General features: G+C 30.8%; 16 protein-coding genes across 31 annotated transcripts; 9 read left to right on the top strand and 7 right to left on the bottom strand.

Moving 5' to 3' along the window:
• Positions 1-6067: 6067 nt before the first annotated feature.
• Positions 6068-7994, bottom strand: LOC103490773 (protein TORNADO 2-like). Its single transcript, XM_008450450.3, has 2 exons — positions 7350-7994; positions 6068-6652 (listed from the first exon to the last, which is right to left on the bottom strand). Exons 1-2 carry the CDS (start codon positions 7845-7847, stop codon positions 6341-6343), a joined length of 810 nt encoding a protein of 269 aa, XP_008448672.2. The 5' UTR covers positions 7848-7994; the 3' UTR covers positions 6068-6340.
• A 1971-nt stretch (positions 7995-9965) lies between these two features.
• On the top strand, positions 9966-12793 carry LOC103490770 (28 kDa ribonucleoprotein, chloroplastic). Its single transcript, XM_008450447.3, has 4 exons — positions 9966-10385; positions 10778-10876; positions 11481-11771; positions 12425-12793. The coding sequence occupies exons 1-4, from the start codon at positions 10023-10025 to the stop codon at positions 12527-12529; spliced, it is 858 nt and encodes a 285-aa protein (XP_008448669.1). The 5' UTR covers positions 9966-10022; the 3' UTR covers positions 12530-12793.
• LOC103490771 (uncharacterized protein At4g17910) lies at positions 12174-18372 on the bottom strand. Of its 2 annotated transcripts, XM_008450448.3 has the most exons (16): positions 18218-18370; positions 18075-18138; positions 17945-17990; positions 17665-17798; positions 17349-17422; positions 17111-17189; positions 16917-17006; positions 16439-16512; positions 15140-15227; positions 14591-14717; positions 14311-14418; positions 14075-14204; positions 13933-13984; positions 13807-13851; positions 13100-13198; positions 12174-13013 (listed from the first exon to the last, which is right to left on the bottom strand). In XM_008450448.3, exons 1-16 carry the CDS (start codon positions 18268-18270, stop codon positions 12861-12863), a joined length of 1416 nt encoding a protein of 471 aa, XP_008448670.2. In that variant the 5' UTR covers positions 18271-18370; the 3' UTR covers positions 12174-12860. The 2 variants fall into 2 exon arrangements, with proteins under 2 accessions (XP_008448670.2, XP_016900646.2); XM_017045157.2 differs by lacking the exons at positions 12174-13013; positions 13100-13198 and adding an exon at positions 13205-13549 and having other exon boundaries at positions 18218-18372.
• Positions 18373-19035: 663 nt separating this feature from the next.
• On the top strand, positions 19036-22301 carry LOC103490769 (nucleolar protein 12). Its single transcript, XM_008450446.3, has 6 exons — positions 19036-19946; positions 20037-20095; positions 20669-20738; positions 20824-20949; positions 21051-21179; positions 21589-22301. The coding sequence occupies exons 1-6, from the start codon at positions 19161-19163 to the stop codon at positions 22114-22116; spliced, it is 1698 nt and encodes a 565-aa protein (XP_008448668.2). The 5' UTR covers positions 19036-19160; the 3' UTR covers positions 22117-22301.
• A 2575-nt stretch (positions 22302-24876) lies between these two features.
• Positions 24877-26865, top strand: LOC103490768 (inositol-tetrakisphosphate 1-kinase 1-like). Its single transcript, XM_008450445.3, has one exon. It carries the CDS (start codon positions 25209-25211, stop codon positions 26298-26300), a length of 1092 nt encoding a protein of 363 aa, XP_008448667.2. The 5' UTR covers positions 24877-25208; the 3' UTR covers positions 26301-26865.
• Positions 26866-28667: 1802 nt separating this feature from the next.
• Positions 28668-34341, bottom strand: LOC103490767 (UDP-N-acetylglucosamine transferase subunit ALG14). 4 transcript variants are annotated; one of them, XM_008450440.3, is made up of 6 exons: positions 33870-34341; positions 32215-32382; positions 32005-32144; positions 29387-29533; positions 29225-29284; positions 28668-29129 (listed from the first exon to the last, which is right to left on the bottom strand). In XM_008450440.3, exons 2-6 carry the CDS (start codon positions 32357-32359, stop codon positions 28953-28955), a joined length of 669 nt encoding a protein of 222 aa, XP_008448662.1. In that variant the 5' UTR covers positions 32360-32382; positions 33870-34341; the 3' UTR covers positions 28668-28952. The 4 variants fall into 4 exon arrangements, with proteins under 4 accessions (XP_008448662.1, XP_008448663.1, XP_008448665.1 ...); XM_008450441.3 differs by having other exon boundaries at positions 33889-34341; XM_008450443.3 differs by having other exon boundaries at positions 33985-34341.
• An 886-nt stretch (positions 34342-35227) lies between these two features.
• LOC103490765 (alpha,alpha-trehalose-phosphate synthase [UDP-forming] 5) lies at positions 35228-40030 on the bottom strand. 3 transcript variants are annotated; one of them, XM_008450439.3, is made up of 5 exons: positions 39719-40030; positions 39514-39613; positions 37214-39291; positions 36694-36967; positions 35228-35838 (listed from the first exon to the last, which is right to left on the bottom strand). In XM_008450439.3, the coding sequence occupies exons 3-5, from the start codon at positions 39205-39207 to the stop codon at positions 35512-35514; spliced, it is 2595 nt and encodes an 864-aa protein (XP_008448661.1). In that variant the 5' UTR covers positions 39208-39291; positions 39514-39613; positions 39719-40030; the 3' UTR covers positions 35228-35511. The 3 variants fall into 3 exon arrangements, with proteins under 3 accessions (XP_008448661.1, XP_050942381.1, XP_050942382.1); XM_051086424.1 differs by having other exon boundaries at positions 39514-39608; positions 39719-39996; XM_051086425.1 differs by lacking the exon at positions 39514-39613 and having other exon boundaries at positions 39719-39996.
• Positions 40031-48330: 8300 nt separating this feature from the next.
• On the top strand, positions 48331-54707 carry LOC103490762 (heat shock factor protein HSF8-like). Its single transcript, XM_008450438.3, has 3 exons — positions 48331-49065; positions 52845-54162; positions 54336-54707. The coding sequence occupies exons 1-2, from the start codon at positions 48784-48786 to the stop codon at positions 54117-54119; spliced, it is 1557 nt and encodes a 518-aa protein (XP_008448660.2). The 5' UTR covers positions 48331-48783; the 3' UTR covers positions 54120-54162; positions 54336-54707.
• Positions 54708-55993: 1286 nt separating this feature from the next.
• LOC103490761 (syntaxin-22) lies at positions 55994-60629 on the bottom strand. The gene is made up of 7 exons (XM_008450437.3): positions 60094-60629; positions 58497-58590; positions 58235-58374; positions 57876-57950; positions 57104-57261; positions 56924-57024; positions 55994-56331 (listed from the first exon to the last, which is right to left on the bottom strand). Exons 1-7 carry the CDS (start codon positions 60282-60284, stop codon positions 56266-56268), a joined length of 825 nt encoding a protein of 274 aa, XP_008448659.1. The 5' UTR covers positions 60285-60629; the 3' UTR covers positions 55994-56265.
• A 3528-nt stretch (positions 60630-64157) lies between these two features.
• On the top strand, positions 64158-66821 carry LOC103490760 (binding partner of ACD11 1). 2 transcript variants are annotated; one of them, XM_008450435.3, is made up of 5 exons: positions 64158-64343; positions 64796-64899; positions 64987-65062; positions 65795-65878; positions 65984-66821. In XM_008450435.3, exons 1-5 carry the CDS (start codon positions 64338-64340, stop codon positions 66566-66568), a joined length of 855 nt encoding a protein of 284 aa, XP_008448657.1. In that variant the 5' UTR covers positions 64158-64337; the 3' UTR covers positions 66569-66821. The 2 variants fall into 2 exon arrangements, with proteins under 2 accessions (XP_008448657.1, XP_008448658.1); XM_008450436.2 differs by lacking the exon at positions 64158-64343 and having other exon boundaries at positions 64790-64899.
• Positions 66822-67803: 982 nt separating this feature from the next.
• Positions 67804-69891, top strand: LOC103490759 (uncharacterized). The gene is made up of 2 exons (XM_008450434.3): positions 67804-68016; positions 69146-69891. The coding sequence occupies exons 1-2, from the start codon at positions 67886-67888 to the stop codon at positions 69594-69596; spliced, it is 582 nt and encodes a 193-aa protein (XP_008448656.1). The 5' UTR covers positions 67804-67885; the 3' UTR covers positions 69597-69891.
• A 914-nt stretch (positions 69892-70805) lies between these two features.
• LOC103490758 (dolichol-phosphate mannose synthase subunit 2) lies at positions 70806-74916 on the top strand. Of its 2 annotated transcripts, none has more exons than XM_008450433.3 (3): positions 70806-70925; positions 73637-73743; positions 74541-74916. In XM_008450433.3, exons 2-3 carry the CDS (start codon positions 73654-73656, stop codon positions 74691-74693), a joined length of 243 nt encoding a protein of 80 aa, XP_008448655.2. In that variant the 5' UTR covers positions 70806-70925; positions 73637-73653; the 3' UTR covers positions 74694-74916. The 2 variants fall into 2 exon arrangements, with proteins under 2 accessions (XP_008448655.2, XP_050942380.1); XM_051086423.1 differs by lacking the exon at positions 70806-70925 and adding an exon at positions 73388-73421.
• A 1068-nt stretch (positions 74917-75984) lies between these two features.
• On the bottom strand, positions 75985-82919 carry LOC103490756 (plastoglobulin-1, chloroplastic). 3 transcript variants are annotated; one of them, XM_051086422.1, is made up of 6 exons: positions 82253-82919; positions 81814-82009; positions 80659-80977; positions 78432-78551; positions 77608-78358; positions 75985-76239 (listed from the first exon to the last, which is right to left on the bottom strand). In XM_051086422.1, exons 1-3 carry the CDS (start codon positions 82846-82848, stop codon positions 80666-80668), a joined length of 1104 nt encoding a protein of 367 aa, XP_050942379.1. In that variant the 5' UTR covers positions 82849-82919; the 3' UTR covers positions 75985-76239; positions 77608-78358; positions 78432-78551; positions 80659-80665. The 3 variants fall into 3 exon arrangements, with proteins under 3 accessions (XP_050942379.1, XP_008448651.1, XP_008448652.1); XM_008450429.3 differs by lacking the exons at positions 75985-76239; positions 77608-78358; positions 78432-78551 and adding an exon at positions 79957-80387; XM_008450430.3 differs by lacking the exons at positions 75985-76239; positions 77608-78358; positions 78432-78551 and adding an exon at positions 79957-80384.
• LOC103490757 (probable calcium-binding protein CML18) lies at positions 77619-78110 on the bottom strand. Its single transcript, XM_008450432.3, has one exon. It carries the CDS (start codon positions 78108-78110, stop codon positions 77619-77621), a length of 492 nt encoding a protein of 163 aa, XP_008448654.1.
• A 22376-nt stretch (positions 82920-105295) lies between the features above and the next one.
• On the top strand, positions 105296-113924 carry LOC103490755 (lysine-specific demethylase JMJ13). 3 transcript variants are annotated; one of them, XM_008450425.3, is made up of 11 exons: positions 105296-105780; positions 106867-107254; positions 108762-108918; positions 108991-109210; positions 109627-109680; positions 109770-109849; positions 110018-110295; positions 110402-110797; positions 111089-111495; positions 111624-111863; positions 112778-113924. In XM_008450425.3, the coding sequence occupies exons 1-11, from the start codon at positions 105778-105780 to the stop codon at positions 113162-113164; spliced, it is 2610 nt and encodes an 869-aa protein (XP_008448647.1). In that variant the 5' UTR covers positions 105296-105777; the 3' UTR covers positions 113165-113924. The 3 variants fall into 3 exon arrangements, with proteins under 3 accessions (XP_008448647.1, XP_008448648.1, XP_008448649.1); XM_008450426.3 differs by having other exon boundaries at positions 105297-105780; positions 112781-113924; XM_008450427.3 differs by lacking the exon at positions 105296-105780 and adding an exon at positions 106416-106623.
• Positions 113925-127091: 13167 nt separating this feature from the next.
• On the top strand, positions 127092-131828 carry LOC103503229 (probable transcription factor KAN2). 4 transcript variants are annotated; one of them, XM_051086420.1, is made up of 6 exons: positions 127092-128076; positions 129031-129107; positions 130152-130203; positions 130298-130511; positions 130984-131047; positions 131655-131828. In XM_051086420.1, exons 1-6 carry the CDS (start codon positions 127470-127472, stop codon positions 131769-131771), a joined length of 1131 nt encoding a protein of 376 aa, XP_050942377.1. In that variant the 5' UTR covers positions 127092-127469; the 3' UTR covers positions 131772-131828. The 4 variants fall into 4 exon arrangements, with proteins under 4 accessions (XP_050942377.1, XP_050942376.1, XP_050942375.1 ...); XM_051086419.1 differs by having other exon boundaries at positions 127111-128076; positions 130981-131047; XM_051086418.1 differs by having other exon boundaries at positions 127111-128076; positions 130280-130511.
• Positions 131829-141471: the final 9643 nt, after the last annotated feature.

The raw sequence follows: 141471 nt of genomic DNA, 5'->3' as shown, positions 1-141471 counted from the left end.
CGAAGATAAAAATTTGATCATCCATTGCGCGATGTTAGAACAAAAAAACTGCTCATACGATCAATAAAATCTATTACTATCTACTTAATTCCAGTAGAATAAAATGTGTATGTGTGAGTAAGACGTGTTTTTTTCTTCTTAGTAGAATAAGTAAATATGAAGATTTGAACCTCTGACTTCAAGAATAAACACGATTATATCGGCATTAAGCTACTTAGAAGTATTAAAAATTAAATAGTTTTCTTTATATATATATATATATATATATATATATTATATAAAGACGATAAAGTTGAGGGAACTTGAACCTCTTGAAACTATACTAAATCTAAATCTGTTGGTGACTGTTCTCATTTATTGATTTGCTTTAACTAATACTCTATCTAGCTTTATAAATAATTTCTTTTATATTTTTTTATCTATCTTGATTAAATTGGTGTGTGCATGCATATGGGACATTCGCTATGTTTCTTGCCACATTCATTCATTCATATTCAATATTTGCACTCTTAGAAGCATTTTTCTTTTAATTATTAGAAACAAAAACTGTTCATATATGACAGTTTAAAGTCTATTATATAATTGGTTTTAGTTGGATGCCCATAATTCATCCACTTGGCATACCACAAATGTCCTAATTAATTTCCATATATATATATATTTAAGTCTACACTTAATTAATTTCCATATGAATATTAGTTGATGTTACAATTTCTAACATAAAAGGCTATGTTTATTTTAAAAAAGAAATAATAACAACAATAATAAATATTATGGGTTCACATTTATTATCACCAACGTCGTGCTAATTTTAATTGAATTTAAATATTTTATCGTTTATAAGAAAAATGATCATTTATGTTGAGATGGACATAACTCGTTTTATCATATTATTAACTTCAAAATTAGTTTAGTAATATTTCACGACATAGTTTCTAAAATATATAATATTTATAAATTTTATAAAGGATGATAAAAAAAATTCCTAACAAAAAAAGAAGTAGTATTAATTATTCGACCTGTCTAATTATATATATATATAATCTAAACATTCAACCATTTTTAGGAAGTAAATACAAATTCATTTATAATATAAGGTATCTCTACATTCACACAAATTTTAAATTATAATTAATATCTAAATCTATCTCGATTAAAATAAATTTAGATCTTAATATTTTGAAATTTATTTAATTTTTAATAATTACATTTTTTATTGTATGATTTTACATTGTTTACTTATCAATTAATCTTGAATTAGTTTTTACGTTTTGTTTACTATGAATTCCTTTTCTAATAAAATTTGTTATCAATAAGTATTTTTAATATAATTTATGAAAACATATTTGTTCGTCTATTGTATTTGTTTACATAAAAATTATTATTGAAATAGATGAATTAAAATTCAAATTAAAACTAAAATACTTACGTTTGATCGAAAAATAACATAATTTAAAAATCAGAAAAGTCAAACTTCAATAGTTTTTAAAATCATTATGTTTTCGTGTATCCTACTATGTGGGCAAATAATATAGTTGTTGATATCAAAATTCAAACACGGAAGATATATCTAACTTTCACATGATACAAACAATGAATTTGTTTAAAGTAGAGAAGAATACACTCTACAATAGAGAAAACGTATTTATGGAGTTATACAATGATGTATTTATAGAAGTAGGTTGACCTAGGTTTTTCTTAACAATTAGGAGCGTGGTGCAGGTGCATGTCTTCTTTTTCGTTTGGTTAAGGTTGACCTCAACGTTCTTTAAACTCATTTTGGTCCTAAGGGTGGTGTTTTTAGTTGTGGTATGCGTTGTTGGACATGTCCCACCTATTTTACTAAGGTGAACTCAGCTTCAACACCAAGCACATTAACTTGAGGTTTTGGCACAAATTAACGTTGTTTCATTTTGGGTCTAGGGTGCTAGTTTTTACTCAAGCTTTGTTATTTTCTCAATCTTATTACTTCTATCCTTATTCTATATCGATTAAACCCTAAAAATTATCTTTTAGCTATATCTAATTAACTTTAGAGCTTTCCTAAAATAATCAAAGCATGGTTCTTTTAGGATGAGTGGCATGAAAAAGCACTTTCCCTGTAAGATGCTAAATGCAAAAAAAGATGTTAGGCAGGTTGCATTTGGAAGAAGAATAAGACCTAAAATTACATATAAGTATATATATATATATATATATATATATATATAATCTAATGTCATTTTCCCACACATAACATAACTCCACATATACTTCTACACTTCATTCACCTTTGTACCCAACTAGTTAACTTACCCAAATTCATCCATAATTTGATGTAGACTTAATTGTCTTTATATATTGCATGTCATTTTCATAAAATTTTGTCATTTTATTCATTAAATAATAAATAAGTAAAAATAATTTAAAACACCAATTAAAAACAAAATGGATGTGTCATGCTCTTTTATCTTTGTTTTAATTCTATATGATTATATATACCTTAATTAAATATTAGTTTAGATAGATGATTATGCAAACTACTCTCATCAAATGTATACATTATTTTCAATATTTCTCATCTATCTTTTAGCAACTACTAAATATACCCTAAAGTTTAGTTAAGAATATTGAAATAATAGATGGAACATGTGAAAAATAAAAACATTCTTCTCTGATGGGTTTTAAACTTTTTTTTTTTTTAATCATATATATGATCATATAAGTGGTTGAATGGATGCTTTCAAAAGATAGATTAGTTGCTTAATTTTTGTAACTAAATAGAATAAAGCTAAGTTGTTTATGCATATTCTTTTTTGGTGGTAGCTTAGTAGGAATACACAAAAAGAGAAGAAAAGAAAAAACCTTTTTGAGTAGGGAAAAGAGAGAGAGAGAGAGAGAGAGAGAGAGAGAGAGAGAGAGTTCCACTACCATTCTTTTATTTAAATTTTTATTTTTAAGGTCTCCCAAAAAAAATAAACTTTATATTATATTCTTACTAAGGCCCTTTTTTATTTTTGTTATATATGTCTTTTTTTATTTTTTATGCTAAATTTAATAATCAAATCACTAAATTGGGGTTTGTCACTCTAAAATGGAAAGTGGATCCTATCTTGGGGATGGAAGGGAAAAAGAAAAGAGAGAGAGAGAAAAAAAAAAAAAAAGAGTAGCTTTTCCAATTATGTTTCTAAAATTTAATTGAAAGATGAATCAATAAAATTGCATGTCTTTTATTTATTTCTTTATTTTCTTTTTCTACCATATATGTCAAAGTTACCAAAATTATTTTTTTCCCCTTTTATATCAATATATGTTAGTAATTTATTTTGATTAAATGCAAGTATATAAATATATACATTTTTTTTTCTAACAAGAGGTTGGATCAACGAACACAAACGTACGTGCATGTGAAGAAGAGGTTGTAGGTTTAGATTTCTTTAATTTTTGCTAAAAAAAAAATAGATTTTTTTATTTTTTTTATTTTAGTTTATGCAATTTTTGTTTTTATATTTTCAAACTTAATTAGTTTCATTTTTTTAAGAATAAAAGGGATTTTTTTAACCCTTATTTCAATGGAATTTTAATATAAATTTTACACATTAGGAAAATTATTTTGAACAAAGTTATGAGTATACTTAAAAAAATTAGTGAATGGATTGTCATGCTCTATTTTTTTTTTCTTAAGAAAAATATAATGTTAACATTAAAATGAAAATAAAAGAAACCAAATATTCACAAATAGATACATCTTGGAAGTAGACAAATATAATAGTGCTTTTTTAAAAACATAAGAATCTAATATTAATTTTTATGATACTAAGAAGAGTTTTCTATATATAAGTGTTTTAAGAAAATCATATCAATTAAGTAAATTATACAACATTGTGAATGAATCATAAATTACTATTCTAAAGATATAATTTAATTTTGATAATAATAATAATAATAAAATTTAGAAAATAATCAAAATAAATTAAAACTAAAAATGTAAGGACGAAAGAAACGTATTTAAACAATTGCTTTCTATCGTCTTTAACAATTAAATATTGGAGTCATCACGAACAAAAACGACCTCAATTTAATCATCCCAATGTTATAGAACTTAGTAGCTTAATCGTACTTTTTCGGTGATTAATATTATTAGCATATTAGGTTAAAACATTGCCTTAATTTGCTAAAGATTGAGAGAAAATTCCATTCCAAAATTTCTCTTTCTTTATATGTATTCATGAAAAAAGAAATACATATTTTTTTTCTCTCTTTTGTGTCATTGCCATAATCTGAAAAGCTACACACAGAAAATAGACCTAATTTATTTGATTTTGAGAAAAGAAATGTGAAGATATGAAACCAATTTTAGTATATATATATATATATATATATATATATATATATATTCATAAAAGGGTATTATTGACTTTTACTATACATATCTTCCTTTTAAAACAGATGAATTAAATTAAAATTTTCATTTTTTGACAAATAATAGTACAATTTATTGAATTCTTTTTTAAATGTCTCTTTGCATTTCTTTTGTAAAATTTGTTAAATCTTTCTAAAATGTAATATTTCCCTTCTTCTAAATTTATTAATGGTGTGGAATGAATTTAGGGAATTGTTTTATAAAAAAAGAAAAGTAATTTTCAATAACCCACAGAAAATTTGTTGCTTTTTATGTAATGTACGATATAAAAAATTTGGAAAGATTTTAAATTTGGATACTTCAATTTTTAAATTCAACTATTTTAAATGTTTTTTTGTCATTAAATTTAGGTAATAATATAAATGTAATTTTAAAAACAAATTAAAAAAAAAAAACACATACCAAAATATAACAAAATCAACAAGCTATGAAACTGTCAATTTTTTAATATTTTAGGTTTGTCATTCCTTTCTATCGTCTTTCTTTTCATCTTCTTCTGCAATTTTTTTTTAAAATTTTTTCTTATCATTCCCATTGTCTTTGTCCTGTCGTTTTTCATTTATATTTTTTGGACATAACGATTTTTTTTAATCAATCATAAATATTGTATGTTTCAAAGTGTTATTTGGTTCAAATCGGGTAGCAAATATAAAATTTTGAAGAAAAATATATTTTCAAATCTAAATGTTGTATACAAAGGATTTTGAAAATAAATCGTATCTTTTTTAAAAAATATTTTGTTATATTTTTTAAAAAACTCCAAAATAAATGTAAATTATTTTAAGAACAAAATAAGATTTATATATATAGTGGATGGAGAATCGTATCTTTGACCTTGAAAGATGACAATATTAATTGAACTATGCTCGTGTCAACCTATAATGATTTTTACTATTACATGAAAAAAAAAAAAAGAATAAAACCTAATTAAAAAGTTTATGATAAAATGTTGGATTTTTACATATTTTTCCGATTGACAACTGGTCGGACATCCAGGAAAAGGAGACACATTCGATGGGCCATATGGGCTTTGGCCCATTCCGACAATCTACTTTTTATGGGGCCCAACAATGATGGATTTGGATAAACATTCCTTTTCTTTTTCTCTCATTACTTTCAATATTTCCAATGAGTTTAATTTTTAAGAAAAAGAAAATCATTTTAGCACAAACCTATTTAAAAAAGGATCTCATGAATTAGATAAATTGACTTCTCTTTTGCAATGTGTCCCCTCGAAGATAAAAATTTATTTTCGTTTGCCCCTTTTATGCAACACGTCGGAAAATTAATTTAGTTTGTTCAACAAAAAGATAAAAAGTAATTATTAATAATATTTTTTAAATGTCAAGACTATCCTTCAGACTCATTAGAAATTAATCGGTGAATCGGTGTAACTCTCATATCAAACTCTAAAGCAAAGTAAGAAACTTTAATTAAAAAATTTGGTGGTTGGATTGTTCAAAAGGTTAAAACTTCAATATCTCTCTCCATTTTGTTCTCTAACTTAAAATAAAATTAAAAAAAATAATAACGTGACTTAATATTATGGATAAACGTAATTCGAAACTGGGCCCAATTCATGATGTTTATCTAAGCCCAAGTCATACATGATTATGGACTGAATTTGAACCCAATTCAAAATTCTTAGTTATCCCTAAGCCCAAATTGGAATTTAACAACCTCTTTTGTAATCAAGAAATAATACATCTCCACAGTTACATACACATTTTCATCGATACTTCCACAAATCAAACGATTCAATATCAAGAAGTCAATATTAACAAAAACCCATCCTCATTTCTAAAAGATCAAAGGATCCAACGCATTAACGTTTCTACTGTAAACCTCAAGAAAAAAAAAATCAACAAAGGTAGTAAATAAAATAAATTAAAGGTTAAGGGTTTGTGTGTGTGTGTGTGTGTTGATGTTTTGTGAGTGTTAGACATAACCTTGCTTGTGCCTTCGGAAAAGTTGCTCAGAATTGGCATTTTTCAAAGCAATAAAAGCCATCAAATACACAAAAATTAGACCCAAGAATGAAACCAATAGAATTATGTCTGCATTTCTCCATTCTTCCCTTAGGTTTGCTAGGAGCCCTGCTTTACATGAATCACATCCATAACATAGCTCCGTTTGTTCGTTGCTCCATTTCGAGCAGTCCATACTCGCTCCATTGCTAATCGGACTGATCCAGTACGTCGGGTTTACGAACGTGAAACCGCAATCTGTTGGTGGCTTGCAACACCCAGACTGTTGAAAATATATAGAGCATATTTGGAATGACTTTAAAGTTCTCTATGAAGTACATAAAAAAAAGAAAAAAAAAAACTAATTTTTTAACCTCTTGAATAGTCGGAAATCTAAGCATATGTTTAAAAGTGACGTTGCAATAAATCACTTTGAGACATGCTTTTAGTGACGCAAAATAAATTTGGTATTTGATTTTACAATTTGCATAACTTCAAAATTTAACTTTAAAATATTAAAATTAATCATTCCAAACATACTTAAAACTATTGGTTATGTCGAGAACTGTAATAAACTTTAATATAAAAGGTCAGAGAAGAGGTTGCTTTCGTTTTCTGTTTTTCGATTGATTAGATCAATGTTTCTCCCGACTTTTCTAATCATAATTTTCAAATTTACTAAAGAAACATTTAAGTTCTTAATCAAAATCTATAAATAAAATCTTTTTCTTTTTAGATTTTTATACAACAAATTTTATAATCAGTTTTCAAATTTTGAGTTTATATTGAAAAATATGAGTAGAAAGTAGACAATATAAACATAAAAATTAGTGTTTATAAAACTTAATTTTCTTTTAGAAAAAAGAAATACTTATATGAAATGGGGTCTAAGATTTAAGAAAATTTCTCTAATTTTCCCTCCTAAATTAAAGTTTTGGAATGATAAATATATATATTATATATAAAGTGAAGAATTTTACCTGAAAAGGGGTGATGTGGGCATTGAAGAAATCTTGAGCAAATCTATAGTTTTGGTTCAACTCAGCACATGTAGTTGAAGAACTAAGGCAATTTCTAATTCTTTCCCATTTATGAGAGCTTCTAACCCTTCTTTGGAGCCAAAGGGAGAACTCATCAAGGTGATATTCCAAGTAAGCTCGACTCGGTTCTGCGTGTCCCGATCCTCTCATCGTGACCGAAAACACAAAGATAACCAAGCTACCAAGTAGAATTATGAGAACAAGCATGGCGACAAGGTAGAACATTAAAAGCCACGAGACTCTCCAGAACGCTCCAATGAAACCTGCCAAAGCCACAAGAAAGATGATGATGCCAAGAATAATGACTGGCCATTGTAAAACTTGCACGCAGGCATTGTCAGGTTCGGTTGCGAGCCAGATCCCTGCACCGATGACGGGGATCGAAAGAAGCAAGGCAATGAAGTTGATGGCTGCAATGACATTGTTGCTCAATGCCATCTTTAAGAGGTTGTGTTAATTTGTTGGTGTGGTGGGAGAATTAATTAGGTCTTCAATTTGTGAAGGGAAGTTTTGTAGGGGTCTTATTTTGGGTGGTTTTGAAGGAAGTGCTTTTAGGGTTTTCATGTGGAAATGAAAGCCAAAGAAAGCAAGTAATCACAATTTCCTAAAGCACTAACTTTATTTATTTATTTTTTAAAGAAAGAAAGAAAGAAAGAAAAAGAAAAAGGAGAAACTTGTCCATATGGAAGGGGGAAAGAATATTGAATATGGGGAAAAAGTTGTGATATATTGGAACCATTGTTAAGAGAATAAACACAACATGTGTAAAAAGGCTTTAACAAATTAAAAGGATTAATCAAACTTTGATGCTTCCACATGAACTTCTTTTCTTTCTTTCTTTCTTATGTACTAAAGTTTTGCTTCTTCTAAGCTTCTTCCTTTTTCTTGCTTTTAATTATCTTTGTTAGAACAATGTTTCTATTTCTTAATTTGTTTTAGTTTTGCTTGAGAGATGAAATGTATTTACTCATCATTAAGTTCACAAAAAAAGTAATTATATTTAGTAGTCAATCATACCATTTTGTTGATGATAACAAAAATAGTTCATAGATACTTGAAGGGTCGTGGTTATCAAACAAGAAATAATGATTGAGCTTAATGAGTTGTAATCAAGAAATTAGAAATAAAATTCAAAAATGATTTTTTCAGTACAAACTAGGAGGGAGAAATTTGAACCCAAAACCTCTTAGATCTCATATACATACAAGTGTCAATAGACCTAAGTTCTTGTTGACAAAATATAAAGATGATTATTTTAGATCAAAGGTAGAAAAAAGTATATGACAATTTTGACCCCATCTTCTAATAAATTTGTTTTTATTTGAATTAAGAAACTTATAGAATGTATATGTTCACTCACAATAAAACTTTTAGAGTTGATTCTAAAAGATGTGTATATATGCAATGTAGAAAGTTTTGAGATCTAGATCAATAATTTAACTCGGTTTCATATATGAGGTATATAAATTAAACTTAGCTTCTTAACTTCAAGTTACATCAACGTAACATAAGTACTCAACTTAAAACCCTATTTCGTGGATACCCACAATGTTAGATTTCCTCTCAAGATGATTATATAGACAAGCATATGACAATGAAGTAAAATGAAGTTCAAGTGCAATCTTATTTTCTATTAAATTGAACCCACGTTCCATTTGAGTCAAAGTCTTCTTTAAAACGTCTCTTTAGAACATTGTCATTCAAAATCACCACCTATAGCATCATTTAAGTGAATTGCCTTTCATCTTAAAGAAAAAAAGAAAGAAAAAACAAAAGTGATTTGTCCGTAGATTAAAAAAAATAATACGAAAAAAATGGTTAAAAGGTCTTTTTGATAATTGTTTTACTTTTTTATTGTTGAAAATTTAGCTTATAAATAGTGGAGTTCTTTATGTGTTTCTCTATTTTCATTTTTAAAAATTTAAGCCTTCTTTCTTTTTGGAAAAATGGCATACTTTATTCCATTTTGTAGATATAACACATTTTAATGCATATAATGTGTATCAAAAGTATACCATTGGTATATTAAACATATATAAGTCGTATTAAATATATATCAATAATATATCGATGATTTCAAGTGTATCAAGGAATATTTTTTCGATATTTCATGGATTTGACTTTTCTTTTTTCATTTCTGTAAAGGTGATAAGTTTGGACTATGAACCTAATTTTTAGATCTCAATTCTTTTACGGAAAAAATAGATTTTAAGAACTTGAGTTTATTTTTAAATTTTTTTTGTAAGTTTTTATTTATATTTGAAAAAGAAAAGAAAAACCTTATATATATTAAATTGGTAGAAATTGTTGGATAGTAGATAAATTTTTTTAAAGAAAACTAAAATTATTGACGCATGATATCTTATTTTATATAATTTTAGAATCAAAAAGAACATATATAAAAAGAATATTACTTTTAAATATAATAAAATGAACTAAAATATCCACGAGACTATACGTTTAGTTATATTCTTAAATATTTTTAAAAATTTTGTTATTTAAAATAAATTTTTTTGGGTTAAAATATCCTTTAGATTATGGATTAAAAGAAAAAATGGAATACATAAAATATCCATCCTCTTATCCACATTATTCGACTTCGAAATCGAAACTATGGCGACGCTCGAATCCGCACTTCCAATAATCTCTCCATATGTTTCTTCTTCTTCCTCCTCAAAATTATGCTTCAATAAACTTCCCTCCGCCATTAAGCTTCGAATTTCCTTCTCCTCCCCTCTCCTTTCCCTCAATCCCCCAACCCCCATTTCCCCTATCTCTTTCAATTCATCGCGAAATCCCGGCGGCGGAGGCCGACTATGTTCTGCAGTGCAAGAGGTCAGTTTGGAGGAAGCTTCAGAGGAAACTCAGGATGTGAATCAGAAGAAAAAATTATATATCTTCAATCTACCTTGGTCTTTATCTGTTGTTGACATTAAGGAGCTCTTTGGACAATGCGGCACTGTCTCTGATGTTGAGGTTCTTCTTTTTCTCTTCTTTCTTGTTCTGTCCTAGTGATTGGTTTGAGCAAATTCTAGAACTTAAACTAATAATTATATCAATATAAACGGTAAAGTAATCATCTTGAGAATTTAAACTACTAATTTTTCATTAATGAATAAATTACCTTTGAAAATCATGCATGTTTTTTCAAATGCCTAACTATTAAAGTAGGTAACTGCATAGACGACTTTCTAGGAAAATTTTGTCTAAGAGTCTAAGTTGATAGATTTTTTTAAAGTTTAGGGGTTGAATTGATACACTTATAAGTTATAAGTTTTATACTTTGGAATGTGTATAAAACTTCGGGAGTATGAATTGAATGATGATCTAATGAATTTGTGATGGACTGTGTGTTTGTACTTATATAGATTATAAAGCAGAAAAATGGAAGAAGCAGGGGATTTGCCTTTGTGACTATGGCTTCACCAGATGAAGCTCAAGCTGCTATTCAGAAATTTGACTCTCAAGTAGGTTTTCTTCTACCTATTTGTGCTTACTTCTTTTTGCTTATTTGTTCAAATGAATTTTTATTCTTTTCTATACTGGTATTCTACCAATTACATTCCTGGTGTTCTGAAATTGTACATTTCCAATTTCAATATCACTTTTCGTATATATAAAACTACTTTGAGAGTCCTCAAGAGTTATTTTCTTTTTGGATATTTGTAGGTTTTCGAAGTCACTAGAGTTTGAAGTCGTTCCTTTTACTTTTTTTTTATCACATGTTTCAACACTACTAAACCAATCTATCGTTATCCAGAAGCCCTTTTTGATCCTATAGTTTATTGATGAGATTTCTATAGGGATGGCTCAAATTTGGTTTTACTAACGTCCGATAACCCGAATTCTAAAAACAATGGAAATTAACATTTTGCTCACGTCACAATGCACTAGCCAACATTGAAATGTCCATTCACGATCACAGGTCTCGCCCATTGCGAACTGATGCGACCATGAACAAGTTCACATTCGAGAATCACCAGACACGCATTTCAGTCATTTTATTGATTCTAAACAGACAGGTGTAGGTTCTTTTCATGGTAAACATATAATGTTAATATATTTGTGCAGGAAATATCAGGAAGAGTTATAAAGGTAGAGTTTGCAAAGAGATTTAAGAGACCTCCTCCACCAAAGCCTCCAGGTCCTCCTCCTGGAGAGACAGTGAATAAACTTTATGTATCAAATCTTGCATGGAAAGTGAGATCAAGCAATCTTAGAGACTTCTTTTCTGAAAGCTTTAACCCAATTGCAGCGAGGGTTGTCTTCGATAGCCCCTCTGGAAGATCTGCTGGTTATGGTTTTGTTTCTTTTGCTACTCGAGAGGAAGCTCAAACTGCACTTTCTTCTTTGGAGGGCAAGGTAATTTACTTCTTCAATAAGAAAATTTTGTCTATAAACACACATTTCACCAGGTGAAATTCTTGTTTTGTTAGATATGTTTTATCCGTAGTTTTCTTTTTCTTCTAAAATTGTTTTTGCTTTCAAGACCTTTTACTTGAAGGAACATGCAAACCAGGGTTAGAATTGACGATAAATAAGGTTAATTTGAAAAACAAACGATTACTAAATAGTGCCTTGAAAATCTTGATTTGTCTAGTTACTTATTGTCGTTCATTTTTTATACATTCTAGTTCTATCCCGATCAAACCATTGATGAAGTTTTGTGTAACTGAAAATCTATTTGAAAAAGTTTTTCCAAGCCAATCATGAAGGGGTTTTTGGCCCACTTGGAGTTAGAACATTTGTATTTGGGATAAAGAGTTAAGATTGAATTCCTCAATGTAAATAGTAGAAAGGAAGGGGAAAGAAGAGTTACAAGTGTTAGTTACACAGATTATTCATGTTTAAATCAACACAAAAAAAAAAAAAAATGAAAACTTGAACTAATACTTCAAAACCTGAAAAGTAACTCAAGTACTATGACACATTTTCTTTCGCCCCTAATGCAAGTGGAACGTTCAATTTCTTTCCTTCCTAACAGATTTGAAATGCTTTACATTTTCCCTCTACAGGAATTGATGGGAAGACCCCTTCGCCTGAAATTCAGTGAAAGAAGTGTCAATGAATCAGAAACCCCAAAAGAAGACATTGTTGAAAGCCAACCTGAAGAATCATAGACCCACTCAGTTTCAACATCAGAATCATCCCTTGGTAGAAAACTCTGAAACCAAGATTTTGCTTGAGAATTCCAACTGCCCCTTATGAGATTTGCTGGTGGTGTGATCTCTACATCTTACAGCTATTTTTGTAGTGTATTTTTAGTATCATAACATTATCTGTCATCCCAAGTTTTCTGAATCGAAGTCCTTATGGACTCTCTTGTTTTGTCTCAAAAAAATTCTTCTGTTCCATAAAGTAGTTTACAAAATTGTCCGATGATACTTTGTTGTCTCAAACTTACAATAGAAGAAACATGTCATACTATCACAATCTAACTAACAATCTAACCTACCAAAACTTCAACCTAATGCCATTGAAATTGGCCAATCCCATTGCAATGGATAAAATAAATGCATAAACAAGTAAAATAAATAAAGCCGAGATGGATGATGTGGACAGGGTATCAACCGATAAGTTAACTAGTCCAGTGAGCAAGTTTGCCTGAAAGGAGAAAAGGAGAATTAAGAATTAAAAGGAAATGAGATGCATTTGCAAGACTGTGGAGAAAATACTAGAAGAGATGTTACCAAAAGAAATGCTGCCAATAAATTGCTGTTTAATGCTTCTTCTAGAACTGAAGTATCATTCCCAGCGACATAACCAGAAAGCATTAATATTGCCAAAACCTGTAAAATAATATTGCTATAAGTATCCTTTTCGTATGTGTAAAAAGACTGAGTTCCCATTTCGCAATCGCAAACAAAAATTTTGAGGGTAATCACCGACTACCCCCTAATGCACTGGATTCTCGATAGTTTACGTTCCCTTGGTTTTTACACACAAGTTTCTATCTAGCATAAAAGCTAAAAGGTAATATAGAAGAAGAGGAAAGGTAGCTTGAGGGCATATATGTCATTTATCCTAACAAAAATGGGCTAGCAAAGAAAAACAATGAACATGCAACAATAAATTTGTCTCTTTTAGCTAGTTGAGGTAGCGCCAAGGTCAAATGAATTCAATCTCCTTTCCTACCGTACCTAATAAAAATGGATTTGAGGTTAGGCAAAATCTATGACCAAACAAAGTTCTAAATTCAAAACGATTTTTTTAAAGCTCCTACAACTAACATTGATGGTAAGAAATAACCAACTAAATTCTAACTACTAATTAACATATCGTCCCACATCAATACCAGAATTACCTATAGCAGTGTCCATTTGGGGATGACGTGCCCAAATTTTTCTCAGAATACAAAATTTTTCTATTGGTAAGAAAAATAAAAATAAGTTCAAACCTGTAAATTTTGTGCCAGTACCAGAGTGACATATGCCAGGTTGCACTGCAAAAAGAGATTAGATTAACGCTTTATAAATGCCACCATGAATGAAAACAGATGACTTAATAGAGAAAAATCTTTTACCATTCTACGAGAAACTCTCTCAACATAGGAATCCAGAAACAAGGTTGTCATCCTGATACAGGCATTAAGATAAGTTTTTTCCTCAAAAAGAAAAATCTGCAGAATCCAGCAAAAGAAAACAGCTCAAGGTATTGAGTAATACCAAAAGAAAACAGCAAGAATCCAAACTATAATTCTTGCTCTTCTCTTGCTCCTTGGTGTAGCAGTTGAATTTTTTCCGAAGAATAGAGAGTTTCCCAACTGCACACCAATAAGATAAATACTCCAATACCCTGCAAATGGAATGGATCAATGGCCGAATATAGTGTGACAGCAAAGGATTAAAAGTTTGTCCTATTCCAGGAAGAAAAGATGCACTCAAATTTACTTGATGCTCACCAAATATGCTAAAAAGTCCTTCCTTGTTTTGGCTGATCATATCCGATCCCCTCTGATTTGAAAGAAGATAAGTATTTAGCCCACCATATATCAACCAATACTGGTACCCTGGAGAACAAATTGCCTCGTAAACTTTAGCACAGATTGTGAAACTATATGTGCCAATAAGATAAAGAGCCTGTTTAGATTCACTTTTAAGTGTTCCAAAATATTTCAATTGCACTCAAAAGTACCATTTTAAACACAATCCAAACAAGTCCGTAAATTAATTGAATCATACCTACTAGAATTATTGAACCAAAAATTCCAGAATATTGTGGAGGAATATTAATGACAGTGGTAAGAACTGATACAGCAGAAAGTGTGAAAAAGAAATTCCAGTGCACTCCATATTCTCCTACATGAACCTACAAGAAGACCATCAAAAGATATGTTTCGAATAAAATAATAATAATAATAAACTACGTGCATCATATGTCAACACAAAGTTTGTTTGCGGAGCAATAAATTTCATAGCTAAGACATTTTGTGACCCCTTCAAAACTAAAATATTTCAATCGCATGGTGAAAGTGAAAGAAAAGGCCATAGTGAGAGTGAAATAAATTAGCCAAATAGGATGTCCAGTAGCACAATATTAGCCTATATCATGTGCTCCAATGATGTTGAATCAAGCATACCGTGGTCTTCTAGTTACTATTCTGAAAATCTTTCCATCGTTTCAAAATATAGAAGCATAATTAATAAAATGAAATTGTTCAATACATCTCAAAAACTCCAGATACATTTGACATCTATACATCAATGTCATCAAGAAACCAACGAACTTACCTGATAATCTACACCAGAAGTAGTTATCAGACGAATAAATCCTAGAATGAGAAGAGGAAAAACAGATTTTAATGCACCTTTCCGTGGTCTGAAAAAAGAAAGAAAAACAACGAATTGTGAAATGGTTTTGCAGTTGAATTCCGCATATTGCTAATCAAGTTACTGCAACAATTTAATATGAAATAAAGAAGCAAAATAAGAACCGTGTTATAAAGAACATCTAAGTCAGTCACACATGGAAGCTTAGATAATGTATATAGTGGACGTTGAATAATATTAGGAAGCTTCTCCATATAGCCGTTCTTCCAAGTTCTAATTCACTTTGTCTTGCATCCAAAATTAATCTAAACTGAATACCTTCAATGCAGCGATTCAGTCAAAAAGTAATCAAGGATTCTTTCTTTTCTTTGTACATGCATGTCTTAGCATTATAAAAGGATTCAAGTTTGTGTTAAGCCACCAATACTTTTCACATATAACCGTAGAAATAAGGGGAAGTGGGCACGTGAGATGGAGGAAAATGCGGGATTAGGGGAACTGAATGGTGGTCCCAGCAGTTAGTTAGGATTGGGGGAGTTTTAATAGGGAAGATTCAGAGAGAAAGGGGTGCAGACTTTTGTGGAGTAAAATCAGGACTATCTCACTCCTTGATTGATAGGAGTAGTATCAGGTTCCATCGTTTTGGTTTATTGTTTTCTGTAATTACGTTTCTGTTTTGATTTTGTTTTTATTGCTTGTTGGAAGTCTTGTTTTTATTGCTTGTTGGAAGTCTTGTGTTCTGGTTAGGGCAGGATCGCTATCCTAGTAGTGTTCTTTGATTTTTGTTTTCATTTCCTACTGTAATTAAGTTTGAATATCAATAAACAAGAGTCACCCTACTGGTGTTCTAACAGTTTGACGTTTAATATTTGAGAAATTTATATTTTTCCAATCAGTGTTTCTAGGTAGGGAACCGTTTTTACTACCAGTACATTAAGCATTCTTTTGCCTGTTAAAATCCGTAGACCAACAGCCAGTATTTAATTATATCCACGTCAACTTTTTGGTGATCGCCTCATACTAAATATTTCAAAGTTCTGCTAATATAATTTTTAGTTTTCTTTTTAGTTAGTATAATCACTCTAAGGTAAGAGGTTCATCAATAAGAATACAGGGTTAAGTTTCAAGCATATAACTCCATAGAGAACTCATAAAGCTCTTTCAAAAGTGATCTCCCCATGAATAAAACTAGATACCCATCAGGAAATGAAGATGTACGTACATGTATATATATAAGCTGGTAAGCAATTAATTACTCACGTGGATAAGGCATTACGTGCCTGCCGAGAAACTAATGAATTTGCCAGCACAAATGAACCAACACCAAGATCCATCTGTAATATTCATGTTCATAAACAGCATCAATTAAATGAGTATATCTGTATACTATGAGTACTACCACTACTTAATAGAATAGGTATTCTTTACTGAAAAGGGTTAAAGAGATACATTAAACAATAAGTGGAAGAGTGATAGTAACAAGAACAAGAGCGAAAGTAAGATTAAATGGGTGGGGGCATGAAAGAATAAAGTGGCAATTAGATCGAGTAACCATACTCTTCGATGCACTAGCAATTAGTTAGTAGAAGTAAAATTTCTCCACAAAGATAAGAAAATCCATACAACTTGAAAGATAAACAATGATAGGATTATACAGAAAAAGTCTAGAAATATGAATTTTTAAGATAATAAAAATAAAATAAAGGTTGTACGTTGTATATATCATAAAAGTTCTTACCAGACTTGTACCGTAAGTCTCTGTCTTAGCATATCTTCTAGGAAATATTCTGAAATCAACAGCTAATATACACAAGCATGTTGTGATCATCTGCAGTGACATTGTTAACCAAAGGAATACATTATATGATATGAGGATAAAAACAGCATTTGAACAAAAGATGTGACAGATAAACAATGGTTTAAGACGCATACCACAACAACCCTAAAAGATGAAATATTTGCCCTTAGACTTTGGTTTCCTGCTTCCCATGTTGGAGAATGATTGAGCATTCTGTGTTGGGAGTAGAATGGCTTTTTGTCAGTGCGTGATGCAGAAGAGACTTGTTTGCCCAGCCGCAGCTCATGCAACATTTTATATACTATGAATTTACAATTAGAATTATTCCCCAGGAAAAAGCACAATATTTAATAAGAACAGAAAATGTCTTACCCTTTGGCTGCAATCAATAATAATAACAGCAAGATCAATAAAATCGCACATAAACATGACCAATCTGCTAGAACCTGTCACATGAATAATTAAGGAAATGAAACCACCCGTTAATTAGTCCAGAAAACCAAATGAGCAAATTAAGTAAAATAAATAAAATTTATCAAGATGGGACATCAATCATAACCAAACGAGACATTCATTGTAAAAGTGAAAAGGATAACAACTGGAAACCATAAAAGTGAAATAAAACATCTCTCTCATACAAACATATCCCTATTATACTAGATTTAATCTCCCATTATAAGTTACTTACCGTGAAAAACAAGAGAGTGGGAATCACAATAATAAGAAAATCTACAGCAATTGCAGCTAAGTATCGCTTCAAACTCTTTGAGCGAATAACTAGACCATCACTTTTCTTCAATGAAGCATTTGCAGCAGTATGATCTGCAAACAACGAGATTTAAGATTAACCACCTGATCAAGAATGGAAACAAAAGTCCCATACATTCATTTTATTATATTTCGAGAGGCTCTACCAACCTATTTGAGAAAAAAAAAAAAAAAAAAAAACCATTAACTGAGAAACATACCAACCACATTGGTGGAGCTGAATGAGTGCCGAAGAAGTACAAGAACCTGCAAACTCAGAGAGAAGAACTCAAAAGTGAGAGAAGAACATCAAAATTAAATAAGAACGAAAGAAAAATGGAAGGGGATTACGGGTATAATTGCTGAAAGCGCTGCGATTTCGATCATAGAAGATCCGGTCAAGTTGCTAACAAATCTGAAGATGAAAACAAAAAATAAGAAAGATTGAAATACAAAATTGAAGGAATAAGAAGGATGAAAGAAAATGGAATTACTCTTCTTTGAGAAGTTTATTGGGATTGAGAGAATTTCTCACAGAAACATCCATAGCTCAACACACCAAAACAATCAAAACAAAAAGTGTTGTATTTGCCAATAGTTTGTTTATATAAATACATATAATAATTTAGACTAATTTTATTATGCAACACTTTTATTTAATCTTTTCGACCTTAAATTTTGTAATGAAGTGTTAAGATTTAATGAATTTATTTTTATAAATAAATTGATGAACTAATTTCAAAGTTTAAACTTTTTATAAAATACAAAATTTGTGTTATAAATCATAAAATTTGATATCAAATTTTGATTGAATTAAATCACCGCAAATTTGAAAAACAAAAAACCAACGAAAAACCGAAAAAAATCAACAAACTATTTACAAATTTGTTTTTTTTTTTTAACTTATAAAATGGTAACGATTTTTTGTTTTTTTCAGTAAAATATAAATAGTTTATATTTTTATTATTTTTAAAAACTCAAAATTAAATTATTTTATAATAAAACTAAATTCCTATTTTTATTAAATAAAATTAACAATATCATGACAGTTTATAAACGAATAGTTTTTTTCACCATTTATTATAAAATTAACGATATCAAAAAAATTAAAATATAACAAAAAATTAGTTTCTAACAGTTAATGATATTGATAAATACTAACTAAAGTCTATTATTATAGATTCGAAAATTTTGAAATAAAAAAAATAATTTATTACTATTTTTTTATCCTAATTGTAATAATTTGTAGACATTTTTACGAAAAAACAAAATTGAAAATTAGACGTAACCTTAAAATTAAATTTGATAAATTAAGGGAAGAAAGGCGGTGCGAATCCGAGACGGAATAGCCCTAGCCTGCTCTCTAAATTTCATCTTCTTCTTCTTCTTCTTCGTCAATCCATTCAATCCAATCCCACCGATTCCTCAAGAACACTGATGGGGAAGAACAAAATCACTGACCTCAAAAACCCCCCTGACGAAATCCCCACTGTTGCTACTCCCTTCAGCGTTTTCGATACACTCTTCGGCAGCGCCGGTGTTGAAAACCCCACCGTTTCTATCTTCTCCAGTGACAACCCTTTTCGTAGGAAAGATTCAGATTCTATTTCTCCTCCACTTGCTGAAAACAGTAGGACGAAGGGCAAGGAGAAAAGGGTTGGTATTGATTTGGATTCTACTGAAGGTGTTAAAACTTCGTCGGAGATTAAAAAATCTAAGAAGAAGGAGAAGGAGAAGTCTCGGGACCGCGAATTGGATAATGTAGATGATGATGGAGAAAGGGGTTTCGAATCGCAAGGGGGATTGAAGGATAATAGGAAGAAAGGAACGGCTTTGGGCTCTGAAACTTCAGAAAAGAGTCGTGGTTTTGACAGGAGTAAACTCGGTGAGAATGTGAAATTGATGAAAGAGAGGAAGAAGAGGAAGAGAGATGAACTTGAGAGGGAGTATGAAGCCAAAAAGTATGGCGTATCAGATGTAGCTGAAGATGAAGTGGAAGGTTCAGGGGGGAATGTTGTTGGGAAGAAGAGGAAAGCATTGGATGATCCTTCAGAGATGTTGGTTACAAAGGAAGGATTTGATGATGAAAGTAAGCTTTTGAGAACTGTTTTTGTTGGGAACTTGCCATTGAAAGTGAAGAAAAAAGCTTTAGCCAAGGAGTTTAGCCAATTTGGAGAGATAGATTCTGTTAGGATTCGGTCTGTACCAATTGACATTGCAAATGTAAGCATTTTTTTTTTTTTCTTTATTTATTCATTATATTGAATGTTCCAATCTCCAACGTTAAGAATTTTCTACTCTTTCTATGATCAGAGCAAAAAACCAAGGAAGGGGGCAATCATTTCTAAGAAACTCAATGAAGCTGCGGACAGGTAATGCTTCTATATCGTAATGTTGTTTAGAACTTCGACCGTTTGTGATGTAACCGAATACAACCAATGTTGAATACATGCTCTTCACTTAATATCAAAATTAGGGTGTGTGTTATTTTTGTGGGATATATGAGGGTAAAGGAAAAACAGAGTGTTTAATGATGTGAAGAAGAACCTTGATGATTTTTGGTCCTTGGTCAGGTTGCGCGTGCCCCTTTGGGCTTCAGTCTCGAGAAGTTTTTGTAATTATCCTCTAGGTACCATATTACTCAGTTGGAAACCCTTTCTCCAAGAGGTTTTGAGAGCTGGTTTTTGTCGCTCTTGTATTCTTTCATTTTTTTTCTCAATGAGAGCAGTTGTTTCTATATATGTATATATCAATATTAGAGAGTGAATGATAGAGATCTTGGTTTTAGGATGATCAGGTCAGGGTTAGTTCATTGTAGTCTTTTGATACCTTAAGGGACCTTCATTTTAGGAAATGTTTACAGGAGATAATACCTGAATATGGTTGCTTTATTATCGATAAAAAATTTTATACCATTCTTACTGATGACAATGAACTCTATGCAGTTCTCATGCATACGTTGTTTTTAAAACGGAGGAATCAGCACAGGCTTCTTTGTCCCATAACATGGCTGTGGTATGATTTACTCTTTTCTTGTTACATTTTTTTAAGTTAAAACTTGCATTTTTTGATGATTGTTGCCTTTGTATTTTGAATTTAGTTTGCAGGAAATCATATACGAGTCGATAGAGCATGCCCACCGCATAAAAAGTTGAAAGTAGGAAATGGGCCAATCTATGATCCCAAGAGAACTGTTTTTGTGGGTAACCTTCCATTTGATGTAAAGGTAACCTTTTATCTCTCACTCAGGTTTTCTTCCCTTTTTCCTTATGCAAAGTTATATCCTGTAAAGTTGGTTTATGGTTTTATACATCCATGCATTTTCAGGATGAAGAATTGTATCAATTATTTTGTGGAATCGACACTATGGGATCCAGTGTTGAGGCTGTTCGGGTCATTAGAGATCCCAAGGTGAATGTAGGGAAGGGCTTTGCGTACGTCTTCTTTAAAACAAGGGTATGATCAGATTTTTTAACATTAATATTCATTCATTTATATAAATATTCTTCAGCATCAAGCGATCATGTCACTAGTTTCATAGTTTTGAACAGAGATCTTTAGCACATTGGTGACCATGTCACTAGTAGATGAGATTGGCGAGTCTGCTGTTTAGATTGAAAAAGTTGATGATCTTTTAATTGATTAATCCTTCTCTCTAAAATCGTATTAATTGCTTTAGGTTTCGGCCGTTGCACTAATAGCCATGGGTTCTTAATAGAAAAGTATTAACTTCTTTTTATTTACCTATCTACCCTTCTTGTTTATGTTATTTTTAAAAGATGCATGCTTTACCATTGGTTTACATCTTTTATCTTGCAATATCATACTGAGAATCATGAGTTGCTTGTATTTCCTGGATGTGCAGGAAGCAGCAAACTCCGTAGTTAATAATCAAAAACTAGAGTTGCGTGGTCGGACACTGAGGCTCTTTCATGCCAAAACAAATCCAACATCGACTCCATTTAAGAAACGGAATAGGCCACCTACAGAAGCTGATCACACCCCAGCAAAGAAAAATGCTGTGGATTCAGGTTTAGGGACACCAGACAGCAGCAAGAGGGTAACGCCAAAAGCGACCAATGCATCCTATCAAGGCTTGCGTGCAAGCAAAAGCGGTTCCCAGAAGAAGATCCATACTAAAGGCAGTAGTACGAAATGGCCGAAATCACATTCAAACAGTAAAGAGAAGCCAATAGATCACAAGAAGAGAAAAGGACCAGAGAAGACAAGTGAAAGAAAGGGTAAGAGACCAGCAGTTGCCAACAGAAAGGCTGTGGCGAATGCAACGAAAAATGGCATTGCAACACCGAAACAGGCCGGATTGAAGCGCAAGTCTGATAGCCGAAGTCCAGGGAGCTCTCACAGGAATAAGAGAGTCAAAAAGTTTAGATAGGAAACACCGGAGGAAACATAGATCATGTTGTGGAATGAGCTGAATTCTTTAGATCTTCTCTGTATTATCTTATGTGGCTTATTAACCTAATTTTGGATCAAGGAAAAGTTAACACAAATCTTCTATTTGCTTGCTTTTTTTTTTCTTTTCAAAAGGAAAAATGAAGCTTATGAACTTTATCTTCATCTTGATTTGCTCACCCTCTACCCATATTTACAAAAACCAAGTTTGAAAGGAAAAAAATCTGAATTTGTCCCCTAAAAGAGTGAAAACTGTGCAAGGTCAATAGAAAATTATGAAACGGAAAACTATAAATGATGAAATGATTATCTATGCTGTCTAAAAGAACAAAAACTCTGACCCATTTCTTGTGTCCTCATTTTTATTTTTGAAGCTTACGTTTATTTATTGCTATTTTTTTCTAAAGAAAACATTTGAAATTTTAGTAAAATTCTATTACCAAACAAAATTTGAATTTATAAATAGATTTTGTAATATAGCCTCAAAGAAGGAATCGAGTCCCCTTAAATGGATCATAGATCGGATGATTTGAACTCTTGAACAACATATTTTATATTTTTAAATGTAACTTTTATATCATCAAAATTAGTTTTGAAAGATTGAAAACTTATTTCGTAGTGACTTTGAAAATGACAGAGATGATTTTAACTATTTTAGAATCATTTCTAACATACCTTTGTTACCAAATCATAACCTCTTCATTGGATTAGTAAAATAAATTGGATTTTCATTACCTCATTATTATGTGAAGAACATTGTCGAGGAGATTAGATACATGGTGTAACTCATAAATTCATTGAAGCTAATATAAAACTGTATCTTTAGAAGATGTTGGGATGAACTAAATTTGTTATCTGATATTTCGAGTGACCAAATACAAGAGTCTAAAGGGGGCTCACCTTAAGTGGAGGTTTGAAGGTAACGCCCCCAAAATCTAAAACGTATTTATTTATGCGTTATTTATGAGTTCGAACGTAGGGTTTAGAAGAATGTACTTATATAAACTCTTTAATCTCATAGACATATATGAAAATATGTATTATTTGATATTTTTGTCTTATAATAAACTCATTCCTCATTTTATCTATGAACATAGTTAACACACAGTTGGTAAACCCGATCTTTATTGTTTAGAATTTTTTATGTTCCTTTAATTGTTAATTTCATAACAACATAAACAGTAAGCTTATTTATTTCAAATACATACCAAACGCAGAGAATAACATCAAGAACAATTACATAACATATCTCATTGTACACAGATTCAATTTGTTATAAGGTCATAATTATGCAAAATAGTTAAATGTGAAACTTTATAATAAAGATAGAAAAAGATAAATTGAATATTAATATAATCTAAAATATTGTTTAAGCTATTTCCTTTTTGACAACTAATTCCTATCTTCTTCTTACCAATATTAGATTACTTTTTCCCTTTTTTTTTTCCCTTTAGTTAATAATAACACCAAACTTATTTGTCAACATTATAAAACCTACATATCAAACATCAAATTTTGGTTTCATTTAATTCAAAATTGAATTATAATAACTACATTAGAATTTTATTTACATTTAAATTTATTGGTTGGACAAAAAGTACACCAAACATTACAACATTCCCCCTTTTGTACCAAAAATTCAAAGATTGCATTTTGACCCATTGCCAATTGTCACTTTCACTTTTCCTAAATTAAAATTTTCCATTTTTTTTTTTCCAAATTTTTTTAAATTTAAATTATTTCAGTCTTAGTTGACTGTTGTCATTGTTCTTATGCAACTTTTGTGCTGCCTCAAAATCTGCCACGTGTCCTAAGATTAAAAAATTTCAGTCACTACTCTATCTCGACTTTCGAAACAATAATTGATACGACTTTTGAAAAACTGTAATTGATTATGTTTAACTCGAATTAATATGCTAGGATTGGTTTCAGAAGGTGACTAAAAAATAATATTTATGGTAAAATTTTAAATTTAGTCTATCATATCATAGTTTGAGATTTGTGTTTATTTGATTTTAAATTTAGACTTTGTTGGATAATCGTTTAGTTTATTATTTTTTTATGATAATTTTAAGATTAATTGAATCAAATATTAAAAAAAAAAAAAAGTAGGTTTTACCGATCTTTTGTTGAATTATTTTACTTGAAAAAAATGTAAGTTATTTTAAAAAATTAAGAGAAAATTAAAACTTTAAGATTTTTATTCTAAGTATAGAATTAAAATTTATATCTATCGATACGATTAGTTTTCAAATTTTAAATTTATCGATAATACATAAAATTGAAAATTTATGGTTTAATAAAATGAAACTTTAGGAACCAAATAAACGAACTTCTGGACTTTTATTTAACGGATACAAAATTATTCCAAATTCCCAATTATCTATTTATTCATAAAATGTTAAATTTGATGCATATTATTGTTCGGATATTACTTAGCTACAAATTAAACCCAATTCTACCAACAAAAAAAGAGTTAGTCTTGTTTGTCGAAATGGCTTGGGTGAAGAAGTTCAACGGAGGAGAGTTGTTAAAAAACGATATCGATTGTCACGAGGATTTGTAAAGTTAGAAAGGATATCAATTCAGTATACAACTTTAGAGCAATTCTGGTTAGTGAAAATATGTGGTTAAAAGGAGTCCAATATGATTTTTGGGAATCTCATTACTCTCTTTCTATAATTTGTAATTTAAGCATAGTATTAAAGATGATTAAAGTATACTTAAAGTCGGTTATTTTAACATTGCCTTTTCATCATCTGCTTCCTCTAAGCCCTAGTTGAAGCTATATATACTCTCCACTGCTCCATTTCAATCACTACTACGCTTCACAAATTTCCATTAAACATTTGTTCTTCATTTCCTCCTTAATTCCTTCAACACCCAAACCCTAGATTTCCAAGAAATTTCATACCTTTTCTGGGTTTTGATTCACGTTCTCTTCTATTGAATGTGAATCTTCATACCCCACTTCTTATTTTCTTTGTTTTGATGAGCGTCGTGTTCTTTGTTTCTACTTCTTAGTGTTTTTTATTTTTTTATTTTTTATTTTTTTGTTTGTTGGGTTTATCTATGGAAGAACGTAGATTTTGTATAGGTTATGCTTTGGCTCCCAAGAAACGTCATAGCTTCATTCAAGATTCGTTAGTGGCTCTTGCGGCGTCTCGAGGGATCGATCTTGTTCGAATTGACACTGACCGGCCACTTCTTGATCAAGGCCCATTTGATTGTATTCTTCACAAGTTTTACGGCGAGGATTGGAGGAAGCAACTGATGGAATTCAGAGTTAAGAACCCTAATGCGTTCATTTTGGATTCACCCGATTCGATTGAGAGACTTCACAATCGGATTTCGATGCTTCAGGTTGTTTCCGAGTTGAAGATTGATAATCCTGATGAATCTTTCGGGATTCCTAAGCAGATTGTGATTTATGATAAGGAGACTTTGTTTGATCGCCAGGCTTGGGAGGGTTTGAAATTCCCTGTTATTGCTAAGCCATTAGTGGCTGATGGTAGTGCCAAATCTCACAAAATGGCTCTTGTATTCAACCATGATTGTTTGAATAAGCTTAAGCCTCCGATTGTCTTGCAGGAGTTTGTGAATCATGGGGGTGTTATCTTTAAGGTTTACGTTGTTGGGCAGTATGTGAGATGTGTGAAAAGGAAGTCTCTTCCTGACGAACCCGAAGCGAAACTGGGGAATGTAGATGGATTGTTGTCGTTTTCGCAGGTCTCAAATATGACCCCTCGTGAGAAAATTGACGATAAGCACTACATGATGCAGCTTGATGATACAGAGATGCCACCGTTGAGTTTTGTCACCGATATCGCAAGAGGGTTGCGACGCTCCATGAACTTGAATCTTTTCAACTTTGATGTGATTCGGGACTCCAAAATTGGGACTCGGTACCTTATAATTGACATTAACTACTTCCCTGGGTATGCCAAAATGCCGGGTTATGAGAAGGTTTTGACAGATTTCTTCTGTGATTTAGCACAGAAGAAAGAGGCATTGAACAATCCTGACAAGAAGAAGGATGTTGAAGACAAGATTGTTTTAGATTTGCAGAGTAGTGATCAAGAAACAAGAAAGATTGGTAATGATGAGATTGGTGGTGGGCAATCAGTTGAAAGGGAAAAGAAAGAAGCCCCTGTACGAGATTGACCCTTGTTATGAAGGTTCTTCATTCTCAAGCCTGTTTGTGTTCTTGAATTTGCTCAAAATATTTGGGACGCTCTGCACTGAACTGAGTGAGTTCTACACCATTTCTTTTAGAGATAGCCATCATTTGTAGGTACAGAAATGAAAGAAAGGGGAAATTTTCCTTTCTTTCTATTAGTTTTTAACCTCATGACCAAATTACATTGTGTCCAGTGTTATCATGTATATTCCATCCTTATGTTACCACTGGAAATAGTTCTCAAATACCCTAGTACTGATGAGATATATGGAGGTCAAATTGTATCTTGAGGCTTAATCTTTTCCTCTTTTAGGATGTTTCTAGCTCTCATGGATTTTGAATCTTTTAGTGAATTCAATCGATTACTGATTTTTTTTCCCAGAAAAGTTTTATTATATCAACTTCTTTGTGTCCGGTGTGCTGTTGTAATAGAAATGCATTGATCTTTAGAACAATGGGACACCATTTCCAAACTCATTGTAGAACCTGTTTTGTGATGATAACCTTGTGTTCTGGATCCAGATTGATAAATTTCGATTTCGTTCATGATATACTGAGCATTTTGCTTCTGAGTCTGATTTTTTGGGAAGTTGTCTTTTTTCACTTGTTTCTGATTCCTTGCTCTAAAGAAATTTCATGTGTTGTATGAGTTTGCTGATTAGGAAGCGAGCTGAGATAGACCGAATGAATCTATAACAGTATAAGTTCTTTGATTTTCATTGGTTATCATTCTGTGAGGGGGAAGGTTTAATTGCTTGGATGTGTTCTTCAAACAACCAACTGATGTGAGATTTGCCATTGTATTGTTTTCTTCAATGGAGGATTCTTGGCAATCTCATGTATAATGAAAGGTTTTGTATTCTTTACCCAGATGCATTATCGGCACATTCTGAATCGTCGTCGAGCTTTTGAGTAATCGATATTTGTTAACGATTGTAGGAAGGGAAGTGTTGGGTTGGGTCTATTGATGATTATCATATACTTTGCATATTGTTTCCAATCAGATGAAAAAGATTTGTGAGAATAAGAATAAATGCATAAAACCGATATTTGCTTTATTCTTGTGGTTTTAAAACTGTTGATGTAGAAATTGTTCGAACATTGTTTAGAAAATGTGAAAGTGCTAAAATTCTTTAGACTCGTTGGGAAGTCTTGGGATAAATTCCCATTAGAAAAGGCCGTTGGGGGATCCCTTGATTTAGGATTTCGTATTTTTGGTTTAAATCATTAAGAAAAAATTCATGCTTTAAATCTTAATTTTTTAATTGTGTAATATAGAGCCACATAGTTTTTAAAATTGGTACATTTTAGGAAATTTCAGAAATTTTTTGAAGTGGAGTTAGTTTTGTAGGTTAAAATACCATTTTAGTTCCTATAATTCAATTTTAGCCCCTGTATATTTGATTGTTCAATATCACTTCTTTTAATTTCAGTTCCCAGTAAATTTTTACTTGATTAGATAATTATAGTAAATTTTATAGAAAAATATAATATGTTTTCAAATTTATAGTAAAACAAAAAGGGTTTTTATGAATAATGATAAACCATAAGATCGAACATGAATTAAAGGAATTAAAAGTATGTGGATTAAAATTGAACAATATATATGAACTAAAACGATACTTTAATTTTCTTTTATTTATTTATAGATCCGGTGAAATTTGGCAACAAGTCAATTTGTTTTTTTTTTTTTTTTGAATTCTTCAATGAACGAAAATTTCCTTAGAAAAGAAGATAATATTGATCAATTTGATATCGACATAAAGAATATTGATAAAAATGTATAAAGAAAACTACATAATCATTCCATCCGTAATGGTCTTGACAATGGTCTTTACAAGTAATTTGAATGTCAACAATCTTACAAATAGTGACAAACAACCCAGTAACGTCGATGTAATTAAAGGTCTATATGGATTAACCTTCTGTGTTTAAAATTATCAAAACATATCCCGAACTATTAATGTTGTATGAAATCTACCCAACAAAGTCATAAAATATATACTAATATAGAAAGACAAATACAACTTTGTTACCAAGTAAGTTGTTCATATGAATAAAGAAAATCAGTCCAAACATAGTCCAACGGATAATCACCAATTACTTTCTCCTAGGGCATTGAAAACCAACGTGATAGAATTACCATCGGTCAGGGGTACGCCTTTCCGTCAGTTGTTGGATTTTCTAACGAAGAATCGACCATCCAATAGTCGAATGTATAAGCAAATCTAATGATCAGTTTTCAATGTCGACCAACTAATAAACGACAAAATCATACAAAGGCATCTGTTAAAAAGTATGAATTGAGCTCCCTCTAGCCCAAGTCACAAGATTAGACTTAAACCAAAAAATTGAAAAATTGAAACTAACCATTAGTTATTGAGAATATAGCTCCATGGAAAACCACGTTTCGTCGAGTTGCAACAAACAAGAAAACTTTACATATGCAACACTCCACAAAAGTGAGATTTACCACTTTGCATGTGGAAAAATCTATCTCAAACACAAAAACATATCCTTGTCAAAACTATTTGTTATGGCGTCAGAATCTTGACAACTTTTTTCCTCTATGTTACATTTTAAAGCTCCATAAGAAAAATTCAGACAAGATTTATGCTTATCTGTGTGGCTGTCAACTACATGAGACAACCAACGTAGTGAGCGCGGGGATATATTCTTTGTAGCTGCGGCCATTGCACAAAGAATTGATCAGCCATGTATAACTTGTATAAAATTAATCCACTTAGTGATAATCTCTTCACTCTTGCAATGCTTTCCACATAAAAAATTGAAGACCATCTAATTCCTAGAACCTGCATTCAGATTCCATTCAGTGTCATCCTCTACAAATCATATGATCATGGAAATGAAAAAAGCAAAAGAAATGCATTTTAATGCACTATTGAACCTTGAATATGAATGCAATTAAGCATAATGGGATACAAGTACCAGGACCATTGCATAGAATCTGCAACAAAACAAAACTGGTCAAAGAAAAGACACACCACAATAGGTTCTCTAAAAGCAAAAGAGGTCATATAATTTGGAGATTTATAGAAAAAATAAATACCACTTGAGGTCTAATTTTAATCATTAGCCAGAGTGCGTGCAATGTGGCAATTACAGTTGTCCAAACAGAAGTGAAATAGGATTGTCCTACTTCTCTACTTCTGTAGATCTGCATGAACTGTGCAATCTTGTCCACCTCAGCCTCAGTCTGCAATAAGCGCCAATTCAAAAATAATAATAATAGCAGAACTTGTAAATTATATGAAAGAGAGAAAATGAAACAAAACATCCCGACATAAGTCAACTGTAATTGACATCACTTTTCTTAAGGTTTGGAGGTTTAAATATCAGATCAACTGATTTATCTATCGTAGTTTCAGGTATGGTTTCCTGGAAGCTGAGATTAAGGGGAGATGGTAACTTATTATATAAAGAAAACAAACTAGTTCAAGCTTGGATGATAACCCTACTACGGAATGACAAAGTTCCAAGAGAATCCTATTGCTTATTTTCTAAAAGTGTTTCATAGTTGATGCTGTTTTCCCAGACCAAGTGTACGTACAATGCTGTCAGACTGTGAGTAGCCTAAGTTGAAGTTGAACTCAAGCAACAGAAGTCCAACTGAGTCCATTCAAATTTGTGGACCAAATCTGCAAGAAAATTTACTTTGAAATCCATTGTGCTATTACTGGTTATTTTGTATTCAACGTGTGCTTCTGACATGAGTGTTTTTCCCAAGTTGAAAAGATTTTGCCTCTGGGTCTAGTAGAAAATCCTTGTGTAAGCCACTGAAAGTCGTAAAAACTCCAAAATCACCTGAAGCTGACCTCGTAGCCAGTATCATAAATCTTCTTAAATAAGCTGACTGATCCTTCGACTTAAGCTTTTGAGGAACTGCTAGACTAGAAACTTATTCCCTTGCTGATAAATTCACACTCGTCCTATTCTACTTATTCTTTATTTCATAGCCACGTACTCCTCTGGCCAAGGAGTGGTCCTAAATTGAACACAACTACCAAATATGCTTATTTATTTGCTTCGTGTTCTTTGCTTTTAAGAGAAAAACATGTAGTTTGTGTGATTCATAGAACATCATCAATTCCTAGGTAGAGTAAACTCTCCGGTTATTGAACATTTTTTTTCACCAGAATTCAAGTATAGTTCTCAAGGATCGATCTAACTCTTCCATCTGTTGATTCTTTAGTGATTGATAATATGATCTAGATTGAAGTTGAGGCTAAGGTCCTACTATCCAGAATTCAAGTTATGGTTCTCAAGGATCAGTCAGTGTCTTCCATCTGTCCATTTTAGTGACGGATAATATGATCAACACTGAAGTTAAGGTCCTACCTTCTTGGAACAAAGGCAACACTTTTTGTTGAATTAATGAAAAGAGAAAGGTACAAACTTCTAAAGGAGTGAGAAAGAAAAGAAAAAAATGATTACAATGCATTAAAAAAACATAAAATGATTCCAAAGGAAATATGAGAGTACTCCAATTCAAATTATTATCTTGTTGGTGAGAATCCGTCCAAACGATGAACACCAAAGTGATGCTTTGACATGAGCTTACTCAGAACAATCTGGCCACGAACAATATTTGTTGGAAAGGGCCATCAGAGACTCAGAATGGCACAATTTATTTTTCACTTATGCTTTCAATTTCTTATTACACTTATTTCGATGTTTTGTTGAATGCAACTGTGGTTTTAAGACTAGTGAATGGTCTTAATGTTTCTTTTTCTCCTTGAAGTTTAAAATGTGAGTTTCCTGTATTTTGATCGTTTTCCCATCCCAAGTAAAGGATTATTTCACAAAAAATTAGTTCATTTCTACATAAAGTTTGAATACTATCAAGTCTTTGAAGTCTTTTAAGCATGCATGTAGTAACAAAACTTTGTTTTAACAAGATACAGAACTTTTAGTCGTTTTAGAAACAAGGTTGAGAATTCCCATTATCAACACCTAATGTATGTGCATTTATCAGTGGTGGACTAAACTTTCAATCTTCATCTCAAGGAGATAATACTTTTATCCTCTGGTTAAAAACTAGATGATATGTTTCTCCTTAAACAGGTAAATTCCCTCTGGCTTCGTTCTATGTAAGTATGTTTCTAGAACAGTATCAAGCCTGTTCACACTCAAGACAGAATGAAATAAACAATGCGCAAAGCAAGAGCCAAACTTTTCTCTGTACGAAAACAGAGGTAGAACAGAGAATGAAGGAGGGGACAACTTTGCCCTCTTATTTTCTCTTCATATTGTTTCTTTATTATTTTTTAATTATACATATGTTAAGAAAATATTTATGAATTTTTTTTAAAAGAAAATTAAGCGTTTAGAATTTTCCCTCTAAATTGCACCCAAGGGTATCTAAGACTAAAATTATTCCTTATAAAAAAATTGACTCCACCCATAGGTCACGGTCACAAGCTTTACGTTTCTATCACATTGCTAAGATTTCGAGAATCATTTCCATTTTAAGGAACCGAGCTTCAGCCTCAATCAAGTTTCCACAACCCAAAGCAACGCACAGACCAATATCCCTACGATCCTACGATTCCTACCCAATACAGCTTCTAGTTGATCATATGATTAGCAACTGAAACACCCTAGCCATACCATCCCCTCTCCTTTCCTCACTCAGACAAGAGAAGTTGGAAGACCTTGAAATCATACCTTATCGGCCAATTGGTTTTCGTATGTACGAGCTTTTTGAAGACTCATGTTATCTGTAGCAGCAGCAATGTAGAATCTTGGAGAAAACAAGTCCTTCTGCAGCACAGACAACACATTGAGCATCTCCGCCGTGTGACCCCCTACATATCCACCAATCAGGACAATTACAAAATTAAATCAACAAGTCAATAAAATGGATGGCTATCTGACCTGAGCCTAAAACAATGAGGGTACTGACAGGTCCCAGGCTTTTGTTTCGAAGAGGTCTACCACTCCAATATATAACGTAAAGAATACGGCTTAAAATCAAGCTAATACTGAGAATTACTGTAGCGATAGTAACGCTAGAATCCATCAAAAGAAGCAAACGCACAAATCCTGCCATAGAGAGAGAGAGAGTAGATGATCAATGAAGTATAATAGAGATTAAAGAGGTTGTGCTCCCTTGGTTTTCTCCTATGCTATAATCTCGAATAATCAATATTAGATTAAGAGTCTTCACGTAACCCCTCCAAACTTCAAAACAAATACGGTAAACATCAATGACTGCTAGCACCTACTACTTGAAACACAAATAAAAAAACTTATAGAAGAGAGGGGTCATGCAAAATCATTAATTCTACAAAGCATTTAAATTATTCAATGTGTAAGGACAACTCAAACCTCCAAACCAAGTTTAATAACTTCCAAATCAAACATAAGACATAAATTTATTTATTTTTATTTTTATTTGAAAAACATAAGGCATAATAGATGAAGAATGAAACTATTTGTCCGCAAACTAAACTAAACTATAATAAATAAGTCACCTAGTTTAAAAGTATTTTTCGTCACACCCCATCTTCCTCATTATGAAAACGATAGAGGTCCTCGTCACCTCCAAAATCTATTGGAAGGGAGTTAGTACAAACGTTCTCAGTCAGTAGCTCCCGTATGAGGAGCCAACAAACAGTGTACAAGATACATCACAACAATACTCCTCATATGCGATTTACTCGTACACAACATCCATGGAAAACAAGACATACAACATACACAAACTCATATATCTACACACATCATGGTCACTCATCCTATAACTTATTTTCTCTTAAAACACTACTGAGTTCATAAACTCTTACTAGCTCTTCAAGTCGCATCGACCTCTAACTATTTGTATCCCAGACCTCAACACTTCCCTACAGAATTCAATGTTCAACCCTTGACCATTTTGACCTAAAAGCTCAAATTGTGCATTTCCCCTAGACCATGTTTACCCAGGGCGCATAACTTAGAAACCTATTGGTCCTTCCCCAAGTTCCTCACTACTTGATTAGTTGCTTCAATAGAATCATCACATCGACCCTTGGTCATTTTTACCTAAAGCCTCAATACTGCTTTAGCATAGCATGGTTACATGTCACCCCTCAACCATTTTTACTCAATACCTATTGATATTTACCTCTCTTTCCTTTCTCGTTAGCTCTAGGTCACCCAACTCATTTCACCGATCAGGCTCACAATCTAAATCATGTTTTCTAGACATGTAGTTATCCTAATAACCACATGGACAAGCTCTTGACGCAAAGACAATGCCTAACATCACAACATGCTTAAAAAAACATCACTCAATATGCTTTAATCACATCAGAACACCTAAGCAATTTATAATTTAATCACATCATTCAATTAATCATTTTTATCAAGCAAGTCACAGGGGCCATACAAATATACAACAACCAATTAGCAGACTCAACAAGTGAGAACTCCTTATTCTAATAGCTTCAAAATTAATCTGAAAGTTCCTGGAGAAAAAGATGTTTTCCAAATTTAGGCTCTAAATTAGAATACTTCAATCGAGCAAAGCATAAATAAGAGAGGATTACCAATATGGTATCCAAACACCTTAAACGATTTCAAGACTGATCAATCGACAAGTTCCCAAATATTAGAACCCAATTCACAGCACTTAAAACAAATCCAAAAGTGTCTTGAACGAACCGTTGCACTGATTCTCACCGAAAATGTTCGGGTATTCAGATCTGAGTACACAGTCTCAGGTCTCTCAAATTGTGAATTCACCAAACTAAAGCCGAATGACTCGTTTGCGAATGGTTGTCAACTAACACAAGGTGGTGTTCGCGCTGACGACAATCTGCCCGTTCGAGGATGCAGGTTGTGGGGTCGAGAGAATTGCACGCTGCTGCTTGGCTAGATCCGCCGGAGAATTCGACGTCGATCGTAAATGCACGCCGTAATCCCGTGGATGTCGCGCCCTTGGTTCGTTGGTGGTCGCGCGCGCTGCTGGTCGCTGGAGGTGAGCGTTTCCTTTTTTAATTATGATCTCATAAATGTTATTTCTTTTTCAAAAAATATTATATGGTATCACTTTAAATTTTAAATTAATAATTACATCGTTTTAAATCATTCGTTCTGTTTTATTTAGATATATATTTATAAAAAATGAGGGTTTAAATTGATATATTTATAAAAGTTCAAATTTAAATTCTAATTTGAAAACTCTTTTTTATCCTTCTGCTTAAATTTAAAACTCTACCGTTGGGATTTAAATTTACGAACATAAATTACATTTTGTATGTCTATCTAAAATGAATTTAAAATCAATACAAGAAGGTGAGTCGATATTTTTATTGTATCGTATAAAATTCACACCAACAAGCCTAGGTATTCACACCACTGCCCTGGAAAAATGGAAAAGAAATTAATTTCATTAATGGTAGATTATTTTGATTTTGTATCAACTAAACTATACTTATGTTGTTGACAACTATCGAATAAAGTTGATAATTAATGGTCTTAACAACAAAATAAATATGACATTTTAAAGTGGTTAGTTCTCAATTGTAAATGGAGTGTTGATTTTTATATCATTCCAAATTCTAGTAGGTTACTTTTAGAAGAACAATTTGGAATGGGGAATTCATGTAACCCAAGACACCTTGATCCATAAAATTTACATATGTTTCAAAGTAGTCATTAAGTTTCACAATTAAGTTTACTCACTTCATGTGATTATTTAAAATTATAGTAATAATTAAGATAAGTATTACCGAGGATTAACTAAAATTAACGAAAGTGTTAATGGAGGGACTAAAATTGAGCATTCCTTATAGTAAATGACTCAATTGTCCAATTCGGAAACCAAGATACGAAACAAATGTCAAACCTTAGAGATCAAAAGTTGTCATTTACCATATTTCATTCGGTTCATAAACAGAAAGGGTGAGTAGAAACTGATAAAATGCATTACACAATTCCACCCAATAGCAGTCAAAACTACATACATTAATGCAAGAACAGCAGAAATGTTTAGTTTTTCTCCTAACTCAAATGGCCATGGACAGAAGAATGGTGCACCAATAATAAAAACATCAAAATATTTGATCCTTTCATAGGCCCCTCAAACACCAATAACAGAGACTTTTGAACACAGCTAACTTCATATACACAACAATAACAAAGACCTTTTCAGGTTTTGAGGAGAGAATTGGGGAAGATTATTCCTACTTATTTACTCTCTGCGATTACCACTCTACGAGCCGTTGTCTGTGGAGCAGCTCTAGTGGCGTGTTCAGACGCGTGGGTAAGACCCTGTAACATTCTCAAGATTTCGTGTGTGTCTTCCAAGTAATACCTGGCCTTGCTCGGTTTCTGGCCAACGGTGCAACCGAACACTTCGGCACCTGGAGAAAGGCTGGCTTTTGCATTCATTATCACCTCGAACATGTCCTCGTCTGACCTGTCGTCTCCAATGCATAGAACAAAATCGGGAAGCATTCCCTTCTCCTTCATTGTTTGCAAGAGATATTCTGCTACAATGCCCTTGTTTACACCCTGCCATTGCATTACAAAAACCAGAAAAGAACCATCAAGCCTAAGAAACAAATTTATCATTCCATAGAATTCTAAACAAATTTTTTCCAAACAACTTTCGTTGAGAAAATTGAAAGAAAACACATGCATGCAAAAAACCAAGCCCACAAAAAAGGGGCTCCCCAATTATGAGAAACAACACCTAAAGAATAATTACAAAAAGTCTTTGAAATCAAATCCCATGAGAAAACATGAAAGCAAAGGGGGGCCCATAAATCTCTAGAATCCCTCCCCACATCCCTAAACACCCTGCTGTTCCATTCACCTCACAAAATCCACAAGCCCAACTACCCCTCAGCAAGCCAAAGAAAATGACCTTTCTCCCCAAATGGCAGATTGGCGAGGAACTCCTACACTATAACGAAGGCAGATTGACGAGGAATTCCTCGAACATAACCGTGACGTCTCTAGGACAAACATAGATCACACCCAATGTCATGGAAAAAAGAATCCTAAACACAACTTGCAGAATCAAACAATCCCTTCCCCTGGCTCATCAATTTTGTATATTCTTCCCGTTTCACAATTGAATGCAAATGGTTGAAATCTCAAAATAAGATCAGTCTCGTAGAAGATTTTATCTCCTACATTCTTTGGCCTACAACTCAAATTCTAAATATCAGCAAGTTTTTTATTGGATGATACATTTCCCAGTTACCTGGCTTAACATGTTTGCTATCTCCTTTAACTTTCATCATTTTGTGCTTTGATAAACAATAAAATTCAGGTCTTGCCATGGAACCCAATACGCAAAAATTGTTAACCTCTCCTTCAGTTGTGATATGAAATTGAATTTTTAAGGGTAAAAAGACTAACCTGAGGTTTGACTTCTACAATGTGTTGGCCACTCTTGACAGAAACTGGTTCATTGGCTAGAACACTTTCAAGGTGATCTAAAAGTTCCTTGGCCTGGCACGATCCGAAATCAGGATCCGCATAAAGGTAGTTCCAAACAAGCGCACTCTCTTTAGTTTCAATTGTAGAGCCATCAGTTGTCTCAGTATACAATTGCATAACGGGTTCTGCAATCTGTTTCCAGTCAAAATCGGTCACAGCCACACACGTCTCCCAATCTGCAGTTTGATTTGGCCTGAAACGTATGTCATCAAAGTCACAAAACCTGATAAGATTGGATCAACCTGAAACTTTTACAAGTAACTCAATGAAAATTTACATTACAGCAGTTCTGAGAGATACCAAAGAAGTCTCTCACTTTACACTCCTCCCGTTTTGTGCAATATTATAAGGGCATATAAACATAGTAAAATCAAAGCACCATTGAGAATCTATAGCACAACAAATTGGAAGAATAAGGATTAAGCAACAGCAATATTACCTAAGATAAAAACCATGTTCTGCAGCTAGTCCAAGCTTTTCGCATGGTGAAAACCATTCAGTCAAAGTTTTTCGGTCCTTCCCACTAACAAGGAACACAACATTTTTAGGATCTTTGCACAAGTTGTTCAAGATTCCAAGGGCTTCTGAAGTTGGATTCATGCTAATTGATCCAGGAAGCGTCATGATACCATCATAATCTAACAAAATTGCTCGGTAGCCTGTTCTCTTATACACTGAAACAATATGATCAACTGAAAGCTTCCTAAAATCTGGGTCCAGGGCAATAACCCGAAATCCTAAACCAAAACCTATGCCCCAGCACCTCCTCATTGAATGGTCTCTACACGCCCTGCCCAGATCCTGCAGAAAGCTGCGAGCCCAATATGCAACATCATGTGTGCTAACATACCTATAATGCTTTTCATGTCGCAATTGCTTTTCTGCCTCGGGGATTACCAGCGCAGAATCCATTGCTTCGGTGACTGCTTCAATATTCCATGGGTTAACCCGAATAGCTCCACTGAGGGAAGGGGAACACCCAATAAACTCAGACAAGACTAACATGCTCTTCTTTGCAGCTGATGGATTTAGCCCAAGAACATCGTCAAGCTTCTCATTGCCTTGTCGACATATAATATATTCGTAAGGTATAAGATTCATCCCATCTCTCACTGCAGTAACAAGGCAGCACTCAGCAATTGCATAGTAAGCGATTCGCTCGTAAAACTGCAAGGGAGTATTTATCAAGACGACAGGCTCATATCCTGGCCTTCTGAATGTTGTATTGATTCTATCCACTGTCGCGGTAGTTTCAGCCACAACCTCCTGTACATCTTTGCCTCTGCCTCTTGCAGGGTTTGCAATCTGTACTAACACAGCTTTACCCCATCTCTCAGGATGTTGTCGGAGCAATTGTTCAAATGCCAAAAGTTTCAAGCTGATCCCCTTAAAAATGTCCATATCATCAACCCCAAGCAAAACAGTTTGACCCTTGAACCGATCTTGCAGTTCTGCGACTTTAGATACAGTCTCAGGGAGATTCAAAACATTTTGGAGCTGGCCTATATGAATACCGACAGGAAGAATCTTAATGCTCACAGTACGACCATAGTATTCAAGCCCGATGTAACCTCGCTTAGATTGGTAAGACAGACCAAGCATTCTGCTGCAGCAAGATAAAAAATGCCTAGCATAATCAAACGTGTGGAAGCCAATAAGATCAGAGTTCAATAGTGCCCGAAGAAGTTCATCTCTAACGGGAAGTGTTCGATAAATCTCAGACGAAGGAAATGGACTGTGTAGGAAGAATCCAAGTTTCACCCTGTTAAACCTCTTCCTCAAAAATGTTGGCAAAACCATCAAATGGTAATCATGAACCCAAACAAAGTCATCATCAGGACTAATCACTTCCATAACTTTATCTGCAAATATCTTATTCACCGAAAGATACGCTTGCCAAAGGGACCGATCAAATCGGCCACCAAGATCCGGGGACAGAGGAAGCATATAGTGAAACAGTGGCCATAAATGTTGCTTGCAGAATCCATGATAAAATTTACTAAAAAGCTCCGGAGGAAGGAACGTCGGGACGCACTTGAATCGGTCCAAAAGAGTTTGTGCGACATCATCTTGCTCCCTTGGATCAACCTCCTCTCTAAGACAACCAATATAAATCACTTCCACATCTTCTCCGAGCCCATCTTTAAGCTGTAAAAGAAGTGAATCCTCATCCATACTAAACTCCCAGTCTCCATTCTCGTTCCGATTCGCCCGAATAGGGAGCTGATTTCCAACAATGATCATCCGGTCTTGTGCCACCGACGAAGGGGCATCCGAGCCAGTGCTGTTACAGCTATCATCATCAAGCTCAGACAAGACACCAGCCACAGTGGCCACTCTAGGAAGCCTCTTCCTCTCTCGGCCAAGGCCAAAAGTTGGGGAACAACCACCAGAAGCAAGCTCTAACAAGTTAGAATAAGACCTCGAAACCATAATAAGATCTCCCAAAACACACCTCTCAAATAAACAGCAACAGCGACAAAAATTACAGAGACAAAAGATCAAGCTGCTTCAAACCTACACAACAAGCAGAACCAAAATAAGCCAACAGATTCAATGAACTCTACACATCTATCTTCCATCTTTATAGACAACAAAGATCTAGTCTAACAAAATAAAATTATAAAAAACATCCAAAACAAAATTCCCGACATGATAAATGAGTTCGAACTAATTTTGGAAACACCCCATCAGCTAAACCTGACCAAAGAAAAGCTAGCAATAATTGATTATTATTACCTCCAACCCAAAATCCGAAAATGGGTAGTTATAATTATGCAGTGAAATTGATCCAAGAGGCGAAACAAGTTCAAATGGGGCAAAAAATCACCTGACTGAGCTGAAACGGAACAGAAGAAAGAGAGATGAAAAAAACCCAGATGGTTGAATTTAGAGAGGGAGAAAGGGAAAGAAACTTTATAGTGGAGAAGAAGAGAAAACCCACCATTGAAAAGAGGGAGATTCCTTTGCTCTTCAACTCGTTTGATTTAGACGACAATGGGTTATGAAAAACTTTTTTGGGGGTTGCTTTTTTACCACTTTCAGAGCTCAACAATGGAAGATCTTCACTGTGAATTTCTTTTTTCTTTTCTTTTCTTGCTTTTCCTTTTTCTTTTCTTGTTTGTGTTGTTGCAGTGAAGAAGAATGAAGGATGATGGGTCTTGGTGCAAAGAATTTGATTCCACATGTGGAGAGTGAGGTGATAGATTCTTATTTCTTACACGCGAGTGAGAGAGAGAGTGAGTAAAAATAATAATACACTTGGAAACCACAATTTCAGCTTCGGTCTTCCTCTATATTTTATTGCTTTTTCAACGCTTTCATTTCCATTCTTCCTTTTTAATCTTTCAAAAGTTTTCAGATTAGTTCCATTGCAAATTTTGTTTCTAAGATTATATCAACTTTAACCTTTAATTTTAAAAAGTGTTTTTATAAAATTTCAACGTCTTCTTAATTGTTAGTAATTATTTACGTCGAATCTCACTTGCTTTGTTGCCATCTCGGTTCTTTCATGTGTTTGACCGTTTATCCGCTTTTTTCTATATGGTTTCGTTGTTCGAGGTAATATGCATGAAAGATCTTTGTATCGGTACGTTGTTGAAATTGCATTTTATATGTCGTAAGTAAGATTATAGCTCTCATTTGGAGGCTTATGTATTCTTCAACTTGGAAGATCGATAAATTGAATTATTTGTAATGTCATTCCTTTAATACTTGTCTCTGGCTGCATGTAATGTCGATGGTGTTAAAGAGATTGAGGTTCTCGTGATTGTAGTGTCAACTTTGAGCTTAACTACACTGACAAAAATTGTAATTTTTTTAGTTCAACAATATGTAGGTAAAAGGTTTGAATTCCTAACCTTTTAATCGATAGTTCATATTTTATGTCGGTTGAGTTATGTTTTTGTTGACTTTGTTTAAATAACATAAATGTAACATTGTTTCTCATCGGTGTCCACATACCTAGTATTTTTTATACTTTAGAAGGTGAACAATTTAATTAATTCAAACAATCATTACTACTGGTTACTAAATATAAACACGTTATTTAAATTCATTAAATTTTAACTATGTGATTAATATTTTATATTATCAATTAATTTTTTTCAATATAAGACTCTTCTACAAAAATGTGCTTAAAATGGTATTGACATACCATCATTTTAAATACATGAATTTATTTGATATGAGAGTGAAAATTTAATATCATTTGACATAAAACTGCAATTAACATAGATGAACTACCTTTCTCATTATCAATTTATTTTAAAACGAAACCTCGTAATTGTCGTACTAAAAGGAATTGTGCTTAAAATGTTGCTAACATCTTTTCTATTTTTTAAAATTCACGAGTCTGTTTGACTATTGAAAAATCATAATTATTTAATATAAGATTGAAATTTAATATCTCACGACATATAAAATGCAATTTTAAGTATCCAATGAATTCATTGTTATTTTTTAAAAAATGTTCAAAAGATTGGGGACATATTTGATATTTTTCAACTTAAAGAGACTTATTCAACACAAACACGAAGATTAAATTTGTATTTAAGCAACCATAACTCAATAGTACATACACAAAAAATATTATAGTTAATATATTAAATAGATCTTTTACGCTGTTTAAACATAACTGTAACTATTTAAAGAGAGAAACAAAATAATATTTTCATCATTAAATATCGATGTTTTTTATTTGTGGTCTGAATCGAACTCGTATATGAATGATACATCTCCGCTCAAAGCAAAAGACACAATTCTTTCGTTCAAATAGATCAATATTATTATATGATAATTTTTCATATTTATGAAGTGTTTGGCAACTTGAATAATTTACAATAATTTAGTCGAGTGATTTAAAAAACCAATAATTTACTATCTCCTTATAGGTATCAACTCTCTTCTTTTTACTTTCTTCTAATTGTTACCCTCTTGGTTTTATAAAGAGAGATTTGCAAAGGGTGATGAAGATTAGTCAAATTCAATACTAACCTTAATTAGGGTTTCTTAAATCAACAAATTTAGCACTTAAGATCTCCACCTAACTCAACATTCATTGGTTTTCTTTCAGCGCGTGTTCTACACGCTCTAATGGAATTAATATACCAAGCAATTAGCAAACAAAATTAAATTCTTATGTTTATCATCAATGCTTATGATTGCCCTATTTGAGAATACATACATATATATATATACACATATTATATATATATATATATATATATAAGATGTTTATTTTCCTTATTTTAATTAGTTTAAAAAGGACTTTTTCTTTTTATTTTCTTTTCTTTTAGTACTTGAAAATGGCAATTACTTACATGACATCATCCATTTTCTTAAACAATAATTTTAGTGGGTTCTTGAAGTCATCATTATTTCAATGATGTCTTATGCCATCTTAATCTATAATTTATTATATAAACTTCCCTCTCAATCTTTGTATTAAATAATTAGAGCTTTATTTAAATTATTTGTTTTCTTTCATATTTACGGTTTCTTTTTTTTTTTTTCTTTCGATGCTTTTATTCTTATAAAGTTAGTTATTCGATAATAATACACAAAATCTTTTGATTTTGTGGATTTGTCTAAATTATCGAATCCCAGAGAGAAAAATTGAGGTTTTCAAAACAATTTTTTTTTTTTGATCGAAAATAAACAATAGTCCATTCAAGCATTAATTGTTACAATAAAAAGGACAGTAAATATTCCATATGTTGACCTTTTCTTTCTTGAAAGATAGTAGCCAATGTGATTTGACTTTCTTTAGGCAATAATCAATCAAACTTGTTAAAAGGGAAAAAAAAAATCTAAAAAGAAGATTTTAAATATTCCTCTAATTGCTTTTGCGGTGAGTTACACCCTCCAAATAGTCGCGTGAGATTAGAAAACCGTCAATTGATTAATCATTTGAGTTTCGTACGTATTTAAAGCCACGTGGCTAATGATGGGGGCGTAATCCGGTACGACTCGGGTCCACGCAATCAACGGTCAGCAAACATTTTAAAATGCCACGTTTCACCTTTACGATGCCATCTGTCTACCAAAGCATGCAATTTGTTTTCTTTTTTTCACTTATGCAAAATTACCATTTCGCCCCTAGGTTTAGGGTTTAACTATAGTTTTATACAAAAAGAAAAAAAAAAAAAAGATGATTAATTAATTAAAAGTACATAAAGCAAAAAAAAAAAAATAATAATAATTATACATTAGTTTGATTTGTGTATTTTAAAGTTATTTATCTTGATTCCTATATTTTTATTTTAGGAAAAAATAAAATTAATTCATATTTTATAGAGAAAATCGTAAAATAAATAAACTATTTATATTTTATGGTAAAATAAGCATAATAAATTTATGTGTTTTAATGATTTTTTTTGCCATAAAATTGTAAATAATTTGTATTACTTATTATTCTGGAAAAATATTCCATTTTTTAAATATAACTTAAAAAATATGATCATTTTATTCTCTATTTTGACCTTCTTTCGTTATTATTTTTGAAATGCAGAAGAACTAAAATGAATATTTGAAAAATATAAAGATAAAGAAATAAGTTAAAATAGTCAAAATAAGTATACTTTAAACGAATGAAAATTTAAACTATTGACTTCGACATTAAATATTGTGAATTTCAACTCTACGTATTGTCGAAAAGAAAAGATTCTAAACTAAAATACATGTATCAACGTTTCGAAACACACAAATCAAAATCAACTTCATTTTTTTACGCAAAAAGATTACTTAAAATTGAAATACGAAAATATTATTTAAACAAGAGAAATTGTCAAAAACGACAAATTTGACAAAATATAGCAAAATTTAAAATTTTATCAAATATAACAAAATTTGATAGAAACTCACTAATATACTTAAAATACTTAATTAATAAATAGAAATATTAATATCTATAATTAATAGAATCTAAAATTTTGCAATATGTTATAAATATTTAGTTTATTTTATTATATTTTAAAATAGTTTTTAAATACGTATAAATATAAGAAATATTATCGAGATATAATATTAATAAATTAAATTATTTATAAAATATAACAAAATATTAGATTCCATCGATGAGAGAGATCGGTAGATATCGATATATTTGTATCGTGGTTAAATTGATGCATAATTTTTGCTATATTTTGAAGAAAAATGTTGTAGTTTTGTAATTTATAATATTTCGTTTTGTTTTATTTTGTCATCCAAAAAATGAAAATATTTGAATCGAATACTTCCAATAAACTGGAACTCGAAGTTCAATGTGGATGGGCACGTGGGAGACCACCCAAAGGCTGTGAACTATTATTATTCTATGTTATTGAAGTCTATCAACATTATAGAAATTCGTGTTACATTAAATTATTAATGTTGCTTCAAATTTATGATTCAAAACGGTTTCCCCAAAAACCACAAACATAAAATATTTCTATACTACTTTTTAGGTTGTATTCTTTATTTCACCTTTATATTTTTTGTTAACCATACTCCTATTTTAGAATATTATATTTTAGTACAAATTAGGATACATTAACATTATTTGAATTAAGCTGTTCTTAATGCTAAACATTTATTTATATATATATATATATATATATATATATATATATATATATATATATATATATATATAGTTTTGTTCGTTATTTATGGAGATTCCAACCAAGAAATTTCTTTTAATTTATTGATTTTATAGTAGGTGTTACATGTATAATGTGTAAGTACAAAGATGAATTATGTATTGAAGTGTTCTTAGTGTTTGAATACTCCACGATTCCACGATTCTTGTGAATTGCAAGGGTTAAACCAATCTCTAAATTTGAATCTTTTAAACGAAGGTCTACGTCTTTTGTTTATAGAGTTTTTTAGATTATGTCTGTTTTAATTTAAGTTAAAGATATAAGTAAATTATGTGTTAGTAAACTATAAAAACTATTTAATAGGTAAAATCTAAAAAGACTTTTTTTTTAATATCCCTCGCTACAAATTTTACGGTCATATTATTTCAATTTAAAAATTGAGCAACACGAAAATTAAAAATTAAATTATTTAAACTATTTTAAATTCTTAAAATTCATTGTAAATTATAAGACCGTTGATAATTTATAAATATTTTAGTTCATTATCCTATTTTAAAAAATGCAAAGAGATTCATTTTACCATAGTTTTACAAATTTCAAATTAAATTTAGGGTGGAAACTAATATTAAATTTATTTTATATATAGGAATTAATGCTTGTACTTTTTTTTTTCTTTTTAATTAGTTAAGCTTTTAGTAATTTGAGTTAATATTTAAATAAAATCAATTATAAAATAGGTTTAATATTTTTATTTTATATACATGGAATTTGATCTATAGTCAAATGTCACTCAAACTTCCATTCATTTATAGTTGGCATTTTTCAACTATATATTAAGAATAAGACAATGTATGGCTAATAGCTTATTGGAGAAAGAATAAGGTTGAAAATTGAACCTTCTTGAGACCAAACCCTCCACACCCACAAATTTAGTGAGATTAGGTCAACCAATTTTCTTAAGCATATGTTTGATTGAATGACATCAAATCGAAAACTTTCTTTTATGCACTTTTCATATACATCTATGAATTCCTTCGTAGCCAACTAAATTAATTTTCGAAAACAGCAGTCGGATGCTACAACATAATTTTTTTCACTTCTCTAATACATGATAATTCTTTATATGCATGTGAAGAAGACATAAACGTAAATGTTTCTCACATGCGTCTAAAAATAGGCTAAGAGATCAAAATAAAAAGGCTACACTATTATGGTAGCATGAACTATTGGACAACACATTTATTGCTCTATATAGGTCCATGTGATGTAAATGGAGAATAACCAGAAGAATACGAAACTATATAATTTTACCAATAGTAACATAGTTTATATGTGTCTTGGTGTAGATATATATATATATATCTGTTGAGGTTAAGCGAAATATTAAAAATGTGTTTCGTTCTACGTATCAAAAAAGTTCAAAAAAGTGATGGACTTTAAGCACATAATATTCTCTCGTTTGGAATACTTTAAGCTCGAGGGTGCTAACTCTAGTTTTTTTTTTTTTTTTTTGTACTATCTCGTTTAAGAATGAGATTAATGGGTGTGAGTATCGTATAAAAGCTTTGAGGTAATACTTTTATAATTGAGACCCGAAAAAAAGTTATTTAGTGTGATTGTTGTAACAATTTTTTTTCCAGTGGGTTGTGGTTAAATTCTCTTGTATTTTTCTACGGTTGCAGTGAGAGATTTTTTCCAGTACTGTCGTCAACCAAGTTTCAGAGATTATAAGTTTCAATATCACGATCATTTATTTATTTATTTATCTTTAAATTCCCCTACCATATATTCACCTAATTAAGAAGTTGTCTCTCGTGGTGACATTGTTTTCCTTTTTGTCACTTCATATTGTGCTAAGCGTGTGATTTTAATAATTGTGGTGTTCCCACTAATTAAATTAATACAAAGTGATGGAAACATCATATCAACATTCAAAATGAAAATAAGTAATTATATAGAGAGTGCTTTAGTGCATATTTGGAAGTGCTTTTACCAAAATAGTAAAATCACTTTTATCTCAAATAATTATGTTTTGGCAATAAAATAAAATTAATTTTTAAAGATTAAAAAGATTACTTTAAATTGATTTTTAAAATATATGTCGATTAGAATCCAGAAGATGTTGACTTTTAAGTTTTTCGATAAAAACATCGGAAAACCCTAAATTATTAAAAATAGTTATCTTATTTGACATCATAGTCATCGAAATATAAAAGTCACCTCACCATTCCGTCACAAAATTAAAGAAATCTTAACGACATTGACCAAAACATACTCTTTTTTTTAAAGTTCAGAGACTAAAACAGACACCTTTTAAAAGTACACAAACCAAAATAGAACAAGATACAAAGTTTAAAAACAAATGTAAAATTTAAATCTTTAAGACAATGAAAAACGATAACGTTTATGGTATTTCAACTCATTAATAATTCAATCGATAAATTAATAAATCATTATTCTTGATTTTTTAAAATTCTCACTAATGATAGAAACATCTTGTAATTAAAGTATGACATAGAAAGTAATTTTTTCTTTCTTACCCTCAATAATTGATTGATAAAATTTATGTAACCAAAGTTTGAAATCTTGAAGAGCAAGAAAATATATATATATATATATATATATATATATATATATATATATATATATAAAGATAATATGTTGGGCCCATGAATATGATGAATTTAAATTGACACATCAAATTAAAATAAAAACCCAACTCTTAATAAAGACAAAAGTGGCAACATCTTAAGTTCTAACATCAAATTGCAAGTTTCTATGAATGATGTAGGAATCTTGGTCCAACCTATCAATCAAATTAATTAAAAAAAAAAAGAAAAAACCCAACTACCAAACCATTTAAATAATAGAAGTATGTTAGAATTTTAATTTTCCTAAATAATTATTCGTTTAATTCGTTATCGTCATTTATATTCTCTAAGACATTTTAAAATTATAACATGTCTTTCTTTATTCATTGATATGTGAGGAAATTTTAACTTGTTAATTTAATACATGTTCTATGTTAGTTGAATATGTTTAATTTAGTAGGTCATAACGAGACTTTAAATTTAAATTAGAAGTATCTTTTCTTTTTAAGATTTTAAAATATTAAAATTTGTTCGTAATTAAGGTTAAGAAAAGTAAAGTTTTTTTACCAGTGTTGAGAATTTAGTAATGTAAATAACCTTCTAATTATTTAATTCGTAAATGTCAAATTTAAAATGAAATTATCGATTTTTATTCTTAATTTGACAAAGTGCTTAAATTATTTAAATTATTGAATTGAATTTTTCTACGAAATATAAACATTATATTTCTGACCATTTCTTCTGAATTGCTATTTTTAAAATATGAATATTCTTCATTTTCAAAAATAAAAATACGAATATTTGTCATAAGTCCAAAATACATACATAATCATAATTGGGCTCAAATCGACAAAAAGTGATCCGCGTTCGGCCCAATGTTTAGTGTCATCAGGGTCTAATTACAAAACTTAGGCCCATAGTGGTCGTGGGCCAAAGGGCCAGTAATGGGTGAAATGCACCGTACACACAATGACTCGAAGATTGTTATTTGGCACTTGTGCACCAAAGTACTCGTTTATTTTGGTTTTTATGTAAAACAATTCCAATTGTTTGGTAGGGTGACTTTCTCCAACGGAGTGTTTAGTGGCAAATAGACGAACGTGTTTGTAACACGATGTAATCCAAAGTTCATATTGCACACGCTCAATTTGTTACATAAAATTTATTTTATTCTGAATTATTTTCTACTGTTTTCATGCTTCATGATTTCATTTTTGTTTCCTCTTCGATTACTCATGTTTTTTAATACTTTCTAAGTTTGAGTAATTCAGGGAAAGAAAAAAACATTATTTACCTTTTTTTTAATTTAATAGTATATGAATGTTTTCTAAAAAAATAATTCTTTAAATAATAACATATGTGTATATAATTTTGAGTAATCTTATTTATCTAATTTTCTACGAGGGAAAAAAGCATCACCTCAAAAAACTAAGAATGGGAGGCCAAAACACCGACACGACGTCGTCGGAGGTCAACATTTTGCAAGACGACGTCGTCGGAGGTCAAAATTCTAAGACGGCGTCGTTTAGTAGTTTCGATTTCCATTTAGGGCAAGTCGGTCAGCTTCTCCTTCGTTTCGGTGTTTAGTCCGTACGACTACTCTCATTTCCAGTCTCTCTGTAAAATCCTTCTTCCTCTCTCATCCGCCATTTCTTCTTCATTCTTCACCTCCAAAACCCTCCGATTCTTCTCATTTCATCTTCAATTCGAACCCTCTTTACCTCCTGAACATGGGATTTCTCCGTTTTTCACATTTCGAAACCCTAATTTTCTGATTCTCTATTTTCTGTTTCAATTGTTTGTTATTTCTTATTGTTCTTGTGTTTTTTGACCGTGAGATGGACGGGACTGCTAATGGTGGTGATTCTGGATTGGCTTCCGGGAGTGGAAACTCTCATCCGACGGTTCCGGCTCCTATTACTAATTCTAACGCGCCTCCACCGTTTCTGAGTAAGACATATGATATGGTGGATGACCCGGCTACCGATGCGGTTGTGTCCTGGAGCCCTACCAATAATAGTTTTGTGGTTTGGAATCCGCCTGAGTTCGCTAGGGATCTTTTGCCTAAATACTTCAAGCATAATAACTTCTCCAGTTTCGTCAGGCAGCTCAACACCTATGTATGATGTTCTGCTTTTTTTTATTCCATATTTTGAGGTTTTATGTTGAATTAAGAACTATTTGATTTAGTTTGATCTTTGCAAATTATTAGTGTTTGATGGATTTCTAATGAGATTAAGATTGAAGTTAATTATGGTTAATGGCCATCGGGTTGATGTTTCGTGAAAACAGTGGATGCTAGGAATCGATTGAATTCGTGGGATGGAATTGGTAGTCTGGCGTTTTATGTTTCAGGCTGCATTTTTTTAAGGTTCGTTTGTTTTGTCGTCTTGAATGTGTGGTCATCTTTGGAAAATAATTTGATGTTTAGGATGGGTGTTTTCTCTAGGGTTTTTGAGATGTTTTAGACTCTATGTACATCCAGAGCTGTATAGTAGAGCATGGGCTTTTTGCAGAATTTGTGGGTTTGAGAATTCCGAGTACTGATGAATTCGCATAAGATAGTTGCACGTGTCTATGTAGGGGTCACTCCTCTTAGGAAGTCAATCATTTTTTTGGTAGCTTTATTTATAATAGGCTTCATTGATTTGTTACTGTTGTGCGAATGACCATTCCCCCCTAGTCTTAGAACATGGGAAATACGGTTGTCTTTGGTCATTTCTTTTCTAGAAATGGAAACAATGAAAACAAGAAATGCATCAAAGATCAGGGAAAATATCGCAAATAGCCCAAACTTAGTCATTCATGGAAAAAAAGCCCAAGCAGAAGAACTCTAATTACTATGCACGGGTGGAAGTTTGCTTCTACCCGTTGGGATAGTTTCTTGTTCAATTTGTATCTTCTAATGTCCCGTTGTAACTGTTATCTCTGCTCAAATTACTTGCTAAGGTAGTTAGATGCCGGAACAGAATAGGAGAACGCTTCCTTTGGTATGACGAGGTAACTGATGGTAGTGGCAGCAATTGTGTTAGTTGGTATGAATTTTTAAAAAACAGGGGCCTTATAGTAAAACTCAGCTTTTATTACTTAAGATGATAGTGGCTAAATGGAGTTGATTTAAGGGGTTGAGTAAGTGAAGGATAATTAACCTTAAAGAGTGTTTGAGGTTCTTGGATAGATGTCGAGTGGTGGTTCAATCAAAATGTAGAAAATGCCAGTGAAGACAATCGTTCTCTTATTACTTCTTTCCTCAGGTGGCCATCTCAAGAGGTTTCCTTAATAAAGATTTTGAGGTTCTAGGAAAGGGAGGGTGGATATGTTATTAAGAAGACATCCCTTCAACTTATATGTGGAAGAACGAACTGTCCTCTCGAATGTTCTGTCTCTTATTGATTATCTTGGAAGCATCCCCCTGGCATCCTATGAGCAATCAGTTTTTATGAAGATGTATTTCATTTTCTCTTTTGTTTTCCTTTTGCTTCAAGTGTTCGGCTAGGAGTCTCCTCGGTTATCCAGAAATTTATTATTAATTCAACTTGATCTTTTAAACAAATTATTTGAAGGGTTGGAGAGCTCTGTTTTAGATTCTGTGCAGTAAAAATTCACAAGAAAATGTAAATCACTCAAGGAATATGCCTTAAATAAGGGTATGGGAGATTTGGATAGTTAAAAGTTCTGTAAGAGTTTTGTAGCTACTATATTCTTTAAGGTCAACCTAAGATACAAAGGATGCTGGGGAGTGACAAAGGATGTTGGGGAGTCTATTCTTACTTTTCCTCACATTGGTAAGAGTTCTATTAATTACTATGTTTTTTCAACTGTAATTTTATTACTACATGTCTTCTTTTGCTCAGGCTAATTTGGTGGCCTTTTTAAAACCTCTCCTAATATCAAATTAGGGCCATAATTGGAAATAACCTAAAAAAAATTCAACAGCACTGTTTGAATGAAATTTTGTGTTTTTTTCTAGTGGAGTACATTTTGTGTTTTAGGTTAAATTTTTATATATATCTTAGATAAAAGAGTGTACCCCAACGTGTCTATGTTCTAGTTTTTTCTTTCGAAAAAAATTGGCGTACTGTCGTGCCTATACCCATGTCTTGTATATGTGTCCATTTTTCTTAGGGTTATTTGTTCTTGATTGGATTGGAAACTGTAAATATTTACCAAGGAAAATGTACATGGTGATGACAAGGAATCTGATAATGAGCCATGAGAACACTTTTGACTCACAATATAGGCGAGTCTACAGAGCTCACAACATTCTTTTTAGCTTCTCCTCAAGTTGCCGTACTAGGTTTCCGATTGGCTGAAGAGAGGTTTATAGGTGTCTAGGAAAGACTGTTCCAAGCTTGAATTCCCAACCTGTGTATCTTTCAGAAAGAGAATTCTTGGATCATCCTGTTTCAAGGTTAATGATGTTTAATTTGGAGATGTGCCTTTAGTAGCTGGACTACAGCTAACCATCATGGGTTGGTCTAGTGATAAAAAGAGAGACATAGTCTCATTAACGAAGTAAAGAGGTCGTGGGTTCAATCCATGGTTGCCACCTACCTAGGAATTAATTTCCTACGAGTTTCCTTGACACCCATATGTTCTAGGGTAAGGCGGGTTGTCCCGTGAGATTAGTCGAGGTGCGCATAAGCTGGCCTGGATACTCACAGATATGAAAAAAAAGGTAGCTGGACTGCAGTTATCGTTTCTTCATCCTTGCAGCAGTAAAAGTTTCATTCCAAAAGTTTATTTAGCATACATTCTTCTTTTGATGTCGTTTATCCTCTGCCCACCCTACCCCAAGAAAAAAAGTGGAAGTTGCACCTTGCTGCAATTCCAACGTGTCATAGGTGATGGTCCTTTTCGATGGTTCACAATTGACATTGCTTTTCCTGGAGCCCTTCGTCTCTGTTTCTAATTTAGGATATTACTCTCTTTTCTCTCTCTCTCTCCTCTTAAAGAAGTGGGGATGCTAGGATGATTAAATTTTGGAGTCTATGGAGAGAATGATGCACCCTTCCTGCCCTCATTCAAGGACTGTTATAAAATCATTTGGTAGGCCTTGGATAAAGTAGAGCAAGTGAGGATTGCCTTGCTTTAAAAAGATGACGGCCAAGTGTAGAAGTTGACTCTCTAGTTCCTGTAGTGTAAATCTATGTTCAGTTATCACCAAATGGGCTTTTCCTAGCATAATAGGGAATTTCATTTGAGGATGGAAAGTTTCTTAAATACTAGGTTCATATGGTGAAATGTTTAAGTTTTCTTTTTTAAAAATAAATAAATAAAGGGAAACAGAATTTCATTGATAGCTACATTGGTCATGGTGCTACACTGCAACTACCAACAGAAATGGGAAGATAACTCAAAGAAGAGGAAAGAAAAAACCCACCAAATTCCAGCTCCTGACTAGGAATTTTGCAAGATTTTCCCTTCTCTTCAACCAAGTCACCTAGAAGAGAGCATGAACCACGTTTTCCTTCTATAATTTCATAGTTTGTTCTCTCAAACTTTATACCTCCTACAAGCAAACTTGGAGTACCTCTTGGATCATTCCCCCGTGAAGATGGAATGACCCAAAATACGTTAAAGTTCCACTGCAGATGGCAAAGTTCCATTAAATTTGGTTTTCTATTTCTAAGTTTGCTTACATAATCAAGAGGAAACATTTTGCTGTGCTTGGCTTTCCAAATGAACTCATCAAGGATAGTAAGAAATGTAGCATCTCCCTCAATGAAATTGTAGAGCGGCTTCACAGAGAAAGTATTGAATAAAAGCACTGATAGGCAGTTCCTTTCTGTGTAAATATGGTTATCTCTTTTCCTTTAATTCATTCATTTTGTTTACCCACACCTTTCTAGTTGTTTGATTCCTCCACTGTACTTGGTTATTTATATTGTTTAACCAGGGATTCAGGAAAGTTGATCCAGACCGTTGGGAATTTGCTAATGAAGGCTTCTTAAGAGGTCAGAAACACCTGCTTAAGAGTATTACCCGGCGAAAACCTGTCCATGGGCAAAGTCAGCAACAACCACAGCAGTCTCATGGACAAAGTTCCTCAGTTGGAGCTTGTGTGGAAGTTGGTAAGTTTGGTTTGGAGGAAGAGGTTGAGAGGCTTAAAAGGGACAAAAATGTACTCATGCAGGAACTTGTGAGACTGAGGCAGCAGCAACAGACCACTGACAACCAGCTGCAAACTATGGTACAGCGTCTACAAGGGATGGAGCAGCGACAACAGCAGATGATGTCATTCCTTGCGAAGGCTGTGCAAAGTCCTGGCTTTTTGGCTCAGTTTGTGCAGCAGCAAAATGAAAGTACTAGACGCATAAGTGAGGCTAATAAAAAGCGAAGGCTAAAGCAGGATGGAATTGGGGAGTCTGAACATTCTCCTGTTCCTGATGGGCAGATTGTGAAGTATCAACCTCTCATGAATGAGGCAGCAAAAACAATGCTGAGGCAGATAATGAAAGTAGATACTTCACATTTGGATTCATTGAACAACAACACCGACAGTTTTCTAATTGGCGATGGTTTGCAATCCCCGTGCAAAGCTATGGACAATGGGAACTCTTCCAGTTCTGTATCAGGCGTGACTCTTCAAGAGGTACCTCCGACCTCATCTTTTAATTCAGCTGCTTCTGGTGCTCCTCATGGCCCCTCAACAGCCAAATCAGAAATTCAATCGTCCCCCCAAGCTACAAATTCTGACAAGGTTTCAGCCGCTTCCTTTGCTCTTAATGCCGTGCGGGGTCCAGGGGCACGAGAAGCTTCTTCCTTATCAGTTTCTGAGACAGATGTAATCATGCCCGAGCTTTCCCATTTATCTGAAATGGTGTCTGAGAACATTCTTGATGTTCCTGAAGTGGATTATAGGGTGCCTGAGGCAGGAGATGGTGCATTTATAAGTCCGAATTTTTTGGATGCTAATGGAACTATTCCTATAGATATTGATAACATGTCCCCGGATGCTGATATCGATGCCTTGCTAGATAATTCCAACTTCTGGGATGATTTGCTTGTGGAAAGTCCATGTCAGGATGAGGAGGTTGACTTCATGGTTGGAGGAGGATTACCAAAGACAAACGATATGCAACCGGCAGAAAATGCATGGGACAAATCTAAACACGTGGATAAACTTACAGAACAGATGGGCCTTCTCACCTCAGAAATTAAAAGGGTTTGAACTTGATCGTCAAATGTAAATTAGTTTCAAATGACTGATTAAGGTAAATTGGAAATGAAGAATTCACTTCTTACTTCTATATTCGTAATAATGAGATCGTGTTCCTCAAATACTTCCTTTTTAACTGCTTATTTCCACGCATAGTCAGATGTCCATTATTACGATATGCGACCTTTTCTTACCTCAGATCCATATATTATCGGCTTCTTTCTACAGGTTGCCCTTCAATGGTCGTGGAGGAAAGACTCTTGATGGATTAACACCCTCTTTCATATCTTTTGTCCACTTACCGAGCTATGCGGCTAGAATATTGTGGTAAGGTCTGTAAATATTATAAGCAATGATGTTGACGGTTATCATATTCGTCTTCGAATGAATTTAAGCTCTCTCGGCCTCTTGGATTGAAAGAGATGGAACTGAAAGTTATTGATATTACAGGGTTTTGTTGCTTTGGAGGCAATAATATTAATTTTGGTTGGTGCCAATTGTATTTCAAATGTTTAAGAGCTTTCTGAACAGGATGCTGATCCCCAGTCAATTGTTAGTATCGTACTAATAGTTGATCGATAGCAAATGTTATTTTTATTACATTTTGCCTTTGCATGTGTTCATTCACTTTGGATGCCATGGAATATTATTTAAGAGAGCATTCTTGCGTTGACTGGAAAATTTTTTATGAAGGCCTCTGTTGTTTGTTTGGCGATAGTCAGCATGTCTTTTACTACGGCCAGCCGAAACTAAGATCTTACATTCAAGAATTCCGTTCCGGAACATAAAAGATTGCTTGGATTTTTTTTATTTTTGGTCTATTTGCTACGATTTTATTTGATATGGTAGGGATGTTGAGACCTTCACATATTGGCAAAATGATCTAAAGAAAGCCGCATATTTTCGTTGTTGAACAAGTCTATTAATGATAGAAGTTAGACCATATTGCTCATACAGAGCTCTGCTATATTATACTTTTCAATCCTTAAACTCACCTTTTAGTTTGATTACTTTTGACAAAAATAGATGAACTTGTAACTATAAATCTAAAAATAAAAATTTGTAAAATGAATCTGAAGATCAATTGCATTTCTTGCAATAGATAGGAATTTTAGGATAAAGATATTCTTTTAAAAGAATTACAATAAGGATCTAATAAACTTTGAGAATCTACTATTCGCTATATTCTAAAATTTTCGCATTAAGAAAAATTTGCAAATACCTTCGAGTAATTGGTAACTTTAACTGAGGTTGAAACAATATTTTCATTTTAATGGTTCCAGTCTCAAATTTATATAGTGGATGAGCAAAAGCTACGAATGGCAATAGAAAAATTATAATAAATAAATACAAAATATTTTTCTTGAATTAATTGTGAAAAAAACGCATGGACCATTACAAAGTAAAATCAGTAGGCACAAACATTTTATCCTTTTATTATGTTGCGTCAACCTGAGTTGGCTTTGAACCAACTCCTATTTATATTTCACGTCATGAATTTCAAATGCGTAGCAAACTAATTTTATGGCCATTTGGATTTTCATTTATAAAAAGGAAACTAAAAACACACACACGGAAAAAAGGGTCCTCTATTTTCCCAATAACACAAATAAGATGCAATTTTACCAAGATTAGTTCACACTACTTTCAGTACAGAAACCCTGAAAAGACGGAACAGCCCACGATGTGAGAGAGAGAGAGAGAGAGCTCGGTGTCCCTCCCTCGCATTACTTGGCCAAGATGGAAGCAAAGTTAAAATGCTTTGTGTGCCAACAGTAGTAGAGAGGAGAAGAAAAATAATTTATCAATATAATTGAATAATTAAAAATAGGGAAAAAAAATAAAAATAAAAATAAAAAGAAGAAACAAGCAGGTTGTACACACCCTTTCACACAAACAGAGGTTATAACATTTTCAAACGGAAGAGAAATGGTCGACCTGATAGAAGCGATGTGTATACTTTGAAGGCGGGTTCTCGACATAGTATACATAGAGCCCCTTCACAACCGCATCCCTTTTCCAAGAATGCAAGGATCTCAAGACACAATTGTAAAACTTAATCAAAAGAAACTAACAGGAGAGAGAGAGAGAGAGAGATTTGACGTTTGCTACAACAGCAGCAAGTTTCTTGAGTCAAGTCAATGCATACTTCTTTCTTTTAAGCAACGACTATTATGATCACAATGAGGAGGATAATACCAAATATCACCAAAAGTAAGCAAGCCTGTCAATCAAATAAAACCACAATATTTTAGACAAGAGAATTCCCCCATCTTCCTTGTTCTTCTCATCTTGCGATAAAGTGAAACTACCTCAATCACGATTGAAAACTCCCCCTTGATATGAAGAAGTTGACTATCATTTCATTGGAAAGGTTATGCTTATTATAGGGGTTACTCTTGATTAAAGGAAATTTCTTTAACGTGATTGAGGTGGTTTCGAGTATTTATGTGTTGCACGGTGATCTTAAAACTACTTGCGAATGAAATGAGAAAAGAAGAAATTCAATATTCAATTCATGAGCATGCCATGGGTGTGTAAGGTATGCAAGTTTTGCTTCGATTAATTAAACATAGCTTCAACCGACTTCTAAGAGCTCTAAATGTAATGGGAAATGGTAATGGGTGTTACTCTCTTCTACCCTCCTATGAGCTTTTGCTTAGACCCTGACCTCCTATCCTAATGCGAACATCAGAACCAAATGAAGACTTTGTACCATCCGCTAATAGCCCAGGACTTGCAATGCAGAAGTGCTATAAAAAATAATTATTATAATAAATTCCTGAAGATTATAAGGAGAAACAGTAAGGACTCACCAGAGATGAATTCGATCTTTGTGTCTTTGAAGCTTTTACAAGTTGAGTTGTTCCCTGTGACGTTGCAGCATGTGCCCCCTCTATGTTGGATCCAATATCATCTACAACCATGGTGATATATACATGAATAACTTGAGCTTACATAAAGTATCTGCAACTTTACAAACTAAAGTAACTTACCAATCATTGCTCCCTGTTCATGAACTAGAACTGCAAGATCTTTAAAAATTTCATTCACTTCTCCAATTTGCTGCTGGATTTCATGAATGCCTTGCTCTCTTTCCTCAATTATTGCCTCATTGAAGGCTATTTCATTGTCCAACAGCAAGACCTCTTGCCTGCACAGACCATATATCAGAATTAGAAGAAACTCGTGTACCTGGAAAATTGTAATCCAGTTGCTAAGTAGGAAAGAGGGAGCAAATTTTAGATATATTTTATCTGGCATGGCAGAAAACATTACGCATGACAGCACATTGCCACATCCTAAGGAACCTAAACAGGCCTTAGGATTCACTATTTGTATTTGACAAGCAAGAAAAGGAAGCTAATAAGAAAAGAGAGTGATGCCACGATGATTTCACTCCCTTTTAATACTTGCTAAGAAGAAAAAGAAGCTAACGAGAAAAAAGGGTAGCACTACGATAACTGAGACTTCATTTTATCATTTGCTACTGGTGATTTATGCAGTACTTTGTTTATTGCAACAGAATAACATGGAGAAAACCCCTAAAGGAAAAGGGAAAATTAGCTCCTATAAGCAGTTCTTGGCACTATGTGCTTATATGAAATCATGTTTTTGCATGCTGTGTCCAACTCCAACATCATTTTATCAGTACATAGTTGGAGTATTTGAAACCTATACAATGCATAAACATTATATTTGCCGAAGTTCTTAATCTACCCCAACAACCAATCAGGTAGCAACAAAATGCAGAGCAAAAACTGTTACCTCCTGGATTCCACAAGAAGGGCACGCTGTTCAAGATTCTTTTCTGAGCTTGCATCTGCCTCCCCAGCTGTGTAGCTGTACATAAGTTCCAACCAAAACCACAATGCACTTCAATGTTAATAATTATAATAATGTATTCAAACCAAGGGAAATCAATATTCACAAGTAAATCCGTAATCAACAAATACTTTGTGCAAATAATTTATAAGGAGCAACCCGAAGCGTTTCTTTGGGTGAATAGCTTACCTCTGTTTTCACATCCCTCCCCTTTTGATGAAATGAAATTACTCTCTTTGTTCTCTTTTAAAGAGAAAAAGAAATAACAAAAAAGTACATGTTTATCAATAAACCAGACGTACCTAGAAGGTAGATTAGTTTGGGGAACAAAAGGTGAATATGCTGTTTCCCTCTCGGCTGCAAGTCGTTGAGCCTTCTGAAACTCTTTCAACACTGCTTGAAAATCTTTCGCAAGTTTAGCATCTGCAATTTTCTTGCTGGCCTGCAGAATTATTACATTTGAGAAAGTAGAAGAGGGATAATTGTCAAGTTACTGATAGATATGTAATGCATTTCATGCCCTAATCGGGATTCTGGATAGAGGAGTGTTAAGAGGAGTCTTACATTCACTTCAGCATGATGATCTATATCGCTGGCTTGTTTAAGTTTAGCAGAAGTGTCTTTAACCAACTGTCCAATATGTAACCTTGTCTTGTGCCTGCAAGGGGGGGACAAACAAAAGGATTGAATTTTTTTATACAGGAAACAAAATCAACACAGAAATTGAAGACAAATAAAATTGTGGTGCCTAAAATAATTGAAAGGCAAGTCTAATTACTCAATAATGAGTCAGTCGTATAAAATCATATTTAAAAAAAAAAAAAGTCATTTCCAACAGTCATATGAAGTTAGAAGTTTATAATTATAAATCATTGCATGGACACAACCACTATCATAACAATTTTATAAGGGCACACAAAAATAAAGAATGAAATTTCTATGAGATCCTAGGTATTGTAATTCCTTTAACTGCATTAAAAAGCAAATATTGACGGGGAAGATGATTTTGTGTATGCTAGTGAACATATCACAATATCATATTTGAGGAAATAATGCTACAAATCGTATATAATAATACAACCATACTTGTATATCATGTTAAAAGAGATAGATTGTTAGTTGTGCCGGCATGACACTTGTAAAAGTAACAATTAGTTCTTTTTGCAAGTCCCTACAGCAACCGAGAGTGACAAAACCTCTAAAGACCTTTCGAAGCCAAGTGGTATTTCCCCAAGAGTACACAAGAAGAAATCAAACAACTTCTTCCCTGGTTAAATTCTTAAGAAGAAAGCTAAGGTCCGAGGAGACTACTTCAAGGATAATTTGGCATAAAGAAACGGAACAAAATTCAAAGATATGTCCAATTGACCTTGGGGGCTAGAGTTTGAGAAGGAAATTTAAGAATTTGAGTCAATGCAGCTTTGGCAGTAATTAGGGTGGTTGAGATCGAGAGAAATAACGTGCCTTTTGTATGATGAAATACATAACATTGCACGAAGGTAACATTGATGATGTAGCTTTGAGACAGTTGTTCCGGATCTAATACCTACATCATTATTGTCATCTCTTAATCCAAGAGGCTTCGAACCACTAGAAGAAACCTTCGTCAACATATGTACACACGCGTACATGAACACATTATACGAGGTCATAGCCTAGCCTCATATGGTTTCTATTACCAACCGAGTGGACTGAATATCTCAGATGGTTTCTGTTTACCTTCCAATACTGCTCCCAACAAAACTGCAGAGAGACAGACACTAAGAGCTCTAGAAACTGGAACTGCATTGAAACGTAGGAATAGGATAAGCTCTCCCTAAGGACACGATGGTGCCAGTCCAAACCATGGATATCTCCCATGCAGATCTTCTCCACGAACAGAATTTTTTCCTAGAGAATCCCTTCAGCAGAGGAAAAACAAACGCCACGGATAACATACAAGACAAAACTATAAAGAAACGTAAAATTTGTACGGATACAATCAACAGGAAGCAAACCACATCATCGAACCCTCCTCAAAGTAATAGAAGTTCAAAAATATAACAAACAAACAAAAAATTGACAAAATTCAACAATCCTTTGGAAACGCGCATGGATGTCATCGACAAATCATACAATTCAGAAACCCTAACAACAGAAAACCAAAAAGAAAGAAACTCACAGCTTCTCGCGTAGCTCAGGCGTATCCTTTGGTGTACCTAAGGTATTAACAAGCCTTTGAAACGTAGCAACGGCAGTATTAATCTGAAATATACCGGAAGCAACAGCTTGCGTAGGATCTTGTTTGCCATTGATGAGGTCTCTCCTCGAAGAAGCAAAGGGGCGACCAGCCTCGATATCTTGAAAGCTCATGTCGCCGATATCCTAACCTTTTTCTCCGAACAAATCGATTGAAAACAAAGCAAAATTCAAGAGAAATAAGAAAGAAAAAAAAAGAAATAACAGAAGAGTCTTCCCTGGAAAAGAGGATCGGGGAAGAAATGATGAAGGGGATCGTGTAGCGGAGGATCAGAAGAATCCTCAAATGGGGAAAAGTGGCGAATTAGGGCAATTCGAAGATTGGCCTTTGAGGGAATTCGCAATGAAAGAGGTAAAGGAATTCAACTTTTTAGAGAGAGGAAGAGGCCGACGATGGCGATGATGATGATGATGATGGAGGAGAGAGAAGTTGAATAATGATTTTCTTTTTCTTTTTTCGAAGAGGTGGGAATGGGTTTTGTTATGATCTGTCGCGCCAAGATTATGATGACCTGTACTTATTGACACGTGTGTGGCTCAGATTTGTCGGAAACCCACAAGAGATAGCACATTTTTTATTTTTATTTTTTATTATTATAATCTTATACCATATAAACGTATATAAACGTGAATGATATATATATATATATTAGGTTCTTATTGCTTAGTTATGATCGTCCCTAATCTTTTGAAAAGCGAACTTGTCACTTCGATAATTTACGTAACTTTTCGTACGATAGAGGTTTGAATCTTTTGATTCTTAACTATTGTATTGAAAAAGATAAAAATAACGTCGTATCTAAGATGTTAGAAATTTGAATTTCTTGTTTCATATATTATTTGAGTACAAGTAAATTATCGATGGTAGGAACATTAGAGGTAGAGTATGAAATATGAAAATTTTGGATGTGTAATTATTACTTTGAACTTAATTGGTACACTTCTTCCTTCTTCTTCGATTTGAAGTTTTTTTTTAAAATTAATTTGATAAATAAAATAATACAATAGTTATAGAAAATAATTTGATAATTAAAAAAATACAATAGATTGTTCGATTCTTCTTATTCCTCTTTAGTGGAACTTCTTCTTTAATTGTTTTCTTCTTCAATTAATTCGCCCTTCTTCTTCTTTTTTAATTCTTCTTCGACTCAAGCTGCATTTTTTTAGAAATGAAGAGAGTAAACGAGAGCAACGAGATCTTTTACCATTAAAAAGAGAATAGATATTGAGGAGGAGTGTATAAAGTGCAACAAGCGAGAAGATCCGCGACCATAGAAAGACGAATTGAGAAGGAGCAAGAAGCAATAGAGAAAATCCTTAACGTATTCATTCCTTTGTCAAATAAGTAATTTCATAAGCTAAAAGACAAAATTTCATTGATTTTTAAAATGTTGAGCCAAATTTTATTTTAGACCCAAAATGTACGTACAAAAAAAAAATTACGAACATTCACATTCTAGTAATAAATACCGTTGATATTGGTAGAAGTTATTATTTAAGGTTGGATGTGGAGTACATAGGAAAAGGAATGATACATTGGCGTCTTGACAAACAACTATATGATTTGGGCGAGTATTTTGAGTTTATCTCTATCGTGTTCGTCTTACTAGTTTTAGACTTACGTGTATTGATGTCAAGATATCGTCAAGAGCTATTTCCAACGACTTTTTTTTTATCTCTTAATAGTCAACACATCATGGTTAAATTTGATTGTTTACTGTTGCTTAATTACTCATAAAAATAATGTTAATTAGCAATTTACTTAAAAATGGTAATATTTTTATTAAAGTCAGTTACTTAAATCAATAAATATAGTAAGAACATTAATTTTATCAAACTTTCAATTCAAGCGGTTTGGTGCATTCAATAATAACATAGGTTATGACATTTTATTTTAGGGAACAATTTTATTAAATATCAGCTAAATCTTTTTTTTTCCCCCTAATTTCAATCCTATCTTGTGTATTTCGAATTGGTTTATTGTCGACGAGAACCATATAACTCAATAATTAAACTATAAAAACACCAACAATCATCTCATATGTCAGCAATTCGATTTGACCATGTTATTATCGAGTTGAAAACGCTTTTACCTTTGCAATTTCAAAAGATGATCTATTTTAATCGTTGTATTTTTAAATATTATCTATTCATGTTCTTGCATTTTTCAAATGTAATCGACTTTGCAATATTTGATTGACATGGTATTACATTTAATAAAATCGTGAAATAAGTTTTTCTTTTTATTGTTTATAGATATTACATATAGCAAAAAAATTAATCACTTGAAAAACTATATAGAAACGAAATCTAATGATCGAACAAAACTACATTTAAATAATAATTATAATAGAAAAGAGAATCCGCAAAGTTAAGTTAAATATAGGAGAATCGTCGAAATGGTAGAATTAATCAAATATTTATAAAAATATAACAAAATTTTACATTATGGTAATAATAGTTATTGATAAACACTACAAGCTGACATATATATATATATATATACCGATAGAAATCTATCAATATCTATATGTGTTTATCGGTGATATAATCTAAAATTTTTGTTATATTTTGCTAAATTTTAAAATAAAGAAAAAATCAGCAACAAATTTAAAACTTGAAAATAAGTTTGAATGATCCAAAATCTCCTAAAGAAAAAATAGAATTAAAATTGAATGAGTCGGTTCATAATTTGTATTATTCAAATGAACCTAAGAGACTACAACTAAGAAACCGACCAAATTTTTTGGTATGATATATAATATAAACTTAGCTATAATTAAAAAAATTGAATACATTTAGAGTCAAACATGTTGAACTTAAAAAAAGAAGAAGAAAAACTATTTAAAACTGAGAATAATTTGGTTGCATTTTAAAAATTTTAAGTTAATTCATAAGATTCGAAAAGTGTTTAGGTTTTTTAAAACGGTTTCGTTAATCATTTCGTTTTTTACTTTTTATTTTGTAAAACGAGTCTATTTTTATATGCAAGTATAGTTACGATAAAACGAAGATAATTTATGCATTGAATGCAAACTATTGTAACTCAGCTATAATAATTCACTATTTGTCTCAAATACTTTTGATGCGATGGAAAAAACGAAGAAGGGAAATAAGAGGGATATTGAAGAAGATAAGAGAGAAAGAAAATGTACGATAGGACGAGCGTTAGCGTTAGACTATAAATTGAAGTAGATGGAGAAAATAAATAAAACTATTTACAAAACATAACACAAAAAAAAGAAAAGAAGTTAAATTGACAAATATATTTTACAAATAGTTTTATTTTTCTTAATAAGGTTCGGTTTGATATATTTAAATTCTTAAAAAGCTTACATTTTTTAATTTAAATATAGAAAACGGAAAAGCACATGTCCACAATGAAAAAGATCCAACATTCCTCGTCAACCACACCATCAACGTTGTACTCGATTTAAATTTGGTTACAATCGTTTAGATTTGATTACAGTATAAAGATTTGGGTAAACCATTTTTTCATGAGATTATTTTACTAAGATTTGTTTAACGAAAGTTTATTTTTTGAATATTTATTGTACACAATCAAAACATTTTTTTCAAGATTCTTTTGTTTAGATTTGTCTAAGATTTTTTCATTTAGATTTGTCGTTTTTAGAAGTCTTTAATATTTAGTTGACGATTTTAAATAACTAAATAAAAAATTTAAAAAAAATATATATATATAATACACAAATCTTTTATATTTATGAAAATTTACTTTTCAAAATTGTAATCATCTATAAAATATAAAATTAGATAAAATTCAGGTAGACAGAACCGTTAAGTTGCCGCGTGGCCCGTCACAGTTTCCGTCCAGAAGGCCGCCCCGTTATGGAAATTCCCACCGTCCCGTTAGCCCCGTTTCGAATCAACGCCGGATCTTTTACGCGGTTAATAGCGCGTGTAGTTCACGTCTATAGTACGAAATATCTCGATACTATAAATAATCCATCAAAACGGAGCCTTGTTTGTTCGTGCCATAGCGATTTTTCTCTCATCAGAGGCGACGAAGACTTGTCCGCACTGAGGGGGAAATCCTATATTCAGTATCAAATTTTCCGTTCTTAATTTGTTTAGGTTTCAATTTTCCGGCGATCGTCGGTCGATTTCTTCTCCGTTCCGGCGATTTTATCTTCCTCATTTCCAGCGATGTCGGTTAGTACTTCCTCAATTTCCCCCTCTTTTCATCGTGTTTGAAGAAGTTTGGGATTGTGGGTGTGGCAAATTGTTGGGGAAAATTTTCATTGGGTTAGATTTGGACCGGTATTCTGTAGTTTTTCATTGGGGTTATGGTGCAATGTGCTTGAAGAGATTAGATCTCTTGTGGTTTACTTCACCGTTTGACTTTCCTATTTAAGGGTTTTGTGTAATGTCGAGATTTTTCCCAATCAGTGTATCAAGAATCGAGATTGATGTTTAAGCAAATGGGTTAATTTCTATGGTTCGATTGATGAAATGTACTTTTGAGTTTGTGCGGCATTCATTCTAAATTAGGACCAGGAGCATCATTATCACGATTACAATTGCTGCTTGTTGATTTCCGCTGTTTCTTGGCTGCAGCCATGAAACATTTCTTGATCGAAGTGCTTGTTTTGTTCTGTATGCAGATTAAGACTGTCAAAGTCAGCAATGTCTCCCTTGGAGCGTCTGAACGAGATATCAAGGAGTTCTTTTCCTTTTCTGGTGACATTGAATATCTTGAAATGCAGAGGTATGTGTACTGATTTTAATTTCAGTTTATGATACATATTCTCTTCGTTCAATTTTAGGCAAATACTAGGTATTTGTTCTTGTGCAGTGAAACTGAACGGTCTCAAACTGCTTACGTAACATTTAAGGACGCGCAAGGGGCAGAGACTGCCGTTCTTTTGTCCGTAAGTTTGCTCTGTAGACAATGTCTCTACTTCCCAGTAATTATAAGTTTTATACCCATTGGCATTTAAGGTTTAATTCTCAAAGATTCCATTATTAGTGAAGTTTTGTATCAAAGTTGAAATATGGTTTGCAATCTGGTTGTGCAATATTAGAAACGATGGTGTTCTTGGCTGTTATCAGTGGTCACATAACAAAGCCTTGTCCTTAAGGGAGAAGCTGATGCTTTAACCTCTTTACTAGGAAGAGATCATTAAGGGCCATAATATCTCTGCTTCAATTTTCTTTAGTTTTACTTTACATTCATATCTTCTTCAATTTTCTTTAGTTTTACCTTACATCATTTCCACCTTCATAAAACTGCATTGATTTCAACCGATGAATGAGTTATCAGAATCATTGTGCCAGCCTTAATAATACAATCAAATAATGTATGATCGAGTGGGCATTTTGCCTCTTAATGAGTTAACTGATGTAAGGGACATGACCTTTTGTTCAAACAGGAGAAGGTCAAATTTTGGTTTGATTTTTCTTCTATTATTGGAGCGTTTAAGATATATTAGCTGGAAGTACATTCTGCGTCAATCAGATTGCCACGTTCCTTGAGATGTATTTTATCTGATTATTTTTTCGTACAGTTATAAACAGTTATGTTTGTAACACATAAAATATCGAGAACAAGCAATACAAGTCACTTGAGCTAGTTAAATTAATGAAACTCAACTTCTTATCAGGGAGCAACTATAGTGGATCTTTCTGTCAACATTACTTTGTGTCCCGATTATGAGCTCCCTCCTGAAGCTACCGCACCACCTCCTGTAAGATTCTTGGAAGTATTATCTTTTGGAATGCTATGTTTGAACCTGTATGGCACTTTATATGTTCTCTCTTAGTTGACCTGATCATCACCTTGATTGTTGTAGGCCCCTGGAACTAAACCACCTGGTGCTGCTGAATCTGCCTTTCGGAAAGCAGAGGATGTGGTTAGCGGGATGCTAGCCAAGGGCTTTATCTTGGGCAAAGATGCACTCAACTCAGCTAAGGCATTCGATGAGAAACACCAGTTAACTTCCACGGCTTCTGCTAAAGTTGCTACATTGGATAAAAAAATTGGGTTCACTGAGAAAATTAGCGCTGGTACATCGTTGGTGAGCGACAAAGTTCGGGAAGTAGACCAGAAGTTTCAGGTTTCTGAGAAGACAAAATCTGCATTTGCAGTTGCAGAAGAAAAAGTTAGCAATGCTGGATCTGCCATTATGAAAAACCGATATGTAATGAGCGGGACTAGCTGGGTTGCTGATACTTTCAATAAGGTAGCCAAAGCAGCTGGAGAAGTTGGTCAGAAAACAAAAGAGAAAGTTGTGGTGACGGAAGAAGAACAGAAAAAGAAGACGGTTGAAGATTTTGCTAAGGTTCATCTCTCGGAATCACCAAAAGCAGCATCGGCACCCCCTGAGGAGCCTCAACAACGTCCAAAACCCGAACCAGCTCAAGGTCTGATCCTCTGAATTGTTGTGATGTTTGTTGATATCTATGTGTCCGAAAGTTCTTGTAGCTGTAATTTGTACTTCCCCTTCATCTCTGGCATGGTTATTATATGTTAGGGTGAAAATATAGAATAGATTTCTTCCTCAATTAGTGGTCAGACTTTATTGCATAAGATATCTTCATTTTTCATAATATAAAAACACAAATTTTTCCATGTTGAAAACAGATTCTGCTCTTTCTACAATGCTATATGTATCTATGCAGTTCTGGCTAGTCTTTGCATTTCAGAGACTTATTTATTACGTGCTTTGATTTTTCTTTTGGAACTTTCTTTTTTTGGAGTGTAAGGTTAGATCAGTTGAGTCTCCTTCCTTCGATCTTAATTTTAATAATGCATTGCCTCAATATATATATATATATATATATATATATATATATATAATAAACTGTAGGATGACTTTCGTTTTGTTAATGATATAGCTTGTTTTTTTATTTTTACATCAGTCTTCCGTAAAGGCTTCAAAACTATTATTAGTGTAGGTTTCAAAATTTCGATTGGGGTTAATGCACTATCACACTATTCTAAGTTCCATTTGAAAAACCTTCTCCAAAGATCAAACTTTGTACTAACCATACGTTGACCAGTTTTAATGATTTTAACCTAAATATTGGTCATTATTGCATAATTAAAAAAATATGTAGTTTCACTTTTTAGAACATCCCAAAAAGCTAGATGATAATACTTAAATAATTTATCAATACTACTACTTATGAGTTTATTTGTTTTGATGTCCAAATCCTCTTCCTCCCATATTTTTTAAACCAATCTAAATTTTAAGAATTAAAGAATTGATTTTCAAAAGATAGATTTTGTTTTCCAAATCGAGTATTTCTTTAATAAAACAAAACTCATAGTAAAAAAATACCGAGAAGGAAATAATCATACACTTAAATTATGAACCAAGGAAATAATTTAGGTTGTTTAATATAATAAAATGGTAATTTATTTATAAATTTATAAATATCTTTTTATTTTAAAATTAACATTTTGAAAAAGAAAAAAAGGTAATATAAAAACAGAATTAATGGACAAAGTTATTATGTTGGCACAAACGCCAAAAATGTAATTTACTCATTAAATTAATAAAGGCAAAATATCAACGGCTGAGATTGATAAGAAGAGAAATGATCAATGGCCAGAATGATTCTCCAACATCAATCGATGAGTTTAGCGGTAAAAATGGTACACTTGGGGGAGACGAAAAGAAGCGAGGAATCGGTTCTTCAAATGCCAAAGAACAGAGCAAATCGGGCAAGAAAGTTCAAGAGAGAGAAAAATGGTGCTGTGGGAAATCACTCTAGGAACCGCCTATTTCTTGGGTCTCAAGCGAACTTATCGTCTCGCTCTCAAGCTTCAACGTCGCATCATCAGCCCAAAGCTTCCCAAGATCCGTCAGTTTGTTCACCGGTAACTTCATTTCCGATGATGATGATGACGATGATGAAATTGGAACTGGAAAAATGTGTTTTTATGTTGCGTAATTTGTTGATTGGTTTATTAGTTCGATACGAGATGAACCCTGTTTTGGGTTTTGATTGATTTAGTTATTCTTCATGTTTGCATCAGAAAAATTGTTGGAAGAATCTTATTCTGTGTCATTTAGCTTGAGAGAAGTAGAGAGGATGACTTTAGGGCCAATCGAGATATGTAATTTGATTTGCCCTTTTTGCTTTCTAGGGGTTTTCTTCTTCCTCTCTATCGTCTTCATTCTCATTCTTAAAATGATATTTTCCAGCATTTCTGTCATCACTTTTATCTTCCAGCAATAGTTCATTCTTATGTTGGTTGCGCCAATATTTTTTTTAGATCTTTTAGTTTTAGCATGAGCTGAAAATCCACCCGTTTGAAGTATGATCATGGCATTTTGTCATGACTGTGATCATTGTTTGGAAGTTCATAATTATGAAGAACTGAAGTTTGTTCCAAAAATTCTAAAGCATGAAAGTAATTGTTCTAATGATTGCTGATTGGAACCTCAAGGGGGACACCTTAGCAGTAAGAACTTAGAAACCTTCTGAGGCCTAAAAGCCGAAAACCGTTCTTGTCTCTGATCTGGCTTTAAATGGCCAAAACCTCCCTGAGAATTAGTTGGATGAACTATGAACATAATGCAAGAAACGTAAGGTACGCCTGAACATTCCAATTATATTATAAATGAATAAGAATGGATGATTAGTAAAAGCCATGTTTATTGTCCTTTATGCTCGGCTAGAGAAAGAAAATCAACTCTCTCGTTTTCTTCTGTAACTTTTTTCATGTAAATTTAGTATTGGATGGTAGATTGTCTTGTTGTGTTGGTTTAAGGTGAATAGATAGACAACTCTTAACTTAGAACGGTTGCCACTCGTAATGTCCTGATTTTCAATATACATTAAATATGGTATATTTCTTATTGATATGAGATTTTCAATATTCATTAAATATGATATATTTCTTATTGTTACGATAGTTTCAATATCCATTGAACATGCTATGTTTCTTATTGATACCAATATTGTTTTGTGAAATATTCTGCCTGTTGTCTTTTCTACTGCAGACGTACCCGTAATGTATTTGATGTAGCATTAAAAGTTCACCTGAACATACAGAAGAGAGACTTAGAAGTTGGTCGAAATCTTGGTAACTGGATTCTACGATTACTCGACCGATATAAACCATCAGCTCAAATTCGTAAACAGGATGGTGAATCAATGACAAATGCGAAAAAGCAAATTTCCAGCTCCTCCATTTTAAAAATGCCAGAGAGCTCCCAGACCCTGAAGAAGCCAAAATCTTCCAGACAATTATTTACCTCATCAACAAATATATGGCCTAAACAATTTCCTACAATATCCATGATGATAAAGTCTTCAAACCCAGCCTCAAATATGATCCAGCATAGACATTTTGGCATTTTGACGCCCGTAGCACCGGGGCCGAAATATGTAAGAGGATGGCAAGGTGGGGTCATTAGGGAGGATATAAGGCGATGGTTGTTGCAAAACTAGAAACCAACTTGATTGTTCTCTCTACAAGATCTTAGGACATAGTGCCAACTGAAAACTGAAGCTGTGGACAATCGAGTGTCTAGATTTGCTGTTCTGCTTTTTGACACTTGAAGCTTTGGCCGATAAGTTGATCGCCTAATTCCTGTATAATGTCTTGATACAAAAAAATTAATAGCATGAAACTAGAGAGTCGTTAGAGGTTGAATCAACTTTAGAAACATGTATGCTTTAAAAGTTGTGTACTTTTTGTCATCATTGAAAAATGGAGTGAAGAATTTTGGGTTTAAATTTTTAATCCCATAGCATTTCAATCTCCAGAATTTGGGTCATCATATGTGTTTCTCCTCTTGTAAAGGAGCAGTGTTTTAGATCTTCGAGAGGACGAGTTGTTGGCTTTTCACCAGTCTAGGATACATCTGCCCTTATAAATTTACTCCAAGTTAAACACGTCTTTATAATTATGTATTCGTCGTAGCACATTCTTTATAACTAATTTTTTTTTCAAACCTTTTACAGATCTTAACTAATTTTTGTTTTCTTAGATTACCATTTTTCTTCAATGTTTTAGTTATGAAGTTTAGTTCAGAGTAGAGGGTAGCTGACAAGTACTATAGGGTCAATTAATAAATACTTTTTTCTTAATTATCTAATGATATTTTAAATAGAAAACTTAATTATGTTATAATAATTGCTTTCTTACCTTTTAAATAGAGAACACTTTAGTGACATATATTTTAATGGCTTAGCAACTTCCTAACCAATATGGGATATTGTTTATACTTAACAATAAAACTAAAACTGATGTGTTCTTCCTCTTGTTTTATTCGGATCGATGAACCCTACCCTACTTGTTAAATTGGAGGATTTTGGAATTTTTTTAATAAAAAATAAAAATTCTACCATTCAAAAGACAATTAAATTTCGAAGCTAAGCCACATTTAAAATGTCGATATTGATGTAAATGAAAATATTAAAGAAACATTTATTCATTTCTTGAAAATTATAAAAACAAAGAACGCTAATAAATATTTTTCTTGTTTATTTTTTATGATATTTTTTTACAATGAAATTAAAATGTTAATTCATTAAAATTAAAACAATAAGATAAAATAATGAGGACAGAAGCGTAATTTTGAAGTTCTAAGTCCAAAAATCTTTAGTTTTCTCATATGGGTTAAATATCAAATTTAAAATTCCAAATGGGCCATTCTTCCGAAAAACCTTCCCTGATTTTGGCCTCATTCCTAAATCGCTCCGACGTTTTCAGCTTCGATTTGCGTAAATTGTTCGCTCCACCAATCTTCCAGAATTCCGGCGACGACCAATCAGGTATGGGATTGGGCTCTACACTAAGCTATCGGTAACCGTGCTAAAGTTTCGACGATCTTTGATCTTGGTTGTGATTGTTATTGCGCGATTTCGTTGATTCCATTTGAAATATGAGCTCTACAATTATTGTTCTGTATGTATAGTAATTTATTCGAATTTATAAGATGGTACCATGATTAGCTTGATCGATATTGGCTGCTTAAGAAGTGTTGAACGTTAGCTATCATTTTCGTGAAAACTAGAATGATGTGAGGATAAAGTATAAACCATTTGTTGGAAAAGAAATTCAGGGGGAAAAAACTACAATGTTCAGGTAATGGTATGGAGATTATTTGAGGCGGGATTGCTTCATTTCATTGTACTTACGATATATGTGTTTCTGGTTCTAGAATCTGTGCTTGTCTTTGAGACAAAGATGGTATTGACTGTTGGATACTTTTCCTTTATTATCTTGGCTCAATTTGATAGTCATTTGGTTTTTTGTGTTTTCAGGATTGGTCCTGTTTTCTTACTATTTCTTTGCCATGATTTTCGTTATTCTTATGAAAAGATTTAAATTCTTAACCAAATTCCTAAAGCAAAAACATTTTTGAAAGACTAGGTTCTTTGGTTTTCATAATTTGGCTTGTATTTTGGAAACATTGATAAAGAGTATATAACTAAATGAAAGAACACACAATTGGAATTAACAAGAACTTTGTAATCATGAACAAGTTTACGAAATGGTAACCAAAACCCAATATCCTAACCTGACCTTAAATTTATAGTTCTATTTCAAAATTCCAATATCATATTTTGAAGCAGTCTCTTTATATTTCTTACGTTTTGAAGTCTTCCTGAATACTAACTTGACAGTTCCAAAAGGACTGTTGCTGCGTTGCCCTTCACTTCTAACTTTTTTTAATAGGTTCCACTTCCGCCTCTTCTACCTTTTAAGGTTTTAGATTTGCCCCTTCTTCTTTGCTATCCCCTTTCCAAACCAGTAGTTCCTTCATCTTCCTCTTTCAGTTATAGAAACTGTTCTATGCCTTCCTTTCATATTTATAAAAATCAAAGTCCATCTTCATGTCTAAGACATATTTCATAGGTATCTATGGTCTCTGGGTTGATCTCTCAAGTATCCGGGAATCCATTTCAGGTTCTCAATGCTAGTGGAAGTGCATTTGTGAGACTTCATTAGATGTCTGTTTTCAGAATTTTGAAATTTGAATCTCTCACTTTGAGGATCTAGTAGAACTCATAAGTCGTATCTTTCTTGGAAGCTTATGAAACCAACTCTATGTTTTGCTTTTATTCTCCTGAAGTTTGATTTGTATTTCTAAAGATCGAATTGCATCTGCATGTCATCATTGCGGTGTATTTCTTTCAATGCACTTACAGGAATGGAATTGTAGGAATCAATGATAATCTAATCCGAATGTGAGGTTCTGAATTGTTCACCTGATGTTCCTCTTAGTTGATACAATAATGAACATTTTGATTGAAAACCCCACTTTAATTGAGAAAAATGTAACGATGCATAGGGGTAATAAGAATCATAGGCCGACCATGTCCATTCCTATTCTCGTAAATGAAAATAAAAGGTGGAAAGCAAAGAAGTTGAGCGATGTTAATGGAAGTGGATTTCTGGTTGATTTAACATACACAGTCTATTAGCACCAGGTTGCACATAGATCTATAATTTCATTACGGATTATGTTGACCATATATCATTATCTTTCTTTAAAGGTTGTAAGAATCCCGCAATATATGTTACTAAAAGGGATAGCTCTATTAGCATCCATGCACAGAATCAAAATGAATGATGATTATTTATTCAACAGTCTAGTTTATATGAGTGAGATAATGTTTTCACTTGAATGGTTTGACAAGATTAATCATCTACAAAAACGGGAGATTCTGTAGCTGCCCAACTTACCCTTAACCAATAGTAGGAGGGGCAGAAGGGGAATGGAGGGTAATCTGACACGAGTAAGGAGATGGAAGCAGGTAGTTGTTGTTGTATGGCTAGAGTAGTGTCCGTGTTTCTCTGAATTGTGTGGCTAAGGCTTCAGCTTGATGAGTGAAAGATATCGAATCTTGTTTATGAGATTGAGCAGTACAAACTCACTTCCTCAATACAATCTCTATATCAACTAAGAGCACGATCACAGGAGATCATCTCCTCCTCAACCTCTCGCTCTCTAGATGGTCTCCCCGCTACTCCCCCTCCCACCACCTCTCTTCTCTTAACAAACTATTTAAACTCTCAGTCACTCCCCACTTACCGTGGTCCCCATACCATTCCCCTTTTTAGCCCTCCTATTGTACTGAAACACAATCGGGGGCCTAAAAAGCGAGGTTCCCAGTTCTCTCAAAATAGTTGAAGTCTGTTTGCTTTTTGGGTAGTTTCTTACAGTTTCGTTGCTTGCAATAGTTCGTTTTCCTGACCATTATGAATACTTTTGTGTTGTTTAGCATCGCTGCTGGTTGTTGTTAGAGACAGATTCCTAACAGGTGCATGGTATTCTCTAAATTAAGACTAGGTTTGGAACTTTGGAGTGTCTTTCTAAGTTCTAACATGCTAAAATTATACATTGAGAAGTAATTTAATGTGCTTTAGACCAAAAAAAGGAGTTTGTTTTAGATGCAAATGTTTGGCCGAGAAGTAACTTAGAGCATCTTTAAGAGTGTTGAACTAAATATCGAAATGATTTTTATGTTATTCACAGGAAATAATAGCCTCAAAATGGAGTTAGCAGACAAGACGGTTGGATTTTTGTTATCGCTAACGAGCTTGTCTATATTCACTTACTATACTTTCTGGGTCGTTATCCTGGTAAGTTCATCTTCCATGTTTATAGATGCTCAACCAAAGTGTGATTCCATTTTGTGAACTTTATCATATTTATGATTTTTTTTCTTTGAAAAGTTGATTATATTTCTGATTGATTAATATTATCTATTTAAAGAAAAAGTATTTGTATAATTAAACTTATCTTGGGACAAATTGCAAAAATCACCTTTACTATGGCAATAGTTACAATTACATCATCGAACTTTCAATTGTAAAAGTTGAGCTCTCAAACTTACCCGAGTAATAAGGACCCAAATAATAAAAATTGAACCTTTAAACTTATACAATTATAACAATTCTACGGTTATGTAAGTTTGAGTGTACAATTTTATTACTTATATAAGTTTGAAAGCTCAACTTTTACAACTGTAAGTTCGAGAGTGTAATTCAACACTACCATATTTATTCTACCGTCATCCTATTTTAGAATTTTTGTATGGGACATTTTCAAAAATAACAAAATATTGAAATTATTTACAAAATATAACAAAATCCATTAAATTCTCTATAGCCTATTTGAGTTTTTTGCTACGTTTTGTACATAGTTTAAATATGTTGCGATCGATGACAATTCTTCTTCTTGGTAATTTAATTTTCTTTATAATTAATCTTAAACTTTACCAAGTCAGTATTCTACGAATTTTCAAGCTCACACGGTGAAGGGAGAGTGTTAAGTATTGATATTGTTGAATTTACCGTAACTCATTAGTCACTCTAAGATTTTCGGTTGATTGGTGATATAACATTAACCAAATTTATTTTGTTTTCTTTAATGGCAGCCATTTGTAGATAGTGATCACTTCGTCCACAACTATTTCTTACCACAGGAATACGCTATATTGATACCTGTATTTGCTGGTGTGGTACTTCTATGCTTATTAGGCATATTTGTAGGAACTGTGATGCTCAAATCCAAAAAGAAGAAGGCATGACTTTACTTTTTTTGGCAGTTCCTTTTTTCTTTTCTTTTTCTTTACTGTTTCAAAGCTTTTTCTTTTTCATTTTCTTTTATAATTTAGTAGGAAATCAGACCATCGTCTTTTGTGATGGTAACATATGACTTGTTCGCCAAAAGATTGTTTAGTGTGTCAAATGGTTGTTTGTTACCTTCTTAGCAAAGGTAGTTAGGTTAAATATAATGTGGTTTAGTAGTTATTAGCACTTCTTTTTTCTTTACCAAGTTTCTTCTTAGTTCTTACCAATATCTCGGGTTATGAATAGTACATTTTTAATAGGTAATGGTTGTAAATATTACTATTAGATTCAAAGTATTAGTATATATAACAATGTTTTAAAAAATTACAAATATATTAAAATTTGTTTGAGTTTGTCAATGATGGATTATATTGTAAAAATTGGTTTATTATGATAAGACCACAAGAGTCTATCAACAATAATGGTAGACTTTGTTATATTTGTAATTTGTAATTTTTTTAATATGTTGTTATACAGTTCTATTATTATCTCTAAAATTGTTACCTATTAGAATTATTATTTTTACTCATTATAATTATCATTTTTAGTAACGTTGGCTCTTAAAAGACATTTAAAGATTACGTTTTCTAGAACTTTTCTACTTTTTTTTTTAATTATCGTTTTATATTTTTAATGATAAAATTCTTGGAAGTATCTCTTTGAATTACTTTTTTTTTTTTTTCTATTTGAATGGCTTAAAACTTATACTTTTCTAACTTAGAAAATGTATAATCGATTCAATTCAAAATGTATGACATTTGCCCGTTCCAATGTGTCATGAAGTTTATGGTAAAAGTCGTTTTGCCAACATGAACTTAGTTCATCTGGCACATGTACCTGTACTTGTGGACAAGAGGTCCTAGATTGGTTCATATCTCTCCACTCCTACGTTTATTACAATATCTTAAAAAAAACTTGCATGTTTTCCATCGGAATTTCCTTTTAATCTTCTTTCAAAAAAAAAAAAGTTTTGCCTTCAATAATTCATTATTATCCTTCGATGGAAGGGTTCATTTGGATTGAACTACACAAGCCTTTTAGACATCTTTTATGCATCTCTTGTCTCCAAACAAAAAAGAGGTGTCACCTTAATAACTGAAAAGCATTGAACAATCGTAGTTCAGTCGTCGAACAATAGATATTTCAAAATGTTTGAATCCAAACCTTTGTTGGGAATGACTAAAAAACGAAATTAAACAAGATCTCGATGGGAAAAAGAAACACATGAAAGCATCCAACTACACGTCATATCGAAAACTGGAATTGGAATTAAAATACTTCGCAAAAATCCCAGCAGTAGTGTTTGGTTTGGACTTCCAACTTTATAAACAAACAACCAAAACTGAAACCTAACAACTTAAACTCGATCCCGTCTTTATCAAGCAGAGAAAAATAGGTACATTTGAAGCAAAAATACCATTTTCAGTTTCTTGACAAGATCTTTGTGTTGGTATCATAATTTGCCATCCAAGTAATACCCCATTTGCTGTTTGTTTCCAGTCACTGCAAAACGATTTACAATCACACCGCCTTAGTTTTTCATGCTCAAATGATTGATAGAAGAAGTTTATATAACAAACATTGTTAACATTTTTCAACTTGTGTTAATCTAATAAACTTTGTTTCAATATTTCAAAAGTAATCTATGTGGTCAAGCATGCATCGTAAACGACAGCAGAGGTTAGTGATAAGAGGAATAACATAGCATAGTGAATAATTAGAGAGACCTACTTTCTTTAACAAATCATAGATTTGAACCCTTCAATCTACATATTATCTAACATCATTTAAAGAAGAACAAAACAAACATCCATATTTGTGATTGTATAAGTGCAGAGCGATGTTTCAAATAGTATAATCGAATTGGAGTAAATGTAGTACTTGAAAGGGGCATGCTTTTGAATATGGAGTGATGGGAGAAAAGAGAGAATTGGGAAACCCTATGATCTTCCCCGAGATTGTTCATTGATCTTAAAGATAAGAACTGTTGAACTCTTTGGTCGAGAGAATCTTAATAATATTATTTCATTTACTAAAAAGGTATAATATGAACAAAATGATCTAATCAGAAGAATGTAAAAAGACAATAAAGAACACTAAACGTTTACAATAGAATAGACCTTGTATTTGCCTTTTCTCAATATCTCCCAACTTTTTATAGTATAGAAAAAAAATACCATCAAGAATTCATAAAAATCATACAAGGATAAAACAAAAACTTTTTACCATGGTAAAAAGAAAATACTATTAAGTCCAAGACATTATTAGGGGTGTTTGGTCCACCAACTTCATAAGTCAGCGTTAAATAACTCAACTTCACCAACTTCAACTATGTTTTGTTGAGATATTACATCTTCCTCTCTTTCTCTCTCCATCCCTTCAATGTTTTATTAACTTTAGACTAAACAACCTAGCACATTAGAGTTTCTCATTCCAACATATCAACTTTGTTAGAAGTCAACTCATAGTCTTTGAACACTTCATAGATGAGAAAGGGTTTCAATAGAGAGTGACTTTTAGCCTGAAGTTTGAATCTCTGAGTTTATATTCCCTACATTTTCTATTTTGATTATCAAGTTTATGTTGAATACATTTAATATGTAAAAGTGCATGATTAATAACTATAGATATCATATGGCTTTAAGAATCTAGTTTGGTATAATCTAAGTTATGTATAACTCAACTCGCTAACATTAACAAAAGTATACAGATATAGTACACAGAAAACAAACATATGCATAGACTTCACAATCTTAATATTGTAAACAAAACCAACATGTGAACCAAATGCCTAACATTCTCAATTGAAAGAAAACTGCAGAAAATTGTCCAATGTGAGAAGGAGATAGAGAGAGAGAGAGAGAGAGTTACCAGAAAAATCATCATGCCCAGGAATTATCAAATGCAGCAGAAGTAATTGCCTGAGAGAACTCTTGAAAATTGATTCTGCCATCGCCATCGGTATCGGCTTCCCTGATCATTCCGGTGAGTTCCTCCGCCGTGAGAGCATGGCCGAGTTTGGCCATCGAGTGAGCCAACTCGGCCGCAGTGATAAACCCATTCCCATCTCGATCAAACATTCTAAACAACTGCTTTAATTGCTCCTCCGTGTAAGGGCATTTCGCCGATACCAGCTCCGGCTCAACCAGAGCTACGAACTCTGAAAATTCAACTAATCCATTGCTATTCGTATCTGCCTTCATTATCAAATTTTCAAGCTGATCCGGACTCGGCTTCAAACCAAGTGATCGTAAAAGCGATCCGAGTTCAAGTTGAGTCAAACTCCCGTCGTTGTTCCGATCAAACGACCGGAATATTTCTCTCAACTCCGCAATTTGTTCGTCGTCTAACTTAATCGGTTGTTTGTCGCTCATGTTAATAAACAGAGCTCTAATTGCTTCAAAATTACTTTAAAACCTAAAACAACAATCTATCTCCAATTCCAAATCTCTACCAAAACCCAAATAAGCAAAATCCACATTCCATTACCAATTTACCTCCACTTCTTCTTCTTCTTCTTCTTCTTCAGTAGAATCAAAAAATCGAATCCTTAGGTTTTCTCAAGACTTCCCCCCCTTCGGATTCACCCAATCCACTCCACAAACAACAATAACATCAATACCTACAAAACTCCAATCAATATTCTCCAAAACAAAAAACAAAAAAACAAAAACAAAAAATCAATCAAACCCAACTGAGAATTTTCTGAACAGCTTTTTGAGATCGAAATCGAGATCGGAATGATCCAAAACGTGCAACAATGTCGTCGTTCTTCCTCCTCGTTCGGTGGATCGACCGAATCACCCGTGAATATTCTAACTCACCCAAAAATCGGATCAATAAAGAATTTCCACAAGAACAAGAAGAAAATCCAAAACGGAGAAAGCTTTCCAACAAATTAAAATTTTCCGATTACTTCCGATTTCTTTTTTTTTAAAAAAAAAAAAAGTCAAATTTTCCTAATCTAATTTTTTTTTTATATCAAAATTTAATATAAAACTCTTTATTTAATAAAAATAATATTAATTGATTGATTAAATTTCAAATTTTAAGTTTAATTTTGTTTGTTTTTATTTTCCCTTTGCCGGAAAATTATTCCTAAATCCGATAGAAAAGGCGGGAATTTCGTGACAAAGTCGCACGTCTTTTTTAAATGTCGACGTGTATTATTTTTCCGTTAGAGGAATCATATTATCAACTACTTTTTGAATTCATTATTTTTCTTCTCATCCTCTCCTCCTCTTTTCTCCTAAAAAAAAATCCTTACATCTTCCTTTGCCCTTTCAACCTATAATATATTTCATACATTAAATACGTGCTAGTCTAATAAATGTTCAAACCGACTTTGTCGTGAAGGAATGCAAACCGATTATCCATCGGTTTAAGCTTTTGAAACATTTTTACAATATTGTCAATTTGAATTTTTCTCCAATAGACACCAACTTAACCCCTCCTTATCTCTTACCTACGGTTTTTAGGTCAATCAATTTTTATCTGTCATCTCGATTTTTTGATCTCTACTAGAGACTAAACTATTGTTGATTTAATTTAGTGGAATAACGGATTATAAATTAAAAATTTAAAGTTTAATGTTATTATTTCATGATAGTATATGAATTTGTGAGTTGGTCAATTTGATTTTATTCAATATTTTTTCTAAAGATATGAAATTTGATAGGTGCAGCCCTCGGAAACGTTCAACATTAAATAATGTAAAGTTGTTATCCTGTTGAAATTGTTTTCAAGCCCTTTAGTTTATTATATTTACTTGTTCAAAATGTTTATTATATTTCAATCTTCAATTTAATATATGTAATATAAAATGACAATTCGTTTCAATTAGTTTAAAATATAGACACTAACGCTTCAAATTGATTTTCAAGAAAAAAAATCCCTTGACATCACATTTTCTAGTCGAACACTTACATTACATTGCATAGTCTTGAACTTTATGGTTAGATTAATTAAAACCCTAAACTTTTCCTTTCATATATACTTCATTAGACGTTTTGTTATAAAACTGTTAGTGCGTAACTCCTACCCACTTAATAGATTTTAAAGGTATATATTAGAAAAAAAATTGAAGATCAAATTGGTATAGATCAATGAAAAATTAGTGAATGTAATTCAAATCACTGAATTGATTCACTAATAAAAATTTACGATTTAAATCAATACATTTCTTAATTTAAAATTTTTTAATTAATACAATTACCAAAGTTTGGAAGTATAAATGGATATTTTCCCTTATTAACAATCGGTATTTCTTAGTATCATGACTAAGTTGCACACATCTTGTTTATTCTTACAAGACAAACTGTTTGTCCTAACTACACTTAGTTGTAAAAGAAATAGTAAAAGATAAGCTTAAGTAAGTGGTCATCATAACTCGAACTTATTCTCTCTAAACTGTTATACTTTTGACCCTCAATTAGACCATTAAGATCAACTCATGATGGTTAACCTAATTTGGTACAGATGGTAACAGGGTAGAATCATATAATTTTAAGTAATAGTGGAAGAAGGCAAGCAGCAGCCAAGTAGAAAAATTGTTTAGCATTTTAGAAGAGTCGAACCTCCCGAGTGTCGAACTGAGCTGTGTAATCCCGTTTCTTTCGAGCAATCGGAACATCGAGTTGGTTTTCTATCTACTACAGCCATAAGCATTTCTAGTAAAGACTCAGATAGACAAATGCAGGCATTGATCACACTCACACATTTATTCAGTATTTTCAATTTATCCCTCTCCTTTTTATTCCCCTTCACAAATTAGAAACTAGCAAGATACGAGACTAATTAGGTAGATGCATGATCAATATATTTTCTGTATCATACTCATCTAGAAAATAGAAAGTGGCATTTCATGACTTGATATTTAAAAAATATAAGCAATTACATGCCAGATTCGACGACAGAAAGTACCTGATTTTCACTGATCTAGTAGAGCGCTCCCTTCTTTAACAAGAACAAAAAGACCACCATCACCCCTCGATATTCGAAGATCTTCATCGAGGTATGTAATAAGTAGCCAGGACCTGTTACGATCACCTGGAATTGGTATCTTGAGTGGAGGCTGACCCGAAATGACCTGGAATAGACTTGCTACTGTTTGCTGTACCGGATTAAGAGTTTGTTGCACGGGGGATAAATTAACTTTTTGTCCAAATATATCAATATTTTCTGGAAGATCTAGCCTTGACTTTATCTCAGGAGGTTGCAGAATACCTTCTTTGAATTGAACCTGAACATAAATTCAAGGAAAACTAGATCATAGTCAACCCAAGAATTTACACGAAATCAAAATTCAACGTTCAAGTTCCATGTAAGACTTGGCACGTGTATATTTATTGTATAAAGTTCTAAAATGTTTGAACCTGGCAAAAAAGAATGTGCAACACGAATTTTAATTATTGTTATTTTTATAAATCCACACCCACCCTAAATCCTAGAGTCTAGAGACATCAAGGGTTTTCCTTACTGAGCTTACGATTCAAACATACGACTTTTGGTTAGATGTTACTTAGAGAATAAAGAAGGATTTTCCATTCCTCATTCCTTTTATAGAATAACGCTATGAAATAACCATCTTGGATTCTCCTAGTGGTCCATACCAGTCATGGGTTTAATAGAGTAGACAGGTTCAATTCATGGTAGTCACCTACCTAGAATTTAACGTCCTACAAGTTGCCTTAGCTCCAAATGTTGTAGGGTCAAAATGTTGTCACGTGAGATTAGTACAGATACGAGTAATCTAGCTCGTATACTCTAAAAAATGTCTGTGAGTTTTGAACATAATAAAATATGGTTCTTGTTTCATGTTTTAGTGAATTTGTAATATTATTCATTTAGGGGACACATATTATGGGATTTTGTTGAACCACCAATTGACCAAAAAGAGGAAACACCTTTTAGTTTCTTTTCATTTCAAAAATGGAAGAAACATAAGGTAAGAAATATGCCTATGCAAATAAGAACAGAAATTAAAGTTGTCAAACATGCAAACAAAAAACAGGGACACCAAAAGAACATACATAATTATGAAAAAGAAAGACAAAATTTTGTGAAAAATAAAAGCACCTGTATCCTTGAAGGACTTCGAACTTCAAAAGCAGCAGATGCACTGAAAGAAAATGTAGTAAATGGGCTGGACAAAGTGGTGGAGTTCACAATGGTAAACGTCTTTGAGTCAATTTCTTGAGTAATCTTCTCCACTTTCACCAACGGCAATGCTCCTAATGCTAGAAGTGGCAGCAGCTCTGAGAATGCAGTATACCTAGTCCATCACAAATCAAACATGGGGTTCAGAAGCAACATTCAACAATGTCGTTCAAATTTCAATGAACTCCATTAATCAGGAAACGAGCACTCTCTCTCTCCCCCTCAATCTTAAATCTCAATATTCGCATCTGAAGCTAAGAACATACAGAATTCCTCTTCGAATATGCATACACTAAGCGCAAATCAAGAAATCAGATTATAGATGAAGAACGAGTTTAAAATTCCGTAACGAACTTACAGTAGAATCCAGTTACCATCTAGAAGTCCAGAGGCCTCTACCGGCGCCGGAGTTGGATTCGCCGCCTCCAATTGGTTCACAATCTCCAAAATCTCAGCTCTTTCCTCCAACCCAGCCCTAAATCCAAACTCAGTCCCGTAAACCGTATCAACCAAACATCTCTTAAGCTCCAAAAGCTTATCACGATCATCCGCATACTCCTCACTCTTTTCCTCAACCACAGAAGGTTTACCATTTCCTTCATCGCCACCCCACTCGTCATCTTCCTTCGGCGGATCGAAGTCCGATAATCTCGTCAACGTAGATTCAGGTTCCGGTTCGGTTTCTTCTCCCCACTCGTCGGTGATCTTCGGGAGAGAAGTGGTATCGTCTTCGTCGGTGGTAGATGGGTCATCGGAGAGAGAGGAGGTCAGGCGAAGGGAAGGGAATCTGAGAGCTCCAGATTCTTTGTGAGAGAGATTGAAGGAGATAAATGATGGATGGGAAATAGTGGGGATAGAGGAGAAGAGTGGGAATTTAGGGTTTGTAGTGAAGAAGAGGGAACTCCGTGAAGAAGAAAAAGAAGAAGAACAAGAAGACAGTAGAGAAGCCATCATTGTGAGCTTCAATGTTCTGAGGTGTTCGAGTGAATCACCATTTTCCTTTTTCTTTTTTCTAAATTAATCCACAGCCAGAAAATAATGATAATAATTTTATGAATCAGAGTTTTATTTAGGATTCATTTCAACTATTAATCTATACATAAATAAATAAATAAATGATGAGAGTCTAATTTTTTGTTTTAAAATTGTTAGAACGTAATTGCAACTATCCACATATTTTCAATTAATTTTTGTAATTTACATTCAAATTTATTAACGAATTAGTAATTTTTGGTAAGATGTGTTTGAAAATTATTTTTTATTATTATTTTTAAATTCATAAATACAATACACAATTACTCGTATATTTAATTTACCAAATTGTCATATTTTTATTTGATGGTCATATTCAATATTTTTTCTACAAGCATTTCGTGTCAATAAATTATTGTTTTTTTAATTCGTATTCTAACTCCAATACACAAATTATATATATACAAGCGGGTAGATCCAACCTCTTGTCTCTGTAAAAAAAATATATTAGACATCTAATTTGTATAAAAAAAATTACTATTAGAGTTAAAGCTTAATTTGAGAACACAGAATATTTAGTTGACAAAATATACATCAATTATATTCTCCCTAAACTTTTTATAATATAATAGAAATGTCGATTCTTTTTGTAAAAATACGTCAAAACTATTGATACGTAAAAATATTAAGTTTTGGATCTAACCTTATCAACAGATTTAAAATGTCGATACAAATATTTTAAATATATTTAGTAAATATTTTTATTTTAAATTTAAAAAAAGAATAGTAATTAAAAGAAAACATTGGGCCTGATGGAACTTGAAAGCCCAAACGTTGATTGGGCTTAAAGGACCAAATTCAAACATGCTTACAATTTCAGTTCCCAAGCAAATTTTATGAACTTTCTTTGGGGGGAAATATTTCAAATGAAATCTAAATTTGCATAAATAACCATGAAAGGATTTTAAATTAATAAAAAAAATATATAAATAATACGATAATACTTTTATAACTATTTAATAAAATCACTTGAATAATTAATCCTCTACGATTAACTTTAAAATTATTAAGAAAAGTTTTCAAAACTAAACATGCCTCGCAAGATAGATTAAGCTTCTCAACCTCAACACGTACGTGGTTGATGTAGGCTCGATTCTCTTTCATCTCAGTGTACGACATTTTCAAGTTTTTAAACATGTCTCATTTTAGATTTATTCTTTCGTAGCTATAAAAGAAAAAATCCATTTAAATTAAAAACAAAAACAACCACTTTTGAATGTAGAAAAACTAAACATGTTTGTAATAAAATTTAGGCACTAGATTGCAACTATGTTTGGATTGAATTGTGTATAGAGAAAAGACAAGAACTAAAAAATGTGGAGCATAACTTCTGAATTAAGTAAGGAAGGGACAAAGGAATGTGGTTTGGTTTTAGTATTTGCCATTTTTAAATATTCAACCAACTAAATTTTTAAATAAATAAAAGTGGAACAGACAAATTTTCTGACAATAAAACAACTGACAAAAGTACAACCCACAAAGCCCACCAATGTCGGCCCAATGATTATATCCCTAAAATCCACCCCTCCCCAATTCTTATCCTAAACTTTAGTTTTATATCATAAAGCTACGTTCATTTTTACAAATAATGAAGATTGGACATTTTCACTTAATTGAATATAACTATTGGGATTGGAGATTCGAACCTTCGAACTTTTAGATAAAAACTATGTCAATTATCAATTGGTTTCGGTGGTTTTTTTTTTTTTTTTTAACTATCAAAACATTTAATTAAGTTTGAAAAGTAGGAAACTTTTTTCTTCTAAGGTGAAAGAGGGGATGATGAATGATTAAAAAGTATGAATTTTCTTTTATTGTTTGAAAATTGGATGAGTTTTCTCTTTGACTTATTGACTCAAGTTTGAATTTTGTGTTAATGTTTCAAGTTTCAACGTTCTTTACAAGTACTATTTATATTTTCACATCAAATCATTGACTTAATTTATTTTCTAATCTATACTTTTTTTTCCTTTAATTTTTCATGTTATATCATCATGTATGCTATAAATATATGATTTTGAAAGAAAAAAAAAAGAGAGGAAATTTTCTACTTTTGAAAATTCACAAAAATGGCTAAATCCAAAAATAGCTTTAATAAAACCCATTTGAAAAATTCTCATATGTTTTTTTTTTTTTTCTTTTTTCATTTGGGCTCCACAAATTCCAATTCAAACAACTTCTTTCCCCAAAGTTTTGAATGACATTTTCTTTGGTTTATTTATTGTATATTACATTCCTTAAATTATTATTTTCAATCTTCATTGAATCCTATGACTTAGGTCTTTTTTTTTTCTCTCTTTTTGGGCCTATAAAACCCACCAAAGAACAAAAGAAAAGGGGGAAAAAGTGCCATTTTGGTCAAATTTCAACTCTCCAAAAATCCAATTTCTCTAACTTTTAGACTAATTGGTGTTTATTTTTGGGGCAAAATAATGATTTGGGTAGGACCCCAAATGGTAATTTTGCCTAAATATTGTCCCCAAATAAAAAGTAATGTACAAAAATATAATCAAAATATTGTGTTTATAAACTTTTTTTTCCTCTTTTAAAGTCAAAGGAATTTGAATATTGTTCCTGAAAAAGAGTAAAATTGATACAAAATTTGGCAACAAATTGTTGGCAATGTGCCCCAAAAGAGAAGTTGATGAGATTATTCAAAGCTTAGGGGGGAGAGCAAAAAAAAAACAAAAAAAAAAAGTTTGATTTGTGTATCAATACCAACCAAGAGAAAATTAATTTTGAATTTAATATCTGTCTTTTGAATATAGTATAAATTAAAAAGATATGATGGGAATGAAAAAAAAAAAAGATGGAACCTTTTTATATTAAATTTTATATATGTATTTTTTATCCTAAAGTAGATTGGAAAGATTTGCTGACGTGTCAAAGAATCTCAAAGGGGACAACAATGCATAAATATATTTAATTTTAACTTTTTGATGTAAAGAAAAAAAAAACAGATTCAAAATTAAAATGGTTAGAAGTAAAAATCATGGAGAAAAATTATGATCATTCGTTCTAAAATTCGGTTTTAATAACTCTCGAGTGACTAGGACAGCAAAATACGAAATATAAAATTAGTGGTTACATACTTTGGCCGATTAATCTTTCAAGTAAGTAAGAAATTTCAATGTAATAAAGTTATTCAAATTTCAAATCATCTAAATAATAAAAAGAAATGAAATACACTGCAAAGAAGTACAATAGTAATTGTATTGTAAAAATTTGATCTTTAAACTTATACAAATGTTAAAACTGAAGTTTTAAATTTACCGTTGTTATATAAATTGAACTCTCAAACCTATACAGTCGGAGAATATAATTTTTATATAGATGATGTGAAATGTATTTAATGATTACAATCCAATAATTTTCTCTATAAAAGTATGCATAAGGAAAGAAAGAAAGCATATAATAATGTCAACTTCAATTTGTGGGGCTATGTGGGATTTTGCACTTCTATTTTTATTTTTATTATTTTTCCAAAAATGACAGGTGGAAAGGGTTTGAGGGTCTGCCTTTATATATATATATATATATGATAGTATATTGATTTTTTAATTTCAAGTGAAATGCACTGAAAAAGAGGCCATTTTGTTGGGTGTGAAATGAAGTGATTCCCATAGTTTTTGTCAAAAAAAATAAGTATATCCCAGAGCTCACCAATGGCTTTTGTGGGCATCTTTTCAATATCAACTCAATTCACAAACAAAATTTGCTTTTGCAAATTATTAGGGTTTTTCTTTTTGCAACTGTAGTTTTCATTTTCTAGATTTCTCAATAATGTCGATAGATTTGTATCAATAATAGATTTTCAAGATTGTATTGTTTAAATCTAAACTAATAATAGTATACATTATTTAAACTTTCGTAATTAGGGTATTAATCTTTGTTTTTGTTATTATTGAAATGGACGACAAAGAGAGAATTTTTACCTTTACCTTCTCTTTATGCCATTTAAGTGTTTTGAGAATTTTCATTTTACTCTTACGATCTTTTCCACTTAAATGTACGTATGATATAACAAAAAAGATGTCGTACCTTTTGAATTTTCACATCATTTGAATTCTCTCACCTTTTGAAATCGTCTCAACATTACTTCATGGAGACACATCCCTCCGCATGCTATAACTATATATAAAAGTTCAACTTTTCAATTTTGTTTTGGAATAAAATTTCCGTACTCTATTTAAAGATGGTCTCGATCAATTGTAATTGCCACCCAAGACTTTCACTAGATAATGAAGTGTGTCCTCTTAGCCTTTCGTGCTAGAAGCAAGTAAGTTTCTTCTCTTTATATATACACTTTTAGAGAAAACATCCCAATGGGTAAGAAAGCAAGAAAGTATTGTTTAATTATATGAGCAAATTTGTATTAATCGTATTAACTCAATCCCAAAGTATATACTTTTCCTTACCACCCTATGATAGGAGGCTTCGGTTATGAAGAGTTACGTGCATAAATATTAAGATTGAGTTAGTTGTACGAGTTGTTTGGATGCAAAGTCACTCTAATTTTATTTTGTTCATCGCTTATATGTGCAACAAGTATCTTAGGACAATAACATGAAATTAATTTTCTTTTTCGATAAAAAAAAATTATTCACGAGACAAGTACGTGCATATTCAACTAGTTTATTAAAAGTTGTAGTTTCATGTGTTGTATATTAAGCGATTATTGTAGTATTTGTCCACTTAACTCACTTTTCACTATATTGATACGATAAGAAATTAAATTAGTCTCACATTTATAAATCACGGGAAGATAACTCAGCCTCGACTAGAGGGTCCAATCTTCCTCCTCAATATAGTACCGTCAAACTAAAAGATAAACATCCATTTATTATAATATCAAATTGGAAAATAAAAAAATTGATATCAAGTGATATTTTTGTAAAATAACAACAATAATGTAATCTTTCCGCATTTTTAATATGAGATTTACGATATGTGAATATCAATATCTTTTAGGTTCACACCTATCGTGTTGGAAGACAATTTTAAATCGAATATTTGTAATTTAATTTACGTATGAATATCATTTAGGTTTAAATACTTCGAAGTCGGTTCAATTTTAGTATATAAACTCTAAATTGTCCAATTTTCGTTAATGTATATTTAATAATTTTTAAATTTAATCCTTCGTTTCCACGTTGAATTTTAAAAACATTTTTCACTATTTATTAACATTTTTACTAAAATGTATGAAAACATATTCACACATTTTATTTTTATTTTCTTACCTCAATATTATCGATGTAAATATCAATTTTGGAGATTATATCAATTTTAAACCCTAAACTTTATAAAAGTGTATTGACTCAAAGTTTTAAACCTTAAACGTTCACACATATATCATGAATTTTTATAAGTGTATTAAAATAAAATACAGATACAAATTTTTGTATAATTTAGATATAAAAGAGATTAGATCAAAATATTTATTGAGAATATATAAAAGTAAAATTGGAAAAAGAAAATTAAATTATAAGAACTAAAATGATACTTTTAACGTTGGACGTAATTTGAAATTGTTGTTGGGAGGTGGGGTGGGAAGGAACAAAGAAAGGAAGAGGAAATTCAAAAGTTGGGTGGTGAGACGGTGGCCGCCTTCAAATCTTTTTCTTATATTCCTTCCCTTTGACCCTTTCCAATCCGCCGCACTCAAATTCTTTTCATACGTTTTTGACTATAACGACGTGTCGTCTCTTATTCACCCCCTTCAACTTTTCAAACTTACGTGTCGGCTCCCCTATTTCTATCTAATTTTACTTTTTCTCTCCCATTGTTTAAATTACGGCTAACCAATTAATTATCCATTTCTATTTATTTCCATACTATTATTTTAAATAATAAAATTTCTAAAAATATCTATTTTTAATTATTACGATCTATTTATGATAAATCGAGATGTATGATAGATATGTATTTCGATACAAATCGAAATATCGCGAATGTTTTGTTATATTTGTTTAGTTTATTTTATGAAATTAATGATCTTTTAAACTAGGGTTGAACATGATAGACTGAAAAATCGAACCAACAGATCAAATCGAAGTCGGTCAATTGGAAAAAAAGTTACAAATTGAAATTTTCAAAAAAGTATTGTTAAGTATTAAACCGATCGATGGACCAATTCTTATTCATCGATGTCGAAGTCGTTTTGAACATTTACTAAATCGAGTATGGTTGATTCGATGACGTTTTTGTCAGAACATCGACTCTGACCGATCGATGATCACCCCTATTCAAGTAAGAGAAAATCAATTCACAGGTCTAAACTTCAAATTTTGTTATATTATGTAAACATATTTTTACCCGAAATTACCCTCACAAAATTGAAAATTATAGTATAAGTTAAGGGTATTTTGAAACAAGGAAACTACATATCTTCTTTTCTTGTTGTGTCCATTGAATATTGTGATTGAGTGGATGTGTTAAATATGTAAATTATTATTAAATTTGTGTAGAGATAAATGTGTTGGTGATGTTGCAAAATAAATAAATAAATAAATAAATGAACAAAGTTGTTAACTTTTTTAAAAAAATTTGACAATCTTATTTAATTGTTTCATCCTTTCTCTTTTTATTATTATTGTTTTTTTTCTTCATGATTTTATTTTATTTAATGTGACCTTTTCAACTTAAAAAAGACGTGTCAACCTTTCTCATTTCTTTCAACTTTAGATCTTATATATCTAAACTTGGTCACTGTCATTGTTCTTAAGACCATGTTTGACAAAAACACTAATTAATTGAGTATATATGTGTGTATTTTTTTTGGTAGTGAGACATTTGAGTATTAATCTTGAAAATGATGTTTGATATCTCATTCATTGTAAATGATAATTACTAAGGTGAACACTTAGATGCAGTATTACCTATATTTGTACATATATTCTCACCATTTACATTAATATAATATTTAAATATTTTAAAAGGAGAAAAAAAAAACAAAATTTGTCACATGATAAGTTTGTTGGGAAAACAAATGTCGATTATCGTTGTTGTGCTGTGTCGAACCACTGCCTTGAAAGCAAAATTCGGCGCGATCTTGATGCTAAATCGCATATGCCGGATTGCTCTCTAAGGTTAACACAACTTCCAAACTCTAGCGTGCACTCGTAAGAATTAGGAATATAATCAGAAGGAAAAACGTTCAAAAAAAGAACTTAGGGTTTTGTTTTGTTGAGAAGGAAAAAGATCACCTAAAAACTTTTCTTTAACATATATATATATATATATATATAAAAGAATTATGGTTGTTTTTTAGTTATAAAATATATTAAATAATAACAATTATTAATTTCCAATTCTTATAAAATAGTACAATGATACTCATTCCCAACAAAGTTATGATTGGATATAGAAAAAAAGACGATGGTTGTGACACTTCATTTTACAATATTAAAATTATATAAACAATATGTGTACAATGTTCTAGAAACAAAGTATAACAATATTTGTTGTTGTTGTTTTTTTAAGTACAAATGTATAGCGTTATAAAAATAAAGTAGAGCATAAAACCACGTATGAAAGTGCGAGATTCAAACTTTGGATCAAATAACTAAGACTTTGATTTACGTATGTTCACGTCTTTAGCTACACTTTGGTTTCTAAGATATTTTTATATAATGAAAATATTAAATTGCATTTAAATAAAACTAACATCATTGTATTGTGGTTTTTTTTCTAATGTAGTCAAAGTGAACATAACTGAACATTAATTGACATAACTTTTCATTCTCGAAGTGATCGAATGTCCGATCCACATCTTCAAGAAATGATGTTTTCGTATTAATTTACTTACATTTAACCAATTTCTACTTTTTTTTTCTTTTCATACGTTGCGTTTTTGTCACGAATTATTTTTATTTTTTCACATACATTCACATTTTCAAACCTAATTTCTCTCGTTAAGAACAAAAAAAAGGTTAGTAAAGAAATATTGGAAAATTTTAGAATGTTAATTTATCTCCAACTAATAGAATTTAGAATGGGAGAGATTTTGTTTTCTTTAAGGAGCGATGGATTTTGTTTGATTCGGAAGAAAAGTCAACTATGGACCAATTTTTCTTTTGTTTTCATTTTTCTATTTTTCATTATCCCTAAGAAGCCACGTGGAAAATTGTAATTGGTTATAGCTTTAGCATTATCAAAGAGAGCATAAATCTATTATATCCATCTTTTTATTTTTTATCTAATCCAACCAAAATAAATAAATAAAAGACATTTTCGAGTATAGTCAATCAAATCAAAATATTTACAAAAAAAAAATGTATCAATGACAGACAATAATAGGTTTCTAACAGTATCGTTTTGAGTTTTATTTATAATTTGGTTAAACTTTAAGATGCACGATACATTTTTGCTATGACTTCTCGATATTTTCATTTAGTCTTATTTAATCCTTATGTTACCATATTTTATATTTTCAATTTTGTTTTTCATTTCAAAATAATTTTCATCGACATAATTCAATTAAATGTAATTGTATATAATATATATATATATATATATATATATATATATATATATATATATATTGTATGGATATATAATGGATATAGGCTATAAAATTAAAATTACGCAATATAATCTAAAAGAAAAGCTACTACATCACCAACCATTCACTCTCTATCTATTTCCCAAAATTCTCATTTCCACAACTAGAAAATCCAATAATAATAACAAAAAGAAAATCCAATTACCCTTTTTTCACCTTTTTATTTTCCCAAAAATGATTTTACTAAAAGTGATCCAAAAAGTGTTTTATACACTACTAGTGTCCAAAGCCCATTTATTATTAAATTGTTAAAAAAAAAAAAATTGGTGTTGATTTTTCAGTACTTTTCTTTTTCAATTACACAATTTTCGTACATTATTATTGGTAACAAAATTGATTTTTTTTTTTTGTACTATAATTATAATTTTGTATTGAAGTATGTTTAATTTAAACAAACTTTTAATTTAATTATTATCAAACAAATTTGACTTTTTAAAAATTATGAAAGTAAAAATAATATAACAATAAAACATATCTATTACTTTTCCTAATTTGTACGTTTTTTTTTAAAGGCCTTTTCGTAAAGTATGAGATAATTTAAACTCGAGACCTCTTGTTCTTAGTAACATATAAATGTTAGTTAAACTAAGTTCGTGTTGGTAATCGAAATGGAAATTCAGGTAGGTTTGATAACCCTTTCATGATAATATTGTTTTATTCAAATATTTTAAGACATTAAATTTGTGTATTTATTTAATTATTACACGAAATTATAAAATAGTTTTTATTATAAGAAAATTTGTCAAAAATGCTAAAATGGACAAACTATTTACACTTTATGGAAAAATCAAGTTTAATAAGTTTTTGTCATTCAATTTTTTTTGTCATAAAACGGAAATAATTTGTATCTTTTTATTATTCTCGAAAACTAACTTTCATAATTTATAATATGACTTTTGTTTATTCTAAAAAAAATGTAAGAATCCAAGAATAAGAATAATAATTAAAAAAATAATTAAAAAGGAAAAAAAAAAGACAAAGGAACACAAGAACAAACAACTTTTTAGAAATACAGCAAATTTAGCATATGATTCAAAAGGAGAAAAAAAAATTATTCTTCACACAAGAATAAAAAAGAAATGCCCTAACAATCTTCTATGAAACAACACAAAACAATGCAATAGATGAGTAAAAGCAAACTCGAAAAGGAATATATATTAAGACAAAACAAACCAACTAAGTACTTAAAGTTCTTAGAAACTTCCATCATTGTAAACATCGAGAATGATTCATTTTTCATTGTTCTCGATGCTTAGAGAATAACTCTTTAAGATTTAATGATACAATAACAAAAGGTATAATGTCGTCATTTCTACAATATTAACTCTACTGCGATGATGGTGATGTAGAAGATAACAAAACCGATTGATTTTTTAACTTTTAAGAAATTGTTACCAAAGAAAGATGTATCTTAGTAAGTAATCAAAACCGAAGAATTTCTTCTCGTTTAAGTTTTTTTTTTTTTGAATTGAAAGTAGGTTTGAGTGTTGAGCTTTTACTTTTAGAAAAAGCACATAACTTTTTTTTGTTTTCCTTTTTTTAGCCTCCTAATGCCAACTTTGTAAACTTTATAAAATAAATAAACAAAGGTGGGACCTCAAGCTCTTGATAGCCATAAACAAATGAATGTATACCTAATTGACATTGCTCCAATGGAAAATTGTCCGTACGTGTAATTGCACACCTTATTACCTTACTCATTGATTAGACTTCACTAATCTTTTTCTTGTTAGTTGGGGGAATAAATTAGTTTAGTGTCGTTGGTTGGTACGTTTTAATCTTATTTTTCGTATTTGAACTTTTACGTTTATTTTTAAAAGTTCTTTAAATTAATTAGGTCTATTATACCGGTCCGAATTGACCATACTTAAGAGATGCTTTTAAACTTTTAAGAGACGTTTGATCTATTAAGTGAAGTTAAGTCTTTTTTTTTTTTAGGTTTATAGTTGTTTCAATAATTGTGAATAATAAATTAAAAAGGTAAGATCGAGTTATTTGGTATGTGTGAAAAGTAGAGATAAAAAAAAATATATTGAGTTTCTTTGTAATATAATTATGAAAGGTATATAAAAAGTGTGATGATAGAGTTACGTTTAAGTAGTGTTTGCTATTAAAGTCGATGAGTTGTTTATGCTAATTTAAGAAGATAGTGGAACAAAGGACCCCTAAGAAGCCAATTGAAAGAAACTATATTGTGACTCATCTAATTAATCAACCTTTTGAATTCATTCATGACTTAACATAGATTTTTCTACCAATACGAGTTCAGTTCAACAGGCACCTATATATACTTAGATAAGATCAATATATATTTTCAAAAGGATAAATTAAAAAAACAACCCATAAAATAGAGTGGTAGTCGCAATTACATCATTCATAAAAATTAAACCCATAAATAATTTTAAAAAAAAATTCCTCAAACTCTATAAATAATAATAATAAAAAAAAAAAAGAAAAAAGAATCCTCAAACTCTATATACCCACGATTACAATATATTTGTACCATTATTTAAGATTAAGGGTTCAGACTAAAAATCCGATTTTTTATTTTAAAAGTTTAGGGATATATTTTAGGGATAATTTTTATAATTTTCGCTATCTTAATTTCTTGTAAACTAATTAAAATTTGCCGAAGATTTCAACTAAACTTATTGAATATAGTCTTAAAAGTTTGATTTATATATATGTGTGTATATAAATAAACCATGGTTATGGTGTACTAAACATTTGTTTAGTTTTTTCAACTAAAACATATTGAATTTCCTAAAAGAAAAATGGGTGTGTGTGTGTGTGTGTTAGTTTGAACTTTGAAGGGTTTGTTTATATATTTATTTTGAAAATTTGTTTCTTTAATTGAATGGATAATGTATAAAATACATTTGGATAAAGTAGGTGAAGAGTGTGATGTTGGGGTTCATGATTAAATACATATTTTATATACTTGTTTTTTTAAAAAAAAAAGAAAATTTGTGGCCTTTGTGATTGGCTTAGAGAACTTGACTCTTTCCATGTAAGATTCCTCTTTTGGAATCATCCATTGGGAATGTGACATTAGAATATGGCCTTCTTTAATAACTTTATTTTATTTTGTTTTTCTATACTTTCTTTTTTCTTTTAAATTTCTATTTAAGAACAATATGATTTGATTTGATTTGCTTGGATTCAACATCTAATTTTTATATCAATTAAAACTATATTTTAAAAAACAAATAAATAAATGGATAGAGAAAGATACTTTCATCCTCATGATTTCTCCTTTTATTATCTATTTTATTTGGGGGAAATAAACAAATATTATTAAAGTTAATAAACAAATTAAATCAAAAAGATCCATTGAGAATTTTCTTTATTCTGCTTTTTATTAGTTGATTTGTTTTGTAGTACATTTAGCTCATTATATTTAAAAAAATAAATAAATAAAAGAAAAATTACCGTTTTGTTTTCGTACACTTTTGGTTTTGATCTATTTTAGTCTCCATGCTTTTGAAATACCCGACGCTTTTATACTTTATGGAAGAAAACTCATGTTGAACTCACTTGGACAAGACCATATAACTTTGAATCATCATTTCGGTTTTTTATTAGACTTTGAAAAAGGGTTATATGATTAGAGAAAAAAAAACGATGATGTTATGATTAGAACTTTAAAATCTCATAGCAAATTAAAGGTACACTCCATTATACGTTAATAACTGTATCTTTACTACCATGAACATAATTTTAGTGACATTAATATTTCTCAAAAAAAAAAAATGAACTTATGCTATTGACCTCGATATATGAAGTTCAATCTCTCACCTTATATACTGTAAAATGAAAAAAAAAAGTTCGGTATTTACTTATTAGTGGATTAACGTTTTATACCAATAAATATACGTCACATCAATTCACGAGATAAATATAATACTTTAAGTCCCATTATTTGTCCTCTTTGAAAATTATGGACCACTGTTTTGAAGGATAAATTACAAGTTATATTTTTTTTGTATACTTTTTAAATGATATTCATAGTATAGTTTGAAAAAGTCTCAACATCAACCTTAAAGATTTATGAATTATATTAACGATATTGTTCTAAAAATTAAAATTTACCATCTCTTTTTATCTTTTTTTCCTTTAACAAATTAGTATAGATAAATAATTTTGATAATATGTGAAAGAAAATTCAATATCTAATCTTGAAGTCGATAAAACAAGTGTGATAGTTGTATTATGTTCGTAGACAAATTATTGAAAAACATGGTTATATATGTTAAAAAAAAAAAAAAAAAGGATTGTGTTTAGTAATTAAAAGACCATTTTTTGAATGTTATAAAATATATGCATAATGGTAATTTTTTTTGTGTGAAAATCAAACTTTCTTAGATGAAACATAAACAAAAACAACAACTTCAAAAGCGATAAAAGATAAAATCAGAGTAATTCAAAACTGTCACTTTTAACCAATAAAAGGAAAAAAAATAAAACCAAGAGGAATTGTCGGACATAATGCCATTAGTTGCTAGCATGAGTGCAACCCAATTAGCCTCATTGGAAATAATATAATATGTCCCACCTCCGAACAATAAAAGGAAGACATCTCACTGCAGATATCTTCAATCCAAATATATACCAAATTCAGTAAACGAATGATGTTGACCCTGAACCAGTTTAATAAGGCACAAGTCAATCTGAAGCCACCACAATCGAACCAAGACGAAGCTCATGTGCAAAACGAACGCTCTCAAGAAAAGCTAAAGATTCAACCAAGAAAGAAGAATAAACAGTAGTAAAACGTTTTATAAAGACATCCAACATATGTCCATCTGACGTAATAATCAAACAATGAATTAGATTCACTCTCAAATAAATAAACAAGCAAAATTAAATTCAATAAATTAAAAAGCTAAATATATACAAATGATTTGATTAGCACCTTGATATGATTTTAAAGTAAGTAAAGATAAGGTACAAATTGAAATTATCTTATTGTTAAGGACATTGACCTAACTCATGTCTTGTCCAAAGCTTTAATTAATGAACATTGTAAACTATGCAAATAATTGGAGTTGCATTATATAAGTTAATTAGGATTTAATTATTGCTAAAATAATTAATTGGACTTATACTTAAAAGAGTAGCACCCAACTCAATATAGATTCCAATTAGTATCCACATGCCCCAAAGAGATATCAAAGGGTGGACTTTCATAAGACTATTTCTAAAGTAACTTTTTAATGATGATTATTGATTTATAAAATAAAAGTTTCTCAAGTGTGTATATATATAAAAAAATATATGATGTTGAGTGGATTCAAAATTGAAATTATTCCGATGTGAAATAATTGGGTTTTTTTTTTCTTTCTCATTTTCATTTTTTGAAAATTTAATTTATTGGTAAAAATAAAAATTCATATGATTAATTGTGGGAGTACACTTTTAAGTAGTTTTAAATGTGACTTATTGAAATTTGGATTTAGTTAGTATTTGATTGTTTGTATTATAGAACGTTGCGTTTAGTTTATGAGGTTTGAATTTGATTTCTAATATGTCCATAAATTTTAAAATAGATTTTCTAAGAGGTTGAGTACAAAAATAAAAATAAAATAAAATCGAGCTCATTTAAAAGTTATAGGTTAGCCCATTAGTCATGTTGTTAAGCTAACTCTAGTAAGAGGTTGTTTCGGAGTCAATTTCAAGTCTCGAAAGTTAGATTTATTACTTAATTGAGACTTTTAAGAACTAAATAGAAACTAATATAATCCTTCGAGACAAAAAGTATTGGTTTTGAAAACTCACGATCAAATCGAAATAGAGTTAGAAATCAAGATACTAAAAACATGTTTTAGAAGTTACTCATTCGTGGAGCCATAGATTTTCAATAAAAGAATTCAATTTCATTTTTTAGAATTTAGATTCACTAATTTAAAATTTAAACATCTCCTTATTCCAAACGATACATAATTAAAATTTGTTTAAGATTCCAATAACAATGATCATATAAAGGGGTTAGTAAAATACAACAAAAATGTTACGGTCAACTTTATCGTTAACGACACTATTTCTAAACTTGTCCATATTCCAAACTTTGAGTTAGAAATACGACGTGTTATTCCGAGCTAAATAATGAGTTCGAGATATCTCAACACAAACTTTGAGTTGAAAACATTATTGTTGATTCGTTGAATCAAAAAGAAAAAAGAAAAAGGTTGGGGGCAACACAAAAGTATTTTAGGGAATTTATATTATGAACAATTTGAAATCTTGGCATTGCTTAAAAAGGGGTCACATTAACTATTTGAAAGCTTGATATCTCAACTGTTTATAGATAGAAGTCTACATCTTCAAAGTAGATTGATGTGAAAGTACTTTCAGCTATGACAGCCTATTCCTCTCTCTCTCTCTCTCTCTTGTTTGAAATAGCTTTGACTTGAAGTATGTAATGAAAATTTGTATGAATATATATATATATATATATAGGTCAAAGTACTTATTTTGGTATATGTATTTAATTTATTTTAATAGTTAACTATATATACATTCAAATATACAAAAGCAATCTACCATGTTTCCAAAAATTAGTTGCTTGTGGTGAAACTAAATTAAGATTAGCCTATTCATCTACGAGGTTGTATTTAGGGTAAGAAGTAAAATCGTAGAGTCTCGAAAATTGTTAATTTATGCATAGTAAGTGTTAATGACAAAAAAAATGTGTATGATTCAAATATCTCTATATATTGCTGTACTGAAAAAAACTTAATATAAAATTTAAATTATTCAAACTAGCAATAGTTAATTGTTTTAAGATTTATTAAAAATAGATAAACTAAACCTCGTCGTTTGAAAGGTAACAAAATTTGAATGTTTTAGCTATTGGCCACTTTTAAGTTTAAGCTTCGTTTTGAATTTGATCGATCAAATATAAAAATTAAAAAATTAAAAGAAGAAAAAAATGCATTTGTTTCCTTCTCACAAAGCAAAATAAAAGTGAAAATATATCGTGGTTGTTAGATTGTATTTGTGTTATAATGTGAATTATGTTCATTTAATTGAATTTTCAATTATTTTAAAAGAATTAAAATTTCAATTTTGTTAAACATATACGTGTTTACGAGAGACACTAAGTTTGGTGAAAGATTACGATAATTAATTAGTCAAAAGCATAATGAGTTTAGTTTAACGATAATTGACATTGACTTCTATCTTTAAAGTAGAGGCAAGCATGATATACTAAAAAATCGAGTTGATCGATTGGAAAAATTGAACCAACCGCCCAAAACTGACCAAACAGTCAACAATCGATTAGATAAAAGGAGGGATTCAATCGATGTTTTTTTTTTTTTAAAAAAAAAGAACAGTCAATGTCAATTTGAGGAAAATTCAATTCGACAACATTTAAAAATATCAAATGCTTAAACAGACCTAAGTCGGTTGGTTTATGCTCTTTTGTGGTCAAGATCGACTTAAATATTTACTAAATCAACCATAGTCGGTTTGGTAAGCACTTGTTTGAAAAATCGACTCTAACCGATTGCTTAACTTAAGGTATGAGGTTCGATCGTCGATTTTCATAAATTATCGAACTTATAGAAGAAAAATAATTGGCAATAGTTTTAAAAAATGAGATACATTATATGGAAAGTCTTGGGACACAATTTTTAATTATATCCCACTTGTATATGTTATGATGTTATGTACATAATACACTAACATTTGTTTTGGTTTATTACGTTAATAAACATCAAATAATTATTGTATAATGTTCGGAACATTATTGGGCAATGCTTCCATACTTTATTAAATTGAAGACAAATAAATAAATCAAAAGTACCATACATAAATAATTAAACTATTTTACAACCACCAACACTTTTTATTTAAAAAAAATACTCATAAAAGAAAAATAATCGTAAATGAAAAAAATAATTTAATGAATATAAAAATAAAAAACCAAATAATTATGAACATAATTTTACCTATTTAAATTTTATAATTAAGTTGATAAAAAGTATATATAACTTTCATTTTTTTTGTAAAAGATGCAAATTTTTAATTTCCACTTTGGGCAATTATTGAATTCAAACAAAATGTACAATGAACTTCCTTTTCCCTTTTATTAGTGTGCAATAAACTTTTTAAACATTATTATAATTTGATTATACATTGATTTAACTTTCAAACCATATCATCTATAGTCCTTTAAAATAAAATAATAATAACAACAATAATGTTGGTTCCAACCACTATGTGTTTACCATGAATAGTTTGAAAATTTGATGATATGGACATTGCTTAAATAACTTTGAAATATTGTATTAAATACAAAGTACATTGGGTACCAATTTAAATATGTAAAATTGACATAAATGTAAAACACTAATATATATATTTAGCATTATTTGAAATGATATTTTGGAAATAAATTATACAGAAGTACTTCTAACTATTTTGATGTCTTTTGAAATTCTCAAACAACTTTGATTTATAAAATTAAAAAAAAAAAAAAAAACATTGTAGGTGTAAAAATATATATGTTTATCTTAATTAACAAAAAAAAAAAATTACACCATAAAACATGAACTTAAATTGAAAATAAAAACAAAAAAAAAAAATATTACGAAATAGAGTCTTAAATTTTTATTTTATTTTTGTGTGTTCATATAAAGCTTATAAAAATTACTTATAGATATACATTTGCTTGTTCTATTAAAATATATATTGAATTAAAATCATTTCAAATATGAGTCGAGAAATTTGAACACGATACCTCTTTATCATTAAATCCATACATGTTTTGGTTAAGTTCATATTGATAATTGAAATAAAATTATTATTATTAATTTAACTATTTTTAAATAAAATTTAATTTCCAATAACTAAATTTAAGGCCATGGGAAGTATAAGAAAAAAAAAAGAACACTTTATCCAAAATTATAAGCTTGAAAAAAATATTATATTTCTTTTGAAAAAACCTCATCCGAAATAGATAGTTGTATCAATCAAACCCTTAAATTTAAGTAAACTTCAAATAAGAATTATCTAAATATTAATCGACTTAACGAAACGGAGTTTAAAAGTAATACGCTAATATTACGTTAATGAAAATTTAGAATTTAAATTGTTTATAATCCAAATCCAACTTAGGGGTATAATTAATAATTAAATTAAATTTAAAAAGAGAGAGAGAAAAAGGAAGAAGAAACGAAAATGAGAAATAGAGAAAGCAGAGGATCGGACGGTAGAGGAAGCGGGTGCAGAATCTTGGCAGTGCATCAGATCAGGTCATCAAAGTTTTCGAAATGTCAAGCAACAGCAACAAACTGATGCGGGTCCCACATTCTCTTTTTTTATTTTTTATATATATATATATATATATATATTATTTGATATATATATATATATATATATATATATATATATATATATATATATATATATTATTTGATATATATATATATATATTTTTTTTTTTTTGTTTCTTTTTTTAAAGGACATTTGGGACTCCCCCAATATATCCGGTTTGCCCCCGAAATGTAATGAAGGGTCTTCATGTGATTTCGTACCTTTCCCTTGGCATTTTCGTCAATTCCAGAACCTTCCAGAATCCCTTTCTTATTTACTACTTCCACCTCCCCCACACGCGCTTCTCCTTTCTCTCTTCCCTTCCTTTTTCACCATCCCACGTGTTCGTTTTACGCAGCGAGTGTCCTAATACTTATCTTACTCGCGACGTGGGGATTCTCTCATCGTCTCCCTTCAGTTAATTCGTTCACGCGATGGGTCCATCTTCTCAACGAAAACCAACCTTATCTCTCTCTCTCTCTATTACAAAACATTGTTTTATAAAATTAAATAAATAAATACCATAACTTCTTTTTTCAAATAAACATTTTTTTTCCATTTTTAAATTAAAGAATGTTAGAAAATATTTTTTAAATATAGAAAAACTTTCAAATAAATCATAATTTAAAATTTAATGTTAAAATGAAGTGAATTCTATTTAAAAATTAAATTTTAGTCTTTGAGATGGTTTGTTTTTAAAATAATATAATCAAAATGCTAATCATAAAATGAAAAAAAAGAACTAGAAACGTACGTTATATACATATGCATGCATGCGTATATATTCGAGAAAAACAATGGTAACAAAAAAGAAGATATATCGCCTTAGGGTGGAAAATATTGAAAATAAATGTATAAAAAAGACAAATCAAAATGATATTTAATACTTAATAGATTAATGGTATAATTGATAGTATCAAGAAACCAAAGAACAAATTCATCTTTCTAAAAAAACAAGGTGCCTTCTTTTTATTTAAAGTCTATTGGTTGGTTGGACAATATTAATTTAAGATGTACATTATTTTTTTTTATTTATATATTATATTTTGAAAAGTGACAACTCACTTCCACACCTAATATAAAATCCGACGACCAATTAATATTTACTCGAATAGAATATACTCATTTGAGTAAACCTTTCCAACTTGTTTGGAATAAACTTTTTTTTAAGAAAGTTTGAAAAGAAACGATTGGGTCAATAACCTTCGACTAATGTCATTTGGGATAGTCATGTATTGGTATAACCAATACAATTACCATAATATTGTGTTAATAACGTTCAGATCTTATTTGTATCAATATCATTAGTTACATGACCATTTACATAAATCGACGTGATAGTTCTAATAGAAACAGAATTTTTAAACAACCTTACTAATTATAACGGAACAGGTAAATGATAGTGTGTCATCGTGAGTATAAATCCCCTCGGTAATTGACATATAATGTATTTTTTGAGGTTGGATGTTTAGGTCCACCTACTTAAGTTTATTGTTCTAAACAATGAAAGATGTTTTTTTTTTTCAACAATTATTATTATTTTCATATAGTTGAAGTTTATTTTGTTGACTTTTTATTTAACTTGTTAGTTTGAATCGGTTTTTTTATATGTCGACCTATCTTTCGTCTTTATATGTTTGTTGAATTATAAAATATCTTTTTTCTTATCGTAACTTGATGATAAATAATTAAAGTTAGCCTTTTCATTTTCTAAAATGTCGATTTATGCATTGAATATCAAATTTGAAAAAGAAAAAAGAAAAGAAAAAAAAAAGGCATTAGGTGCATTATAGTTAAATATGTTGAATTATATTAATTAATGAATTGGTACATATTTTTGTACTTGAAGTGTGGACTCTATTTAATGTAGTTATTGATATTTGAAAAGTTTTGACAACACCCTAACTATATGGCAATTGGTTATAAAAACATCATTGTGTCTCAACTAAATGTCAATATAACAAATAATAAAGTTTCACAAAGTGTTTGGCTTATAGTTTAAAATAGATATTAAAACCTTTAGCTCAACAATCCAAAAAACCAAGAGAGAGAGGGAGGGAGAAAAAAAATTATACAACAAAATTTCCCTTTTGTTACATAGTTCACCGACTTATTTTAAATCATACTGTATTCTATTATTTTGATTCAGATAATTTTTTTCTTTAAAAAGGAAAGTAAATAAATTTGTGTTTAGACCAAAATTACTAATCTAATATTGATTTAAGATTGCAAGACGGTAAAAAAATTGCGTTAAGTCAATTTATGATCTTGGAGGCGAGACAACCTTGTTTCTATATAGAGTTAGTAGAAAATTTATGGTAGATTATATTCACTAAAAAAAGCCTAGAATCAACCCTAGGGGTTTGATAGGGTCATTCCATGGGTAATTTGGAATAAAGAAACCTAAAATCGTTAAATCAAGGAAAGTTCAAAACAATCTCAAATGACTTTAGGGGATGATTTAGAATCCAAAATAACCCTATAGGCTTATTAGAGCCATTTCTTGGATTATTATATAGAGATTACTAACCTAAAAACTTTTAAGAGAAGGAAACTCTTAAATCAAGTGACGAGTTTGATGGGTTGTTTTAAATAACTTGGAAAAGCAAAAGTCATCCTTTGAATTTTAACATCTAGTAGCCAAAAAGTCACATATGCACATCATATGGGGTCGAAGTTATCAGAGAGACAATACTCCTAAGTCTAGACCAATCAAGACCAAACTCGCATTTGTTCTTAAAATCCCAACTAAGGAGTTAAGGCAAGAATCATGAGCTTGGAATGGTAGATTGTTAAATATAGGGGTGATCATCGGGTTGGTCGGAGTTGATTTTTTGATAAAACCAATCATGAACCGACCATAGTTAGTTTAATAAATTTTCAAATCGACCTCGACCTCGATGAGTTTCGGTCGTTCGGTCGATTTAACACTTAGAAATACTTTTTAAAAATTCTCGATTTGAAACTTTTTAAAATCGAGCCCGACTGGCCTCTCGTTGTTCGACCGATTGACTTTGGTTTAGTTAGTCGGCTCGGTTTTTCAGTTGATCATGCTCATCCCTAGTTAAATGTAAGAACAAAATATGGAAAGTCATGTAAGGAAAAGGGCGAGACGAGTGGCTTTGTTGGGTCAAATGGCCAAACTTGTCCTATTTTGAGACCTCAAAGACCGAGGGCGAGGTGATTTCCACCACTAAAGACCAACTTCTTGTGGACCACGATCAAGTCCCAGTGGATGACCAAATTTGCACTACCTAACCACTTTTAGTATTGGAACCCTACTTGTTGACTTAAGCATCAAAAGTTATGTGGTATGCACCACATAGTTTTATTATTATTATTATTTTACATGCAATCTTTCTTTCCCACAATTATAATTTTGCTGAGGGCATGAGAGTGTGAAGCGAGCCCTCTTATCCGAAAGTCACACGTTGCGCATCTCAAATCATCAAAGGAAGGTTGTTGATATACTGATCAAATTACAATAGCAGTGGAAGATTCAAACTATAAACCCGATGATCACATTCATATGTAAACTAAGTGATGGTTGCTCGAACATAAACTAATTTATCATATATTGAAATAATAGGACTAAATTATATAACACATATATAATTAAACAACTTCAATTTAAAATTTACGTCAAATTTACTAACACGTAATCAAAATTAATATCATCGTAACGAGATACCATCGATGGATTAATCATAACGGGTCTTGTTAAAAATGTAATTGGATTACACATGACTATGTTTACTTAAACATGTTGCAAACATAATGTAATTGTAATCAAAACGGTTAACTCGACATTGCACGACATTACTATTTTCTTTTTGTTACCGTATCGTCTAGGGTTAATCAATAATACTACAATAGTAATAGAGACAAATTCAAAGTTTGATGTAACAATATCCCCTATTTAATTCTAAATAACTTTCAAACACAATTAGATCGATCACTACCAGCTCAATCCACACTCTTTCGATCAAGATCGATGAATTACCTTTTTAGACATGGTGTTAGATGCTAAAATGTTGATTGGATGAAGGTTTTGAAGGAATTTTTTAAATTTAGTTATTTATTCATTTTTTACTTTTAACCTTGGAAAAGACCCAAATAGGGCCATGAAGAACGAAAAGGTAACGAAATAATTAAATAGTAAATAGTAAATAATTGTAGGGGTAAAAAGGTAAAAAGGAATCCTCATAAACGGTGAGCAACAGAAACTCGGACGGAGAAAAACGCGTTTCGGCTTTTGGGGGGGGGGGGGGTTTGGTTGAATTGAACCACCTAACAACAACCACTTTCCTTCACACTTCTCTCTCCCTTACAATTTTTATATTTTATTTTTATAATATAATATTTATAAACAAAAAAGAAATAAATAAAATATTTATATATTTTTTTTATTGGGAGTTAGTTTACTCATTAAAGCGTTAATATTCCTGAGGTATAAAAGTATAAATTATCCTCTTCTAGCAACTTTTTTGGTTTTCTAAGCCTTTCGCTCCTTTTTCCTCTCTTTCATTTTCTACTGTTCTCTCCCTCCAGTTTCTCTCTCTCTCTCTCTCTCTCTCTTCCTTTCTTCTCTCTCGCCGGTGAATCTCCTTTTTCCTCTCGCCGGAAAAGTGCTCGCCGTCTCCGACCACCGCCGTCTACGACCCTAGGAGATTCTCTCTTTATTGCTGCTTGCGTGTTCTTGTCGCTTTCCTCTGATTCCGCTCCGGAACCTCTGGATCTCTGAATCTGACAGCGGTTCTTCTTCTTCTTCGTCTCTTTCGAGAATGTGGTCCGCTTTCTCCTCCTTTCGTTCTCGCGCTTGATGGCTCCTGCTTGTACCGTGATCTAGGGTTTCGGTTTCTGGATTTTCGATTTGTTTTTACTTTTTGCTCTGCGGTGGTGTTGTTTCGGCGAAGCGAACGAAGACGGAGGCGTGTAAGAATAAGACGCTGTTTCGGGATGAGATGGTACGCATTTCGGTTTTTTCGTTTTTGGATTTTTTTTTGTTTTTTTGTTTTTGCTGAATACAAAATTATTTCGTGTTCGGTTTGAACTTTGACGAATTTATCTTCTTATGTTTTACTTTTCAGATCTAGTACATTGTTCTTGTTTTGCATCATTTTTGTAATTTTTTATAAAATTATTTTTTGTTATTTGCTTTCCTCTGTGCTCTTTGTTTTTACGAGGTCAAAGAGTTGATTTCTGGTCGTCGAATTTGTATGATTGGAGAATTCGTCGTTGGATTTCTGCCTACAATTTTTTGCTGTAATACCGTTTCCGTTGACTTATTTTCGTTGTTTTGGCGTTAATATTTTCGTTCATGTATTGTCACGGGTCGAAATTTTCATTTTCCTCATCGGCACTATTTATCCTGAAATCGTTGGTTACTGTTACACCTTCGTTGAGGAGGAAGATTTGACTTTGTTATCTCAAGAGAGTCTTGTTCGTTGTATCAGTTAAATTTCTTATTCAAATGATACGGCGACGAGTTTTTTGTGCAAATATGGCGGAATTGAAGATTTTTGGCTAATTCGATTTGTTAGGACCATGCTATATTTTTCTTTAAGATTATTGAAAGTCTGTGGAAATTCGTTGAGGTATATGAATGAATAATGTTACCAAGCTAGTTACGGTTCTTTGACTTTCATAATATCGTCAAGTCGGTACTTCCTGGTGGCTAGTGATATCTCTATGTTGAAGATGAATGCGTAGGTTGACCTCCTGGGGTTTATGAGATGTATTCCGATTTGTAGCAACCTAATTTGCATGCATTGGATTATGGTCAGACGCATTGCCGTCACTTTCTTGCGGTAATTTGATGCTCGGCGACTTTTACTTGAAAAGAGTTCCTCTGCTTTGAAAGTTTGAATTGCCTAGCTGAATATTATATTGAAGTTTGGACCAAACTACTTCCTTAAATTTATACGAATTTCAGTCGATTTGAATTTTTTTATTGATCGAGAGGGGCTTGTACCTTCATTTAATTCATTCTATTAGTATTTTATTTTCCTACATATGATAATAACTGTGTCTGACACGTTGGCTTTTGACAGGTGGAGGGAAGAATTTGTTCATCGAGAGAGGATAGAAATGGGTTAGCTCTTCTGAAGCTTAAGAGGCTTCAGTCAACAAATTCTGAAACTGCCAACAAAACTTCAGCTGTCAAGAATATGATGAATAGAAGTGGAGGTGATGCTTTAAGGGCCTCAACTCCTTGTGGTGTGAGATTACTTGGTGGCAATGCAGAAACCTTTTCCCGTTCAAGTGGCATGTCACATGAGAGGGATGTCTTTTCAAAAAGGAGAGTAGACAAGTTTGAATATGATGATTTAGAGTGGACTGAGAAGATTCCAGAATGCCCCGTGTATTCTCCGTCAAAGGAGGAATTTGAGGATCCTTTGGTCTATTTGCAAAAGATAGCTCCTGAAGCCTCGAAATATGGTGAGATACTTGCTTCCTCCCTCTGGATTGTAAACGCCTGACCAGCTATCATATTTGATTTTGGCTTAGAAGTTGCTTTGACCTTTGAAGTCCGACCTTCGTATGCATGAAATGTTTTCATGGAAAAATATGCTGTCTTGTTTTGCGTGATGAAATGATGCCTCTTATAGTTTTATTGGAAGAATGGAACATAACATTTTGTTGTGCGCAAACAAAAAACATCATTTAAAATTTGATCACCAATCACACCTATTGGGTATGGGTGGATTAGATTTTCATGTAATTAATGCCACAAAACCATTTTTTTTCATGCTACAATCGAAATTAAAAAGGGTCCGTTCTGTCTTCTTGGAATTGATGGTGGGAATAATTAAATACTCAGTGACTCAGTATGCAGTTGGATACGGGAAGAGCTAAGGAAGTTTTTGAAATTTGGAATGCCACTTGAGCCAAAAATATGTCGAGAAGCTTATTTGTCTCACCTGATTATGTCAAACAGTGCCTTTTAAATTGCCATGTGCATTAACACTTGAGCAGTTGTGCTTAATTACGAAGTGCGAAGCATAACACATTTGTGAGGCTCGTGTATAATGAAAAGAAAATGGAAGACAGAAGTTATGCATGAGGGTTTTGTCAGTGAAGGTGTTTGAAAGCATACAAGCAACTCTGTTATTAGCCTTTTAAAAGAAAAAAAGAAAATGGTAAAAATAACCTCTTGGAACACAGCCTAATGGTGCGCAATACCACCAAGGCATCACGTGGATTCTTTTCTTTTTGACATTTTTGGTTTATTGCTTGATTATTTACCAAGATTTCTCTTACTGCTGCTAATGTTGTTTACTTTGTTGCTTATGCGATTATTTTGGCTACTTTGTGCACCATCTATCTCCATCCCTACCAACATTTGTAGTTAGAAATTATTCTGATATAAGTTTCTCAGATTGGTGATCATTGAATCTGAAACCCTAATCCTACAAGGTTAGTTGTCACATTTTAGGATCCATATGTAGGCTAACTTTTCTTTGGAGAATTTGGTCTCTCAGCAATTGGCACATTCCTCTTCAGCCAAGTTAGTTCGTTTCGCTGATGGTCTTGTTAGGTGGCTGATAACTATTATTTTCTATCTGGAAGTAAATTCATATAATATATGTATAACATTTAAACATGTGTACATTCTTTTGTGATCATTTCCTATAAATGCTTATCAATTTAAGAGATAGTTATGTGTAAATATTTTGTATCTTTTGATTTAATGCAATTATATAGATTGGAAGTATAGGCTCGATGTTCAATCCTAAACCAATGATAGAGATCACTGAAAGCTGTCTGGGTTCCAAATGTTTGCAAATTCTCGAAACCATTTTCTTTTTGGACTTCTTTCCCAGCATATTATCATCTTTTTTGTCTTTTGCAGCTTTTCAACAAAAAAAAGAAAAATCATCTTTATTGTTCTATGTGTTGGCTAATGTGACTGATATTTACTTTCGCTACTAAACTGAACTTTCAGGCATATGCAAGATTGTTTCCCCACTGATTGCTTCTGTTACTGCTGGGGCTGTATTAATGAAGGAGAAACCAGGGTTCAAGTTTACAACGAGAGTGCAACCTTTTCGTTTTGCTGAATGGGATACTGATGACCAGGTTACCTTTTACATGAGTGGAAGGTGAGAATTCTTTGCGTACACATGTAATTTGGATTATATGTCTGGTACTGAATACGTAACCTGTCATTTTAGGAACTATACATTTCGCGATTTTGAAAAAATTGCGAACAAGATATATGCTCGTAGATATAGTAGTTCTGGATGTCTACCTGCGTCATATATGGAAAAGGAATTTTGGCGTGAAATTGCTTGTGGGAAGACAGAAAGTGTTGAATATGCTTGCGATGTTGATGGTAGTGCGTTTTCATCTTCTCCATCTGATGAGCTTGGGACAAGTAAATGGAATTTGAAGGTCTTTCTCTTTCTTTGTGTTTGCTATACGGCAAAAGGAATCTAAACAAGAAACCAATTAATTAGGATATTTGTGAGTCTGTGACGTATACATATCTGTAGAAGAGTTGATACACCTTGAAACAATCATCAAATTTTGTTGCTAAAGCTCACTCCCAAGTCTTTCTATGGCATTTTTCCAAAGATAAAGGTCTTCGTTTTACTGTAGGACTTTCATAGCCTCATCTAATCTCTGGTCTCTGGCCACTTAATTTCAATTGCATGTTTCTGTACTTCGCAACGAACTTCAGGAACATTTAAGAAAATAAAAATGGTCAACAAAGAATTTCACCCTATGGAAGTAACATTTGAAGTTGTTGATTCGTTTGTCTCCTGAATGTCTGTTAGCTTATTATTGTATGTTTCCTTTTTTTCCAGAACCTTTCACGGCTACCCAAGTCCATATTGCGCCTTCTGGAAAATCCAATACCGGTAGGGTGGTTACCTTATATATGGTGCATCATCATGTAACATGCTAGCACTTCATGTGTTAATGTATCTTTTATTGGTACCTATAACAGGGAGTAACGGACCCCATGCTTTATATTGGAATGCTGTTTAGTATGTTTGCTTGGCACGTGGAGGATCATTATCTATACAGGTAGGTGTGCTGATATTACCGTTTTAGGAGATCAGATAACTTTTGGTTTGTATTATATTTTTCAGTTTTTCTGGCACCCACAGTTTTATGTTTGTAGTTTTGAGCTACTAAGTGACACCTTCTAGTTTCTGCTAGTCCTTCACCAAGTCAATTATGTACTTGTTGCAGTATTAATTATCATCATTGTGGGGCATCTAAAACTTGGTATGGCATTCCTGGTCAAGCAGCTTTGCAGTTTGAAAATGTGGTCAGGGAGCATGTATACACCCGTGATATCTTATCAACTGGTGGAGAGGATGGAGCATTTGACGTTCTTCTGGGGAAAACGACGTTGTTTCCACCAAGTATTTTGTTGGATCATAAGGTGCCTGTATACAGAGCTGTCCAGCAACCTGGAGAGTTTGTAATTACCTTCCCCAGAGCATATCATGCTGGATTCAGTCATGGTAAGACATTTTAGACTACGGTTTTTCTGATCATTGTCATGTATTATGATTGATGAATTGAATATTTATCATCCTTCTAATATCCCCCCTCCTTTCAAATGCACAGGCTTCAATTGTGGTGAGGCAGTGAACTTTGCGATGGGTGATTGGTTCCCCTTGGGAGCTGTTGCCAGTCAGCGTTATGCACTCCTAAACAGGATGCCTCTAATTCCTCATGAAGAGCTTCTATGTAAAGAAGCAATGCTTCTCTACACAAATTCAGAATTTGAAGACCCACATTATGCTTCTGCAGAGTTAGCCTCTCATTATTCTATTAAGACTTCTTTTGTAAGTATGATTCGCTTCCAGCATCGTGCCCGATGGACATTGATGAAATCAAGAACATGCACTGGTGTATCACCAAATCTTCATGGAACCATACTATGCAGCTTATGCAAACGTGACTGCTATATATCTTATATCAACTGCAGTTGTTATGGACATCCAGTGTGTCTTCGTCATGGTATGCTCATCTCATCTCACTTGTTGGCTTGATTAATTACTGGATGAGTATTCATTTAGCTTGATTATCCTCTATTTTGATTGTTATTTTCTTTTTCATAAATGTATATTTATGAACTCTTAAAATTTATGCAGTATGTGGATATATCAGCATTTTGATTTTGTAGAATTACCCCGAAAAAATGACAAAATATTGAAGATGTTTGAAATAATTAGGTTAAAAAAGCATTTCTTATTTATGTGAAACGTTTTATGCTTTTGATTGTTACTGATTACTTGCTTTCTGATCCAGATATCAAATCTCTGAACTTCTCATGTGGTAGCAACCGCACACTCTTCTTGTGTGAGGATATTTTAGATATGGAATCCGCAGCTAAGAAATTCGAGCAGGAATGTGGAGGCCAAACTAATAATGTTGAACTATATTCTTATCCTCTGTTAAATTTATTTAAGGGAGCTGATTCGGATGGATACGCTACTTATTGCGAAATAGAAGTGCAGTTGGATTCTGAATTTACTGCTGCAGCTGCAGCGATTTGTCGTTTGGGAGAAAATGAGTGTGTTTCCAGTAGCCAGCCTACACAGAGTTGTATAACTGAAAACCATAGACCTGAACCATCAGATCTTTCTCTCTCTTGTGAAGCGTCAACTCTTTGTTCAGTTGTAGACTATAATGAAACATTGTCCACCACTAGCCATGTAAGATCTGATTTCGAGCTCAACTCATCCATTTTTGTTACATAATTGTGTCCGTCGAAGTGAATTTGTGATCAGAATACCCATGTTATGAATATTAAAGAATAATGATTGTATTATTTCTCGAACAGGTACCAAGAAATTCAAGTTTTGAGCACTCTTCTGAGATTTCTAACCGTGTACTTGAGTCATCACGTAATAATTGCTCAAGTTCACCTCTAGGCAGTGTACGTGCATCGGAGCTAACCACTTTAGTAGATCGAGAAAGTGATGATTCTGATGCAGAAATTTTTAGGGTCAAGCGTCGCCCGCTGAAGCTGGATAAAAAGACTGGGAGTGATGCCACGTGTTTAAAGCAGTTTGCTGGCCAGGTACTGTTGTCTTAGCCATCTTCTGGTCATGGTTGATTTATTCTGGGAAAATTTTGGGTTTGTTTGCATGTATTTCCTGAAAATTAATTACAATAAAATACCCATGATCTTTGCTATTTACTTTTTCAAAGTTGCCATGTTACCCTTGAGTCCTTTCACCCTTCATAAACATTTCAAAACCGCCCATAAAGTAGGAATTTGTTTGAAGCTTGATATAAATTGGGACTAGGAACGATGTTGCAGTGATCATAAATGGAAACCGAGACTTGGACACTGCCGCATTATTACAGATCACGTCGCAGGTCCCAATTTCTGTCCAAAATTCTAATGGATTTCTTTTTCGAGGGTCTGGTTTTTATATGTTTATGAAAGGTCAAATGACATCATTGGAACTTTTGAAAGAAAAAGAATATTTTTCGAATAACTTGGTGCTTGGGATTTCCCCTTGATTTTTTTATAAACAAAGAATGTTTTTTATTATTATTTTTCGATTATTATTTTTCTTCAAGTTTTGCTTGTATGTACTTTTTCAGACGACTTTTTGAAAAAGTACTTTTTGTATTTTTCATCTTTTACTCTTTTTTTTTTGTGCAGACAATAATAATTTAACACCATTCTTCATCATTTCAGAGTTCATACTAACAATTTATTTATCAAGCATTTAGCAAAATACTTGAAAATATTCAACACGAGGACTCAGTAGAAGTAATTTTAAAATTGTCAAAATTACTTTTGTCATGCTCAAAATCAATATCTTTAATCACTCAATTTAACATTTAATTTTACCCTTTGAAAAAGTATCACTCCCAAACATGGCTCAACTGTATTCTAGAACCTTGTGCACATATTGCTATAGTGGCACAATATTTTGAATTCTTTCTGAAGTTTTGGATATATGTGTTCATCATTGTTAGCAGGATGGCCGCAAAAGATTGAAGAGAATCCAAACAAATGGGAACTCTGAGCAACTAAAGCCATCGGATTGCCATGGAACCAACAAATCACGTTATAAATTCTACCCTTCTACTGCTCATAAAGACTCTGCAGAAAGTGATGCAATTGAAAAGTGCAGCAGGGGAAGTATCAAGTGCCAGAGATTCAGCAATGAGAAGTTAATGAATAGACAGCGCGGCTTCGAACTCAACAACCGCAGAAGGGAACGGTTTCAGCATGAGTTGGGAAAGCCCAAAAGGGTTCATCATCCACATCCCTCTATGGAAATTGGGCCTAAGCGTCTCAAAATCAGAGGCCCAACATTCAGTGGCCCAATACCAGATCAGATTGATTCCAAATGGGCCTAAAGTGGGCTGTGGTGACCTTGCCTCTCTCTCTCTCTCTCTCTCTCTCTCTCTCTCTGTACAGCAGCATATCATAGAGCCTGACTTTGCTAATCTTATTCTTCACTAATGGGGGGTCTAACAACACACACCATGGAAAAGCCATAATAGATGATTTGATGATGAACTTCTGGGAGCAGTGACACAACATTTAACCTAGATTGCAACATTTTAACATTCTTTGTGCAGGCCTTAAAAAATCGAGGCCATTAGCACACACGGGTGGTGATGATGATTCAGATTCTTCAAGGCAACCCAAGTCGGTACTGGGCCATTTATCCCGCCGTCCTGGGACAACCTTTGCTGCAGCTCTCTGCTTTAAGCAGGTAGATGGTTTAGTCAATTTGATGTTTAGTTCTTATTTTTCTTCTCACTTCCATTTTTGTGAGGTAAGTGGGGATTCCCACATACTTCATTTGAAAAAAAAAAAAAAGAAAAAAAAACAAAAAAGAAAGAAAGATATATAGCTCTTGCTGCTTCCATTTTCACGTTCTTTATTCTTTCTGTAGCAATGGGTACATGTACTACCTTGGACTACTCGAATAAAATACAAAGAAGTTTCTTCTTTGTCACTTGTGGGTAACAACACTTAGATAGAATCTAGACACGAACAGCTAGGTTTCTTCTTTCCTTAATCCATTTGAATTGGTAAAGAATGTGAAGAATATTAACTGTTATTTGAAATGATGCAGAGAGACGCAATTTTTTGGGTCTCATATATATATATATATATTCTTGTGGGGGCAAAAGGCAAAGCGCTATGCTGCTGCTCCCAGTCCCAGGTAAAAGACACATCTGAATGAGTGGTGATATTATTTTATTCTGTTTTGAAAGGATGGTTATGTGGGACAATACTATCCCCCACCCACAAATCATTTCCATTCCAACCTTTTTTTTTCTCTTCTTTCCTAAAGATAAAAAGAGAATATATATTGGTTTGAATGGTGGGAAGGTATAAAATAAAACCATTATTTTTTTAGAATGAGAAAGGAACCTTTTTCTTTTTCTCCTTTTGAAAATAACTTAGTTCAGTTATGGGGAAGTTTAGTCCACCATCTTGAATTTTTTGGCTTCACCTTGAAATTTATACTTCCCATAATAAAGAGATCTGAAATACATTTGGTGATTTTTCTCATCAAGTGAACAGTTGGTGTGGGAACCAAGGGTTTATTTATATATTGGGTCATGAATTTGTCCGTATAAAGCCAAGTACACGTCTTAAGGGTTGTGAGCTTTGTTCAATGACAATTGACGTGACCTTTTTAGAGATTTGAAGTTTTTTATTCCCATAAGAAAAGCTATTAATTAAGACGTTAAAAACAAAAATTAGGTTAAAAATCACTTTTCAGTCCAAAACTTTCTTAAAAACAATAATTTAGTCGGTGTCTTGTAGTGTAACAATTCAGTTCTTGTACTTTAAAATTTATAACGTTTTTGTTCCTATTGTGTAAATAAGTGTTACTGTTAGTCAGATCTCTTGCTTAAATAAATTGGCAAAGTATTTTATGGACTAAAATTGTTATTTTTTAAAGGTTTAGGGACAAAAACTGTATTGTTTTGTAGTACTGAAATATGATTACATATCTTTGGAATTTCTAATTTTAAGCAATTAGATATGTGTGAGATATAGATGAGGCTCGAGTTAGATTGGATTCAGGTTTAATTTAACCAATGTTCAATTTAATAAATTCTTGGAACTTTTGATCGTGTTTAGAAAGTCCTATCAGCATAGGTTTGTGAGATTTAATACGATGTCTTTAGTTAAGGTTTTGTGTGTTATCTTAACCCTTAGAACAACGTAGGAATTGAACTAAACTACACTTGTGTTTAACCACAAATTTTATTATAAAATAAAGACGAAACGGAAAAGAAAAAAGACAATATGTAATGGTTTCTTTTCAAAGAGATCTTGCGTGTATCTTTCACTAATTAACTTATTCCTTTTTCATATATATAAGTTCTTTTCTCGTAGATTTATTGGATACGTAATTTGAGGTAACCAGCTTTTGTACTAGAAGTCTTTGCAAAAGATTCAAAATGTTTCCTCTTTTATTTTTGTTGTTATCTTTACTTTATTTGCTTAAAATGTTGGCATTCCATCACTTTGCCAACTAGCTTTTTTTGTATTTAATTTAATAAAAAAAAAAAAAGAAACAAAAGAAAGAAAATCCTATAATCCTACCATCAGTCAGCAACACTATGATCTCTTTTAAAAGTTCTTTCCTTTCCTTTTTCCCCCCTTCAAAATTATTCACAATTTTCAACAAATTATTCTTCTCTTTGATTATCTCGTATGCTATTTTTAAAAGTAGCAATTTACAATATTTTGGAAAAGTATCAAATAATAATTAAGTGGCTTCTACTATTTACATTTTCCCACTTTTTGTTTGCATCCTCATTTCTGGCTAAGATTCGATAGCAAAACAGTTGGGCTCGTCTTGGACCTTCCATTTCAAGGCCCAATATTACACGAAAGCCCATTTAAGCAAGATTCTCTCTCTACCTCTCGTCTCACTTTTTTTTTTTTTTTTTGATAATTTACATTTTAATTAATTATTTTAAATGTTATTTCACATAAGCTTTCAACTTAAATTTATAATTTTGTTTTCTATAAGATTGTTTACTAAACATATATATGCTTTCAATTAATCAATTTGAGAAATATCCTAAACATGCACTATCACATTTAATTTTTAAAGAACAAATATGAAAATGGAAAATTTATCTAGGAGTATTCATTGATTTTGAAATCTTCTTAAATAAAGAGCAAAGTTTAAAACTTAAATTAACTTGTAATTGAAAAGGTGATTTTAATTAAAAAGTGATTTTAACTGTTTCTTTTCTTATCAATCTTTTCCAACACTCAAAATGGTTAAGATTTCTTTATTATTATTTTTTTTTTGTGTACTTACTAATCACTTTTAATGTTTTCCAAAGTAATTTCAAACATGCCCAGATGAGTCGTTTTTTGTTTTTGTTTGACTTTTTTAAATGTCGTTTATCCTACACAAATGTTTAAAAAAAAAAAAAAATGAAAGTTGATCACTAAATCAAATTTTTGAAAACCAAACTTACGAAATCTGTTGAATCCACAAAAGATCCCACCAAATTCGATTAAAATGGATTGAAATTGACAAATTTTATTCCACCAAATCCACCGAACTTTTCTTGGTTTCATGCTTTAAAAACCTAATGTACTCATCCACAAATAAGGCTAAAGCCAATTAAGTTGATTCAGTTTATTTATTCTTTTTCATATTATAGTAATAATAATAGTAAATTTTCCATTTTAAACTATTTATTTGAACTTGAACTCCTAGATGGATGTCTTATTATTCACTTCCTTTTATAATCTAATCTTCTATATCCTACTTAAGCTAACTAATATTTAATCAATATACATATCAAATCATTATTTAATCAACAACATGATTGAATCACATCATTCCAATCTAAGTATAGTTTAATCGATATGAAGTTAAGGGTTTGAATTTTTTTTTTATCCGTGCATGTTATTGAACAAAAATATTGGAAATTAAATTTGAAACTTGACCCAATTTTAAAATAATAATTTTAAAACAACTAAATATTATGTAACAATTTAAAAATCTATCCCGATAAAGGATATATATATATTTTTCTTCGTAAAACAATTACGGTTGATCAGTATCAAACCTTTAACCTTAAAGAAAGAAAATCATATCAATTACTACTTAACTAAGTTCATTAATAAAAGATTTGAAGTTAAATTTAATCATGGGACACAATGTGAATACTAAACACTAATAACTCCATGGGAAGCATTTCTATATATAATAAACTGAACCAAAATATATATAAAAATAAAACAAAACTTTAAATTCTATCAATGATAGATACTGATAGTCATTAATAGACTTATATCAGTATCTATAGAACCAACATCATATTACGAGATATTGCTGATGTTTGAAATTTTTTAAAAAACGACAACAGCCATATGATCAAATCAATCCCAAAAATTGCTAAGTAATGAAAAAAAAAAAGATTAATTAATTAATGATCATTAAAAAAAGAAAAAAAGTCAAAAAACAGATCGCATTCTTTTGATATTTTTTCTTATTTTGCATAAATTAGTTGCATCACGTGACATTAAATACTCTTTACAAATCTAAAGGAATTCTCTTCCACAAACTCATTGATTATTTGATTTAAAATAAGCACTTTCACATTCTCAACCCACCAATACCCTTAATTAATATTGAGGTTGGATTGACATAGAAATTAAATATTTAATTTCTATTAACTCACATATAGTAAAATAAATAAATAAAAATATCAATCACTATATGGGCAAAAGGTCATAGTTTGATCTTTATTTGCACAATTATTGAATTTATAAAATGACAAAGTGATTAACAAAAAATTATTAATTTTTTTTTTGATAAATATTCTTTAAAACACATTTTTAAAAGTACTTATTTTTTAAATTAAATATTTGAATATGTAAAATTCTTCGATTTCTAATAATTTACATTTTTAAAAATACTATCACTAAAATTTAGTTGATGATATATATAACACATTTTATCACAATATTTACACAATTCTTTTTTTATTAATTTAATAGAGTGTAAGAAGACTAATATATAATTTCATATTTCAAAAGTCTTTGTACTTTTGTATCTTTTTAAGTTTTAACTTCATGTGATAAATTACCTTAAACCTAATTTTATATCCTTTTTCAAGAATATATCTTAAAAAAATAGGCTAAGAAAGTGCAATAAAATAAAACAAATTTTCTCAAAAAAGAAAAAACAAAATAGTAAATTAGGAAATTTTTGGAATTGATTAATTTATGGATTCTCAATAGTAGCAAAGTAGGTATGGAACTTTGGGTATTTTGTTGAGATGTGACCAAATCCCACAAAAAAGGGGATTAATATTGTAAATTTCACAAACATTATTATTAAATTAATGAATGAATGAATTAATTAATTAATCAATTTTACTAAATAACAACAACAACAACAATAATAATAATTAATCACTAATGGACACAACATGAAAATAGGGTATTAATGTGAGATTCTCCCTTTGACTTATCTTCACACTCCTCCAAAAAAATTAGACCAAATCAATGTTCTTAAAAAAATGTTTGAATTTCTTGTCCTCCACCCCCTTCTTTTAAAATATTATTATTTTGTTGTCTTCTCTTTTTTACCATCTTAATATCAATTAAAATTAGCTTAAACTTTCAAGTTAATTTCAATTATGTCATCTCTATATATACTTTGAAAATATTAATTTTATTTTTTTAAAATTTCAAATTTATCATAAAAAAATTAATGGTCACTATTTTGGGTTAAAAAACCACTCAACGTTCCAAAGTTTTCTTAAACTTATAAGTAAAATAGTTGCATTAATATGATATTAAACTTTAAAAATTTTGCATTAATACTCTTAGCCCAAAAAAAAACTACTTTAAAAAATTTTATATTATTAATATATACAACAATTATTTGTTAACAAATTATACTTGTTTGTTAAATTAGAAGTCTTTTAAAAAATACAACAAAGCGGCAAAATATTTACGAGAACAATTTTAAAAACGGAAAAAGTCATAGACCCACCATGGAAAATACAAAAAATGTCATGTCAATAACGCGCGTAATATATTTGGTACACGAGTTTAATTAATTGGGTTACACGATCTTTAGATTTGGTTACACAATCGTTTAGATTTGGCTACACGATCGTTTAGATTTAACGTGATTTTTTTTCAAAATTTGGTACACGATCGTTTAGATTTGGCTAAACGATTTTTTTCAAGATTCTTTATACACGATTTTTTAGATTTAGTTACTCTAATTTAAATAACGTAAAAAAGAACGGTAAAAGAAGAAAGACGATGCAAGTGGTGAACGAAAAAAAAAGAAGAGAAAATAAAGAAAGATGATAGGAATAAATCAGATTTTGTTACCAAAATCTAAACGATGAGGAAAAAAAGAAAGACGATGCACGTAGCGAAAAAAAAGAGAAAAAGAAGAAAGACGATATAAAGAAATCCGATTTGATTATCCAAATCTAAACGACGTAAAAAAAACAAAAGGAAAAGAAGAAAGATAGAAGGAAATGACAGCAGAAGAAGAATAAAGGAAGAAAGACAATAAAAATATAGGAGGAAGAAAGATAGAAGAACAAACCTAGAATATTTAAAAAATAGATAACTTTATGAGTCTTGTTAACACCGACGATAAATATTTTAGTAGTATAAAAATTCCTCTATAAATTAACTAAACTAACTCATGTAAATCAAGTTTGAAAGTGAGTCTACCCTTGGATTCTATTCTCACAATTATCATAACCTCATTTAGACAAAATACATTTGAAGTTTTAGAAATATTTTATAAAATGTAATTGTTTTCTTAATTATAAAGAAAAAAAAAATCTAAATTTTCTCCCAAATGTAACAACAAAATTTAGTGGAAAGACATATATACATATATATATATATATATATATATATATGAACTTTTAAATGCTTTGAATTTTGTTCCATAAATACACAAATGTAGAAACCCTAATGTAGAATTCCAAGGGATGGTTGACATTTGATTCCACTACTAAATAATAATAATAATAATGATAATGATAATAATAATAAACTAGAAGGTTGATTTGTCTTAATTAATTATTTAATTGACATGATTAACAAAAATGTCAGTCTTAAATTTTCAACTTTATTAAATATTAAATTCCCGCATTGATCGCTCCCAAGATTATTATTTCAATAATCTTCCAAAATCAAATACATCCAAATTAACCTTATTATTATATGTTACTAATTAGTATAATTAATTTTATAAAATTTCTTCCTTAAATAAAAGCTTCTTTTTGTTTTTTTTTTCTAATTTATGTTTTTCTTAATGCTTCCATGGCTCTAGAAGCCCTAAGTACTTATGCAGACACCCAAATCTTACTTAATCATAAATAAAATAGAATTTATGTCCCTATATACAAGGATTTTGCCTCCCCAAATTGTCAAATGTTTCTTTTATTAATTACCTTTTTTATTGGTTAACTTTTCCATATATATATATAGTTAAATATTTTAATTATTGATTCATATATTCATTGTATTTAAATTATTATATTATGTTAACCGTAAGATTCAAACCACAAATCTTTTGATTTGTTAACACTAACACATCTTATTGTTAATTAGTTATTGTCTAAGACAACTTGATTTTTACAACATATCATATTATCAAAAGTCCAAGTAATTGTAATCTACACTTGTATTATAATGCAACTCACACATATGACATAAAATTTATACTATTGTCAAAGCGAGCTTAGCTTCGCAATAACTAACATGACTTCTCGTTTGAGAGGTGAGACGTTTGTATTCCTAAATCCTTAATTGTTGTATTACAAAAAGAAAATTATACTATCCACTCAAGGTTAAAAGTTTTAAGGTTTGACCTAAAAAAACATCTACCGCTTTTGTTTTTCATAATGTCTAAATAATAATTTTTTTTGTCTTTACTTAAAAGATAATACCTTAAAATAATTAGAAAAAATAAGCAATTCTTTATAGAAAATAAATGATGTAATATAACTTTTCTTCCTTTGAAAATATATTGTCTTGCTTTGAAGCTCTCTACTTATTTAAATATTGTAAAGGATTAAAAAAAAAAAAATCTCACACCTTGAGAAGCAAAAGATGTTAGAAAATTCTAACTAAAGTTGAGCAAAACCATTCACATTTTGTCTAATTTTTATATTATTATTAAGTTTATTTTAGTTTGATATACATATATATACATATATATGTATATATATTACAAATGACCAATTATTTTTAAATTTAAATAATGGAAAACAATAACTTATATTTCTAAACTCTAAAATTGTATCAAATTAAATTTCAACTTATTAATTAGTTTTTTTTAAGGTCAGAAAATTAATAATTATAACTTTATTATAAATAAATTTAAAATTATTTTAATAAAATAATTATTTATATTATTTCTTTTACGATATGTAGGGTTACAAAATAGAACTCACCTTGAATTTGATAACACAAACATATCTTAATTGTTTTATTTTGATAGCCTTTAATTGTAACGACAAATTGAAAACAAAAATTATGACTCAATAATTCAAACGTGTGTATATATATATATATATATATATATATATATATATATATATATATATATATATATATAAATTATATTCCCCAATAATTAAGTAACTCTCTCAAAATCAAATTAATTATTCGGACATGAATTGATGGAACAAACTTTATGCTACAATACTAAGAATATACTATAATTTAATTATTGTGGTGACAAATAGGGTATTAATTTTTTTTCAATAACTAAAATAAAAAACAAAGAAGAAAAATGAGAAAAGGGTCAAAATTTAGGATGACCTTCCTAGGTCTATATATATATATATATAAAAGATATCCTATACATAGGGTTCAACAAACTCTAATTAAAATGCTCATTGCCTCTACCTATTTAGCTTTATTAAAAAAAATTCACATTTGCAAATGAGCTTTTGACCAAAAATATCTTTCTATAAACATAGTATATATAATGAAGTTATAATTAATATACTAATACCCAAGTCTAATATAAAAAAAAAAATTAAATGAAGCAAGGTAAATATATATAACAAAATTTAGTATCGTAACTTTAGGGTAATTATCATAATTATGAATATTTGTTGTTATTAGCCCTTTTTATAATTTGTTTGTATTGCGAGTGTTTGGGCAAACTTATGAATATCTCGACTAATTTGATAGGACAACGACAATCCATATCTCTCCTTACAATATTTGACTGGGAAGGAAGTTATTTATTTATTTTATTAAACTATGACTTTTATTGATCGCTTGATTAATAGTCCAAGATGAATATTTTGATGTAAATATTTAAACTTTTGACCTATCGAGAAAAAGAACATTTTTAACGCCTTTTAATTCTATATTTTTTTAAAAAAAATATTAGCTTTAAGTAGAATATATATTTGAAGAAGATCTTTTAAAAAAACAAAAAATAATACTTTTAAGAAATTATAAGTATTTATTGTAAAAAAATCAAAAATTCTTTTTATCAAGTTAATGAAAAATTATATACCAAATTCAAATATTGATAATTAAGTGAATTGAGTGAATGAGGATAAAAATTAACTCTTTGTTTAGGACGATATAAAGAATGTACCGTCAATCTAGAGTTAACGTACTTGGGTGTGCGCCAAGTGATCACTAATCTCCTTCATTTATAGCTAATTTATATATTAATTTGATCCATTAATATAAATTATATGAAAGTATAAATTTAAATTGTATTAACTATTAAACTAAATTTACCAAAAGATTATTCTTTAAAAAAAATGAAAATCTAATGGTTTTATGGTTGAGAAAGTTAGATAAAAACAATGTTAAATAAAAAGGATTTTCATATATACATACATACATACATATATATATATATATATATTATCTCTAACCAATGAGAAAGGGGATGTGGGTCCTCAAATTATGAGAAAAAGAGTAATAAAAATAAGGAATGAAGGACAAAAATAAAAAAGTTTATGTCTTCTTTTTATATGAAATAGTTTTTACACAAAATGGATCTCTTTTTTCTTTTAAGCCCTAAATGGCATGTGAGAGCTAAATCAATGGTTAAAAGTTTCCAACTTTTTCACCTATATATATATATATATATATATATATATATATGGTTAAGAAAAGACCACACTAATTAATCATTTCACTAATATTTTTGCATCCAAGTAATAATTTAACCAACTTGATAAATTAAGAATTTACTATTCTTACACTGAAAAAATTATGCATTTTTTTTCCTACATAACTTCAAAATATGAGCTAAATGATTGTCTAAGTGCATCTCTTTTTCTGTTCTTTTCTTAAATGATTGTTTTAACTTTTATTATATAAACATTGAATAAGATATTTTAGTGAAAAGTTTGGTATGTTAGTTTTTGATAAGTAAGGTCCTCTTTGGATAAAGTAAGTTTAGCTCAAATAGCATAAAATATATACGTTGATAATCTAAAAATTTATTGTTTAAATTCCTTCGTTTCTATTATTGTACTAAAAAATAGTAAAATAGTGATTATGAATATATGGATTTACCTTAATCAAATTCTTTTTTTTTTTTTTTTCTAATGTTAATAGATAAGTTAAAAACTAGTTATTATAGTTATAATATTAATCAGGTTAAATACGTTGATTTATGTAAATCATAAATAACTGAAATTTTAATTATACTTCTAGACTTTCAATACTTTTTTAGAGTAACTTTCCAAAATCAATTATTGATTTAGAAAATTTCAAATGAAATTGACACGTGACAATTACTAAGATATTATTATTACTTTTATTATTATCATATTCTAGTACAATGATCGTGAAAATTAGGAACCAACCATTCACATTTACAGTGTAGAAGGTCATATCAAAGTATTTTGCATTCTAAATGTATTAGTGAATCATATCTCAGATATTGGTCATTATATCTTAACTTGACATGTTTTATAACGCCGAAAAATATTTAAGAAAAACTTAGTGTCAATTATCTCAAATTACTCTATGTACATATTTTAAATAAAGTAAAATACTAAAGCCGTTAATTAGTTTTTCTTTTTTCAAAAGTGTCTTTCATCTCGAAACTAGCCATTAATCGATGAACAATGAACTATCAATTAATAGTTGCAAATTAATGAGTAAAAAGTAGATTTAGTTTATGTAAACTATTACCAATTAAAGTATGGTGATGCCATTAATGTAACAATATATTTGAGATACAAATTAGTTTGTGTTTATAAATAGCAATATTTTATCAATTTCATCAAATAAAGTTCTTAATCAATTTATTGAAAAACTAATTATGTATCTATATGATAATATATATAGAGCCCTACCATTTTTTTTTCCAAATATACCATTTTTAACCTCTTGGGAAATTAATCATGAGTTCAATATATAAACAAAAGGGGGAAACTAACTTTTACCCTTTTTGGAAATAAGCAAAAACCCTAGAATTCTTTTTCCTCTTTTTTCTTCAAATTAGGGTTTTGAATGAAATGGGAATTTTGCTTCTTTTGATTTATCAAGAAAAAAACAACTTAGATGGTTTAATTGCCATAGTTTTGCATTTTCAAGATCTAACCTAAAAACAAATTGAGGAAATTTTGGATTGAGATTATTCCCATTTTCTTTTTCTATTTTTAAACAATCAATGTTGTATGGCTTAAATATTGTTTTTAAGAGTTTGTATTTTGGATTTGGAACCAATATTAGAAAACAATAATGGATCGAATGATTTGAATATCTATTTTTTTTTTTTTGTTGAAAGCATATGTCTTTAATCAATAATATTGACATCATCTATATGAGATGACAAAGATTATTATAAACGAACGTTTTTTTTTAGATGGGTTTTTATTCTTCAACATTAAAATTAACAATATTATGAGTAGTTTGGTAATTTAGTTCCAAAGGTATGAAATTCGTAGGTAAAGCATAAGGAAGTGGAAATTTAGACACTCTTTACTAACCATTTTGTTTTTAAATTTGAATCAAAATTGAAAAAATATTTTTAAAAAAGGGATTTTTTTTTTTATAAACTTAATTTTTTTTTTAAAAAAATGATCAAATCGTTATCAAATAATTTAGTTAGAAGAAAATATGAGAAAAAGTTGGTCTTCTTAACTTTGAAAAGTGGGGGAATTAATTATTTTCATCAATTAGGAGAAAAAAAAAAGGAATGATGAAAATGAAGGGAAAAGCAAAGGAAAGGAAAGCATTGGTTGAGGGAGAGAAATTTGTGAGTGAGAGGAAGCTAGAAAGGTAAGAGAATGAGTTGTTAAGGGACAAATCCACACATTAAAGTTTTAAGTCTAAAAGAAAAGGGCAAAAAAATTCTTTTCCTTTAATTTTTTTTTATATATAAAATTCTTAAAAAGAAAAGAAAAAGGATAAAAAAATATTAATTTTAATTTTTAAAAATTTTGAAGAAAAAAAGAAGAAGATAAAAAAAAGTAAAAGGTGAAGTAAAAAGGAATCCAAGTCCCTAAACTTATTTTGCCTTTTATTTTTTGCTTTATCATCCTCCCTATAACCCTTTTTCTCATTTCTCTCCTTAGTATACCCTATCCCCACACCCATAAAAAGCAAACCTCTCTCTATCTTTTCTCCAAAATTACTAATGATACTAATAATACTAATAATAATAATAATATTAGGGCTAAATTACAAATTTAGTTTCATATCTAAGTTTGAGGTTCGTATAATTACGAATTATATTTAATCTTTATAACCTTTGAATCTTGTATTGTTCAAGGAGATATGGATTATGGATACGAATTAAAATTTTGATACGACTTCTATTTTCAAATTTATTCTTTTGCTATCTACTTTTTAGGTTTGAAAAATTAGAGGAATTTTTGGAAACTAAAAGAAAATAGTTTTGATTTTTCTTTTTTTAATTTGATTAAGAATTCAACATTGTATTTAAGAAATATTATGTGTGATTATTGTAATAAATGGGAAGGAAATAGATTTAATTTTTAAAAAACTGTAATGGTTACTAAATAGGGTTTTAAGAGTCTCACTATTAGTTAATTAAATTTATATATAATAGATTAATTTTTTTATTAGAGGATAAAATATTAAATTTACTTTCATCCATCAACTTATGTTTTTGGGTTAATCGATGTGTTAACAAGATTAGTCAAAAATGTACTTTTTTAAATAATGTAAATTAGTCAATCTTCTAAAAGTTTGTGGGGTATTTCTATATTTTTGCTGTGTGATATTTTCAACATGTCCCATCAAGACGATACTTCTTCGACTTCACAATTCTTAAATCATTTTTTTACAATGAAACAAATGTTTTATTTAGACTAGGGGGAGCATTGACACTCAAAAACCCGATCCAAATGGCGAAATCGACTGAACCGACACCTGCTGGTCGGTTTTTGTGAAAATTGACCAAAACTGACCACTCTGTTACCCAAAACAAACCAAACCTTTATGTATATATTTATTATTTAATATATATATATATAATATTAAATACTAAATAATATTTATTTAATATTAAATAAACCGAACAAACCGAATTGAACAGAGAAAATCAAAGCGACCAAAACCGACCTGCTGACATCGGTTGTCAGTTTTTCTTAGTATAAACCAACTATGTCGGTTTTCGACCTTGATTTATGTACAAGTCGTCTCATCCAACCGATGATCACCCCAAATTTAGAGTTCATATAATATCGTATATTCTAATATCATATAAGACAAACATTAGATTTCATCTCAATCTTACTTAGATTATAAAGTTTCTCCCTTAGAGGAGTGTAATCCTCGACATATTCTTTTAATCTTAATCAACATTCGAATTTAGTCTTTGTAACTTATAGTTTATTGACCAACTTTTCCTAAACTTTAGTCTATTGTATTTAATTTCGTAGTAAATGTTAGAATTCCATTTGTATTTCATCATTTACTAAATAAAAATTATTATTATTATTTTCACAAATTTTACAAAAAAAAAAATCATTTTTCCCCAAAGATATATTCACTATAACATTTCAAGTAGATTGGAACATTTTTAGCACCCACGTCGTAACATAATACTATCGAAATCAATTCTATAAAGAATCTATGTACTGAATTTATGATTTATTAAAAGTATAGGAACTAAATATAAATATACAAACACTTTAGGGACTAAAACTAAAACGATATTTTAATCCTAATTTCTTTTATTAAAGAACTTTCTCTCTCTCTCACTCACTCTCTCTCCACAGTCCTCTCAAGTGTCATTTTCTCACATATACTTCACACAAAAGAAACAACCATTCACTTCATATACCTTTGTCCTCTCTTTTCTCTCTCTCTCTCTCAAATCTCTTCAACCACTCTCTTAAATTTCATCAAACTCCATCTCTAAACATTTACCCAAAATCTCTCTCCTCTCTCTCTCATCACAAATATTAGGTTTCAATTGAAAACCCCATCTTCCAAAAATCACAAAAGAAATCAGTTATATTCTCTCTTTCTCTCCCAACAAATCATAAAAAACCCTTCCAATCTTTTCCATCTTCTTCTTCTTCTTCTTCTTAGCTACAAGAATCCAAATCCAAAGAATATCTCTCCCTCCTCCCAAAAGAAAAAAAAAATCAAATTATTAATCATCATCACCATCATCATCATCAAGAACAAGAAGCAAGAAAAAAAATGGAACTTTTTCCAGCTCAACCAGATTTGTCTCTTCAAATTAGCCCTCCAAATTCATCAACAAATTCAAAACCCTCTTCCAATTCCAATTGGAGAACACAACCCATTTCTTCTATTTCTCCACAACACCCTTTAGATTTGATGTTTTGGAATCACAATAATAATAATAATATTAATAAAAGTTTTCCTTCTAATAATTCTTCTTCTAATTCTTCTAATTTTGACCCATCTCTTTCAAATTCCTCCAATTTCCTCTCCCATCATTTTCCTCCGACCGTCAATGGGGGTGGCGCCGGCCTTTTCCACCGCCATCTCCACGATCTTCACCCTCAAGGGCTTGGATTCTTGAGACCCATCAGAGGAATTCCAGTTTATCAAAACCCTCCTTCCTCATCCACGTCTTCTTCCTCATCTTCTTATCCGATATTCGGAGGGAGTGGTGGCGGTGGCGGTGGCGGTGGTAGTCAGTTTAGTTATAATGGTCTCCGATCGAGATTTTTGGCGAGGTTTCCAGCGAAACGAAGCATCCGAGCACCAAGAATGCGGTGGACCACTACTCTCCATGCTCGTTTTGTTCATGCTGTTGAGCTTTTGGGTGGCCATGAAAGTAAGCAAAAGCTTACACTCATATCTTTCTCTCTCTCTCTCTCTCTCTCACTCTCTCACTCTCTCTCTTTTTCCTTTTTTCTTTTCTTCCTCTTCATTTCAATCTTTCTTTGCTTAGGCTTTAGAAGATGAAAATGAAAAAAAAAAAAAAAAAAAAAAAAGGAAAATCAGATTTAAAAAGACTGTTTTTTCCTTCCCATTTTTCTCTCTTTCTAAAAAGCTTACAAATTTTTATTCCTCTCCAATATTTTTCTTTTAATTTCTCTTGTTTTTGCTTGTAAGAGATGAGATTGGAAAAAACCTAGATTTTATTTTATTAATTATTATTCATTCCCTCACTAAAAAGCTTCAAAATTTTGTATCCCTCTCTTTCTCTCTCTCATTTTGTTTTCTGCAAATTTCTCTGCTTAGGTTTGTAGGAGATGAGATTGAAAAAAAAAAATCATTTTTTCTTTTTACTTTTCACTCTCTCTCACACTCAAAAGTTGATCTCTTTGATTTAGGCTTCTGACTGATGAAATTTAAAGAAAAAAAACAGATATTTTTTTCATGATTTCTTGAATGATGGATGGAAGTGGTGGCAAAAATCTCCATTTTTTAAAAGGTTTTTTTTTTTCTCTAATTTTCCTTTTGTAATTTCACCTTTATTTTCTCTGTCCTCTTCTGCTCTTCTTTTTCTTTGTTTATTGTACTATACAATAACCTGAACAAACCATTTTCTTTTAAATCTCTCAAATAGTTTTCCCTTTTTTTTGGGTTCATTACATTTCCTTTCTTTTCATCCTTTTTTTCTTCTGAGATAACCTTTCTTTTCATCTCTTAATTGAATCTTATAAGAAAAATAATTATCTCAAAATATACATGGAAAAATTGAACTATTTTTTCCTGATTTTGTATCTAAAAAATTCTAATGATTTCTTTTTTCTTACTCCATGTGGGGATTTTGATAATTAAGGAGCAACACCAAAATCAGTTCTTGAGCTTATGGATGTCAAAGATCTCACCTTGGCTCATGTCAAATCCCACTTGCAGGTAATTTTCAATTAATTCTTCTTTCCTTTATTTATGCAAAGAAAGAAAAAAAAAACCCACCATTTTTTTAAATTAAAAGAAACTCAATCTTGTTAGATTCAAATTTTTATTAAAATAATTAGAAGTAAGCTGGGGTAGGTAGCAAGCTGGTAAGATTATGAAGAAAGTTATGCATTATTGTACTTGAATTTATATATATATATATATATATATAAATTATTTTACAAACTTCAAGGGGTTTTAATAAATTTCTTGCAGTGATAAGGGCTCTGCAGCAATAGTTACTACTTTTTTTAAAAAATTATTTTTTTCCTTTTTTCTGGGATAAAATTAGATCTGTTATGGGCTTTTTTCTGCTATATTCTGAAAACCTAATAAACAGCTTTTTTGCTTGGGAGATTGAACCTTACTCCAAAGTAAGAGAGAGAGATAAAGAAACAAAAGAAAAAATAAATGGTTTAAGAAATTAGGAATAAAAATAAATTTTTCCAAAAAAAAAAAAAATGCTTCTCCCTAATCTATTCATTTTCAAAAGAATTTCTAGTCCTTCTTTTCACCTTCATCTTACTGACTATAAAATTTTCTTTTAGTACGACGTAACAAATTATGAGTAAAAATAGTATTCATAAGTTGGTCACAATGTGACTACGTATTTTTATACACTTTGATATATTATTACTGCAGAAAAACTAAGAAAATAGATCAAATTTGTATCTGGGTAGTTTTTGGTTTTACATTTAATGGTAAAATGATTTTTGTGATCACAAAGAGAAGAGAGAGGAAAGTGAAATAAGATAAAATGTTGTGAATGAAGTCTAAAAAAAAAGTACAAAAACACTATCATTTCTCAATGATACATTATTCAGAACACAATATTTTATTAATAGACATTAAAAAATTAGGAGGAAGAAAAAAAAAGCATTTCATTGTTAAATCACCAAAAAAAATATTTTTTTATTTTTCCTTCTTATATATATATTTCCCTAATTGAGAAGAAAACAAAATGGTTGTTTATATATAATAAATCACAATCTCTTTTTGCAGATGTATAGAACTGTGAAGACCACTGACAGAGCTGCTGCTGCAGCTTCTTCTGGTAAAACCATCTTCGTTCATTAATAACATTTTTTTATTTACTTTCTTTTGATCGTTTAGAATTAATATGATTTTAGGTTATGATACAAATGTAGGGAATTCGGATGATGTTTACGATCAAAACGGATCATCAGGAGATACAACAAATGAAGATACAACGTATGAAAACGAGAAGTCGTCGAGAATGAGGCTTGATGCTCCGATTGGTGATCCGTTGACACATGGACGATTTCGACAAACGGTTGTCGTTGGACAAGATCATCATCGATCTCATAAGGACTTTCATGCTTTGTGGAGTAATTCTTCAAGGTAAAGAAAAAAATACTGAACTGACTTTTCTTGTGAAATTATTTGATATGGTTATACGTAAACATTAGAGGAATAAGAAAACCCTTTTGAGTGGGAATTTTAGTGGCAAAAAGATGTTCTCTTTGAAACTTCCTAGTAGTTTCTAAGTGATCTATTTGGCATCTCTTCATAGTACCATAAAAGGGAAAAATTAAATTGAAGGGTTTTTGGTTCTTTCAACTTTTTATTAATTCTCAAAGATTTTTCAACAGAATATTTTCAAAATTTTGTAGATAAAGCCCTTTTCTCTCTCTCTCTCTCTCTCTCTCTCTCTCTCTCTCTATATATATATATATATATATATATATATATATGACATCATTTTGAAACTTTTTTAAAAATTTTGAAAATGATTCATATATTCCAATGCTCAATGAACTTATTCCTTGTGTGTGTGTGTGTATTAATTTTCTTTATGTATTTATTTTAGCAGAGAAGCTTTGTTCCAAGGCATACCAAATGATTCCTCAGAAAACCAACCCTCTCAGCTTGATCAGGTACTTTTTTTTCTAATAAATAAACCATTTTAGGTTCCCAAAATGAAAAAATTTGTCTTTCAATTTGATACCCTATTTTTGGAAGCCTTTTATATGTTCTCACATGAAATTTAGTTCTCAGTACAATTTATATTTTGCAAAATTAGACCCTACACATTTCTTATAAATCACTAAAAAGGAGAATTATACATGAAAAATCAAAACTTTTTCACTACCCATGTCTTTAATAATCTTGTTTATTAACACAAAAAGTATACTACTTTTTTTTTTTTACAAAAAAGCAAACAATTTAAAAGTGGTTTTTCATTACACAATTAGAATAAGAGGATTTTGGGGAGTTGTAAGAAATGTACTTCAATTTTGAACATTTTTTTTTGCAAGCTTTTAGTATATTTTTTGTACAAAAGCTTTAAAAGAAAAGAAAAAGAAAAAGAAAAATTATTCTTCCTTTCATATTTTCAATGATAATATTATAGTACTTCAATTATTCCCTGAGTCAAAATGTCCTTTGATTCCCAAATGCACAGTCCACAAACATACACACACAAAGTCTTAGAGTTTTATTTTGAAGAATATGTATATATGATTGTTATTTTTTCAATATTAGGAAGCCAAATGCTCAAGCCATGAAAGAACATCAGATGGAAGCTCATTGACAAATCTTTCAGCAGGAACAAGCCCAGAAAAACCCAATTTGGAATTCACATTAGGAATATCAATTTAAGATCTAAAATTGTAAAAAAAGAAAAAAATTACAATTTCATGTGATGAGTTAGAGAAATTTGTCTTTTTTTTCTTTTTTTTTTTTTTCTTTTTTCCTTTCCTCTTTTTTTGGGTCATGAAAAATTTTTGAGAAAAGAAGAGAAAACCCATCAAAGTGAAAAAAAAAAAAAAAAAAAAGAAAAGGAAAAGGAAAAAGACAAAGGGAGACAAGAAAGACAGAAAGCAACCAAAAGAAGAAAAGGGTTGGGAAAAAGCATGTTTTTTTTTGCCCATCAAGTTAAGCTAGGGCTTAGCTTTTATATATATATTTATATATATTTATATATATCTCTCTTTGTGAGATCCAAATCAACAATGTATTTTTTAAAAAGGAAAAAAGAAAAATATTGTTCCATGTAAATACATGAAAATCAAGACCTATGATTTTGTTTCTTTCTAAGGGGCTAGAAAGAGAAAAGGAAGAGAGAGAGAGAGAGAGAAAGAAAGAGAAACTTTGGTAATTGTAATGGAAATCACTTTGCATTTAACAAAGAATTTTTTTTTTCTTAATGATATCTAACTTTCTCATGCATGCACTACATTTTCATAAAGAGGGGCAAATCTTTTCTTTATAAATATTCTTGCAAAAAAAAAAAGTTTGACTTTGACCTTTAAATGTATCCATTTTGATTGTAAAAATGAATTTAATTTAATAATAATGACGTATATAGACATTTAATCTTTGTCTTTACTATTGTTGTGCTAGAAAAACAATTGTTATATTAAAGAAAACTTAACAAGTTGCTGTATTACCGACCTTAATTAATTAAACTTTTAGTTTTATCAAATTACATCTTAAACTTAAATGTTTATTTTAATCATTTTTAAAATGATAATTTAAAAAATACCCACTAAAACTTTGTAATTTATTTCTAAAAAAATGCATCGATTCTTTTGGAAATTATTGTAATATTACCTTTGAACTCCCGCATACATTTCGAAACTATACATTTGAGAGTAAAAATAGATTTATAATTTTAGATAAAAAGTGAAACTTAGTACAATATGGCGGTGACCTAGCTAGTACGTAAATTTGAATTGTCATTTGTTTCACGGCATTTTTTTTCTCAAAGAAATCACAAAGTTAATTTTAAGGGTATTTTATACTTTAACCTTTTCCAATGCCGTAAGCATTGATATAGTTGACTTTTTAGGGATGTTTTTACGAGAGGAACATTTATATCACAGTAAAAAGATTTCAATTTTCATCCTCTTCGATATATATCTTTTTGACCAAGTAGATAACTCGACCCAAATCGAGCTAGTGATTTCAATTTATCATTTACCAATAGTAACCCTAAAAATAATGACCAATAAGGTACTGTGTTTATTAATGTTCTCAAATGATGCCAAAGTTTATTGCCAAAGGTGTAGTTGAGGAAAGAGAGGAAAGAGTTTGAGAGGGTCTTTATCAAAATGATTACTTTAGTGATTGCACTTTAAATATTGGGAATGGATAAAAGGCTTAAAATGCCACATTTTACTTTTTCAAAAAGAATGGTTCTCAATTGTGGTTTTGAATGCCATTTCACCAACAAAGGGAAGCTTCTCTCAAAGTGGGAACAAAGTAGTTGTCAGTTTCTTTATTTTTTTTTCACACTTAAACATTTCATTCATCACAATCTCTTTCTTTCTTATTAGAAAAATCGAACAACGAGTCATGTTAAGGATGACTTTGAACCTGACAAAACAAGCCAACAAATCAAGAAGCGATATATAACAAGATCATTTGATCCTAACTTTGTTAGAGATTAGGAAAAACTCATATCAACATTGTCTTAATAGGATTATAAGATAAACTCTATATCAAATCTCCTACAAACATATATACATCATTTTAGCTCCAAAATGAGGGTAACGTACGTAAACTTCCGACTTCTTCTATCTTCCTATATATAGTTCTCCATCTCTAGGTTTTAGCATCAAAACTATTTTTCTTTGTTTTAAATTTACGGTTACTATCGTATGAAAGTCATATACGTTTTCTTATATCCTAAAATTGGCTTAATTATATCGACAAGTAGTAATTAACATCGTCACCTAATTTTTTTTTGTAAATGATGTATGTATTGATTAGTCGTTTTCATGCACCAACTTTTAATATAATATAGAAATAAGTTGGTTATGAGTAGAATTTTCATTCAATTCCTCAATCATTTAGTTTTTAAAGAGATGAATAATGTCAACCATTTAAGTTTGAAAGAGAGAATAAAGAAACACACGAACAAAAAGAAAAGTATATTGCATATATAGCTTTTTTGAACATGGAATTTAGTGCAAATATAAAGTTTTTATTGGTCTATTTATCCAATATATATATAGATATCATATCATATAATAATATGTGAAGACAATCTCTCGTGGGTGTAAAGAAACAAAAACAACAACAAAAAAAGAGCATATTTGTTGATCAATTTCAACATAGACATTGAGTAAAATGAGTTTAGCTTTAACACGGTTTCTCTTTATTGAATTTCTATGCATCACCTTTTTCTTTTGTTTAATTATTGTACTATTTTTTTTTTATTTTAGTTATATGTGATTTTTTTTCCTTTTTTAATTTCCTTATGGAATATTGTTATACCAAGAAACCCGTGTGACATTTCATGAGAATGAGAAACAAAAATACCCTAAAAAACATTAAGAGATGGGATATCGAATCATCGATCTTTGAAATAATAATTGCTTGTCTTTTATTCATTATTGTTAACCGCTATTTCAAACGCTCCCAAATACTCTTTATTTTGTAATTATGATATTTACTTTGACTCTTCATCGTTTTTTAACTCGACCCGGAAGAATATCTCTCTTTTAGGTAATTAGGTTAAAATATATCTTCATACATCTATTAATCTTTTTCTCTTATTAGTATTTTGTTAAAAAGAAAGATTAAATAGGCTTATAAAACAGTAAGTTAAGAAAAACCAAATCACTTGAATTTTTTTCTATCAAAATATTTAACATTTTTTTTTATAGAAAAAAAGCTTTCTACATTATGCAGTGATATAGTATTGATTAAAGAAAAAAAAATTAGAAATAATCTATGGGCATTTGACTAAATATTTTAAGCAAAATTTCACTTTTATAAATAATAAAAATAAAAATCACTTGAACTTTAAATTAAAAATAAATAATTAATATTGCAGAATAATGACAATGACAAAACATATTTCTCATTTATTTCACAAAGAAAATATTATTCATTAAAAAAATAAATAAAAAAAAGAGAGAGAGAAGGGGATGGAAAGCATATATCCAAAAAGTGAGAATGGGCAATGCCAACTTTACTTTTTATTGTTTTAGTACTGACAAAATTAAAGTCTAGGATAACTTATTAATACACAATAAATTAAATGAAATTGTTCTTTTTTAGCTTTTATTTGTTTCTCAAATATATATTTAAAAAAAAAAAAACTTGCACGTAAGGATTGAAAAGTAGTTTAGCATTAAAAAAAAACAAAAGTGATTTTAGAAAAAGAGAGTGAGAAAAAAAAAAAAAAAGAGAAAGAGAAAGTTATAGCATTTGCTTTAGTTTTTCACCTTTATTTATAATCTCCCTTTCTTCAAAATAATAATAACATCATCTTTCTCCAAAAATAAATACATTGAATAACCAATGGTAGGGTAATTAATTAATATCAATTAAAATTCCAAACTAATAATTGTATTAATTTAAGTCTAACTTGAATTGTTTAGTTTTCGTAATTAATCATATGTAGTTATTTACGGTTTTTATTTCGAAGTTTAGAGACATTGTACTGTATTTTGAAACATTCTTTTTAATAATAGTTGTTTTCTCTTTATCTTGTGGACGTTTAATTTATACACAATTAGTGACTCGGATATATATTTGTGTGTCAGTATTTACATTTTTGGTATTGTTTAATTGTTGATTTCCATAATAGTGAACTTTGAAAATAGTATCGATCCATACTCTCTTTTCTTATTTTGTTATATTAATACTGTGTGAAATTAGACTTGTAATTTGAGTCGATTAAAGAGGTAAAATTTCATAGTTTTGTCTATTTAAATTCCTTAATTAATCAATTAATTCTCAAACGTGTACAAACTTCTTCAAATGTCGGTTTTACAAAATTGACTATTTAAAATATATGCATTGACGATTCTAAAAAAATTTATGATAAATTAAAGTACAATATTGGTTCGTTTATGATAACTTACATTGTTCAATTGATACAATCGTGAGTTTTGTATTAGGTATTTTCAAACGAAACATAATAAAATTTGCATTTTAATATATTTATGAAAATTAATGGTTTAAGTTATAGATAATTTCTAATGTTTAAGGTTTAAAATTGATATTTTTTTCATAATTATAACATAGACTATATTTTTTCTTTTTTAATTTCAAAAAGTGGGAAAGTGGAAAGTCAAACCATCGATTTTTTGTGTTGAAAATTAGAAGTGCTTTAAAATCCACTTCACCTCACCTCGATTTGTTTAAAAATCAAAACACGACCGTTGAAAGTTGGCTTTTAAAAGCGTTTGATGTCTTTAAGCTTTGCCTTCGTCCAAAAGAAAGGAAAAAAGAAACAAAAATATCAAATAACCTTCTTACCCTTTTTTTTTCCTTTTTTTGGAGTTAAATTATATGTTTTTATCAAATTGGTAATCACTCAAACTTAATTTAGTTTTCAATTTGTAATTAACTTTTAAACTAATTTTAAAAGCAATTCTCCTATTAATTATCACTCTCCCACACCTTTAAATTCAACTAATATCCACCTCGAAAATTGTGTTTATAATTCTACTTAAAATCGGAGCATAATTCGGTGAAGTTAATCGGTCATTCAAATGTATAAATTGGAGTTAGAAATTTGAACACATACAAACTTCAGTTGAGTTAAGTGATTCTTAACAACCTTCTTACTTTTTTAACGTAATATAAATATGGATTAGGGGTGTATGAATAATCCAAGCAACCCGACAACCCGGACTATTCAACCCATATTATATGGGTTGGGTTTGGTTAGTTTAAAATATTGGTTGGGTTGGATTGAAAATTTTGATCTTTTCGGCTTGGGTTGCGGGTTGAAATTATATTTCATTATTATTTATTTATTTAATAAAAATTAAACAATCTTGAGTTTTGAGTTTTTTTTTTTTTTTTTTTGCTTAACTTGAGGCAAAACATATTCGATTTACAATTGATGATTTTCATTTACAAACATTGAAACGAAAAAAATAAAATAAAAATAATACAACCCAACCCAACCCATATTTTACGGGTTAGATTGGGTTGGAAACTTAATTCGGGTTATTCAAGTTGACAACCCAACCCAACCCTAAACACTAAACCCTAATGTCTCTCAACCCAACCCAACCCGTTTATACCCCTAAATTGTTGACCCATTTTTTTTTGCAATAAACATCCTATAGGTTTTATTTTCTTATTAGAATTGTTAATATATATATTATTCCTTTTAGTAATGTTTTTCTTGGCTATAATAAAACCACCAATAAAATTTTCTCATAGATTGATCTTCATTTAGGTTCTTAATTTAGTGTTCCTTGAAAACAACAACAATAATAATAAGTAAATAAAAGTTAAATGCTTTAGTTATAATTTACAAACAAACCTAAATGAAAATCATTTTAATCGGGATGATGACTAATTCAAACGATATTAACATGTTTGTATGAATTAATTCTATATCTTTTATCGGTGTCTATAAATGTCTATTATTGATATAATCTAAAAGTTTGTTATATTACGTAGATAAATTGTCAAATTTGTTTGTTTTGATAATTCTCCTTTGAAAAAATTTAATACATTTCAATTTTATCTCATCAATTATCATTTTAAAAAGTTGATATATATAGTTCGATTAATACAACGTTTCACCAAAAGCGAATTAAAAATATTATTCTTTCATAGATCGAATTTAAACCAATTGGATGTGTCAATAAATAATTTAATAATCCTTTTTTTCTTGCATAAAAGTATAAAATATAACAAGGACTCATTGGATAAACTTTTTTGAAACAATGAATAGAACATTCATTAAACAGAGATTAGGCTATAAGGATTAGGATAGGGTTTAAATTTATTACAATTCTGTTCAAATATTGACTTTTTCTATTTTTCACTTTTTTTTTTTTTACTGTCCACAAGACAACCAGCTTTCACTTTTTTCACAAAATTGTGCAGCCTTCCTTGAACCCCACAACACAAAATTACAAAATAATTGTGAATTTTAAAATTTGGACATTACATGATCACAATATTAATGAAATGTAGGACCCAACATTTAATTAATGATATAAAAACTATACTAACATATTATTTCAAATAAAATTAAAATTATTCTGGTTTCTAATATTTTAAATTATCATTTTAACATTTAAATATATATATCTTCAAGATTAAAGTTCACATCTTATTGGTTAGTTACAAAAAATTTAGATATTATTATTTTTATTAAATTACAAATATAATTCTTATAATTTAAAAAGAGAGAGAGAGAGAGAGAATTTAGTCTTTGTTATTTAATTTTATTTTTGTTGTCCTTGTGATTTATATCTTCTTTGCGATTTATTAATCTCGGACCATCTCGATCAAATTAAGGCCTGAGAGCGATTAACTAAAGGAAAATTGGTTTTTAAGATGGAACTCGGGCGAACTCAGGGAAGTTTCCAAGCTAGATTGGGAACATCGAATGATATTTAAGGATTCTTAGGCAATCTCAGGCTCGAATCCAACTAAAATTGAAGGTATAAAAAAGGGGTTTTGAAGGATCTCGGGACTATCTCAGACCTATTTCGATCGAGAGTATCTATACAATCATTCTACACAATCGTGTTCTTTCGTCCCAATGCATGGTATGCCCAAGATCATGTATCATTGTGTAATCGATTTATCGCGTGTTGACGGGGTAATTATGGTATTTTACATTGTGTGTCTATGAATTTTTTTCGTTTTCAAAATTGTTATATACAGTGTAAATATTTTGTCGATTTTCCTTAAAATCAATGAACCAAACCAAACATTACCCAAAATATTAGGCCCCATTTAATCTTTGAAAAAAGAAAAAAGATATATTTTTAAAATTTTAATTTATAAATGTTTAGGCATTTTGGAGTATAGAGCAGACAGAAACTGACAATTCCCAAATATATATATATGTAAAAATAAATAAAATTGCACACGCATCAAAGCGACGTCGTACAAGGGATCAGGGTGGAGCGTCATCTCCGTATGCCTATGCAGAATTATTTTAATCATAATTATGATTTTATTTTTACAGCTTTCGGAATTGCCTTTTTACTAAACACACCCTCACGTCAGTCAATAACATTCATTCGCATAAGAGAATGTCAAATTATTTAACCATCATTACATTTTCCCTTTAACCGGGGTCCACTTACTTTACACGTGGCATAATCACAATGACTTGATTTTCGTGCCGTGCAGTCCCTGTCTGCCGTCAGATCTGGGAAAGCGACGTCTTCTGCTGAACCCTACCGTCCTTGATTTCACCCAACTCCACGTCCCTTGTGAAAGTCTCGAGAACCCTTTTCTTTCCTTTCTTTTTCTTTCCTTTTCTAAACTTATTTGTTTTCTTTTAAGCTAATTTAATAAGTAGTTTAATCGTAAATTTTCTAATAAAAAACTTATGCATAGTGATTTGGATATTACAATAATATATTTTGAAAACTTGTAAATCGTTTGATATATCTAATTACTTATCGTATTCGTCATATTTGCAATATCTAAAAAAAGACGTGCTATGAACTGTTTTTTAAGATATATATTCACCTCTTTAAATTCTTTTTATTATGGTATTGCTAAACAAATATTTTTAGATAAAATGAGAATGTATTTAAAATATAGAGATCAAAATAAAAGTTACTAAAATTAATTATTTATACATTTTTTTTGCCACAAACTTAGAACGTAGATTTTTTATTATTATTATTATTTGTATATAGAAAAATAAAATTTAGGAAAGAAAAAACGATTGATTTGAACTTATTCGATTAAAGTTATTTGGTGAAAACTTATCCTACTCCTTTCTAATGTAATATATTTGTCTTTGTTTTTAAAAGTGGAAATCTTTCTTATGCCCTTTCTTCCTCTATCTAGGGCTTGGAATTTCACTAAAATAGACTTTTTCCCATTCTTGAACTCAAAAGAAAAGTTGTTTTATTAACTTCCCTTTTCTTTTCTTTTCATTTTGTATTTTCTTATACATTTTGACTTCTCTCTTTCTTTTTACATTTCTTATCCTATGATAAATAAATTAATCCGTAAAGATTTAAAAAAATTTGTATAGGTTTAAATGTTGTTATGATCCAACTTTTGAATTTAGTTCGGTTTGATACACGTTGAATTACAAATGTATCTAGATCCATCGTTCATTTTTAAGTTGGGTATGGTTTTTCAATAGAAAAGTACTTTTGGATTTTCTATTAGAAGTGATTTACAAAAATTAAATGAAATCGTGATATAAGTTTGAAAGCTTCTGGGTTTTATATGAAAGAAAATACGTGTGAATCTGACTATAGTCCCATATCGGTTAGATAAGTGGATGATCTTGGGTACATAAGTGAGGAGACAGCTATCTCCATTAGTATGAGACATTTTGAGATGATACCAAAAGCAAAAGTCATGAGGGTATACACCCAAAGTGGACAATATCATAACATTGTGGAAATTTTATATGAAAGAAATAAAAATAACATTTTAAGATTCGGCGAAGCTTTTATATATTCCTTGAAAATTCCATCAACTTGCATATATATATATATATATATATATATATGAAGGATTATGAAGGGGATGATGAACTCAATGGTTGATTGTGACTTTACAAAAGATGATAACAAAAAGCCTTTATTTATCATCCTACCTATACAAATAATGTAATTCCACAATCAACTTGAATATGATATTTTGTCGACCTATACTTCATTCCTTCAATAATTCACATTCCTCCACATGTCTACTATGACTATTTTTCAAATAATTTGAAATAATTAAATGAAGAAAAAAAATTAAATTAGTAGCATGTATTATTATTATGAATATATCAACAAATTAAAATTAAAAATATTACTTATCAGATAATTCACGGAATAAATGAGTTACTGTTATTAGGGGTGATTCAGTCGAATTCATCTTTACGACCAAACCGTCACAAAACTGACTATGGTTGATTTAGTAAAAGTCCAAGCTAACCTCGACCATCAAGAAGTTAACCCTTTGATTTTTTATTTTTTATTTTTTGATTTGGTTCTTCAACTAATCGACTTCGGTTCTTCAACATATATTTCATATTTTATTTTAAAATTTTTTTTTATTGGAAAAGTTGTACAAAGATGACTTCTTTTGTGAAAATATTTTTTTTTATTATATATTACAAATTTTGAGCTACCTCATAAGTATATATTTGTTGTAATGACAAGGTTTCGTTAAGTATATAGTTTGTCTCTTATGTATTTATTGTTAGTGGCGAGTTTTCTCATAAAATATTTATTATAATGACACATTTCTCATCCCTATTTATTGTAGTGAACATTTTGAGAGAGAGGGAGAGACAATTTATAGCCACAATTTTTTCTTCTCTTACCTCATTTCCAACCACATTATTTAAATATATATATTCAATTAAATGTTTCTTTGCAATAAATTTTAATTA

The sequence above is a fragment of the Cucumis melo genome, chromosome 6, assembly GCF_025177605.1.
Source record: "Cucumis melo cultivar AY chromosome 6, USDA_Cmelo_AY_1.0, whole genome shotgun sequence".
Classification (NCBI taxonomy): Eukaryota; Viridiplantae; Streptophyta; class Magnoliopsida; order Cucurbitales; family Cucurbitaceae; genus Cucumis; species Cucumis melo.
The sequence above is the reverse complement of the archived record's forward strand: the minus strand, read 5'-3'. Positions and strand labels throughout refer to the sequence as shown.

What these genes read in the sequence shown, in the direction of transcription:
- LOC103503229 (XM_051086417.1), top strand. Translation starts at nt 127,470, where the DNA reads ATGGAACTTTTTCCAGCTCAACCAGATTTGTCTCTTCAAATTAGCCCT. An exon ending in GCTTTTGGGTGGCCATGAAA is followed by an intron (nt 128,077 to 129,030) that starts GTAAGCAAAAGC and finishes TTGATAATTAAG; the next exon opens with GAGCAACACCAAAATCAGTT. An exon ending in TTGTGGAGTAATTCTTCAAG is followed by an intron (nt 130,512 to 130,980) that starts GTAAAGAAAAAA and finishes TATTTATTTTAG; the next exon opens with CAGAGAAGCTTTGTTCCAAG.
- LOC103490755 (XM_008450425.3), top strand. An exon ending in TCCAGTGTGTCTTCGTCATG is followed by an intron (nt 110,798 to 111,088) that starts GTATGCTCATCT and finishes TTTCTGATCCAG; the next exon opens with ATATCAAATCTCTGAACTTC. An exon ending in CATTGTCCACCACTAGCCAT is followed by an intron (nt 111,496 to 111,623) that starts GTAAGATCTGAT and finishes TTTCTCGAACAG; the next exon opens with GTACCAAGAAATTCAAGTTT.
- LOC103490756 (XM_051086422.1), bottom strand. Translation starts at nt 82,848, where the DNA reads ATGATGGCTTCTCTACTGTCTTCTTGTTCTTCTTCTTTTTCTTCTTCA. An exon ending in GATGGTAACTGGATTCTACT is followed by an intron (nt 82,010 to 82,252) that starts GTAAGTTCGTTA and finishes GTGATGGACTAG; the next exon opens with GTATACTGCATTCTCAGAGC. An exon ending in GAAGTCCTTCAAGGATACAG is followed by an intron (nt 80,978 to 81,813) that starts GTGCTTTTATTT and finishes ATTTATGTTCAG; the next exon opens with GTTCAATTCAAAGAAGGTAT.
- LOC103490770 (XM_008450447.3), top strand. Translation starts at nt 10,023, where the DNA reads ATGGCGACGCTCGAATCCGCACTTCCAATAATCTCTCCATATGTTTCT. An exon ending in GCACTGTCTCTGATGTTGAG is followed by an intron (nt 10,386 to 10,777) that starts GTTCTTCTTTTT and finishes GTACTTATATAG; the next exon opens with ATTATAAAGCAGAAAAATGG. An exon ending in TTCAGAAATTTGACTCTCAA is followed by an intron (nt 10,877 to 11,480) that starts GTAGGTTTTCTT and finishes ATATTTGTGCAG; the next exon opens with GAAATATCAGGAAGAGTTAT.
- LOC103490762 (XM_008450438.3), top strand. Translation starts at nt 48,784, where the DNA reads ATGGACGGGACTGCTAATGGTGGTGATTCTGGATTGGCTTCCGGGAGT. An exon ending in TCAGGCAGCTCAACACCTAT is followed by an intron (nt 49,066 to 52,844) that starts GTATGATGTTCT and finishes TTGTTTAACCAG; the next exon opens with GGATTCAGGAAAGTTGATCC.
- LOC103490759 (XM_008450434.3), top strand. Translation starts at nt 67,886, where the DNA reads ATGGTGCTGTGGGAAATCACTCTAGGAACCGCCTATTTCTTGGGTCTC. An exon ending in ATCCGTCAGTTTGTTCACCG is followed by an intron (nt 68,017 to 69,145) that starts GTAACTTCATTT and finishes TTTCTACTGCAG; the next exon opens with ACGTACCCGTAATGTATTTG.
- LOC103490769 (XM_008450446.3), top strand. Translation starts at nt 19,161, where the DNA reads ATGGGGAAGAACAAAATCACTGACCTCAAAAACCCCCCTGACGAAATC. An exon ending in CTCAATGAAGCTGCGGACAG is followed by an intron (nt 20,096 to 20,668) that starts GTAATGCTTCTA and finishes AACTCTATGCAG; the next exon opens with TTCTCATGCATACGTTGTTT. An exon ending in ACCTTCCATTTGATGTAAAG is followed by an intron (nt 20,950 to 21,050) that starts GTAACCTTTTAT and finishes ATGCATTTTCAG; the next exon opens with GATGAAGAATTGTATCAATT.
- LOC103490773 (XM_008450450.3), bottom strand. Translation starts at nt 7,847, where the DNA reads ATGGCATTGAGCAACAATGTCATTGCAGCCATCAACTTCATTGCCTTG. An exon ending in CCCACATCACCCCTTTTCAG is followed by an intron (nt 6,653 to 7,349) that starts GTAAAATTCTTC and finishes TATTTTCAACAG; the next exon opens with TCTGGGTGTTGCAAGCCACC.
- LOC103490758 (XM_008450433.3), top strand. Translation starts at nt 73,654, where the DNA reads ATGGAGTTAGCAGACAAGACGGTTGGATTTTTGTTATCGCTAACGAGC. An exon ending in CTTTCTGGGTCGTTATCCTG is followed by an intron (nt 73,744 to 74,540) that starts GTAAGTTCATCT and finishes CTTTAATGGCAG; the next exon opens with CCATTTGTAGATAGTGATCA.
- LOC103490771 (XM_008450448.3), bottom strand. Translation starts at nt 18,270, where the DNA reads ATGGATGTTTCTGTGAGAAATTCTCTCAATCCCAATAAACTTCTCAAA. An exon ending in CCACTCTCTTGTTTTTCACG is followed by an intron (nt 17,423 to 17,664) that starts GTAAGTAACTTA and finishes TTCATGTGACAG; the next exon opens with GTTCTAGCAGATTGGTCATG. An exon ending in CTTCTGGTGTAGATTATCAG is followed by an intron (nt 14,718 to 15,139) that starts GTAAGTTCGTTG and finishes GTCTTCTTGTAG; the next exon opens with GTTCATGTAGGAGAATATGG.
- LOC103490767 (XM_008450440.3), bottom strand. Translation starts at nt 32,359, where the DNA reads ATGGATTCTAGCGTTACTATCGCTACAGTAATTCTCAGTATTAGCTTG. An exon ending in AAAACCAATTGGCCGATAAG is followed by an intron (nt 29,534 to 32,004) that starts GTATGATTTCAA and finishes CGCTTATTGCAG; the next exon opens with ACTGAGGCTGAGGTGGACAA. An exon ending in TAATTGCATTCATATTCAAG is followed by an intron (nt 29,130 to 29,224) that starts GTTCAATAGTGC and finishes ATCTGAATGCAG; the next exon opens with GTTCTAGGAATTAGATGGTC.
- LOC103490765 (XM_008450439.3), bottom strand. Translation starts at nt 39,207, where the DNA reads ATGGTTTCGAGGTCTTATTCTAACTTGTTAGAGCTTGCTTCTGGTGGT. An exon ending in GAACATGGTTTTTATCTTAG is followed by an intron (nt 36,968 to 37,213) that starts GTAATATTGCTG and finishes CATACGTTTCAG; the next exon opens with GCCAAATCAAACTGCAGATT. An exon ending in TTGTAGAAGTCAAACCTCAG is followed by an intron (nt 35,839 to 36,693) that starts GTTAGTCTTTTT and finishes ATGCAATGGCAG; the next exon opens with GGTGTAAACAAGGGCATTGT.
- LOC103490761 (XM_008450437.3), bottom strand. Translation starts at nt 60,284, where the DNA reads ATGAGCTTTCAAGATATCGAGGCTGGTCGCCCCTTTGCTTCTTCGAGG. An exon ending in ATCATCATGCTGAAGTGAAT is followed by an intron (nt 58,375 to 58,496) that starts GTAAGACTCCTC and finishes ATAATTCTGCAG; the next exon opens with GCCAGCAAGAAAATTGCAGA. An exon ending in CTTCTTGTGGAATCCAGGAG is followed by an intron (nt 57,262 to 57,875) that starts GTAACAGTTTTT and finishes TGGTCTGTGCAG; the next exon opens with GCAAGAGGTCTTGCTGTTGG.
- LOC103490768 (XM_008450445.3), top strand. Translation starts at nt 25,209, where the DNA reads ATGGAAGAACGTAGATTTTGTATAGGTTATGCTTTGGCTCCCAAGAAA.
- LOC103490760 (XM_008450435.3), top strand. An exon ending in GAATATCTTGAAATGCAGAG is followed by an intron (nt 64,900 to 64,986) that starts GTATGTGTACTG and finishes GTTCTTGTGCAG; the next exon opens with TGAAACTGAACGGTCTCAAA. An exon ending in AGACTGCCGTTCTTTTGTCC is followed by an intron (nt 65,063 to 65,794) that starts GTAAGTTTGCTC and finishes ACTTCTTATCAG; the next exon opens with GGAGCAACTATAGTGGATCT.
- LOC103490757 (XM_008450432.3), bottom strand. Translation starts at nt 78,110, where the DNA reads ATGAGCGACAAACAACCGATTAAGTTAGACGACGAACAAATTGCGGAG.